We start from the raw sequence: 144,179 nt of genomic DNA on the forward strand, positions 1-144,179 counted from the left end.
TTTCTTCCTTTCGGTTTCCAATTTTATGCACACACACACACACACAAACACACACACACACGTATGTATACATATGTCTGTATAAAATTGGGAAGTTAAGATCCAGTGATGCTAGAGGGTTTTACTGTCGTGATCTGATATCACTCCCAACATGTTTTCAGTATCTTAAATCTTTTATGGAACAAGGAGAATTTTACTTACAGCAGTTCAAGTTGAGTATCTTATGTGCAAAACAATATGGAGGTAAGAAATAATAAAGCCCCTGTTTTCAAATGATTACCTCTAGAAGTTGAATGCCAATAGTAAATATCTAGTTTTATGTTATAGATTTCATGTTAGCACAAATGGACCGGGGCAGAAAGGAATCTGAGAATGTTGAAGGTCAAGGTGAGGTCCAAGCAATGGGCACAAAACTCCAACTTGTATTCATTACCAAACAAGTTGACTTTAGGAGTTTGGCAAGAACAGAGAAGGACTGGCTCCAGTATTAAGGGCTCTGTGTGTGTAGGTTGTGGTCCTAGAGGCCTCAGTTAAGGTGTGAGGTTTTCAAAGGCTGGGACTCGGTGATTCACTTAAGAAGGGCACAAGCAAGTGATGGGTAAGCCTGTGAAGGTGAAGCAACTAAGGGGGGTGGGGGGTGTGGTAGGCAGAGCTGTGAGACTATGTTGGTTGGGACTGGGTCATATTCCCAACTGGGTCATACACCTTTACAGTTGGTGAGACAAGTGTATCAACTATATTTGTCCTTCTTCCTTAACTGGCAGTTGATATTTAGAATTTCCTGTTTTCCTGCCTGTTTTCTCCTTCATGAGGGCAATTTAAAGGGCTTGCTGGGTGGGTGTGGGTGTGGGTGTATCCGCTCACACACATAAACACACACACACTCTCAAGCACACACTCCCACTATCACAGTGATACTCCATCAGAAACAATTTTTTGTCCTCAAGATATGGCATTACTAACCTGGTCCTAGACTGTTGTTCACTGTGTTATTTTCCAGAAATAAGCAAGTAGAATGGAGGAAACCCAATTGGAATAATAGTCATTCAAGCAGCTTTTTATACATAGCTCTCTTAATTTCATACCACAATTTACTTAATGGTGGGCTCCAGGTTATTATACCTCATTTATGTGTCTTTTTTGTTTTTGTTGTCTTTTTTGGGTTTTCATATTTCGAGGTGAAACTAATGAATCATTTAGCCATACCTGTTTATCCCTTTTATTTGTTTGTCCAAATGAAACTGTGCATTCAGGGTGGAATTAGGTTAATGGAGTAAATATGCTGAATCATAATACTCTCCCTAATCTGAGGCTTTTTCTTTTTTGACCCCATGTTTTCTTTCCTCTCTCTCCGTGTAGGCTTTTCAGTCCAGTGTGAAACTGTTGGCGCGAGGGAGCAAAGGTGGAGTGATGTAATGCCCTGGCTGCCCCAGAGCATCTTTTGTTGCGGGATGGTTATTCCAGTCATCTCTTTATGAATCAAATGTGAGGGGCTGCTTTGTGGAAGGAGTCCTTTGCAAGAGCACACCCACGGGAAAGAGAAAGAGACATTCACTTGGAGGGCTCTTGCTGAAATGGGTTTAACTCTCCTTTTGCCAGTCACCACCAGCCTGACCTCATCCGTTTTTAGTACAATGGAGCGGCTGAGCCTTTGAGCTCACCCCCCCGTTACATCATCGTGGCAAATTAGAGGAGGAGGAGGGAAAGAGGACTTACTGTTGTCATGGCCCATGAGATGATTGGAACTCAAATTGTTACTGAGAGGTTGGTGGCTCTGCTGGAAAGTGGAACAGAAAAAGTGCTGCTGATTGATAGCCGGCCATTTGTGGAATACAATACATCACACATTCTGGAAGCCATTAATATCAACTGCTCGAAGCTGATGAAGCGAAGGCTGCAACAAGACAAAGTGCTAATTACAGAACTCATCCAGCATTCAGCCAAACACAAGGTAAAGGCTTTCTTTTTCCTTTTTAAAGTAAATGGGCACATTGTCTGGGGAATCATTTTGGTTGAAGCCTTATTTTTATGGGGAGATAGAATTCAAGGAAATTTTGGCTGCTTTTTTAATTTTGATACTTTAGAATACCTAAAAATAATTTACTAACCATGTGGTCACATTTAAAGATATCTCTAACTGTTAGGGAAAGGTTAACTTATTTTAATTTGGTCGAGTGATAATGTTGTCCTCTTAATGGCTTGCTGAAATTATTAATTTACACCTTAACAAATAGTTATAATAACTAATACGTTATACTGTTAAGGATTACCAATCATGTGTTGACATAACAGATTATTAACAATTAGTACATTAATATATTATTTTGGATCCTGCACACATTTCCTGAAAAGAAATCTTTCTTTTTTAAGAGCCTGGGAAAGAAAGTAATTTAGAAAGGCTTTCTTTTTTATTTGTGGGAAGGTAACATTGGTCAAAACTTAAGGAAATTGTCTGCAAGGAAAATTATTCCTGGCAGACCAAAATAGGATCTTTGTGGTAGTAAGGCTATTTCTTTTCTTTGGGAATAAAAATGAGTTGATGTTTTAATTTTACTAAATGACTGACTTCTTTGTTGTTATATAGAAACCATTTTTTACACTCAAGGAACGTGGTGTTTATTTTGCATGTTATTTTGTTTTGTGAGCCTGGCCCTTTATAGTGTTAAAGATTTAAAACCAAGGCTTTTGAGCAAATCTGCCAAGAAATGGTACCAATTCTGCCTCAGAAAAGCGTTTTTTTTTAAGTTCATTTAAATCTTTGGGGCATGTTTAGTTTGTCCTTCATTCTTAATCAGATTTTTAACCAAAGACTTTTTCAGCCCCAGTATTTAAGGGATGCTCTTGGTGCCTTCCCACTTCACAGCCTCCCATTTGCCCTTCAGGTGGACATTGACTGCAGTCAGAAGGTTGTCGTTTATGACCAGAGCTCCCAAGATGTGGCCTCTCTGTCTTCAGACTGTTTTCTCACTGTACTTCTGGGTAAACTGGAGAAGAGCTTCTCCTCCGTTCACCTGCTTGCAGGTAAGGCTGGGAGGGGACTGAGCACTGGAAAAGGCGTGTAGCCTGTGTGTAAGCAGTTTTTACCTATGGACTCAAAGTGCAACAGGTCATCACAACAGTGAACTTAAGGCCTGACATGATTTCTTTACAACTTTCAATGACATCACTCTTCCCCATATCCTGATGCTGTCATTCTTCCACATCGCTCAGTGTAATTTTGACTTAGTCCAAATGCCTCTTAACTAGCTATTAATTATCCCAAAGGGCCACATGGGTTGATGTGGCCATGTAGATAGAGCAAAGCCAGTGGCTTCTTTTGGGTATTTTTCCATTCCCTGGTGATCAAAGAGCCCCAAATACGTACAGCTCAGCTCCTGCTATTAGTACCCCCAATGCCACCCCTCCACCCCGATAAAAACTAGGCCAGTATTAAACAGTCAATGTTAGCATTCATCATTAAAGTAGACTCCAGCCATAAGCCCGCCATGCTTGCATGTTATGAACAGTGAGACCGGCAGAGCGTATTCTCAGATCCTTTCCTCTCATAACGAGGATAACTATTTTAAAACGGATTCAGTTGTGTATTTTGGTTTGTTTCTTTTTTTTTTTTTTTCAATGAATAAAGAGTCTAAACTTGTAAGTGCTAAGCAACCAGATGATTTAATAAAGTACATTTTATATCTGCCCTGAAGGAGGGTGGCGTGGGAGTTCCCGCTCATCAAATTCCAAACCAGGGTGTTCATCCTTTCTTGGCTTGCTTGCAAACCTTCCTAAAGCCCTTCCAGTTACACTGGATCACAGTGTAGGGCAGACAGTTGAATGACACACAGCCCCCTCTGAGACCTCAGCAGATTCTCCCTTTCACAGGGAGATCTCAGAAAGCGAACTGTGGATAGCTATCTATTTTCACACTGTAAGTACTTTCTTGCCAGGAGGATACAGTGAATGTGGTGTTTTATTGACCATTGATTGGTGGAAAGAGTAACATTTTGATTTTAAGAGAATGGGATGAATCAGCTGGCGACTTAACTAACAGTTTTCACCTTGCAGGTGTGAGATTTCCAGGTCTCCAGTTCTGTCTCATCAGCTTTTGTTTCAGTTCCTAAGGAACAGGGGTAGCTTCCTGTTTCTTCCTTTCCTCTTTTGCCACACCTTTCCTTTATGGGGCGCTTCTGTTGGATTTCTCCAGCAGTATCCTTCAGCGAAGCCAACTTGTCTTTGGACACAGTTTTCAGGATTCTGTATCTGGGAATTGTAGTACTAACCTCTGTTTCTTGTTGGAGACACATGTTGTACTGGGAGTTCAGCTGTGTTACCTGGGACAACTGTGTCACTTGTGTTCCACTCAACTCAGGTGAGTTCAGGAACTCATTTCATGCTGCTTATAGGCACCACGAGGGATTTTACCTTGGAATCTCATTCATGGGGCCAAGGTTTTTCTTATATGTTTGTCACAATGAGTGTTGATCCCCCTTGCTCTAGTTTAAGACTTTTCTCCTTATGGGGTGCTCTGACACGACAGCTTGTCCTAGCAGACCCACCACAGAGGAATGAGTGTATGTTGAGGTGGTAGCCACAGGTGTTTCGTTTCTTGAACCCTCTTTACTCCCCTTTTCTAAAACACACACCTTTGTTACATGGGACAGTTGTTATTAGTCATGTGTGGCTTGGGAGGGACCTTCACGGGGAAGTGAGGAACTAAGGGCTCAGTCCTATGAGCTCGATCAGCCTGGGGACGTATGACTTGACTCTCTGCTTCAGACAGGAGATGTTGCCTCGGCCTAAACAAAAGACTCTTGAGGCCAGGCACAAATACTTGAAATATGTTGCTAGCGTACATCACCCTCTGCAGCCTAGAATCCTGCAATTTTTTAGTTTAGGAGGTAGCCTCAGTGCCTGGATTCCCTTGTTTGGAAGTTTCTGAGCAGTCAGGTCACTTAGGACAAGCAAAAGAAGGTTCTGGATGGTTGAAAGTGCCCCTCCCAACCATCCAACACCTCTGAAGCATTAAATATTCTCTTGGTTTGAGAGTCTGTTCATCAGAGTAGACAGAAAAGTAGCACAAGTGGAAGGGAAGGCTGGGGGGGACTGGCCTCAGTGCTTGGCAGCCTGGTTTTTTTGCCAAGGACCAACTGCTTGGAGGGCATCCCAGGGATGTGGGAGAGGAGGACATATCGACACATGTTTCAAAAAAATGTCCTTGGGAGTGAAGGGGGAGATAATTGCGGAAAAGCATGCTCACTTCTCACAGGTGCTACAGGAAATGGCAAGTTTACTGCTCCTGTTGCCTTCAGCAGTTAAGAGATGCCTGTTGGTCTCACATGCACATATTAACAGAAAGACCAAGTGGTTTCTTCAAGTAATTTCTCTGTCAATTTCAAGTTTTCAGCTGAGATTATTCAAGAAGAAAGTGTCAGCTATGTGAGATGGTTTTTATGGTCATTAGACATGGAAGTAAAGACCTGTGGCTCATGTTCTATTCCTGTTCTCCTATAGAGAAAGAGGACTCTGAGGTAGGGGAACAAGCAGGATGGAGCTAATTTGTAAATTTCAGCTTCTACCAAGTGACAGCGTTCTTTTAAGCCACAGGGACATCAGTGAGATCTGATTCCCAAGCCTTCTAACCTGAACCATAGGACCTCTTTTCCAGTGGACTCTGCATATATTGACCACATCTGTGGGTGTCCTTGGCCAGTGACCTTGACCTGGTCCTAAGGCCTATCCAACTTTCCCTTTTTCTAAGCCTCTTCACATTCTAAACAAAATGACTCATTTGATAGCCATATACTATTTTTCTAAGTCTTTCATTATCTTATTAAACACTTCTTTAAGCCTTATATTGTCATTTATGATTTTCATGTGTGAACTTCACTACCCTACTGGATTCTCTTTTTCAAGCTGAGGACTCTGTCATGTTCATTTTATGTTCCCCATAAACTTTCAGTAACTATTTGATACATAAATTAGGTTTCTACTATTTCTATGCAATATCATTTCTTTTTTTTTTTTTTTGGTGTTTTTTATTTTTTTTTATAAATTTTATTGTTATATTCCCCATACAATTGCAGCCCCCCCATTCTGACCCCAATCCCTCCCCTCCCGCCCCCGCCCCCCTAAAAGTGTCTCTGGTTCATAGTTTTTTTGTTGATTTTGATTTTCACTTTCTTATATTCATTTTCCTGGTCCCTTATTTAAGTTTTCTAGATTCCTGCTATGAGTGAGACCATCCGGTATTTTTCTTTTTCTTTTTGGCTTATTTCGCTGAGCATGATCCCTTCCAGCGCCATCCATGTTGCTGCAAATTGCATGTGTTTATCTTTTTTGAATGCTGAGTAATATTCCATGGTATATATGTACCACATCTTCTTGATCCAGTCATCTATTTTTGGGCATTTGGGTTGTTTCCAAAGCTTAGCTATTGTAAACAGTGCTGCTATAAACATAGGGGTGCAGGTGTTCTTTGGAATTGATGTTTCTGTGTCCTTTGGGTAAATACCTAGGAGTGGAATTGCTGGATCATATGGAAGCTCTATGTTTAGTAGGTCCAGAAATCTCCACACAGCTCTCCACAGTGGTTGGACCAGTTTGCACTCCCACCAACAGTGCAGAAGAGTTCCTTTTTCTCCACACTCTCGCCAACATTTGTTGTTGCTAGTTTTTTTAATATGTGCCATTCTCACTGGTGTAAGATGGTATCTCATGGTAGTTTTGATTTGCATTTCCCTGATGACAAGTGATGTTGAACATTTTTTCATATGCCTGTTGGCCATTTGCATTTCCTCTTCAGAGAAGTTTCTTTTTAGCTCTTCTGCCCATTTTTTGACTGGATTATTTTCTTTGTTGTTGTTGAGTCTCATCAGCTCTTTGCAGATTTTTGTGATCAGTCCTTTATCATTAGTGTTGGGTGTAAAAATGTTCTCCCAGTTGGTGGGGTTTCTCTTTGTTTTTGTTATTGTCTCTTTTGCTGTGCAGAAGCTCTTTAATTTGATGTAGTCCCAGCTGTTTATCTTTGCCTTCACTATCACTGCTTTGGGTGATGTGTCTGTAAAGATGTCTTTGATGTGCAAATCACGTAGTGTTTCGCCTATATTTCCTTCTATATATTTTATGGTTTCAGGTCTTATGTCTAGTTCTTTAATCCATTTTGAGTTGATTTTTGTGTATGGTGTGAGGTAGTGGTCAAGCTTCATTCTTTTGCATGTAGCGACCCAGTTTTCCCAGCACCATTTGCAATATCATTTCTTTTACTAGTTCAGAATATAAGTGATAGTAATTAACAGCAATGAAACTCAGTGTAACAAAAACTTGAAATTGTTTTGAAGTAAATGATTTATTTGCTAAGTGTATTTGTTTAGTGAGAACAAACACACCTGCTATGGAAAAAGAATCCAATATGCAAATGTTTCCATCCATTTAAGTAGATAAATACGATTTTAAGATCTAATAAAAACCCTTCAATGGGGCCTCCCCGGTGGCGCAGTGGTTGAGCGCTGGGTTGCGAAGCTGCCCTCGGCCTCTGCGGCGCCGGTTCGATCCCCGGCTGCTTCCCGGCCACCAGAGGAGGGTCCCACATGGCGTGCAGACCTCTCCTGCTGCCCGCTGCTCCCCTCAGCAGTGTACCTCGGTCCTTCTGCCTGCTCTGCTCCCCGCTCTGGCTCTGGTGAAGTCTCTCACCCTCCCGCGCTTCTGACTGTACCCAGTGCATGTATAAACAAAAACGAACAAACAAATAAAGAAAGAAAGAAAACATGCCTCTATAAAAAAAAAAAAAAAAAAAAAAAAAACCCTTCAATGGCTAAACAACGCTAATGTTGTCTGAGCCTTAAGTACTGAGCTTAATTAGAGTTAACAGGTCGAAAGATCTAGTGACACTCAGGAAGATACAACTCCTTGAATCCTTTGGCTGAGAATGGGTGAAATAATTTATGTATAGGCCTCCCTGGTGGTGCAAGGGGTTAAGCACTGCACTATGAAGCAATCCGCAGCCTCTGCAGCACAAGTTCAATCCCCGGCCGGCCAGGGAGCTACCCACATGGTGCAGCAGACCTCTCCTGTTTCGCCTGCTGCTCCCCTCAGCAGTGTATTTCAGTCAGTCTGCCTGTTCTGTTCCCCACTGTGTCTCTGGTGGATCCTTTCACCCCGCATCTCTGGCCTGTACCCCAGCTCTTACATGCATAAATAAATAAATCTTAAATAATTTACGTATACATATGTCAACGTAAGCTGATTTCTCTATTAACCAGTAGTAAGTCTCCAAGCCAAGGCAAATCACAGCATTGTTTCACTCCCAAAGATTAAAGATTACTTTAGTGATCAGAAGCAGCTTCATCTTGACAAAACAGAATAAATCTGGATCTCTTGGAGAAATTCTCCATCATCACTAATGGTTAGGTAATGGCAAAACCATTTTTGCCTTTTTAAAGACATTTTTTGAAGTCAGTTATTGAGTAAATACAGTTGGAGGGCATGTAGGCTTCCCACAATCATATTGAAAAGCAAAATTTAAGAATTTAAATGAATGGAGTGACAGAACAAGTGTGATATAAACGTTTATTTCATAAAGTGATTTTATAACCAAGGATCCTGTGTTGAGGATTGTACTAGGTAATACATCTCTATGAATAGTCTTTTTAAAAAATATGAGCTAAAAAAACCAAGTCAAATGGTCGGCAACATTGACTTACTGATTAACATTTTTGGTCTTTTTTCCTGAACTTTCAGAAAACAAGTTCTCTTTAAAAAATAATCGTGTTTCTTGGCTTTTATTCACTCTGTATCACTTTATTCTACTTACTTTTTTCTATTATGTTCCTAAGAGTACCAGTTTGAAAATAATAAACAAGCTTTTATTTTTGTGCTAACCACAAGAAAAGAGAATAAATGTGTTACTTTAGTAGAAATAAAGATCAGCCTACAGATGAAGAATACTGTTTATTGTATCCTTTTTCTTCACTCATATGAGTAAAGGCAAAAGGAACCCATGACAGCTTATTCATTCTGCAACCCTCATTTCTATCCTGTGTTGAGCCACAGGATAACTCTACAGCAAAAAACAACAACAAAAAAAGAAAAACCAATAAAACATAAGTGAATCTCAGACTTTAGTCCTTTCATTTACAAGTAAGGAAAATAACTGGCCCTTGAGTGACTCTCCCAAGATCTCACTGTGCACCCCACACCTATATCCCTAATAATTCCAGAGCCTTCTCTTTCATCAGGAGGCTGGACTGGGAATCAAGGGTGCCTGTCTCGGATCAGGCTACTCCTGAAAGGCTCTTTTTCTGGTAGCTCTTTCTCAGCCTTTGGATATCAGAGTCCTATTCTTATTTTACGAGTTTTGAAATGAAGCAATATATCAAAGTATACTGTATATAAACAATTTTAAAGCATTAGATTATGTCAGCTAGGGATATCACCAAATACAAGTCTAACTATTCTGAACATATCCCTAATAATGGAGAAGATACCATTTATTAAGTGTTTACTAATAGGTGCAGGATTAGGTAAAGCCCTAAGAACTTTTGTAAACATTTAGTCTTAGATTAATGTTTGCCATGGGTAAAGGCCAAATCCATACCTCTTTGGGTTAGGTTTGCCAATGTAGTTAGAACTTGGAGTGAGTAAAGCTGTATCGACTCTACACATTTTCAGTTTAACCAAGATCTAGATTCAGTCAAAAGTTCTGTATAAAAATTATATAGCTATGGTGTAATGGAATCAATGACTGTGCTTCCTCACGGAAACAGAGAAGAACTCGATCCTTCTTGTTACAGATTTTACTTTCTGTGCAATTATCATCAGTTCTGTGATCTAGTTTGGGGTTTTTTCTGTCCCTTTGTCTAGAGAGAGGAAATCTTCAGTCATTCCTTTTCAAATCCTGTTGTCGCTGGTACAAGAGATAAAAATTAATGGTTTTTAGTAGAAGTATCTATTTAGGAATTGACTGGTCTTGTGTTTCAAAAGCTGCAGTGACCAAGAACCACTGAAAATAGACTAAAAATAGGTGTTGTTTTACCCACTGGTTGCCACGTCTTTGCCGAGCCTCCGTTGGCATGAGGTTATTCAAATTGGATCATCTTTTCTCCAATTGCTACCTGCCAGTGTGGTAAGCCAGTCTGTGTCCCTTCCTAGCTCCCAGTAGCCAAGCCATAATGCCCGAGGCTGAGTCTTTTTCAAAAATGGACTAGAGACAAGACTAAAGATAGTTCCTTGGTCCCTTATCCTGATATTTTGCACAAAACCAAAGCATCCTTGGTGACAGCAGTGACATCAGCCTTCCCTGGCCTCTGTCATCTGTGTACTCTGGAGACTTGCCAAGTCAGGCATATTCCTTGGCCTCTTCATTCAATCAGCCTCTCAGCCCCTTAGTTTATGGGCATTTCTGTGGCTGGGCCTGGGTGGGGCGCTGGCTGGTGGGTGGGTACCAGAAAAGCAAGAGGCCTGTCCCTGCCCTTGAGCTTACCCACCTAACGGTTCATTTGGGGAAACATGTTTACTGTAGATGAAGCTGGAAAGTATATGATCATGTGCTAAGCTATTTGATATAGTGATAAGGACGAGTTCTTGTAGTCCACAGAAATTGGGGAAGATTTGATGATGACATTGGAATTTTCATTGAACCTTGAAAGATGAATAAGATTTGGGTAGGGACGGACCTTGGCATTCTAATTGTAGGAGAAAGCATGATTAAAAAATGTCAGGAATGAACATAGATTTTAAAGGACAATAAGCAGACTTTATTGTGAAGGAGAGGAATGGAAAATGAGATCAAATTAGGTGAATTTTTTAAAGCAGAAGGGGACATTGTGAGCCACTGGAGGTTTGGTGACCACAGTTGTCATTTTTTAGACTCTAGATCTTTCTTTGACCTGTCGGGTCTGTCTGCTTTCCTCCTCTTATGCCACCAACCACGTCAAGCCAACATTACCCTCCCTCTATAGCTCCAGGAGCTGCCTAACTGGTCTGCTCACATCCTTTGACTTGCCACTCACACTGTAGCCAATGTTTTGTTTTTATTTTATTTTTAATTTTAGAATGTCAGCCAGATTACCTCACCCCCCCCACTTTAGTATGCTTCAGTCCTGTTAGGGTAAATTCTAAGGTCCTTAATGGACTCACCAGGCCCTGCAGTGGTTGGGTGCTGCCTGCCCCTTTAACTTCATCAGATGCCACTTTAAGTCCTCAGTGTGTTTTCTGATTATTTCAACTCTGCAGGCCTGAGCTCATTGCTCTGTTTCTGCAGGATCAGTCTCTCTAGACTGCACAGAGATTCTCTCTCTGCTGCCTTGAGCTTCCTCCTCTCCACCACTTACCTAGGTGTCTCCTTCTGGATTCAGTGTGGTTGCCAAGCCTTCCCTAGCAACCAGGCCAAGTTGCTTTCCTCTGTTATACACACTCCTTTTGCCATTTAACAACATTAATGATTTATCTGATGATATGGTTAAAGTTCATCCTCCTAAGCTTATCAGTCCCTGAGTGGGCATTGGCTTGGTCACCACTGTGCCTGTTGCCCAGCACTGGGTCCAGCTCACAGTAGGTGCTCACTCAGTGTCTTTTTGAACTTGTGTGAACTCCAGGGTACTCTGGCGGCAGTGGGCTGACTGGACAGGTATCCTTCCCTTCCTCACTGCTCTGTGAAGTCTCCTGGGAAGCTGTGCAGTTTGCCAAAGAGGAACACTGTCTCTAGAAGGCGAGACACAGAAGTCTTAGCATCCGAAAACCTCCTGCCAGAGATCAGAGCACTCTGAGCTTCATAGAGAAAGGCCTGAGAAATGAGTTGTCTAGTGATTCACGGACACTTTACAGTTTAGTCAAATTTGATTCTTTGGAGTCATTCTCCAGAGACCAGACTCATATTCCTTTTCCTTTTGACTCATAGTTTCCCCCTGACTGATCATCTCATTGTGATGAGCCCTGTGATGATCACTGTAGGCTCATCCAGCAGACACCAAGAGTGTGACTGTGGTTGGTCTGTTCGTCCTGTAAGGCCCGTGCCCCTGTTCCTTGCGCTTTGGTGCTGCTATCGGAATCCTGAGCCACTAAGGAGCTCCAGAAAAAAATTTCCCTCTTCTCCTTTGATGTGTAGTCCCCTGGCTGTGGCAGAAACACACTGAGGATTCGATGTTGCTCTGAATCCTCATTCAGCTATTCTTTTTTCCACTAGTAACAGAAAAGCAATTTTTTTTTTGCCCTGGACCTTCTTTCTTACCCTGAGAGTCTTTTGGGGCATTGTGATCCAGGAATAGGAAGCAGATTCTGGGTCCCCACCCATGCCAACATAACTTTCGGCTTTGAATGGAACCAGGAAATCCTTTGAACACCAAAAATACACAAGTCTTATGTCCATCAACAGCTATTCATTTGTAACAAGGAAGGATTCAATAAACATTTATTGAATTCTAATTATGTGCCAAGCAATATGCTAAATGATGAGACAATTCCAAAGGTGTATAAGATATAATTCTTATTCACAAGCAGTGCACAATGTTTTGTAGCTAGAAAATGAAGAGGTCTCTCCGTCTTACACACATAATTACCACCAGATGATTGCTTTAAATTTGATAGAAGTTCTCAGTTGGCAAGGCCTGCCCAGATATGCTGGTATGGGAAGATATTTTTTTTTAAGTATGACAAAATAGAGTTTAAAACTATCAGAAAGCACCTCACATTGTAAGGGAAGATTATATAGTGAAACTTGATGCAGTGGTCAGTATATGTGTTGTTCAGAAGGTTCTTGACAAAAAATGTATTTTACTCTTCGTGATAAAAAGAATTTTGGAATATACTGCTATCATAGAGCTGTAACTTGAGCTTGCTTGTGGTTTGGAGGGAAATACAAAATGGGCTGAAAAGACTGAATTGCCGAAGGCCTGAGAAGGGAGAGCACAGGTGTATTATGTCAAGTGATCTATTTGCTGTTATGTAGGGTACTGGCACCCTACATAAGAATTAATATTAATTCTTACATTTCAGTGAAAACAGGCTGGATAATAGATTAGCATTGGATTATGAAGGGTTTTCAATGGATTGGTAGGAATTTTTTTATAATGGGTATTTGAGAGCAGAAAATATAACAAAACTTTATTTCAGGATTCTTAATCTGGCAGCAGAGTAGAAATGAATTAGAAAAAGAAACAGAAAAGTGGTTCAGAGGTGTTACAAATCTACCTAAGAATGAGATGCAAGGGTCCTGGACTAGGGCGGTGGCAGCGGCCAGCAGAGACATACTAGAGACAAATCAGCGTGCTGGCATGCCAACAGAACGTCGCCGCAATGATGGAGAATGGGGAACATGAGCAGGAAAGAGGCTAATGTGCGTAACAGAAGAGTGGGAGATCCTGGCTCTCATTTATTTTAGAAATGTCAGTAAGTCTTTCAAGTGAAAATGACCAAAGGGTGTTGAAAATGTAAGAATTTGAAATGTTAGAGTGGAATTTGGGACATCAAGCCCTGAAAGACAAACTTGGAAGTCCTTATTTTTCAGGTGAAAATGAGCAAATGTGATCTCCTTAATAACCACCTCCTCTGCGCTGACGAAAGTAGAGGCCTTCTCAGTCCTTGCTCCTCAGAGAGTCCCAGATGCTGTTGTCTTGATCCCTTACAGTCACTGGAGGACAGTGTCAGTGGGGGCTGCCTCTGTGAATCTGGCTGTCCTGCTTACAGAGCTTGTAGGTTTTTTTCAGCCAAGTGGTGGATTAAGGCCATATTCCATTTAATTGGTTATTCTGTTGCACTCTTTAGAACAATCTTTGTTTGTCTGAGGGCATTAAGAGTCCTGGCTGTGTGTGTGTGTTTTAAAAGGAGTTTCTGGGCTTAGTTAGGTATTGCCAGTTTGAAACATCAGCAAAATAGCTATCAAGCTACATCTTCTGAAGCCTCTTTTATTAAACAACATTCTGGATTTTGCCAATTGAATTGATCTAGATCATCATTTTTTTTATTTTATTCTTACATCATTAATTCTTACATCATTTTTCATTTTTGCATAATGTATGCATTTTCATTTTGGTTATATTCCCCATACAATTCCCACTGCCTTATTCTGACCCTAATCCCTCTTCTCCTCCCCCCGCCTCCCACTGTAGTGTGTCTCTGGTCTATAATTGCTTGTTGATTTTGATTTTTACTATATTGCAATTAGTCTTTTTCCTGGTCCCTTATTTAGGTTTTCTAAATTCCTGCTATGAGTGAGGTCATCCGGTATTTTTCTTTTTCTTTCTGACTTATTTCACTGAGCATGATCCCTTCCAGCTCCATCCATGTTGCTGCAAATTGCATGAGGTTTTTTTTTTTGATTGCTGAGTAATATTCCATTGTGTATATATACCACATCTTCTTGATCCGGTCATGATCTAGATCATTGTATCTTGAGGAACAATTCAGATGTAGCTATTTGGAATCACAAGAAATGATCAGTTGCATTATTTTAGTATTTCATGATTTTTTACTGCTAGTACTTGAAATTTTTTAATTCATTTGTTGTGTATGTGAAATTGTTCATCCTAAAATAGGACATAGATGCTACTAATGTGGTTGAGAAAAAATATGCTATGTTCTCTACATTCTTGGAAATGATTGTGTGGTTTGGCTTCAGACAACCTGTATACCCTGCAGTATTACAGTTACACATTTTGTTTTCTCTCTTTGGGGGTACACAATTATGTGGCCCTTACTTTTCATTTAACTAATGTCAACTCTCCATGTATATGCAGATTGCTGGCCCTGGAAGATTTGTCACTTGAATAATCTGTTAAGTGACTAGAGAAAAAATTCTCTAAAATTCAGACTAATTGCTTCTCGGCCTTTTGGCTAAGATAAAGTGTAAAGTTCAGACTAAATTAGCATAAAATCATTTGATTGCTCTTAGGAGCTGTTCAGATATATATTTCAACATTTCAGTTTCTAATATCAGAGTTGTCTCCTTTTTGTCATCTGTAATGCAGCAGATTTTATCTCCACTCTGGAGAGAACAGCTCCCCATAGGTACAGGTGTACTCCACTTAAATTCTTCCTGTATGTTCTGCCAAGTTCTTGCCATACGTCTTCCCAAACAAATGGGTTGTATTTGTCACATAAATGGAGTTTTTGTTTTACCAAAAGATGAAACTACATGAGAACTGTATTTTAAAACTGAAAATTATACAAGCTGAATAAAAATGATTTAGTATAAAAAATTCAATTTGCATATGGCTTTTTATAAAAATATCTTCCATAAAGTCAAACTTTGTTATAAATATGATTTTTGTCTGTAGCTGCCGAATTCACAATATGGGGGAAGTTAGTTGCCTTTAATTCTTCCTTCCTACTTTGGGCAACTCTGTCCATTGGTAAAGCTGTCAGCTTGCTTCCTAACTGAAGCATAAATGGAGAAATCCTCTTTTTGCCTGCAGTGAACCAACTGTAAAGAAATTATTTATCTCTAGTTTGACTGAAAGGATAGGGATCTGTTTTTAGAATTTAAGATTAAAAAAATTTTTTAATATCTCTAAGATATAGTAAAGGGCTGCTTTTGTTTTATATAAGTACCCTCTCATTAAAAACAAACAAACAAACAAACAAAAAAAACACCAAACTGATTTATAACCAGTTACAAGGCTCAAAGGGAAGAGAAAGGAGTGACTTACAGAATTGTTCATTAGAGCTATTAAATGCATTTTGTTTTACTTGGCAGATTTTTCCCCCCACAAATTGAATGGTGGGTCATCAAATTGTGAGAGAGATGCTTTTAAGAAACTTGGTGGAATTAGAATAAAGTGGTATATAAATTATGAATGCGCTTAAGCTTTACCAAATGTTTTCTCTGTCCAAAGTAATATATATTAGGTTGTCAGAGAAGTCATGATGCATTTTGCATAGAAAAAAATACGTCATGACTTTTCTGATAACGCAATATGTACTTTTGTTCATGAACATGTATTCTAGTGGACAGATTTGTGGGAGACCAACAAACAAATGTGGATTTTAACACTGTAGATTATCTGCCTGTCCATCCAAATCTGTAGAGGACAATGGTGTCTATGTGCCTCTGTCTACAGGTCTTCCCAACCCCTTTTCTCTGCAGATTAGGGGTGTCTGCATCGAACACATCTTACTCATATATCTAGCATCAGGGGAAAAGCAGATACAGCCATTCCTAGTGTCAGGTCTCTCTCAGGGAAGCAAATGTGGGTTATGCAACTTGCTATTGTTTGTAGTCCCAGGTGATGAATGGCATAAAATCCTGGACTAGGAGACACTTGGCAAGTTGGAACCATGAATGAAATCCTTGAAATTCAAAAGTTATTTTAAAACTTTTTCAAGCAGCTAATCAGTTTTTCAGTATTGCTTTTCACAGTAAACAAAGAATAATGAACTGCTGTTGTGTCTTCCTGCAACAGAATCTAAGGTGGGGTCTGTGGGACACAGTTGTGACTCCATGCATCTGTCAGCTGGATGTGACATAATGAATTCCGATGCAGATCTGCTTTGTAAGAGGAAGAAGGCCATTGTGGACATAGTTCAAAACTGAGTTGCTGATGAGACCATAGATAGTTTTTCATGGGCTGGGAGAAACCAGGCAGTGTCTCATCTGTTGTTAATTAGCAAAATGAAACTGGGGTCACTAGAGTGCAACAATGAATGAAAGGTCAGTGAATGGAAAAAGCTGTCAATGGAGGAGGATGTCGGTGGAGTGGAACACTGTCACAGATAACATCAGGGAAAATGGACTTTTTGGCTGAGGCATTGTTTTCTGGAAGTGACTAGGAGCCATGGTTAGGGACATTGTGAGCCAGGCTGAGCACTAAATGAATAACTCGATTTCAGCAAAATCTGCTAAATGATATGAAGGCTCTTCTGATTTGGGCTAGAGATCAGCTGAAAAGATTCATGAAAAGGGTTTCTTTTTGTTTTTTGTTGTATTTTATAACAAGTTATTGCTGTTGCTTGGCTTTTTACTGGTTTTGAGGCTGAAACGTGTTTTTAGAATGCTTTCATTTATTTTGGTGCTGGCTTCAAATTTTCTAGGACCACACTCGCTTTTGAGATGTGCCATAGTTAAGGTGACTGAGGATCACTGTACTTATGAATGCCCAGGATGGGCCCCGGCTGACTGACTTGGGTCAGGATTGTCACCGAATTGCAACCCCTCTGATAGCCATTGTGTGGAGGCCAGCTCAAGAGCCCTCTGTCCCAGCCTCAGCCTCACTGCCAGCTCGCAGAAGGTGGTCACCAGCAAGCCAATGGCTCTGTTTGTCTTTTACCTCGCTCATCTGTCAGGTTTCTTGTGACGTGCATTTAAAGAAGCTCTTGTGTCTCTGGTGTGCCTGACCTCCTTCCCTTTTTTTCTCCCTCATTGAACCAGATAGCTTTGAGGGAAAACTTTTCCATTGAGTTGAGAAAGGCCTGTGGCCATTTTCTCCCGGTATTGAGACCATGTCAGCCCCCGTGGTTGGTGAGGGCAGGACCCCTTTGACACCAGCAGGATTGTCCCTGCAACCTGGAGAGAACTGAAGTGAATTCTCTAGTGAGTAGAGAAATATTGTGGCACAGAGATTGAGAGTGCAATCTCACGGTGTGGGCTCAGTCTTTCCACTCTCCTTGTTACCAGTGGAGTCTTTCTGTACCTCTATTATCTGTTAAAAAAAAAAAAAATAGAGCAGTTGAATTCATAGATTGAATAAATACTTGGAAAGGGCATAGAGCAATGCTTGTCACACAGTGAACATTCAGTAGTTCTATGATTACTTATTTGTAAGTATGATTATACATTTAAAATGGAATTCAGGGGCAGTTTCCTTGGGTTGTCTGGTTTATCCTTTCTCTGAGAACATTTACTAGAATACAGTTTTGTTGGATTTAAATAAGAGACCATCCCGTGGAATGTTTTGGACCCAGAATAGAAAAAAAACAAAAACAGTTCTTGAAAAAGCAGCCAAACCACAGGAGTTAATACAAGTTAAAATGCAAACTCATACAGTTAAATTATAATCAAAATAGTGTCTGTCAGTGACTGTGTGGGGTAGTTGTAAGAGAGGCAAAGAATGATGAGCCTCTCTAACATTAATTTTTACAAGAACCACTTTGGGGGAGAAACCTCACCTTAAATAACTATTAGGCAGTAGTGGGACTGAAAAGTAGTAGAAACAAAATATTTATAAAGTCAAAACAGTGATGCTCGTCTACCTGTGGCATTATTAGCTAATGCTTTTTTTTTTTAATTTATATTTCTGGACCTCCCCGGTGGCGCAGCGGTTGAGCGCTGGGTTGCGAAGCCGGTTCGATCCCCGGCTGCTCCCCGGCCACCAGAGGAGGGTCCCACATGGCGTGCAGACCTCTCCTGCTGCCCGCTGCTCCCCTCAGCAGTGTACTTCAGTCCTTCTGCCTGCTCTGCTCCCCGCTCTGGCTCTGGTGAATTCTCTTACCCTCCCGCGCTTCTGACTGTACCCAGTGCATGTATAAACAAAACAAACAAACAAACAAACAAATAAATAAATAAAACATGCCTCTATTAAAAAAATTTATATTTATTTTTCACTTATTTTTTCCATTGTTTTTACATCCTTGTTAATTTTTTGACAGTCTAGGATTTCTCCCATCAGGTGTGGTCACCATAGGATACTCTTTCTGAGATTGCCCCTGGGCTGTATTTGTAGGTGTAAGATTTCTACTTGACTCCATTCAGTGATTGCAGTGGCCTTAACTGTGAATCTAGTATATATGTAATCGAACTCTTAATAGATTGGGGAGAGGTGGCAGAGAACGGGTTGGGGAATTCCGTCCTGGAAAAAAAGTTTGGGAAACTTATTTGAATTAATTGAAATAAACCATTTTCTTCAGAGATGCTTTTTCGGAGCCTTTAACATGCTAATGTGTGTTCTAAGTGGCCCAGAGAGAGGGGATATGCAGTATTTGCTTACTTTTTGGACCAGTCTCCTTTCTTGGCAGGATGCTGGGGCACATTTTGGGAAATGTAACCATTTCACTTGGTGTCTCAGCTGAATGTGAAAGTATAGCTAAACAGTTTGCTCGAGGATGGAGGATGGAGAGAGGCCTCCCATGTGAGGTGGGCTTCTCAATGGCGACCCCTCTGTGGAAACAGTGATCATTGATACTTCCTGACTCCACCGCCAGGCTCAAAGTTCTTTACTTGATTTAACTAATTTAATCCCCTCAATGACTGAGGCAGGGGTGATCTCTACGCCCATGTTATTGAGAGGAAAATTAATAGTCGAAGGGTTTAAAGACCTTGCTCACGTCAGACAAAAACGGTGAAGCTAGGCTGTGAGATCACCTACAAGAGCCTGTGTGCCCTCCCTGCTGAATGATGGCAGGACACTCGTGTGTGGCTTGTGTGCCATGTGTACACCAGGAGGCTGTTCCTGGGCAGGAGGACAGCAGGAACGTGTGACATAACAGTGAATTCTGTGTAGACAGAGTACAGGCTTGGAAGAAATGGTATGAAATGAAACTGCACCAGTGTGGATTCTGAAGGCCTTGTCAGTCACTCAAAGCTACTTGGGGTTTCCAAAGGACACAGAAACATCAATTCCAAAGAACACCTGCACCCCTATGTTTATAGCAGCACTGTTTACAATAGCTAAGCTTTGGAAACAACCCAAATGCCCAAAAATAGATGACTGGATCAAGAAGATGTGGTACATATATACCATGGAATATTACTCAGCATTCAAAAAAGATAAACACATGCAATTTGCAGCAACATGGATGGCGCTGGAAGGGATCATGCTCAGCGAAATAAGCCAAAAAGAAAAAGAAAAATACCGGATGGTCTCACTCATAGCAGGAATCTAGAAAACTTAAATAAGGGACCAGGAAAATGAATAACTATAAGAAAGTGAAAATCAAAATCAACAAAAAACTATGAACCAGAGACACTTTTAGGGGGGCGGGGGCGGGAGGGGAGGGATTGGGGTCAGAATGGGGGGCTGCAATTGTATGGGGAATATAACAATAAAATTTATAAAAAAAAAAAAAGCTACTTGGGGTTTCTGTGATGCGAGCGCCCACTCTTTCCTGCAGGCTACTGTAAGACATTTAGTAAGCCAACTGCTTGTGAGCAAAAACCATGCAGATACTTAGGTTGGTGGCTGGGGGTGCACTTCTATATTTCACAGATGGCACAGTTGTCACCATTTCCCTGCCATCCTAACTCTGCTGCGTGACTGCAGTGTGTAGACCCTAGACACAGGCATCCAGCGGGTGACACAGGGGGCATTAAGTGATGACAGTCCCTTCTCAACCCCTTGCAGTTCTGCAGGATTTAAGCACATATTTTGTATGATTCTGGAAAGGCTAGTAGACTGTAACTCAAGGACACAAAGAGAAATATTTCATGAGATTTTTAGTGTCTTAAGACTTGACCCAAGAAGTCAAGGTAGGGTTTGGGGAGGCTGCCCTGTCTTCTGAGAAGACCTAACATGTTCATTGTTTTTATATTTAATAGTATTAAAAATACATAACTATCCCCAGATTCCAAATCTCTTCAGCTCCTGAGTGTGGATAGCAGTGACTTACCTGAAAATGTATCGGTATCTGGTTGGTTCCTGGGTTTGGATTTGGTTAACCAGGACTATTGAGATTGGAAAACCCAATAGAGATCTTGCTCATTTTTGTTTTCCTAAAGAGGTGAGGGTGTATTGGGCTGGAAAGACATCTCTTCACTAGGGTGGCAAACCCATGACTTACTGAAGGTCACAGAGCATTCAGTCCAAGGACAGGACTAGAAAAACTCAAATTCTTCTGAGTCCAGGAATCTTGCCACAGGCCTTCATGTACAATAAGTAATTGGGATCTAGCAACACTTCTCTATGGGGCTCAGCACAGTGAACAGCAGACCCTGAGACTCTGTGGTAATTAGAGGAACCTTGACTAACTGCCCAGGGAATTCCAAGGACTCGATACAGAGAGTATTTAGAAGAGTCACAGAGAATGTTTGTGATATCTTTGAAATTAAAAACCTGTGGAGTAGGAACATGTAAAGCCAATTCTAGAGAAAAATGTTAACTTGATCCATTTTATTTTGAAGAAATAATCTCTTGCCTCAGTTCACTTTTTTATATCCCTGTTTTGCTTCTGTGAGTAATTATCTTGGCCTCATTTCTTGCTACTGACTTTAAATCCTCTTTACATTCCAAAGAGCATTCCCATGGCGGGTTGGCGGGTGGGGGGGGGGGAGCAATGAGCAGTTGTGAGGGACTGAAGAGGAAGAGGGTGAGACAAGGAGGACTTGTTAAGGGTCCCCAGGACTTGCTCATCCTATTGTGGCCAAGACTTGATGGTGGGATCGCATCTCAGACTTTGCAGCCCCAACTGTAGAAAGGAATACAGGTGCATGGGTGCCCACATGCATCTGTGAGCTTTTTTAAAGATTTATTTTTTATACAAGCACTGGGGTACAGGCCAGAGGTGCTGGGAGGGTGAGAGAATTCACCAGAGACAGAGCTGGGAGCAGAACAGGCAGACGGACCAAAGACACTGCTGAGGGGAGCAGCGGCGAGGCAGGAGAGGTCTGCTGCGCCATGTTGGAATCTCCCTGGCTGTCCAGGAATCAAACCAGCGCTGCAGAGGCTGTGGACCGCTTCACAGTGCTGCACTCAACCCGTGCCACCGGAGAGGCCCTGGGTTTTTCTTTTTAAACTGTATTTTAAACAGTATTTGAATAGCTCACACAGGCTGATTTTTGTCTTTGTACCTGACTACTTTTACAATTTTATTCTTAGGTGGCTTTGCCGAGTTCTCCCGTTGTTTCCCTGGCCTCTGTGAAGGAAAATCCACTCTCGTCCCTACCTGCATTTCTCAGCCTTGCTTACCTGTCGCCAACATTGGGCCAACCCGAATTCTTCCCAACCTGTATCTTGGCTGCCAGCGTGATGTCCTCAACAAGGTGGGTGCTTAAAAATATCCCTCACTGTAGGGCTATTATTAACAGCTGCAGAAACAGTGTTCCCCCATTAGCTGTCACTTCCAGCACCTCCCTCCTGGGGGCTCCCCAGCCAGCAGCATCTTTTGGAATCCTCTTTTGTTTGATGAAATTGATTACCCCAAGATACTGAAATCATTGTCATAGTTGCTTGTCCTTCTTAGGCCCAAGAGACCTGGAGCAGGATGGGACTTTTCAGAAGTTAATAAGCCTTACTTTCCTATGGTACCCGTTATTCCATTATCGTCTTGGCATACTCAGGAAGGCTAATACTGTCTAAGTTATTTCATGTTTAGAAATGTATTTATTTACTGCAGCGCACTGAAAAAACACTCAGGTGGGCTTGGATCAAGGAAGAGTCTGCTGGAGAGGACAAGGGCTGAGAGTATGCGTGCAGGTGCCTGTCTGAGGCTTGCTGGAGCAGTTTGGTTGAGAAAGAACAAGGAAGAGCTTGATTCTTGCTGGAAAGAGGTGGGGTGGGCCAGACCAACGCGATGTCCATTAGAGAAGCCCCCAGTGATTGAGGCCATTGTCTGCATTGGCATATCGTCCCTGAGGACATAGACTTAGAAGCTGCCTGACAAGTACACTGCATGTGTTCTGAGCCTCTTGGAGGGTAACATTCTTCTAAAAGTTCTCATTACTCTAATTGAAAAAGCAGTCAAAGATCTCAATTCAACCATTGGTTGTTTATAAGAACCCTTTGTGAAGGGCCTTCATTTTTTTCCTTGAGTGAGAGAATTGGACTGACTGTGAACCAGGCTTCTGGATTGGCTGGCTTTAGGTATTCCAGGCATACCCTAAAATTCCTGCTTTTCCAAAATTTTGCCTCAACACTGTTGTGAATATGTCTGTTCTTGCTGTGAGATCTGCCTTTTTGAAATGTTAATGGCCTGTGCTTGTAGGCAGCCTTTCTAATGGGGTCACCTTGCCTTTGAGCATATGGTTTTCATTAACTCTCTTTTAGAGATAAGCAGACTGTGTCACAGAAAGTAGAGTGAATTTCCTACAGTCACATGCATCCCTGGAGCAAAGCTGGAACCCCTTTATAAGGATGCTCATATCAGAAAATAAACCAAAATAAAATTGCTACTTAAGGATCTTATTTGGAATTATCCCCAGGAAACTTTAACCCGTCAGTCAGCAGGCAAATTCACAAGTAACGTTGCTTCTGTCATTTCTGTTGCTTCTGCCATAAAGGGCTCATGTATTTCACTAAAGGGCTTTTCTAGGTTTCCAAGTGTGTCAGTGAACTTGGTCACTGGCACCTGGGGTTGAGGACAGAAAAGCCCAGTGTTCTTTAATTGGCTTCTAAGTGTGTGACTAAATGGGATGTGTGCATAGATGCACTGAGAGAAAATGGTTGTAGGGGATGAGAAGGCTTACGGGAGTTCATGGGAAAACAACTCTGGTGACAGTTGTTAGGGAAGATGGTTAGAGGTTTTACAACAGATGTGAGAAAGTCTAAGGGTTGCTGAGCAATGAGAAGGCACTGCTTCGCTGAATGGCTAAATAGAAACTGGCATATTTAACCTCTAGATTCGTTGCTGAGGGCACTTTTAATGCTGAAGGTGATTTTAGAGCTCATGAAGGCAGGTTCCTTTATTTGGTGAGCGAGACAATTGACATTCCAGAAATGTTCAATGGATTCCCCAAATAACACCCACCCACCTGAGTTTTAGAATCACATTTGCTTTGATTTTACAGCTAGCACAAACCCATCTTCCTGCTCAGGAGGAACACTAGACTTCTTTTCTTCCTGAAGATCTTGAAGATGAAAAGTTTGCCATCTTACCTAATAGTATCTTCTTTTTTTATTAAAATGTAGAAGCTGAGTAGACAGAAGGATATGTGAGCTATTGGGGCGGTTCCTGAAGGAGAGGGCACAGATGTTGGGAGTTTAGTAGACAAAATGGATATGATTACTCAGAGAGAAAATACAGATGGAGCAGAGAAAAAGACTAAGCACTCAGTCTGGGTCCAGAGCATGTCCACATTGAAGGCCTGGGAGGTGAGAAGTAGATACTGGGGAAGGCTATAGTAGTCCAAGAAGCAAGTGAGCAAAGCTTTCTCTTCGGAGGAACAGCAGGGAATGAGACCATCAGCTGCAAGTGGGGATGGGAGGGAAAGTGCATCCGGGAGAGAAAATAGAATGACTGCCAAGGAGCATGGCTTGTGGGTGAGGTCCGGCGATGCTTCGGAATGTGTTTGTGGCTATGTACAACTGCCTGGTGCAGATGCGGACTAGGTGGAGAATTTAATTTAACCGGGGCTGTAAAACCAAGGGAGTGGAGAGAAGTGCTGGTGGGACAGAAGAAATGAGGGAAAAGAAAGAGAGCGACTATAATGATTGGCCCCAGAATTTAAGTTAGGCTTGGTGGAAAAACATGGGGACGAAGGACAGACAGACTGGAGGTTGGATCAAGAGATGTAGGTATTGGAGTGATTGAAGGATTCTGGGGTGAGTGAAGAGAGGGTTATGGTCCTTGGTGGGTTGGGTGAAATGAGGGAGGGGTATGGTTATTGATAATGACAGAAATCAGAGTAGGTCTGGAGTAAGTGCTTGAGGGGAGGAATTCAGAAACCTGAGCGGTCAAGGTGTCAGAAGCATATTTGACAGCCAGAGAAGAAAGATTGTTTTATCAGTAGAAAGCATGTGGTAGCAGACTTCGCTCAAAGTTGAGCTAAATATTAAACAGCCTCAATGACCACTCTCTGGAAGCTTAAAGATTTTGTTGTTTATTTATATTCTGTTAAGCATACTTTACACAACTGAAACGGAACTGAATGGATTACATATCTCTTTATAATTTGGTGAGAAGTCATTGACACACATCTGTGAATAAAGCAATGACTATTCTGTAAAATAGTCAGATGCATTCTTTTTTTTTTTTTAAGAATTTTATTTATACAAGAACTGGGGTACAAGTCAGAGGCATGGGAGGGTGAGAGAATTCACCAGAGACAGAACAGGGAGCAGAACAGGCAGATGGACCAAAGACACTGCTGGGGGGAGCAGTGGGCGAGGCAGGAGGGGTCTGCCACATCATGTGGGAATCTCCCTGTCCCTCCAGGAATTGAACCCGCGCTGCAGAGGCTGCGGACCGCTTCACAGCATGGCACTCAACCTGCTGCACCACTGGGGAGGTGCCCCGTTCTTTTTTTAAAAGATTTTATTATTTGTTTGTTTATTTACTCTTACAAGAACTGCGGTATAGGCTGGAGGTGTGGGGGTGAGAGGATTCACTAGAGATAGAGTGGGGAGCAGAACAGGCGGATCTACTGAAATACACTGCTGAGGGGAGCAGTGGTTAAGACAGGAGAGATCTGCCGCACCATGTGGGTCAGCTCCCTGGCTGACGATAGCTCGATAGTGCCAACTCCCCCCACTCCCCACCGTGCCACCAGAGAGGCCACAGACCTATTCTTCATAACTATATAGTTCCCTCTCCGATCCACTGTGAGAGACATGGACATAAGATGCCCTCTCAACCACTTAAACAACCTTTCATAAAAAGCATGGAGAAAGCAAGTTAATATAACAGTCCTATGAAACTTCAGGAGAAATATAATTGACTTTGGAGACTTCCTGACATGGCTGCCCTGGTGGGCACAGGCGCTCAGTCCACCATCTGAGTAGCGGGCTCAGGGGGCACAGTGCGTGTGTTCTTAAACATGCACAGGTCAGGGCCTCCCTGGTGGTGCAGGGGTTAAGTCTCAGCATTATCAAGCTATCATCAGCCACTGTGGCATGAGTTCAGTCCCCGGCCAGGGAGCAAACCACATGGTGCAGCAGACCTCTCCTGTCTTGCCTGCTGCTCCCCTCAGCAGTGTATTTCAGTATATCTACCTGGTCTGTTCCCCACTCTGTCCCTGGTGAATTTTCTCACCCCCCACACCTCTGGCCTGTACCCCAGTTCTTCTCTGCATTAAAAAAAAAAAACAAAAAATTGTACAGGCCAGTGTGCTGCATGGTTACATTTATGTACAGTTATGTGAATATTACACACACTGATGAAATATGAGTACAGGAAGGGAGTTGGTTTTTCTATGTTCTAGAAAGTCCAGTGTTCTGGAAAGGTGAAGGAAAGACAAATTACATTTGTCTGTAAAATATTTCAGGAAGTGTCATAATCTGAAAGGACTCTATACTATTATAGTTTCACAAGCTCTTGCTGTCCTTTAAAGAAATGGACCTTGTAGTTGGTTGAGATGCATTTGGTTGTGATTTGCATTTCAGGTTAAAATGAAAAATTCCATTATATTATTTCATTTTCGATGATTTCTTCCTTTAGCCAACTTCTCACTGATGTAGAAACAGCTAATCCAGAGGATAGGTAGTTATCAATGGCATTTAACTAAGGAGCCAGATTGTATTTTTACATAGTGACATTCAGGATTTTTATCTGCTTTTTATTTTTTGTTTGTTTTGTTAAGTTCCATTTTGTCACAAGAAGCTCAAGTAGCAGTTGGATAATTGGCTTAATAAGTCAGTGTTTTTAAAGTAAATTTTTCATAATGCAGGTTCTACTTATGATTGAAATTCTATTTTTTCCCATTTCATCTTGTGTTTAAATTATTATCACACATAATGTCTTGCCCCCTTTTGCCAGTTATCTAAAGTCAAGCTACTCTTTAGGTGTGTCTTTTGTGAGACATTGTTTTCTTTTTTTTTTTTTAAAGATTTATTTATTTATGCATACAAGAACCGGGGTACAGGCCAGATGTGCAGGAGGGTGAGAGGATTCACCAGAGACAGAATGGGGAACAGAACAGGCAGAATGACCGAAATATACTGCTGAGGGGAGCGGCAGGTGAGACAGGAGAGGTCTGCTGCGCCATGTGGGTTGCTCCCTGGCCAGCCAGGGATTTAATTCATGCTGCAGAGGCTGGGGATTGCTTTATAGTGCGGTGCTTAACCCCTTGTACCACCAGGGAGGCCCCTGTGGGACATTATTTTCTAAGTGAGGAATGCTTTTCTGCTGGCACAATGTTGTAAGCTGGCATTGCCCGTGTTCCATAGGTCAGGTCAGAACGGCCCCTGCTCTGTGTCCTTTCCGACCCCACAGCTGCGCTTTGAATATGGGATAGTCCCAGAGGCAGTAGACACCACTGTAATGTGGCAAAAGGACCAGTGCTGTGATGTCCACGATGTGGTTGAGGCCACAGAAAGGGGGAAAAGAGGGTAAAATACCCAACCTGCATAAATCTCCCCACAGTGGCCTTGTGTCCTGAGTCACATCCAAGGTCTCCTCAAGATATTCACAGCCAGAGTGACACTCCTTTGCTTTCTACTTCGTTACAGATTTTGGTAAAAAAGAATGAAGTCAAAACTTTCTACACCATTTCTACCTTTGGATATATGTAGGCCATAACTTTGTTGCTCCAACTACTTAGGTTTAAGAAGAACTTGGGTAGAGTATGGCCACCAAGGGGTGCAGACTCTGGCGCTGGGCCTCCTCAGATTTGAGTCTCTACTCTGTAACTTTGCAGACAATATGGAACCTCTCTCAATGTCAGTTTCATTTTTCAAATGGGGATCATAGTAGTACTTGTGTCAAAGGGTTGTTGTGAGAATTAAACGAGACAGCCCATTCAAATGCCTAACACGGGACCTGGCACAGAAGGGGCATCCGTTAGGTGTCAGGTATTATTTTATTCATAGGCGCCATGTTAGTAGACGATGATAGGCCTCTGGCGAAGATGCATGACAACTATTTTCTAATTGGATTTCAGTTAAGTGGCCCTTTCTACAAATGTATGTCATGGGGCTGCTTGTCAGAGGGCACTTTTTTATATTCATTCTGTGGGGAACTTATATTTGAGTCACCACGGCTGTGTGACGGATCTGGTCTGGCGTGAGAGTGTCCCGTAGCCTCCTGACGGTGCTGTAGCAGCACCCACTGCTAGCATCAGCCCCTCTTCTCAGAAACCTCTATGTCTCTGCATTCAGTTGGGTGGGAAGCAGTGTTACCACTTCCATTTCCTTTTAATTTAATAAATTTGTGTAGTACTGTTTGTGAACAGGAGAAGGAAATATAAAAGGGCCCCTTTCCTTAAGGACCAGCGACCCACTGCTGTTATTCCAGGGAGAGTAGATACTAGCCGGTAGAGGGACAGATGTGACCTTTGCTACATGCACCAGAGTTTAAAAGTTGCAACAGGGCCTCCCCGGTGGCGCAGCGGGTTAAATGCAATGCTGTGGGGCTGTCCGCAGCCTCTGTAGCGCGAGTTCGATTCTGGGCCGGCCAGGGAGATCCCCACATGGTGCGGCAGACCTCTCCTGTCTCGTCCACTGCTCCCCTCAGCAGTGTCTTTGGTCCATCTGCCTGTTCTGCTCCCTGCTCTGTCTCTGGTGAATTCTCTCACCCTCCCGCACCTCTGGCCTATACCCCAGTGCTTGTATAAATAAATTAAAAAAAAGTTGCAGTAAACTCCAGTGAGGTCTTCACAGCCTGCTTCTCAGCCAATGGGAGGAGGCAAGACCATCAGAAGACCAGGCTCTGGCATGGCCCTGGGCCCGTCTCTCCAAAAAGGTCCAGTTCCCAAGTTGAATTCTTGACCTCACCACCTCACAGTTGAGAGGCTAGCATCCATGATCTGGATTTATTAAGTTGACTTTTTATATAAAATAAAACACATTTATTGTGCCAGATGTGGTAAATGAAGATTAGGGAATAATTGCATGTCTCAGTAGGGTAAAATAGGAAGAAAATTACCAACCATCTTTCAGGTAATTGGAAAACGTTTGCAGGGGAGCTAGCATTCCAAGAAAAGGAAGTGACCAGAGTTGCTTAGAACAGAATTGTGCCAGGCATAGAACATTTCCTAAGAGGCACTGTGGACGACTATGAAGCAGGTTCTGTAGGCTGGCCTGGGAAATGGTGGAGGGGGTCAGGTGAACATGTTGGGTGCAACTGTGTTCCTGGTGCTGAAGATAGACAAGCAAGACAGTCCAAGACCTCACTGCTTTGCTACTCAGAGAAGAGACAAGAATAACCTGCTAATTATAACACTCTGCTTAGTGCGTTAGCAGTAGGGGGCGAGCAAAGTATTGTGGGAGGACAGAGAAAGGAATGATTAATACATCAGAGGGGAAGAGGACACAGAATTGGTTAATTAATTTTTTTTAAGATTTTATTTATTTTTGCATGGTGGGTGTAGGCCAGAGGTGCGGGTAGGTGAGCAGATTCACCAGAGACAGTGTGGGGGAGCAGAACAGGCAGACTAATCGAAACACACTGCTGAGGGGAGCATCGGGCAAGACAGGAGAGGTCTGCTGCGCCATGTGGGTCAGCTCCCTGGCTGGGGGATAGATAGAACTCAGGCAGTCACAGTGGGCCTTCGCATTGGTAGCGCTGAGACTTAACCCCTAGGCTGCCAGGGAGGCCCACAACTGGTTAATTTAAACAACATAGGAAATATGGGAGAGCGTCATCAGAGGAGCAGGGCCTTCTAAGCACTGGGAGGTGTGAACACCACCATGGAAGGGCACAGGTGTCTCTGATGTTGAGGGATTTGCAGATTTATGGGACAGAAGTAGGCAGTGAGATTAAATGTGTGGATAAAGTACTCCATGCATGTTTATTTTTATTTTTATTTAAAGATTTATTTATGCATACACGAGCTGGGGTACAGGCCAGAGATGCAGGGGGTGAGAGGACACACCAGAGACACGGTGGGGAACAGAACAGGCAGATTGACCGAAGTACACTGCGGAGGGGAGCAGTGGGTGAGTCAGGAGAGGTGTGCTGCGCCATGTGCGTTGCTCCCTGGCTGGCCAGGAATTGAATTCATGCTACAGTAGCTGCGGATTGCTTCATAGGTTGCGTCTTAACCCTTGTACCACCAGGGAGGCCCTCCAAGCATGTTTAATTGTAGGAAAGCTCACTCTCCTCTCTGTCCAGTATGTGGTTTGAAGAGGAAAGCACTGCAAGCTCTGAGAGCTCCCTGGTGGTTTTTTCGCTGTGGTGGTGAGGGCTGAGATGTGACTGGGAAGTGGGCGGTAACACTGCAAGAGTTTAGCAGCCATTTGGGTGGGGAGTCATGAGGAAGGAGGATGAGGCTAGTGATCTCATTTTTCTACCTCCAGTGTATCTGATGTTATGACCATAAACCAGCTTTGGGATTATTATAGAGAGGAAACAGGAGTTGGGGGGCAGAGAAGGAAGAAAGGTGATGTGTTGGGCCTCTGACATTTTGAATTTAAAGGAATTTAATGGAACACCCAAATAGAGAGATCCATAGGTAGCTGGAAATAGGAGTTGGAAACTTAAGAGGATATGTATGTTTGAATCCTCAGTATATAGAACTTATACTTAAGCTCTGGAAATTGACTTAGTTTTGGAGAAGAATGTGCTGGACTGTCTTGCAGAGAAAACCCAGCACGTTTAGTTTGCATATAATCCAAGGTCATAGTAAACTGGTTGTAATTTGTATTCTTTGCTCCACCTCTCTCTCTCTCTTTCAAAATGAAGGTAGTAGAGAGTTGACTCTATTAGTGATGGGTGATCTTCAAGCACACTTTCTTTTTTTTTAATTTTTGTATAATTTATTTATATATATTTTACATTACTGTTCATTTATTTTTGTACAGTGTTTGCTTTCTCCTCTCAGGTGTACAAGTACACTATTCAAAATGGCTCCTTTGCCCTTAAAAAAAAAACTGCTTTAAACTTAAGTCTAATAAATCATTGTGCTAGGTTTGTGCATTTCATCGGCTAAACTTATTATTTCAAGGAAGCTAGTGACTCTTATCATTATATCTAACTTTGCTCCTTCAAGATGATCATGTCCATGTATTATCAGTCACTTTAATTCCTCTCCCTCTACAGGAGCTGATGCAGCAAAATGGGATCGGCTATGTGTTAAATGCCAGCAACACCTGTCCAAAGCCTGACTTTATCCCCGAGTCTCACTTCCTGCGAGTGCCTGTGAATGACAGCTTTTGTGAGAAAATTTTGCCGTGGTTGGACAAATCGGTAGATTTCATCGGTAAGTAGCTTGAGTCACAGACAAGCGCTTTGGGTGAGACAGCTTCATGCCTAGGTGAAACCCTCCCTTCTTGCTTTTTTTTTTTTTTTGCCTTCAGAGAAAAAATCTGAAAACAACAGGAGGTGCTGCTTATGTGGTGTTAGGGCTTGTGTGATGTGTGGCCCTGAGGGGCTGGCTTGGCCCCTCAGGATCTGTGATGTATTTGCAAGTGTTTGGACAGCCAATTCAACTTTGGGGATTAAATCATCTTATCTGCCTATTCAAATCCTACAAAAGACTGGGGAACCCTTGGTGGCTTTCCTCAAACTGTTTTACCTTGCTGCTATCATGTTTAGCCAAAGAAAGGCAAATCGTGTGAAAACAAATCTCATGACATTTAAAGTCTGCATGTCACAAGATTCCTAAGCCTCAGTCCACAGGGCAGTAGTTTTGAGTAGTGTGGGATCTAATAAAATTCCTGTCATACACGCACTCTCACACACATATATGCGCGCCTACCTCCCTGGCGTGCTGCTGTCACTGGGTGTGACCTTGAGCAGACTGTTCTGCTCGCTGGACCTGTCAGGCCTGGAGCTGCCCTGCTCCTCACGTCAGGTGCTGAGGTGACATTTTGGTGCCGCAGGATCAGGTCTGCGGGTAGTACATGGTGACGTCTGTTTGAAATGTGGTTTTTGGAGAGAGCGATTGAACAGAGAGAAACATTGCTGGCACTTGAGAACATAACAAGGTGTGACTCTTGACATTCCATGAGAGGAGGTTTTGTTGTTTTTTCTTACCCCAGTCACACAAGTTCTAATTCATAATTAAATGGATTGAATAAGTTACTGTAATTAAAAAAAAAAAAACTACTTCCTTTTGAAAGTGAAAATACATAAATTAAGCTCCTCATTATATCCTTTCATCTGCCAGAGGAATTTTCTACATTATGTTTTGGGAACTTGAGGTAATACAGAAACTTTACCCTTTTTCAAGGGTCCAGATTGCCAGAAGTTGGTATCTTTAATTAGGATCTTTAATTCTGGAAACAGCTTATGTGCTTAGATAATTCACACTAAAATAATTGCAAGCCAATGCCCAAATTTCATCGCTGGGAAATACGCAGCATATCGTTCAGTTTTTAAAAGACATCAGTTATGGTCCATGTTTCCATTGCTGGTCCTTTCAATCTAGAGGACTGGCTCTCATTTTAGCTAAAAATTCAATTCCAGGATCCGTGTAAAAAGAGAACCTGCTTCTCTGAAGTCTGAGCTTGGGGGATGGGGAGTTTAGGGGAAAATCAAGAGCACAGAATATGAGTAACATTGCCTACAGCTTATTTTCTTCTTTCATGGGAGATATTGGGGTCATCCTGTTATATCTTCATTCATACGAACAAACTTGAACCCGTTCTACATTGGTCGGATACACACAAACACCTATTGTAATTCATTTGTAATATCTGAAAATATTTTTACTTACTTATCAGTATTTCCTTTGCTTGGCTATACTTACTTAGGGTGACTCACCTTCCTCATCCCACCTGAATAAGCCGGGGCAGAACCTCTAGCCCGCTTTGGACATCCAGCCCATGCTCACTGTCTGCTAGTTTGCTTCCCCAGGCTGCTCCAGCCGCCGTCAGTTATGACAGAGTCACAAGAAGGTACCCTCATACCAGGACTTAGCTTACAGGCTCATCATAGTTTTGCTAGTTTGTGCTTTTAGCTACTCATGAGCCATCACCATTCTAGCTGGATGCTTCTAAGGGTCCCCTCTCCTTCACTGTCTTTGTGGCCCTGGCCCCACCTTACCCACCCCAAACTCTTGACTTTGTACATGGGTGGTGCAGGGAGGTACTTAAGAGCACCAACTTTGGGACCAAACTGAATGAGTCCTGCCTCCATGAGTTATTAAATGATTTGGGGTGAGTTAAAAGTCCTGTTCCTTAATTTCCTGATCTGAAACTGAGATGACGTGTCTACCTTCTTGGGATATGGTGAGGATTAAATGAGGTGAGGTGTGTAGAGTCCACCACCATGGGACTGCCATAGCTAGCTCTAAATACACAATAGCTGTTTTAAAAATTATGAGTTAGTTTCTTAGCACTGTTCTGTCACTGTTCTTCCTCCCTAGCTCTCTTACCCTTTCCATGTTATCCTTGCTCTTTTTTACTCAGCCATGTATTATCCCTGAATTGTTCTAGTGGCTTTTCCCCCTTCTAATCCTTTAACATTTTTTAATAAAGGTTGCTGTTTAAAAGTGTCAGCCTGCCAGTATGTATAGGGTACTGCATGCCCCCGTGTTAGGCCTTTTAAGGGAAACTGATAGTTCGTTGTCGTGCCAGTAAACACTTTCTCTTTGGGCTCTCTCTGGCATCATCTCCTGGTCCTGCCTCTCGTAGTCACTTGCCCTCTCATAGCCACTATTCGTCATAGCCATCGCTGTGGGACGCTGTCCTTATATGCTCAGCCTCCAGGCGCAGGTTTGCCCACTTCACTTATGCGGGCCCACACCATACTCCAGGTGTCCACAATCAGGCATGTGCGCCCCAAGCCACACTCCCAAGAACCTTCTGCATTAGCACAATCGAGTCCACAGGTGACAGCCACAGAGGCCAGTGGTGCAAAAGCCTGACCAGTCTTCATTTACCCAACACTCGTAGACTGTTAGGTTATACATAATGTTATACATAATGAATAGCAAGTCCTATGTTAGAGAATTGTAACATTTGTAACGTAGACCACAGTGAGATTAGAGTAGCCTGTGTCATTCAGGTGCCAGAGCAGATTTCTTGGATATCTGTTAAGTCCAAGAATCACAATTTTTGGTAAGCTTTTGGTATCAACCAAAACAGGAATGAAAGGGGAAGACTTGAGCTTCATGCAGCTTGCCTGTAATCGTCCGGGTAAGCAAACTAAAATTGAGTGAGCACACCTGTGACTGTTAGAATTAACACTGTTTAAAATGTGTTGTGTGGGATCATTTATGCAGTCCCACCTGAAGGGTTAAATGTTCCTCAGCAGTAAGAGATGGCAGCATGAACTGAATGTTCCTTAGTTCTTTGTTCTAACAACCTGCCCAGGAGCTCTTCTACCACATTGTGGGAAATTAACACGATGCAATGAGGCAGTCAAGAAAGGGATGAAAATTTCTTCGGTCCCCCTTAAATTCCGCAAATAAAAGTTGGGCCATTTTATGACATACTTAAAAGTCTACCGAAGAAAAATAGCGAAATTATAGGAAGGTAGTTCTCAGAGCTCCATCCTTTTAAAAGTAGTTTGATGTGGCATCTATTTGCCTTGTGATATGGTAGCATTGTGATTCTCTCCCTGTCCCTTCCTCCCTTTAAAATAGTAGCACTGTATATGTTTGCAATGAAAATATATTTAACAAATTTTAAGATCTCATCTATACTTAGAAAAAGGCTATGTCAGACAAAATGTTAGCTATACCTTATGGGGTGGAATTTTGGATGTTTGTTTCTTTGTGCTTTTCTGTATTTCTGAAATTTTCTGCACTAAACAAGTGGAATCATGCAATCACAATGTAGGATTTATGCTCTGGAAAAGTCATTAAAATAATAATGTAAAAAATTGGCCTCCCTGGTGGCACAGTGGGTTGAATGCAGTGCTGTGAAGCTGTCTGCAGCCTTTGCAGTGCAGGTTCGATTCCCGGCCGGCCAGGGAGAAACCCACATGGCACGGCAGACCTCTCCTGCCTTGCCCACTGCTCCCCGCAGCATTGTCTTTGGTCCGTCTGCCTGTTCTGCTCCCCACTTTGTCTCTGGTGAATTCTCTCATCCTCCTGCGCCTCCGACTGTACCCCAGTTCTTGTATAAATAAATAAATCTTTAAAAAAAAAACTAGCAAAAAAAATAATGTAAAAAATGCACAACGTAAAGTGCTGAATTAGAGCCAGGCAGCCTGAGTTGGGGGCAAAGTGCTTATTGACACATTGGGCCCTTAATTGCCTTCTGTGTAAGTGCTGGGGATTACCCTTCCCTGTCTCCTGGAAAGCAATTTGAAAGGATAGTCTGTAAACAGGTGAGATTCACTTTGAATTTTCAGATGATAGACACCTCGAGCCAGTAAATGGAAACCAGTCCTCACTGCTGTGACCCTTCTTGAATTTTTAACTCACAGAGAAAGCAAAAGCCTCCAATGGCTGTGTCCTCGTGCACTGCTTGGCCGGGATCTCTCGCTCAGCCACCATCGCGATCGCCTACATCATGAAGAGGATGGATATGTCCCTCGATGAAGCTTACAGGTGAGGACAGGACCGTGTGTCCTGTGACTGGCTTTTCACTTGACCTGAATCTTAGAGAGGAGAGTGGGTCACCAAATTCAAATCGACCTGGACTATTTTACCCCCACTCTTCACAGGTGACTGTGGATTTTTCATTGGTCTTTCAAAGATGGGAGAAGAATGCATTTTTGGCATCGAGCGTGCATTCTGCCCTAACCTGTGTTAAATTCACCCTCAGCTGCTTTCTAAGTTTTAATGAAGAAATAACAAATCCAGGCAGAGGTCACTATCCTGTTACAGAAATTGTGCTTTGTTTGAAGTTAGAGATAAGAAAAAAAGACTCCAGTAGAACAGTGCTAATACAATCTCTCTCTGCTTCAAACTGGGTGTCATGGTGAGGAAAAAGTTTAATACTTGCAAACATAAAAGTAATTGTCAGACTCCATTCCATGAATAAAAATTCTAGAGTTGCTCAGATTTTGACTGAGTTGCCCTGCTTCCCTCCTCTCAAAAATGGAAGGCAGGTAAGCCCTACGCACTGGGTTTTTCTTGGGTGACTGATGAATCCAAATCCTCCGTCTTGTTGGGTAGAGGTGGTCATTTTCCAACTGATTAAGGAACAATAAATCAGACACATGGAACAGATCATGTGTAACCATTGGACTTTTCCTCTCAAGTGGGAAACTAGCTACTAAACAGTTTCTCACAGGGCCGTGGGGCCGGCATCTGTCTTCAGTAGCTTCCTCACCCCCCACCAGGCCTCCTCCCTGAAGGTCCTCCTGCTATGGGCGCAGACCAGAAGAACCATCTCCAGCTGCACCACGTTAAAGTCTTATTATGAGGACCCTAGATTATTCTTGGTAGACTTGAGCCAGTTATTTCTGACTGTTAATTTGTTTCAGATGACTTGATTTCCAAGGAGTCTTGATTTTTCTCCTTATAAAGATAACAGATTTTCAGTATTATTTCTTCTGCATCTAGTGAGGAGCGTCCATGAGGGTCGGAGTCCACTTAAGAATTTACTTACTATTTCTAAGACTCTGTTTCCTTAATGAGACATAAAACTACCTATGATTTGTTTCCACCTTCTATGCATCTTTGATGTGGTGGTTACAAAAAAAGTCCTAAATGTTAGGCTGGTTTTGAATCACCCAAGTAGCTGTGTGATTTGGTCCCTATGTGATGAGGATAATTGTACCCACCTGACAAAGGGTAGTTTTGAGGATTAAGCGAGGAGGTGATACTCTCTTTCAGACACTGGCACAGATCACTCTGTAGCTGGTTATTCTGTCTCCCTGAGACAAAGAGAAGGAACTAAGTTTTGGTTTTGATGCCCTGGCTGTCCGACACCCTCTTCCTCAGTCATTAGGAAGAGTGAGCTTTCTTGAGAAAGCGCCTCTAGGAACTTCAAGAAACACAATATTGAGAAGTCAGAGCTGGAGCAAATGGGTGGTGCTGCACCTCTGACGCTGGCATTGGTGTGTGGTGTCCCTGGGCACCGGGGAGGAAGCCTCAGGTGCTTGGAAACAAGGAGACTTAAAGCCAGGACCTGTTGGGGCCTAGCCTCATCTTTCTAGCATGTTCTAGAGACATTACTCTTTTATTCTTCATTCCTTTTTATTTTCCTTCAACTTTCAAATCCATCATCTTCCAAAGATATTTGGGAAGGTCTCATTTATTTACGTATATATCTTTAAGGTAAAGTATGGTTGTAAAATTCAAGTGTTTTCCTCTCTTCATAGATTTGTGAAAGAAAAAAGACCTACTATATCTCCAAACTTCAATTTTCTGGGCCAGCTCCTGGACTACGAGAAGAAGATTAAGAACCAGACTGGAGCCTCAGGGTCAAAGAGCAGACTCAAGCTGCTGCACCTGGAGAAGCCAAATGAACCTGCCCCTGTGGTCTCAGAGAGTGGACAAAAAAGCGAGGCGCCCCTCAGTCCACCCTGTGCCAACTCTGCTACCTCAGCGGCAGCAGGGCAAAGGCCCGTGCCCCCCGCCAGCGCGCCCAGCGCCCAGCCGCCCCTACTGGAGGACGGCTCCCTGGCCCAGGCGCTGAACGGGCTCCACCTGCCCGCGGATAAGCTGGAAGACAGCAGTAAGCTCAAGCGCTCCTTCTCGCTGGACATCAAATCCGTCTCGTACTCGGCCAGTGTGGCGGCGTCCTTGCGTGGTTTCTCCTCTTCAGAAGAGGCTCTGGAATACTACAAACCTTCCACTACTCTGGACGGGACCAACAAGCTATGCCAGTTCTCTCCCGTCGAGGAAGTGTCGGAGCAGACTCCGGAGAGCAGCCCTGATAAGGAGGAGGCCAACATCCCCAAGAAGCCTCCGAGCAGCAGGCCCACAGACAGCCAGAGCAAGCGGCTGCATGCGGTAAGAACCAGCACCAGCGGAGCCGCCTCCCAAAGGTCCCTCTTGTCTCCCCTGCATCGCAGCGGGAGTGTGGAGGACAATTACCACACCAACTTCCTCTTCGGCCTTTCTACCAGCCAGCAGCACCTCGCGAAGTCTGCCGCTGGGCTGGGCCTCAAGGGCTGGCACTCGGATATCTTGGCTCCCCAGACCTCCACCCCTTCCCTGACCAACAGCTGGTATTTTGCCACGGAGTCCTCTCACTTCTACTCTGCCTCGGCCATATATGGCGGCAGTGCCAGCTACTCAGCCTGCAGCTGCAGCCAGCTGCCCACCGGCAGCGACCCCGTCTACTCCGTGCGCCGGCGGCAGAAGCCGGGCGACCGAGCGGACTCGCGGCGGAGCTGGCACGAGGAGAGCCCTTTCGAAAAGCAGTTTAAACGCCGGAGCTGCCAGATGGAGTTTGGAGAGAGCATCATGTCAGAGAGCAGGGCGCGGGAAGACCTGGGAAAAGTGGGCAGCCAGTCTAGCTTTTCAGGCAGCATGGAAATCATCGAGGTCTCCTGAGAAGGCGCTCGTGACTTCCATGGATTCTTTTTGTTCCTTGTTCGCGAAAAATATTCCCTGTAAATCTGAAATATATATATGTACATACATATATATTTTTGGAAAATGGAGCGATGGTGTAAAAGCAGAAGATGGATCAACACGGTGGTTCTCTCTTAACATCTGCATTCGAGAAACCATCTAGTATTTCTCTCTACAGAAGTGGAAGGGCAGATGCTAGAGTCGCCCTTGACAGATGGATTTTACGCAATGAATTGCACAGCCTCTTGTTCTTACTAAATCGAGTTCTATTTGGTGTCACAGGACAGAATCCCCTACTGTGTTCATGTCGTGCTCAAAGAGCGCTCAGATGCTAATCTCTGTCCAGTCCCTGCCCTAGTGCACCTTAGTGCTGAGTCTGAGCCAGCCTGTGGGTCGGGTGGGTAGACCCTCTTAGGGACAGAACCTAATGGCGAATCCAAGAGAAATGACCACATCCAAAGCTGAGTCACAGCTCCTTGCCTGACGGCCAGGTGACGTGAGCATCGTTCTGCTGGACCGACCATTAGGGGCCTTGCCGAGATCTACTTAGAGCAAACCCAGTACCTCAGACAGAAGTCGGGGCTCTCACCACTACCATGTCTGGTAGCCCGTTTGTAGGCATTGTGAATAGGTAGGTAGCTAGCCACACTTTTCAGACCAATTCAGACTGTCTATGCACAAATTTCCACTTGGGCCTGGATGGAGGTAGTTAATTATTTTCTTCTTTTTCTCAACTTTACGAAGAAAGAGAAGGGAAGCCATCTAGGATTCAGTTTAACAGCCAGGAATCTGGTCATAATGATGTATGTATGCTAAGGTCGGGACGCTAAACAAGTCTATCTCCCTCTTTATAAATCAAAGAATTGTTCAAAATGGGATTATTAATCCTTTAAATAAAGATTAACTTGGTTTAAAGCCAGATGTGAATTTATTTGGGTTGGTAGCAAAGCAGCCTCACCTTCAAGGTAGCGAAGTAGACATTTTCCATTTCTGTTTCATTGCACAGATGCATTGTGGAAAAACCTAACAGCAAGGTAGAATTTTATAGGAAACCACCAAGAGGGAGGGAAAACTAGGGCCAGGTAAGGTTGCTGAGGTGAAGCAGGATACGGTTACTTCTCAGAAGTATCCCCCCTTGGCACGGATAAGGGTGTCATTTTCTTGAATTTCCTTAGACTTAATTTACCAGTAGGGCTGAGAGAGACTTTGATAAAGCGAAGAATGTTCAGAATAAGCAGTGTCAGAAGGCTGCTGGGCTTCGGTTTCTGTGAGCAGGGTGCAAAGACACAGCCAGGCTTCCTCAGCGACCCACCTGGCCTTTTGTTGATCAGTAGGTGGGGTGTATCACAATGGAGCTGGACCAAGGTGGTCACTCAGCCCTACCTACAATCACTGTGTGGAATCCACCCTGGCAGCTGGAAGGCAGGGGCGGTTAGGACGAGCTGAAAAGGGATAGTACATGACTGCTTTTAAGTGCTAACTTGTGTCCTGGCCACTGCAGTGTGGTCCTCTGGGGCAGCCTCATCCAGGGCAGCAGCTCTTCCTGGGGTGGGTGGGTGCTGTCACTGTCCCTACGGTGAGCGCAGCTAGTGTGATGCCCCTCTCAGGTTTTCCTCCGAGCAAGAAATGGATGGTCCTTTGATAAGGATGTGATGGATTCGTTTCCTGAAGCCGGCGCAGAATGACATGCTTCAAAACCAACTCGATCGTGATGATGAGCTTCACAGAGAGAACTGGAGATGTGCTGTGATGTGGGTGTAAAACAAGGCAGGAAGGGAGTAAGCAGCAGAGGGAGTGCCTTCTTGCCATCCGTGGAAGGTTCTGTTCCATGATCTGAGTGAGTTTTTCTGTCTACCTTTAAATCTTAGATCTAATCAGACGTGCTCTCTGGGTAATGTCATATACACACACACAGGTGCGTAACAGCTCGCCTCTCCCGGAGTCTAGCCCAGCTGTCTGACAGTTTTGATGTGAAAGCGGTGACTCTGATGTTAAGTTTGGGGTTGGGGGGACGTGGTCTGAATGAGGTCGTCGGGCAGAAATATGCCTTCCATCCTTCGGGATTCCTCTTGGCCGCTGCCCCCTTCCTCTCACTGGCTGTGATGCGCTCGTTCACTGCGGCCTTCAGTCCTTGCCGCGTGTGTCAGATCCTCAGTTCTTGGAATCCAGACCACCCTGCGGAAGGGCGGCCCGAGAGGCAAGGCCCGGGCAGCCCAGACCTTCTGGCTTGGGCATGTAACGGGGGGTAGGCGGAGCCCTGGAGTCTACTAGGGGGACATGGAAAGGTGGTTTTTAAGGAGCAAAGCTAGACTTGTGTATGAGAAATGCTGCAAATCAGTTTAGTACATTTGCAGGGTTAGGTGGAATATGTAAATGTTTAATATGAATATAATACAGAGTTCTTGCGGAGTAAGGCAGGCTGTGGCATGGGTACATTGTGCATTTCTCATTTGATGTGTCCTGTATGTTAATATAATGAAATAAAATCCAAACTGGTACCTGTTTATACATAACTGTGAGAAAGGAGCGCTCTTTGCAGCTACAACTTGGCGGGAGCAGCAGCATCCAAACTGTGAGAGGAGGCAGGAGTGGACCCTGCCTCTGATCGTTTCAGGTCCAAGGACTGAGCGGAACAACAAGTGGTGAGGCCGTCCGGTCTGTCCGTGCTCTGCCGTTCACAGGAAACACGGGCGCGTCCCCTGGCAGTTCAGAGCTGGCCTGGACAACACCGTGTCCAAACCCAGGGCCTTGGGAAAGATGTTCTGGCTGAATCCAGAACTAGCACGGGGTAGGAAGACAGATCACACGTCGTACTTTTTAATGTAAGACGTGAATGGTGTAGTCATTTTTGTAGAAAAAACTGGGAGGAATCCAATTGACCCTTGAACGACTCAGAGGTTGGGGCACCAGCCCTTCACCCCCACCCCACCCTGTGCAGTTGAAAATCTGTGTCAGTTGACTCCCCCCAAACCTCACTAATAGCTTGCTGTTAACCAGAAGACTGAATGATAATAATATAAGGAGTGAGCACATATTTCATATATGTTATTTTTTTTTTAATAGAGGCATGTTTTATTTATTCATTTGTTTGTTTGGTTTATACATGCACTGGGTACAGTCAGAAGCCGGGAGCGTGAGCGAATTCACCAGAGCCAGAGCGGGGAGCAGAACAGGCAGATGGACTGAAGGACACTGCTGAGGGGAGCAGCGGGCGGCAGGAGAGGTCTGCGCGCCATGTGGGACCCTCCTCCAGTGGCCGGGGAGCAGCCGGGGATTGAACCGGCGCTGCAGAGGCCGCGGGCAGCTTCGCAACCCAGCGCTCAACCGCTGCGCCACCGGGGAGGCCCTATATATGTTATTCTTAAGACTGAAAAAAAGTTAAGAAAATCATAGGCGAAATACGTTTAACTGCACTGTGTTTATTGGTACCATCAATGTTCATGGTGTGTTTTCAGGAAAACCTGCATGTAAGTAGACGCATGCTGTTCAAGCCCCTGTCAGTCCAGGGTTGGCTTATTGAAGAGCTGTCCTTGCCACGTAGGCCTCCGTGACCTCTGCATAATGTGACCCTGGCCATCACGATTTACAAAACAAGAAGCTGTTTCACCCGCTAGCTAATAAAAAATTAGTCATTAAAGGACTAAAACTTTTACCTTCGGTGCAGGCATGTGGAATAATGTCGATAAAGAGAATCACAGGGAATGGCATGTAAGTTGGCTGCGAAGCCTTCTGAGTTCCGATTTGAGGAAAGAGAAAAGCACGGAGGATTGGGTTAGCTGAGCAAAGACGAGCTGTCTTGGACCTGGCAGAAAATGGAGGAGAGAGTGGGAAAGAATAAAAGGAGTGGAGTACATCTGCCTGCAGCTGGAAGGTGCAGGAGGAAGGATGAGGAGGTGTAGATCTTGGACAGACCTAAGGCCAAGCCAGTGATTACTCAAATGCAGACCAATTTGGGGTTCTTGGAGACAGCCTGCTCCGGGTGGGGAGGGGGGTGGAGGACTAGTTTGGGTCTGAGAACTTGAATCAGACTACACAGACTAAAGGGACTAGGGAAGGTGTAGATGTCTGAGGAAAACCTGATAAAATGTAAATGAGCCCTGGATGAAACAGCCTTCCCGTCAAAGAAATGACATGAAGTAAGTTTTTCCTCCTGCACCAGCTGATGAAAACTTGTAACCCTCCAAACCTTGTTTTTCTGACACGAAGCAGGAATGTTTTGAGTGTAGTAAACAAAATTTGTGCTTTTCTCTGAGTATTACTCCGCATCTATAAATGGGAGAGGGAAGTAAGTTATTTCTGGCCTTCTGTGGGGCCCATTCATCCTTGTACAGCATAATTATACTCGCTTGTATCTTTAAAGTGTTGCAAAATCAACTGGAAAATGACAGCACCGTTAACAAGTCAGTCATATAGTCGTTTATGTCCAGAGACATCAAATTGGGCTGATAAAATTTCATCCTTTTGGTTCTGGCTAAACACTAGCGTTTTCCCCAGTGCTGTCCCATTGGGAACGCAGAACGTGACCTTGCAGGGCAGAGGCCTTGGCTACGGGAGACTGTGCGTCAGCTGTGGTCTGGTTCCCTCTGCTCAGTTATGAGTTTTGAAAACTGAGTTAAAAGCACTTGGTTCACAAAACTTTGTAAATCAGACCTCGCTGTATAATAAAAGGTAGCAGTAGAAACACATCTTGATAGGCAAAAAAATAATTGGCACATCCGTAAATTCCCACGGGTCCTCTATGCACATACAACTCTCAGTGTCCCTTAGAATAAGGGTTGCAGGCAACCAGGTGCCACAGGTCACACACTAGAAGCACCTGAATTTCATTGTTCAAGGGGGGTTGCTTTTTTTTGGTTTGTTTTTGGCGTGAAGCATGTAGATAATGATCCAGTTACAATTCCCCTCTGTAGCCCTGACATTTGAATGGAAGATGCGTGTCTGGCGTGTGTGAGAAATTCAGGGTTATTAACTATAAATAGCAAACAAGGCCACCTCCTCAGGGACACTATATCGCTTTTTTTTTTAAAGATTTATTTATGCATACAAGAACTGGGGTACAGGCCACAGGTGTGGGGGGTGAGAGGATTCATCAGACAGTGGGGGGCAGAACAGGCAGATTGACCCCAAGTACACTGCTGAGGGGAGCAGCGGGCAAGACAGGAGAGGTCTGCTGCGCCATGCGAGTTGCTCCCTGGCCGGCCAGGGATCAAACTCCGTGCTGCAGTGGCTGCGGACTGCTTCATAGGTTGCGTCTTAACCCCTTGCACCACCAGGGAGGCCCACTGTATCGTTTTTAAGTGGGAAATGAAATGTCAGGGTAAGGGACAGAGAAGCAAAATGACTTGTCACAATTTTAAGACGCTTGACATATAAAGTTACACACTTACACATACACACGTTCACTCTGCCCTTTAATCTTTAGTATCAACATTTTCAGTAATTTCCTACTGAGTATTATATATCCGGGTTTAGCTGAGGTATAAACAAATCAGGCACACAAAACTTTGAATTACTGTGGCGTTTTTATACGTGTGTGCTAAGTTCTGAAGAGGCCGAGTTTTGCTAGGGGAGGTGTGAAAGCTAAGTTATCACTATAAATCAACATAAAGAACTTGGCACACGTCAGCCCCCAGTGCCCTAAATTTATGTAACCTGGAAAACAGCATGTCTGTAGTACCTAAAAGGTACGGGAAACATTTCCAGCCTCTGATATGTTGGAGGAAAAAGCAAATACCCAGAGGCTACTTTAACCATAAAAATAACTCGTTTCTTGAGCACATTCCTATACTTCAGAGTATAGAGTCCTGAAAACTCATTTCATCAAATATTTACTCTGCAGAGAACACCAGTGAGGACTCTATGTTCAAAATATACTGCATATTCTGAGAAATTGCTCTCAGGTGGGAGAACAGGTACATATAAATTTACGTACATAAGCTCCTAAACATGAAACTGAGGGAAACAGACATGGTATGTGTAAAGCAACAGACATGAATTCCACACAATCACCTCTTTACCCCACAATTCATTTACTGGAATTTTATAGGCATCTAATAGGGGGGAAGGCCAGCTTCTCCCAAACTGCCACTTCAACTAGTAAAGCAAGTGGCCTCTTTGATAGTGTTCAGGATAGAGATGACTAGACACAGGTTTTTAAAAGAAGGGACCACTAGACAGAAAAATTGTTGAATTTAAAGTCACCATAGAGACCCAGGGCCAGTGCTCGGGCAGCTGGTGAAGATGTCAGCTTCGCTGAAGGGTCCAGTGAGCTCGAAGGGGCCTGAGGTCCATCCAGACCAGCTCACACCAGAGGGGAGTAGAGACAGGCACTGGGAAATCAAATGAACTTGACAAAGACCAAGTCAGGAAACTCCCAGCCAGGCTCTTTGACACTTGGGCTGCTTCCTCATCCCTGAAACATCCTCTGGTGGCCTGTGAGGTGACTGGGCACTAACCAGCAGAAATTCGTCATCACTGTCTCTTAGAACAGCAGATCAGATTCTCAGAATCCACTGGAAAAAAGTAGGAGTGAAATGAGTAGTCACGCCACATACAGAGTCAGGGTGGTTCTTACCAGGGATGATGTGGAATAATTAAACCATTAATTAAAGGAGCTGGTCAGAGAGTCCCTGTCCAATGCTCTTTCACCTGAAATCACTGGGTGTTTGGGAAAGAGGGTAAACAGGACAATGAAACCTGCAAGCAGCAGGTGGGAGTGTGCATTGCTGCTCATCAGGAGCCACAGCTGAAGGATAAGCAGGTCCCATTCCTGGCCTAACCTGCAAGAGTTGAAGGCAGAGCTCCGGGAGCTGGAGGGGCTGTGGGACAGCCACTGGCCTCACCCAGGGTGCAGCAGGCCTAGGACAATGTGCAGGATGCCACAGCTCCTCCCCTGTGGCAACTTGCAGCTGCCACCCGAGTTCCACTAACAAATCTCATGCCAGTGTCTCGTGGCCAACCCTGAACAGAAACCAACAGGAAAGGGAATTCAGGCTCAGCTTAGCCAAGGTTGTAAAACCCTCACACACCATAAATATCAAATGAATTACAATTCTTTCAAGTAATGTCCGATTTACCTATTGTTCTTCTGTTTCTACCCAGTAATAACTAGTACATCTATTTGGGACCAAAATCTAAGTTAATACCATGTTTTATGTAATTTCTCCGTAAGAAGGAGGAGTTGGAGGAAGAACTGGCCAGCGAGTGTTTCATGCCAGGCTAGATCTGTCTTTTTGCCACATTCAGTCTATTAACTGCTGAAAAGCATTGAGAAAGCTCCATCCTTGCAGGCCTAGTCTGCATCCCATTTTATTTGTTTGTGCTTTTATTTGTAAATTATATTTAATGCAGTGAGGATAATGGCACCTGAGCAATTTTTATAGCTCTATAGACAAGCAGCCAACCCTTCATTCTTCGCAAGTTATGAACATATCCCTGTGTTCAGCGCTGGTGCCATGAATTCCAGGAACTCGAAAAAAGAACAAAGGTGATGCTTAAAAATGCCACTTCCTGTGAATTTAGGCAAAGGAAAGATGGATAATCTTTCCGCCCACTGAAATTAAAAAGATAGTGAAGTTAGAAAAAATACTCCTAAGTCTAGCTGGAATCTAGTCTAGCCATAGCAGATATTAAAAGGCATTATGAAATGGTGATAAGAAAACCGAAGGACAAAACACGGCATGAAACAGGATGGAGGGAGAGATCGTGGAGTAGATACAGGCCAGAGTCAGAACCTTGATTATGTGGAAATTTTATACGCAACTCCAGGGGCACTGCAGCTCAGTGAGGGGAAGATGCATTATTTAGTAAGTGTTGCTGCCTCCCCTTCCCCCATGACTTTTCCTAGAACGGCCTTTAGCTATTAATAGATTTCTAAGGTACAGAACATCTTTCCTGATTTGTACTGTAGAAATGGGTGAAGGCGCCAACTAAAATCGACCGTCAAAGGGTGTGATACAGAATGTCAGGTCAGTGTGGTCCAGCAAATTCTGAAGGTAGAGCTCGCTATTCCCCGCTCCTGGCTTCCAGTGCCACCATGGCTCCCTCAGACCACATTCTCCTCAGGCCTCTGCCACCCCTCCTAAGGCGCCAGTTCCCAGGGGACAGAAGTGGGATCTGGAGGGCCTCGGCTGCTTCCCATGGCTTTCATTCCCGCCTTGTCTTTCGCGCTCAGAGGGAATGAACAATCTTGGTATTTTGTGGCCTCAGAAAATCCTAGAAGCTATTGAGTTTTACACTATGGACCAAAAAAATATTTTTCATTAGCTTGATGTACATTTCTTCTGTCATTCAACACCTACGACATAGTGTCTGATTAAGATCCAAGAGTAGAATTGGGTAACATTTACCCGAGATATGCTGGATGAAGTGGGAGCAATTTTAATCTCATAAATAATAAATACACCGAAGGCTATTTTTGACATCCCAAAACCACCTTCCGTGGGCACACCATGCTCCCCGCACCTGCAGCGGCCCTGTTGAACATGGCAGCGATCGCCACAACCCCACCTTTGTGCTGACATCAGAGAGACTCTCCGGGAAGGCAGGTAGGCCGCGAGAGGCTATCTTCACACTTGCCTTTGGCCTACGTACAGCTTACCACCACCTCCCAGACAGGAGACTCATCCAGAAATGTGATTCTCACAGCGCTGCCCGAGGGGGCACCTGCATTTTCCCTGGGCTGGAGGCCAGCAGGGACTGCCATGGTGGCCGCGGGACTGCAGGTACCGGCATACTTCCTAAGGTACCAGAGGCACAAGAGGGTCTGGACCCCAGTTAGCCTGAAACTAGGTAGTAAGAGATTCCTCCCTTGGAACACTTCGCACCCCTTCAGCACCCCAAGTTCACCAGATGAGTCACACAGCTACTGGTTAAACCCTTATTGTTGTTCCAAAAACTGGAATCCCGTCAGTGATGTAATATAAAGAGACGTAACTATGTCTGCCCCAATGAAACCAGTTGTCAGTGGGAGATAAACCCAATGGGGGTGTAGAAAGGAATCATCAGATTCCCAAGACAACATATGGGGCACAGTAACCCGGCACACAACAAAAGTACCTGCATTTCACCGGGGCGGGAAGGGGGTGCCCTGGGCGAGGCCCGCATGTGATGCACATGGGAGGAAGAGTAACCGCACAGGCCTGACTTCACCAGTGCTTGTGTCACAGCCCACACCCCAGAGAGCTTCTTACAATACCTCTCCCCTTCTCCCCATGTTTCACCTCACAAGTTAGACTAGACAATGTACACTTTCAATTGAAACAAAAAAAAACAACTTGAAACAAAATAAAAATAATCCCCAACACGGAGTGCTGTAGAGAATTCCTAATCACTCAACTCCGGTTGTCACAGAAGCAGTTCAGTTCGCGCTGCACAGGGAAGATGCATCCAGGAAGGGGTCAGGGGGGTGGGGGGGGCGAGTCAGCTTTTCAGACCAGCCCCAGTGCTTCCCGCCCTCCTCCGGGAGAGCCAAGACCCCCGACCTGCCCTGGGCCTGGTCACACCACCTGGTTCTCAAGTCCTCAGGGTCCCGGCGGCGCGGGGCTCCGTCCCCGGGAGCAGCGGCCAGCAGAGAGGCCATGTGGCTCTAGAGCTTGAGCTCTCGGTCTGGCTTCATGCTGAAGGGCTCCAGCCTCTCGCCCTCGGGCAGCAGACTGTTGAGCCGCTCCATCAGAGGCACGGTCTGGTCGATGCCCATCTGGATGCGCCGGAGGATGGCCGACATTTCGTTGACTTTCTGGATCTGCTCGGCGTATTTGGCGTACCTTTTCTGCCTCTCCTGCATGAAGCTAAAGAGGGTTTCGACGGACAGATCCATCTGTAGGGGGAGAAAGTGAAATACATTAAGTCTCGCTGACCCAAGTCAGCATCAGGGGACGCTGCGTCCAGTGTGAGCACGCTCCACGGTGAGCGGAAGCTGCTGGCTCCATGGGAAGCACGACTTGGACAACAGCCGCCCAGAACCATCTTCACCAGGCCTAAAAGGCCACTGTCTGGGAGCCACTTACACCCTGCTGTGACCCTGGGATTTCACTCTCTTTAGGGAAGACTCCTGGGCTTGGAAATGAGACCAGGGTTGAAACCTGGCCTGCCTCTTGAGTAGATAAACTTACCCCTTCTGTCTCCAGGTCTTATCTGCAAAAATTCCAGAGCACCAGGCTTGGCGCGAGTAAACTGATGAGATGACACAGCAAACCCACCTGGCGCAGGACTCGACACGGCACGGAGGAGCTTTGGAACGAGGTCCCCATCCCTTCCTCTCCTCCCTGAACTGCTGCAGACTGGAAATCACTCAGGGAAATCTGCCAACCAAGCTCAAGTCCATACCATGGCCCAAACCACTGGGGGGCTGCTTCACGTGCCCTCTCCCTTTCCAGGAAACAAACTGTAGGCTCTGGGGTCCCCTTTTAAGGTCTCTCCTCTTCCCCAAGTAAAGATCTTTGGAACCTACTGTCTGGATAGAATAGGGGCAGGGAGCCTCCAGTGCGTCAGATGCCTGCATCCCTTCCTCTGCAGGGAGAAACAAACTCCAGGATGCAAGTTTACATCTCAACGTTTGGGCGTGACTCCAGCCACCCCTGCTCGCTGACTCCAAGAGCATGCCCCTGCCCGGGCACCACACTCAGGCAGCACTCAACGTGTGTGACCATGGAACCTCTGGAAATAGCTTGATAAAAACAAAGCCAAACTAATGAACACATAGGAGACCCCAGACAGCCCCAAGAAAAAAACCACCTGTTCTGCATTTATATTGTGTCTGCGGAAAAAGGGGTAGTGAGGAGGGGAAGTTAAGACAACGCACGCTTGTTTTCCCATGCTGATTCTTCCATCAGAATAGGAAACGCAAATAACATGGAGGTAACGCACACCTCCGGAGGGTTCTGCAGCCCTGTCTAGTTACGCAGCACCGCACAGGAAGTGAACCGGTAAACCCGTCATGATGGTGCACCGCCAGGCCTCCTTGGGATGGCTCCAACCCAGCAGCTAGGAGTGCTCCCCCTCCCAAGAGGCAAGAGGATACGGGGGCCCTGGTCACCTCATAAAAGCCAACATGGCTCATTACACAGCCTCCCACCATTCAGAACCTTCTTGGGGTATTACATTTCACTTAACAAGGGCATTTCTGACCTCACCCCCAACTCTACCAGTCTAGACACCCAATGAAGCCATCTGAAATGTCTCCAAGGCCTAACGAATCAACTACTATGTTTAAGGTCCTTGGCAATCATGCCCTCTCTCCCTATATGCTACCTGATTGGTTTTTACCCCCATCTCAGCAAGGAATTTGTCCACATGGCCTATACCTCCCTACATGTTTCCACATCCGGGGGGCCCGTGTTTCATGAGTGCAGCACTTTTGTGCCAAGCTATTTCATGTTTGAGTCTTAGGTGAGCACACATAATCCAGACATGTTGCTTAGACACAATATATCTTTCAAGAGTCAATTCTACCACAGCCCATGGAAGAAAAAACCCCAAGGGGGTTTTGGTAATGATTTTGTAGGTCAGCCCTAGAAGAGAAACTTGTAGGGTTGATGTGCAAAGTAAGCAGGTGACATGATCAAAACACCTATAACAACCTCCAGAAAAGCAACCCCATTAATCACAAAATCTATGTGAATAGAAATAGAAAGTATCTCGAACTTCTTTTACATGAAAAACAAGAAAGCAAGGTAAGAGTTTTGCCAATAAGGGCAGGGGAAATAATGACATTTCGAGGTATCCAGAGAGATAAACTTTGTTGTAAAGGCAGGAGGTTGTTGCTGTGCCTCATGTCTGTTACATTAACTATCTTCAAGGCTTACACACTCAGATGACAACTCACCATTGTGTTTTTTTGCTGACATGTTTTCTATTTGTTCTGTATTTCTGCTACTGAAATCTTACAGCAGAGTCATGTGACTCATTCCAAAGTTTCGTGACCAAAAAACCTCACAAGCCATGATAACTGAAGTCATAATTTACCTACAAGTCCTTCCACGATTCTGGTCTCTATGTTCAGCCGTGAGAATGAGTAACTCTCACCACTGTTTGGTGATATCTCATCCAAACTCTAAGTCAGAAAAGATGAGCACTTCATAAAAACACCTCTAAATTCTAAAACCTTAAGTTGTGTACAAGATGGAACTTGCAAGCTTGATAGCGTTTCTGTGGTCACAAGGAAAAATGAATAGGCAAACGGCTCCACAGTTAGCAAAATTCAAGTCTGTATGATTGACTGACTTTTGGTATTCCAACCCTGAGTTTACAAGAAATGTTTAAAAAAATGGGGCCTCCATGGTGGCACAAGGGGTTAAGACACAACATACGAAGATGTCTGCAGCCACCATAGCATGAGTTCGATCTCTGGCGGCCAGGCAGCAACCCACATGGCGCAGCAGACCTCTCCTGTCTCGCCTGCTGCTCCCCTCAGCAGTGTACTTTGGTCAATCTGCCAGTTCTGTTCCCCACCCTGTCTCTGGTGAATCCTCTCACCCCCCCACACCTCTGGCCTGTACTCAACTCTTGTATGCAAAAATAAATCTTAAAAAAAAAAAAAAGAAATGTTAAAAAACAAAAACAAAAACAATTGCTTAAGGACTTAATTGTGACTGCCTTAAAAAGAAGTCACTCAGCTTTCCCACCCTCTATACGTAATGTTCAGGTTTTAATGTGATACCGCTTAGGTCATGTAAGCCTCAAGGTCAATTTGTGTTAGTCTCAGTAGACAGTTCTCTTTCTCTATATTCATTTTACATTTAAATTCCTGTTTCCCAAGGAGGTCAGTTTAGGAAGTGGGGGTGGGGAGGAGGAAGCAGGAGGAGCAGGGGCCAGCTCAGCAAGGGCTGTCTGCCTTTCTTCTCATACCACAAATCCAGCCCCAGCTTTGTTCTTCCTTTGGATGGGCAGCCTTCTGCGCCCCGAAATGCAATGAATACACCCAGATACACAGGTCTGCTCTTTTTATTTTCCTGGCTAAAAGTGCTGAATGGAAAATTATAATTCATCCTGTTCTATAGCTATACAAGTAATGAATTCGAAGGTCAGTAACAGTCTGTGAGGACTTGGCCATGCTCAAACATCTATTTAGAGATAGGCATAATACTGGTTTTAAGCAATGTAGGTTCATCCTCCTTCCCCCCTCAAACAAACCCCTTCTATGACTAATAATGCAGTACAGAAGTCAGAGCTTCTACCTTTTATTAGCGGTAATAATAATGTGTCCACCCATCCATTTTATCCCTGAGTAGAGTGAAGGTTATGTAAACTATATAAACTGGATGATATCACAAGAGTGATCTAAAAATAGAACAGCTATAAAAATGTAATGTTATATTATTATAACAAATTCCACGGAATGACCAAATATGCTTGGAGATTTGTTTTTCATGGTACTAAAATAAAACTAAGACTCCCAAACGCTATGGCCACATTCAAAGCCAACTGCTCCAGGCAGCTCTCCTGCCTGCCTGTGACTAAGTAAGTGCCTCTCTCTCTTTTTCTTTCTCCTTTTCCTAACACATGTGTCCTTTCAAAATGCAAAGGTGGGGGGGGGAAGCAAACTTCTCTAAAATGTCTTATATAAAGCTTCATCCTTACACATGTCCCGAATCTCAGAACTCCCAGCTCTCCTGACTCTCCCTTTCTGGTGTTGCGAATACAGCTCCTCCTTTCTCCAGAGAATATCTACAACTGGCCAGCAGGTCAGCTGTTCAGCTCATTAGTCAATAGGAATCAAAACTACGGGGAGACAGGACTTTATAGCTCGCCAGGATGGCTAAATTACACAGGCAAGCATAAAAAGTAACAGTGAGGATAGGGAGAGACCAGAGCCTCACACCCTGCTAGTGGGAGTGTAAAGTAGTGCCGCACTTTGAAAAACAGCTTTTAAGTTTCTTCAAAAATTAAAAGCAGGGGGCCTCCCTGGTGGTGCAAGGTTTTAAGCACAGCACTGTGAAGCAATCCACAGCCTCTGCAGCATGAGTTCAATCTCTGGCCAGGGAGCAACCTACATGGCGCGGCAGACCTCTCCTGTCTCGCCCGCTGCTCCCCTCAGCAGTGTATTTCAGCTAGTCGGCCTGTTCTGCTCCTCACTCTGTCTCTGGTGAATCCTCTCACCCTCAAACCTCTGGCCTGTACCCCAGCTCTTGTATACATAAATAAATCAATCTTCAAAAAAAAAAAAATTAAAGGCAGAATTCACACATGGCCCAGTGTGAGAGGTATATGCCCACACCAGCTCCTTCCACGGTGAGCCGTGTGTTCAATACCTTTTGGAAATCCTTAGCTGATGAATTTAAATGGTGATTTTTATAGTGTTGCGTGAAAGAACACTTGTTTCTAACTTAACCACCAGTATTTACTTTTGTATCAACAAATGAGCAGACTTAAATAACATGGACATTTACCCAACAAAAACTGAGAGGAGACTAAAGGGAACAAACTATTTGGTGGCAGATAAACTTGAGTGACATTTTCTCAGGCCCAGTGGGTACACCGCGTGCTCTGACATTTCACTTGTATAAGCATTTCACAATCCCTCATTCACCAGGGGCCCTAGGACAGAGAGCTGCTAGGGTCCTGAGATAGCTGTCACCCCACAGCTCACTGCATGGACAAGACTGCTCCAGGGCAGTGAGCAACACAGCTAAGTCCACACAGTGGGTCCTGCTGGACTCGGGTCTCCTGACACCAGGGCCACCCCACCACATTACACTCGACTGCCCAAGTCACCAGAGTCCCCAGTGACATTTACTTTCTGTAGTCCTACCTGGTCAAACAAATTATTAGCACAGGTTAAAACTGGTCTAAAGCAAATTTTTTCAAGACACCATTTCTGTCCATAACGAAAACCCAAAAACTACTGATAATGTCAAAAGCAAATGACGTCAAGTCACACCAACGTCTTCGTGTCCAGGAGGAACAGGAGCCTGCTCAGGTGGAGCTTTCTGCAATCAGGAATCTGATGGTTGAAATTGTGTGCAGGCTCTGCTTCCTTCTAGAATTACGTAAGCCTGCTCAGCTCCTTATTAGTCTGCCATTTCCTGTTACGCAAGGGACAAACAATGGGCAGACTGTCGCCAATGTTTTCATTAATTACACCGCAGACTGAGTGGCATCTATTACCACATAATGGACTTTTTGAAGTGACTCTGTTTCCTTTGTTCAAACAATATATCTAAATGTCTCAGCAGAGGAACAAATTTTATTTGGGTCTTCCAGAAAATTAAGATACTAGGACCACAAGAATTTAAATTGCATCACATTGTTTCAATGATTATTTTATGACTTGTCCAACTTCCTCTTCTGCTTTCTTATCCTCTGAGATGTTACATCTTGGAAGCAAGGCAGGAAAAAAGTCTCTAGTCTTTCGGCAGTTCCCAAAGCTAGACCTGTGAAAATCACTCAAATGACCTTCTCCTTTGCCGACCCCCTCCCATCCCCAAAGGGCCAGAAGGTGACACAGAAAGACAGCAAATCAGGAACAGAAAAATAATCAAGGTAAAAATAAAAGCTCAGGACAGAAGTGCCACTGCCTCTCCCCTGGAGTTTCCACAATGCAGAATATGAGCGCAAGTGCACAGGCCCCCTTCAGCTCTTCCTTTTCTGCAACCCCCCTTCACTGAAGACCCCTCTTGGCAGTCCTTCCAGAAGGCGAGCAGGCAAGCATGAAAGCAGGCCCCATGTGAACCCTGGGTGCTGGAGGGTAGCACTGTGACTATTACAAGATGCAAGGGCCGGTGAGTGACTGTGGCAGAGAATGTAGCTCTCCGCAGGGCTGAGAGCACAGCAGGAGACCTCAGTGTAAAGGGAGAACCATCCCTGAAACGAGCCTAGAATTGTGCTACTAATGTCCACACGTCTACACAACACAAGTCTCGCTGCATTTGAAATAAATGACTTTTATTCCCCAACGCAACCCTGCTCCCATTACACAGCGCCCACCACCGTGCAGAGCACTTTCTCACTCACAGCCCATCTGCTCTGGGCTGCAGGTTGGGGAGGACCTTTCTAGTCATTTCTACCAATGGTCTGCAGTAACTTCAGGCCAGGGGTAAGCGCTCCATCTGTATGCAGGATGAGAACGATGGTGTAAGGCCAGGGTGGCAACTATAGGCTTACAATAGCAAGGTCCAATTTGTCAGCACAGGCAGAGAAAAGTTTACTGTTGCCTCAAGCTCCAGGGACACATCCTATAACAATCCTTCGGGAATCCTTGTGACCTGAAACAACTGGAGATGGTTTTTAAAAGGAATGTGGATCTGCAAGTGTCCTCCCATCTACCAACAGGGAACAAGGATGTCCCCAGCTCAGAACATCCCAGCAAGTATGACAGCGAGCAGATTGTTAGTCGTAAACAATCGGGTACCATCACTGTCACTGGTGAAAAATTTTGATAAATCTGAGGTATAGACCGAATTGGGAGGAAGAGTGCCCTGGCTAGCTCTGTACTAGTCAAGAGGTCTTTCTAATAAAAATTCCTTTCCTGCAAGGCCTCCCTCGTGCAAATTCCCCACTTGCATTTCAAATCCTTTATCTTCCTGTGTATTTTTCTTAGCACCGATCACCACCCTCTATGCTGTATATTTTCTTTTTCTGCCTCGTTTATTGACCGTTTCCCCAGTGCAAGGCAAGGTCTATGAGGAAGGGACCTGTGGGTTTTGCTCAGTGATACACCCCCCAGGGCCTGCACGGAACTAAACAAGGTCCCCAGCACAGCAGACCTGTAAGCACATGCACGCGGGCTTCTAACGGTATATACTTAGCTTGGTGAGTCCAAAATCAGCAGGGGGTGGAAATCCCTTATAAGACAAATAAATATGTTATGAGAGAAAAACAAACAAACAGAAGTACTCCAATTTGGGGGAAAAATCTTCATGGTCAAAACAGATGTTTATAAAACACAGAAAAACAGAAACAGCCTTTTAAAAATATCACAGATAATCTCATTTCTAAGAGGCAACCACAACTATGTAATTGTCATGTTTCCCTCTAACCTTTTGTAAAAAGATACGTAACAGAGTTGAAATCATGTTGATGGTGGCCTGGCTTTTTCACTTAATGCTAAAAACCTAAGTGTTTTCCTAATATCGCCTGGTTTTCATGGACAGAAGACTTAACCCAAGTGAAATGGAAACCATGGCACCTCACACCGGCCCTCGTGAACCTCCAAGTTCACATACATTTTTGGGAACATAAAGATGTTATCGATGTTCAAAATGTAGCCCAAAATTCAGGACGGCCTGGACACACACATGGACTGTGTCTCCAGGCTCCTTGGGACAAACTGTGCCCATGTGACCGCGTTCTACCCAAAATGACGCGAGAACTGAAGAATATAATAAGTTCATTTCACTAATATTTTTTAAATGCTGATATTCCAGACTCTGAGGTCTGACCCTCAAGAACCTCTCCTCTGCTAGTCACTCTTTCTCCTCCCAGCACCTGCCATCAGCAAAGTGGCCTGTGGTGTGGGAGGAGCCCGAATCCCAGAACTCAATGGAGGAGAGTCACCTGCGAACCAGAAATAACCTCTGCTGTGTTTGCGTCATTACGCATTTCTGAATCTATTTAGAGCTGCAGTCAGTCTGCCCCACCAGAGCTACCATTTATAACTTTTATTTGCTCGAATAGAATAAGCAAGCCTAACTCCCACCATAATGAAGACACTGAAATAACTGAAGAACATATTAAGTTCACTTAACTAACATTTCTGAAATGACTATGAGCCAGACATTGCTTGTAGCAATGCTCGACTTTGCTGAAACTCCTTGTTCCTTATTGAAAGACACACCAAAGAGAGTAACTTTCCGAGACCTGCTTCCAGTTCTACAGCCATGCTTACCCTCTGGCTTAGAGGCTGCTGTAACTCGCATTCCTCACCAGAGAGGCAGCCGAAGGGGCCTCTAAAGGCAGACTGGAAATGAGCTGGGGAAGGGAGAGAAGCAGGGGCTTCGGGGCCTGGCACACAGGCCAGTGAGGGGAAGCTGGCAGTCAGCTGTCTTGGGGCACGTCTGGGGCGAGCAAACTGGGGGGAAACAGGGTTGCTGTTCACACATGCTCATGTGTCAGCAGCCAGAACCTGAATGGAGTTAAATCTCAGAGCAGTCAAATAACTGGGCTTGGCTCACGCCGCGCCAAAAAACACAAGTCTCCATTTCCAGCAGGCAAGTAATAAACTCAATTGGGCCCTCCTCCAGACTTTCTGTCTTGGCAGCACAGGGCTGTGGAAAGGAAGTGTGGGGCCAGGCCCAAGGAAGTAGCATACCTTACAGCCAGACGAACCGGCATAAGCCCAATCCCCCAGCTGTACTTCCTGCCACCCAAGGGACCAGTTGTATTTCTTACCGAAAAGAAAGGTTGCCCAAAGGACAAGAAGGGGGAACAGCTATCATGCTATTGTCAGGTCTCTGGTGGAAACTTACACCAGAGTACCTTGTGAGGTGGAAAGGAACCAAGGTTCTCTTGAAACGCTTTGCCCACTGTATTCCGCTTTGCCCACTGTATTCCGGCAAAAAGCAGCTCTTGCCTAAAGGTGGCGTTTTAAATAAACCCTTCTCACCTGTTTTGTAATCTGAAGCCAAGCAACCACCATCGCCGAGATACGTTTCAAAGCAGCAACGTGTCACTGAAAGATTCAGTTCAAGGTGGTAGGCAGCGCACCCGCCTCCCCCACCAAGGGTTCACACTAACCCAGCTGAACCTGAAGATCAGAATGAACGCTAATGCCAGGGCGGACACGGACCCTGGGCAGCACCTTGGGGAAGCCACTTCCCCCTGATCAGCCTCTCCTCCAGCCCCAGAGAGGAGAGAGTGCAGACACAGGGGCCAAATACAAAGAAAACAGCTCTGCAGGGTCTTTAACATGACTCAGTGGGTTAGGTTGAAATCATTACTGCTGCGGACAGAGAGCAAGCCGCATCCAGATGTGTGCAGCCCAGGACTGAGATCTCCCCTCCTAAAACACCACTCAAGGGTCTACTGCACAAAAAAGGAGTAACGACAACAAAATGAAAGACTCCAAAGAAGAACGGTGTATGTAGTCTGGTACAATGGAAAGAGAACTGACCAGCAAGAAGACGCATCTTCTGTTGTCTCAGTCATTAAGTAGAAGAAATAGCCTTGGGTAAATCCCAAAAGGACCTTGGATTTTCTATTTGGGAAATGAAAGGGCTGAATCAGAGAAACTTTAAGGTCTCTCTGTCTTGAGTCATCCTATGGCTTTTGAAGGACTGCAACTCTTTGCCTGTTCATCTGAACCACCACATTCGATGCTTGATCCTGGCTTGTGCTAAAGCACCATGCTGATCAGCGCATCTGAATGCAAACACAGACTACCAGAAGCATGTCGTGAATTTATTAGTCTCAAGGCCTTTAAGGCAAGCGTACAGTAACCATAACAAAATAAACCCAGTGGCTTTATCTAAGAAGGTAGTGGAATTATGAATAAATTCACCTAGTGAGAGTAAGAAGAATAAGACAGAAACAAGAGCCAGGTGGCGAGCAGATGCTCCAGATGGCTCCGCTATGTCTTCTTGGAGCCGAGCACTTCCACCTGCTGAGTACAACCACGCCCCCCTGCCGGACCCTCAGGGGGGGCACCTACAAGAGTGGAAACAGGTTCCTCTCTTCTTTACTTTTCAGTTAACCCAAATTTCAATGACAGATGTGACCTAAAACAGAAGGTGTCCGCCTGCCAACTTGAATCCATACTAGAAATAATGCACTTTCACTGGAAATCGTTGAGATGGTAAGAAGTGCTGTGTCCACAGCCCAGAAGCCCAGGACCAATCAATGGGCTGCCGTCCAGTTTCACATTTCTCGGCCCATATTCCTCAGGCACTAGCTTACTATTCACCAAGCTGAATAAGCAGTTAAATTAATGATAAAATTTCCAGAAGTCACATATTCATGGCAGGAAAGAAATGATTCAGAGTTTGAAGGAAATGAGAGTGGGCTAAAAATAATCTGCCTTGCCTCTATGTAGTTCTTTATCATGCTTGGGTTGTTGAATGCATTGCTGAAAATGAGCCAATATTTAGGCTGTTACTGGAGTCAAGAAACTTCACGATTCAATTCATGGCAGAGTGTTGGGCTTTTCCCTTTTAGCCATTATTTATATTTAAAACAATAACAAGAGTTAACACTATGGTGTTTACTACAAGTCAGACAGGTTCTAGATACTTTCCAGAGAGTAACTTTGTACGAATGTGCCGCCATCCTCTCTAGATCTTGCAAAACAAATGCTCCCAGGGCCCAAAATCTCACCTTTGCTTGCTCCAAAGGTGCTTGCTTGTCTCAGAACTCCTTTCTACTCTTCATTTTTGATCCCTTCTCCATCATTCTGTAAATATTTTCTAATATTCCACTTGCAAATATCCCACTTCATCCACCTTAACTTCCATATTTTTGTCCACTATCTCACTCTGTGACCCCGGCTAAAGTACTTACTTTCTCCAACAGTCTTCAATTTCTGTATCTAAATAAAAAGTGTGCTGGCTAAACCAGCTCCAATATTATGTGGCTCTTCCTGCAGGAAGACTTCTTTGAACAAGGTTAGTATCTTCATTGTCCCCTGAAGCCCTAAAGTCAATTTTGTTCTAAGACTGTCAAGCACTTGCTCCAGCCAACAATTCGCCCTCTTCCTCTGTTCATTCATTTCCCAAGTCCTGGTTTTCCTTCACGACCTACCTTCAACCTCACCTACTCCAGGACACCCTGGTCTGTAACTCTTATAGAATTTCTTACAAACCACACTGAGCACACTCAACAGACAGCGCCTTATCTTTCATATTACTGTTCAGTGTATCTGTTCTCACCTAACCTGAGCTCTCAGACAGCAGAGACGATGACGAAGTCACATTTCTTTGTCTCCCCTGAAGGACCACCCACCAGGCAGGTGTGTCACAGCTGCTTAGCGCTGCTCCCTGGAGAGTGAGGGGTCATCTCTCATTAAGGAAGCTACTGGTTGCTATGCTTCACTCGCCGACTGTTAAGGATGACCGCGTCCATCACCTGCTCCTCTCTCTCACACAAATTCGTAAACCACACTTTTCACTGAAGAGCACTACTAAATTGAGCAACAGGAAAGCTTCACTAACTCCTTGGTTTTCTTTTATCTGAATCAGAGCAGTGACAGCCATGTGTCCCTCTGATCCAAATCGAAGTGATCACGAGAACTGTCAGTTTATACCTCCGCTGATCCTGGTTCTACAGTTCCACTAACGCATTCTCCATGGTTTTTCAGTCCTTACTTCTAACACATACAACATTGTGACAGCCTCACACAACTAAATTTCCAGGAAACATCTGGCATAATATCAGAGAATTGGTGTTTGATCAAAACTACATCCTCTGCTTCATGAATCTCGAAGTGACTAGTTTCAGCCCTGGATTTGAAGTGAGAGCACATGCATATGTGTGTTTTGGAAGCTTCCTGACACTGACCAACAGGGATACCCAGTCAACATGAAAACCCTAAAACAGCGCTCACCTCTTCCACCCTGAGAGAACTACTGGGGTTCTGCTCAAGACAGTTGCCGTTCTCTGTTTTGCAACAACCCTGGATAGCTACTGACTCCTTGTCGTTAATCACAAAGTTCCCCAAACAGAATCTTAAATTCAGTCCAACTTTTTGAAATGAAAGCTGCAGAACACTGGTTCTTAATTCAGGTTCCACACCAGAGTACTTTCATCAATGCCAGTGGCCAGCTGCCCCCTCCCACTCACCCCCCGCCAAGGATTTTCATCTATTTGATCTGGAATGAGACTTACACATCAGTGTTTTCTTAAAAGTACTCCAGCTAAACTGCATCAATTAGGATGTCATTATTAAATATTTTAGGTTTGGTGACAGCATTGTTACTGTGTTTTTTGAAAAGGAGAGAGACCCAAGTAAGGTCTCCATGTAGTTAACAGTATTGAGGCATTGTTAATTCCCTGGGTTCGATCATCTTACTGCGGTTTTGCAAGATGACCACTTTCCAGGAAGCTGGGTGAGAGGTACACAGGAACTCTCTGAATAATTTTTGAGACTTCCTCTAATTCTAAAATTAATTCAAGTTAAAACCTTTAAGAAGAGCCCTTTACTTTAAAAGACACATATTCAAATACCTATGAACAAAATATGTCTGAGGTGGGGAGGTGGCAGGGGATGTATGGAGTGTGGATGAAACAGGCGTGTTCACAGGCTGATGGCTGGGTTAGCTGCAGTAGAATGGAAGACATCCGAGTTCAAGGGACTGGTATGCTTCCACGTATGTGTAAAATTTGCCATTATATATACAGAAAGAAAAAATTTTCAGGTGATCCTAACATGCATTCAGGGTCAAGAAATATGACTTATCTGTCTGGTACCGCAGCGACAATGAGCTAGTCACTTAACCTTTCTGTACCACACTTTCCTAAACCACAAAATGACAGATATAAAAAAACCTGATATGGAGCAAAGGACTTTTAGAAAAAAGACAAGAAACACTGAGTTGATTTATTATTCTACACTTGATCTTAGCCAAAAGGCCGAGAAGCGATTGATTTATTATTCTAAAATCTTCTCTCTGAGGGCCTACCTGGTGGTGCAAGGGGTTAAGCACCACATTATGAAGCAATCCACAGCCTCTGCAGTCCAAGTTCGATCCCGGGCCGGCCAGGGAGCACCCCCCATGGTGCAGCAGACCTCTCCTGTCTCACCCGCCCACTGCTCCCCTCAGCAGTGTATTTCAGTCAGTCTGCTGGTTCTGTTCTCCAATCTGTCTCTGATATCCTCTTACTCCCGGCATCTCTGGCCTGTACCCCAGCTCTTGTATGCATAAATAAATAAATCTTTAAAATAAAATCTATTCTCTGAGACTTAATGTTTTAATTCCTAGCATAGGAGTTAAAATGGTAATGTCTTATGTCTACAAAATCATTTTCTAGAGAATATTCTAAAAAATACCACTTCTATAAGACATTATTGATGTTACCAAAGATGAGGGTTTTGAGGTCAAATAAGTTTCAAAGGTACTGGTTGTCTTTACTGTAAGGTTCCTAAGAACTTTTAATAAGATGCATATTAATAAGATGAAATATGCAAAAAGTCTGACCTTCTTTACATGAGTCTAGTTTTATAGAACTTATGCTTCAGACCTGTGGTTTCCAAGTTCCAGGCAATGGAGGGTGGCATTGGTATCATTTGGTAATCGTAATAAAGTAAGTTTTCACAGACCACATCCTATGTCTATTGGGGGAGAGGAAATCTTAGTATTAAGACAAACAAACAGAAAAAAATAAGTAATTCTAATGCATAGTTGTGTTTGAGATTGAAAGCAATGCAGAACATAATGCAGTAAGTTTATAATATTTGCCAGGCAATAGTCTTCCAAATAAAAGTATTTAATCCACGATAGAAGCAGAAATGCATATAACTTTTGTGAAAGATAAGTACTAACATGTTGGAGGTGTTGGCAAATTCAAATCTATCAATGTAACTAAAGACTATTTTGTAATCTCATGGACATACTATGGCTATTACTAATTGACGTTTAATTTACACGAATTCTCAAGCCTTTACTTGCATGTCTCCTCATGTCCATATTCTTTCACCTGCCAATGACAAGACTGTTTTGTTCAACGATCCAGGGGGTGTCAATCACATAAGCTTGGAGCTCCTGTTCTGTTCCGTGACACCACTTCAGAGTTTTTGGAATATAAATTGCTTCTTGATTGAAAACTTTGGAAAATGTATTTATGGAGGCCCTGCTGCCCCCAGGGGTAGGCCATGCTGCTGCTCAGCTAGTGACAGACATGCTTAAAACAAGTACCTACTTACTGTCATTAATGATTACTCAACAATCATACCATGCTCTTTAGTTTATCAAGTACTTTCACATGAGTTATATTACTTTTCTCCTCACAAAAAACTTGTGAGTTAAGTAAGTACAGTCATTTCTGTCCAACTAGTAAGAATTACTGGGCTTTCCATGGGCTAACATGATAAAAAATATAACTGAGGAAGATGTGGAGGCTCCTGCCCTAGGAGAGCTGATAACGTCTGGAAAACAAAGTGTAAATGACACAGAGGAAACAGCTCACCAATCTGGAGACAATTGCTCATCAACAGAGCAAACTAGGGTGGAAGGACTTTCCACATACTAGTAACAGCTAACATTCCCCAAGCAACTTTGGGCAGGGTACTTCTTAGCCCCATTTTTCAGATGAGGAAACTGAGGCCCGAGCATGTAACTGGTGAGGCAGGATTCAAACTCTACTTTTCCACTGTTGCATTTTACTGCTAGGGAAGGCAATTTCCCCAGAGCAATGAGGATAGAAATCAAGACTTCACTAGAAAATGACTACTTCTCCTAAGTTGGAGTCACTGGCTATACTGCCCAGTAGGAAAGGATTCATGAGTGGTGCAGGGGTTAAAGTCTCAGCAGTATCAAGCTATTGCCTGCCACTGCATCATGAGTTCGATCCCCGGCCAGGAAGCTAACCCACTTGGAACTGCAGACATCTTCTGTCTTGCTCACTGCTCCCCTCAGTAGAGTATTTCAGTAGATCCACCTGGTCTGCTCCTCACTCTGTATCTGGTCTCCTCTCATCCCTCACACCTCTGGCCCACACCCCAGTAATTCTATGCATAAATAAATAAAAGTAAAATCTTAAAAAAAGGCTTAAAAGAAAAAAAAGGTCTCATGAGTTACAGGAAGTCCCAATAATGAGTCAGCAGAGTTACTGTCCCTCTAGTACATACCTCTTTGATCCGTTTCACCAAAGCATTCTGATCAAAAGCAACAGCCTCTGCACACTGATGGAGGTGATCCTGGTATCGGAGGCAGAGCTGCAGCACCTGCTGAGAATCCAACTTCTCCAATTTTGCATTTGTTGGAGAGGTCTGCCCACTCAGCAACCCTGCAAAGCAGACAAAAAAGAATGAAATCAAAAGAAATGGAAATCAGTGTTAAGAGACTTGTGAATACAGCAGTGTAATAGCAAGCTCACCAAAGACAGAGTCAGAGACTTGAATTGAATCTTGATGCTTCTGTTACATGCTGATGACAATCGCAGTGACCGTCAGCTTGTGAAGCAGCTACTATACGCTGCTTGTTTGTTAAGTGCTTCTGCACATTCTTTTTCATATTCATAATTGTCCCGAGAAGGAAGACATTATTATCTCTGTTTTATGGATGAGGAACTCCAGACATTGAGAAGTTAAGAAACTTTCAAAGTCACATGGTCAGTGAGTGGTTTCTCCAGGACAGCTCCTGGAAGCTAACCCACTTGGAACTGCTGACATCTCCTGTCTTGGCTGCTGCTCCCCTCAGCAGTGTATTTCATTAGATCTACCTGTTCTGCTCCTCACTCTGTCTCTGGTCTCCTCTCGTCCCCCCACACCTCTGGCCCACACCCCAGTAATTCTATGCATAAATAGGATATTATATGATATTATGACACTCCTTCAAGGTGTCAGGAGTATAAAAATCCCTTCCGGATTCGTAAACACTGGAAGTGGTATTTACTTTATTTCTTTGAATAATGAAAATAATCATCTGAGAAACAGGGCAAAGGAAATAAAATGTACAAGGATACCATTAAGAAGGGAGGCCACAATGAAACATTTTCTTAAATTACCTTAAAATAACAACAATGGCCTCATTACATGTTAACATATTTTTAGGAAAATGACTACAGTTTTCAAAACAAAAATGTAAGGAGGGTGGGACTGCATTTTCATATGTTTTTAAATGTCGCCCTTAATTTAGAGGGAACTTGCCACTGAATGACTTGAGTGGGAATAAGACAAGATTATTTCTTAATACCAAAAAAAATATAATCAACCATTGCATACAGGCATGTCATACACACCCTTCCCGACTGCACAGTGAGAACAGAAGCACATTACTCAGCTATACAAGCCATCTGCTCCATTTAGTTGCTTCTATTTACTAAATATCTGTCATTGAACTACTAGTTCAGATTATAATTTAATAATGCTTTCTTTTTATTTGTAAAATAAACCAAATAGATTATCTTACAATGATAATAGTCTAGAGAGGAAGACTCGATATTGTTATGTGAAATAGTTTTCTTAGATCAAAGATATCAAAAAGGATTTCAAAAAAACTATGAGCTCTTACCACAATAAAGATTTTATTGATCACAAGTACCGAACAAATAAAAACCTATCAGCACATCCACTAATCAAGGCTTTAAAAACAAGACAGTTGATGTTTTTCAAGAATAAGTTTGCGGGGATCCTGTGGTATCACATATAAATGGAAAAAATAAAATGTATAAGCAAGAGGAAAAAAAGAAAATAAGAAAGTATGGCTTAATTGAAAATCAGCCAGAGTCTTACATCTGCTTCTGCATTTAAGCTGTTGCCATTTTATACCATGCATACTTGGGAAAATCACACTGTATACTTCTCAGAGAATGAGAGAAATGAGCAAATGTCTGACTATTACCGAGAAAATAGTTTAGACCTCAGGGAATCCCAGCAAGGCCCTAGGGATCTCGGGGACTCCTCCCTACCAAACTCTGGGAACAACTATGCTTGGCCATGCTGTTTCCTACTGGAGTCGACACAGAGATGAACAAAGCAATGGGGCACGAGCTGGTGAGAGGCCACACCAAGGTTTGTCTTGGGAACCCTTCCCCATTCCTGTCCCCTCCACCATCAACATGAAACCCTCACTTAGAGAGGAGGTGCTGGAGCTAAGGCGGTGTTCCATTTCCTCCAAATAGGCTGGAAGATGCCACGCAGTTGGGCTGTCCCAGAGAATGCTCAGAAATGCCAGTCCGTGTTCTCAGGTCTCCATCTGGCTTGATGGAGCAGAGTGAAGGGTTAACCCCAGGACACTGCTCCGCTGCCCACATCCTACAGCTGGCATACGGTCCCCTTAGCTGTCCTAATCCTATCTTTACCCAAAAGCGCACCTGCCATCCAGCTGACCCTGCCTCCACAAGGCAGCTTTTGGTGACGCTGGCATATGCAGGAATAGGAATTTAATTTTTATTAGAAATTTCCAATGAGATCTTGTGTGCACGATCTTGTGTACCCCTTGACCTAGTTTCCTCCAAAGGTAACATCTTTCCAGAAAATATATAGTACAGGACAACAATGTACAGGACAGTCTAACAGCCAGGATCCTGACATCGATACAATTCACTGACCTTATTCAGATGTCCCTATTTTACTTGTACTTGTGTGTATGTGTGTGCTTAGTTCTACACAATTTTTTCATATGTGGAGGTCTGTGTATCCACCACTAACGTTAGATGTAGCCCATTCCAGCACCATGAGGATTTCTTGTGTTGCTTTTTAAAAGCATATCCACCTCCCCACTCCACCCCCCACCCCGCTTCCTATCTAACTTCTGGAAAAACGAATCTCTTCCCCATTTCTAATGTTCACACATGTCAAATGTTTATAAATGCACTAGTACAGTATATAACCTTTTGAGACTGGCTTTCACATCTAAGTGCTCCATGTATGAACAGTCCAGTCCTTTCATCTCTGAGTAGTAATCCATGGTGTGTGTGTTCCTGAGTTTGTTCAGTCATTCGAATCAGACACTATTTGATTTGGGACTATTACAAACAAGGCCACTTGAACAGTTGTATACAGGTTTTTGTGCAAGCCTAAGTTTTCCTATCTCTTGTATAAATGCCCAAGAAGGCAACTGCTGAGTTGAATACTTAGTTTTATGAGAAAAGGCAATTTTTCTAGAGTGCCTGTAAACCAAGAAAATGGGGGATTTTCCAGACCACTAAAATCTCCCCACAAAATCACTGACAGAAATTCCAGTTCTAGGAAAGCAAACTTGGGGAAAAAAGGAACCAAAAAATGTTTTGCTGTCAATCCAAGATTGGAAAGAGTGAGAAGGCAGCATGCAAAGGGGCACAGATGATTCTGTGCCATCAGCAGTGGGCCAGGGCAAGGCAAAGACAATAAAGGAAACTGATAAATTCAACAACATAAAAATCAAGATTCTGTTTTAATTCTTACTTACCAACGCTAACCATTACCTGAACCCTTATCATTAATAGAGAATGAAATATATATCATCTTGAAGTTCTGTTTTGTGTCATTTTATAAATGTATTTATAGTTACAATTATTCTAAATAAATTGGGAAGTATAACCACAAAGGCAGGGGGAAAGGTACTTAGATTTAGGATTTTTTTTCCACTTTTTATTACATAAATTTCCAAACAGAAAAATCTTCTTACATAAAAGTAGGCAAAAATATATACCCAAATTCTCACTATCTAGATTCAACAACAAACTTTTTTTATTCATTTTTTATTTTTTAATTTTTTACATCATTGTTAATTTTTAAATAATATTTGCTTCCCCCCACCCCCTCAGGTGTAGTCCCCATAGAGTTTCCCTCACCAATGCACCCCTGCACCATCACTTCAGTCCCTTGTGCTCCTCCCTCCCTCCAAGCCCTCTCCCTCCTCCTCCCCTGCAGGATGTCTCTGATTTATGATTGTCCGTTTTTGCTTTGTTGTGTTTTGTACTGTTTTTTTTTTTTTTTACACTGATGTCTTATTTGGTTCCCCCATATTCCTGCTATAAGTGAAACCATCCAATATTTTTCTTTTTCCTTCTGGCTTATTTCACCGAGCATAATTCCTTCTAGCTCCACCCATGTTGCTGTGAATGGCATGAATTTATCTTTTTTGATTGCTGAATAATATTCCATGGTGTATATATACCACATCTTCTTGATCCACTCATCTATTTTTGGGCATTTGGGTTTTAACAACACACATTTTATCAAATATCTACTTTATCTCTCTCTGTATTTCTTTCCCTGAGCCATTAAAAAAGCACACACATCTTGACACTTCACTCCTAATACTCCATCCTTCCATATGTACGCTCTTCCATTTAAATAAAAAAAAATCTATATTAAATCTTCTTTACTATGCTAAGGAACACAGCCATTCTCCTCAGTGTTCTAATTTCTTCAGTTTGCAGTGATGCACATAAAGTAAATGCTTATTGAGTTAAAAAAAAAAAAAACCCTGATTTAAAAATTCCATATATTACAGGTTGGGTTTGCAAATGATAAATACTGGAGATCTTTCCTAAAACCTTGTTGAAACCACTTTGTTTATACAGGAATAGAGTGTGAGCGCCAGGGAGTGGGTGAGGACCAAGACTGCATAATACACAGATCCAGAAAACTGCCATCTCTACCTATTTCTTTGTGTAAAGTGTTGAATGGAAAAATCATCAGGGTTAGAAATTTGGAAAAAATTTTGCTGAGCAATCTTTTTCTTTTTGAAATGTCAGGTAGGGAGAAAAAATTTTCTGATGTATATAATACAGAGCCATCCGGGTATTAATCTAGGCTATTACCAAATTGAGTTTCTTCCTTTTTAGAGGCTTAGCCACTTTCAGTACTTGAACCAAGGATTAGGAGCAGTGGGGGCCATACTTGAGAAACACTATAACAAGATTCATTTCTTGTTAGAGAATCCAGAAAGCAGAATCTATGTAACTTTGACAAAAGTTATTATGAAGATACAGTTAAGTAACAGATTATGAAAAGAGTAATCCCCCCATCCCCAAATTTATAATAAGGAATTTGATTCAGCACAATAAATTTCAAGGACAAAGAAAAGCTTTCTTTATTTAATTTAAACTCTACTTTTCAAAGGCACCCCCTCCCCTTCTCTTAAAGAGGAAAATCCAAAAACATCTGCCCAACTTGGATAGGGTCTGATGATGTGTGTTAGTGATCATTTCCTTTGGGGTATTTAGAAAGTTTCCTTGGGAATTTTTATATTCATTCAGTTACCTCAGGAACACCAGTCTCACCCAGGAGAAGGAGCCACCAGAATGCCTGTCATCATTGTTTTGGTTAAACCATGTAGTGGGAGTAGTATCTACACTACTGCTAGTGTAGACAAGCCCAATGTTACCTGTCAACCCGCCACAACACTTGGTGTGGACAGAAATAGTTCTCCAGGGTCTCTGTTCTAACAGTTTCCAAAAACTACCAGAGGCCATGACAGAACTTTCTCATTGAGGTAGTCCTATTGACTAAATGTTTGTGCCCCCTCCGGGCCCCCTGCCTCCCCAATTTTTACGTTGAAATCTACTCTCCAAGGTGATGGTATTTGGAGGTAGGGTCTTTAGAAGATGATTAGGTCTTAAGGGTGGAGCCCTCATGAAGGGGGTTTGTACCATTGTAAAAGCGATCTCAGAGAACTCGCTTTCCCTTCTACCAGCAGAAGACACAGCAAAAAGATACCTTCTAGGAACCAGGAAGCAGTTCTCACCACACAATGAATCTGTATCTTAGTCTTGGACTCCCAGTCTCCAGAATTGCGAAAAATAGATTTATGTGTTTATAAGGTACTTTAGTTATAGCAGCCTGAAAGGACTAAGAACAGGAAGCATGGGAAAAGCTGAATTCAGGATGATCAAAATATATGAAGCAAAAAAGGACAGAACTAAAGGGAGAGACAGGTAGTTTTATAATAATAGAGCATTTAATATTCCATTCTCAATGATGGATAGAAAAGCATACAAAAGATGAGTAAAGAAACAGAGGATTTCAACAACGCAATAAAGCAACTAGATCTAATAGACACACACAGAACTCTCTAGCCAACAACAATAAAATATATTTTTTTTTCAAGTTCATATTGGACAGTTCCCAGGATAGACCATATGTTAAGTCACAAATTATGCTCAATATATTTAAAAAGATATATATCTTATAAAATATCTTCTCTGAGCCAACAGGATGAAGTTAGAAATCAATAATAGAAGGAAACCTAAAAATTGCAACAATTTGTGGGAATTAAACAACATACTCTGTAACAACCAATGAATGCATCAATGAAGACAACAAAGAGAACTTAAAATATACTTAGAGATGAATGAAAATGAAAACACAATACATAAAGACTTAAGAGATGCAGTGAAAGTAGTGTTAAGGGGGAAATTTATAAACACCTTGAAAAAGAAAAAAAGCTCTCCAATCAATAACCTAATATTTCCACTTGATAGAAACAAAACAAACCAAATCCAAAGCTAGCAGGAGGAAGAAAATAAACAATTAGAAGGGGAAAAAGAACAAAAAATAATAGAGAAACTCAACAAAATCAAAAGTTAGTTCTTTAAAAAGATCAAAACAAGGCAGGGCAGAGCACAAGGGACCATGGTGATGGTGCATGGGTGAACTGGTGGTGGGCATTTTATGGGGACTACACCTGAGAGGAAAAAGTAAATATTGTACAAAAATGAACAGTAATGTAAAATATATATAAAAATTAATTTTTTTTAAAAGATCAACAAAATTAACAAAATTCTAGCTAGATGAACCAACAAATAAAGAGATTATGAACAACAGAAATGAAAATGGGGACATTTATACCTATTCTACAGAAATAAAAGTGATAAGAGAGCAAAGGTACATCCACGAACTGGATAACTTAGATGAAATGGACAAATTCCTAGAAACATAAAGTTTACCAAGACCAAATCATAAAGAAATATTAGAAAATCTGAATAGCTCTGTGACTAGTATGGTAGAATCAGTAATCAAAATTCCCCTAATCATTACAAAAAAAGGCCCTGAGTCTCCTTTCTTCATTGACAAATTCTATTAAACATTTAAAGAATCACAGACACCAATCCCTCTCAAAAATTTCCAAAACATTGAAAAAGGAGGGAACACTCTAGCTCATTCTATAAAGCCATCATTACCCTGACAGCAAAGCCAATGCATTACAAGAAAACTACAGACTGATAATCCTTATAACAATGAAGCAAAAATTCTCAACAAAATGCTACCAAATAAAAATTCGGTGGCCGGCCTCCCCAGTGGTACAGCGGGTTGGGCACAGCACTGTGAAGCTGTCCCCAGCCTCTGCAGTGCAGGTTCTATTCCCGACTGGCCAGGGAGATTCCCACATGGTGCAGCAGACCTCTCCTCTCTCGCCCGCTGCTCCCCTCAGCAGTGTTCTCGGTCTGTCTGCTTGTTCTGCTCCCCACTCTGTCTCTGGTGAATCCTCTCACCCTCCCACGCCTCTGGCCCGTACCCCACCTATTGTATAAATAAAAAAATAAATCTTAAAAAAAAATGAAAGATACAAATTGTGATACTAATTGATGCAGAAAAGGCATTGAACAAAATTTTCAGCTGGACAGCTAGCATTCACCAAACCCAGGTGTTCTCTACTTGCTCAAATGTCAATACCCAAAATGACAGCTTTCTAGATGTGAGGGTAGTTGTTTGGAACACCGAAGGATTCTTCCCTTTCTAAAAGAGCCTGCTTTAAGGAACTGAACCTGTTCTTTAGAAAACTGTCATTTAACATGTGATTCTACTTACAGTATTGTGGAACATACACATCTTAGAAAACAGATGGCAAGGTACACCAAAACAGATTATAAAAGAGAGGAGGTTATCTTTATAGAGCCAGCGGCAATCACATTGAGAACCCAAACACTTTTTTGAAGTTTTCAGAAAGATGAATCACAGATTCACTTTAAATAAAAATAAGTGCAGTACTAAGAAAAGGAGGCAACAAAAAAAGAAAAACAAAATATTAATGCTAGGACTTTCTTGCTCAAAGAGATCACTCTTTTTGTAGATGTTAACTCATGACTTCCTTCAAGGATTACATACCCTGCATTCCAATGGTTAATGGGAAACACAGGATTATTTATACTAGAGAAAATGCCCTGATCAGATGATAAGTTCTCACTGATAGTAATTTAAAAGCGCTCAGGCAATACTGTCAATTTGTAACAGCTAATTTCTAAGAACAAGATCAGTAATAGAAAAACAACTGATTTTTCCACACGTGAAGCTTACTAATAAGGAAAACAATCTCAATTTCTACTCGGCTTATATATATCTAATAGGAAATATAAAGTATTCTTTCTTTATAGAGTTGGGGGCCAAGAGTCTCTTTTTTCCCATCTGTCCTGCAGCTAGAATACAAGCACATGAGGGAAGTTCCACCAATATATACACCTAACCCAGACTCTAAATAGAGGGCAAACACCGCAAAACAGGGACCCTCCATGAAGTACATTCTCCGGTGACAGTAGTTTCCAGAAAAAACAATGCTTCTGAGCAGAACCTGCAAAGTGCAGGTTCCACTGCCAATTAAGATTGTCTGTGATATAAAAAGTGTCAAGTGCTTGGTGGTGGCAGCAATGGAGAACTCAGTGTGTCAGTTCTGTGGCATGATTTTGGCCATATTGCCTGAATAGGGAGCCCAAAACTGGATGCTAGAGCTTTTCTGAAATTTCTATAAGCTATCTACCATCCTTTCAGTAAGCTCTTCAAGCTGCTTACATCAGTCAGGAAGCCTGACTGATACACTTAACCTCAATTTCTCTATCAGTGAAAGAGGGAAAATACTATATACTTTGAAGGTTGCTGAGATAAAATGAGAAATATATGTAAAAGCCCTTTGTAAACAAGTTACCTATTATTATAATTTACTAAAATGATGTCAGGCAACAGACAAAGCATTTTATACTCTCCAAGTAAGGAAAACAATGGCTGATATGATGATGGCCTTCTCTGAGCCGAGCACTGTACAAGGCATGCCACATATTTTGTCTTACTTATCAGGGCAACCTTAGGACATAGATTTTATTGTCCCCTCTACAAAGTAAAGTAACAGCAATAATAATCATGACAATAAATCCCAGTAATGGAAATAAATGTTGGAATTAAAACAATGAAAAAATACTGTAAATTAATGATATTTGGTGACAGAGATATATATTACTGTAATCTAAAGAAGATAAAACATGAGAGTTCAGGAGTTGCCAGTTCTAGAAATTCTAGCATCCATAATTTGCCAATATACTTGAATTAACTTAAAATACCATTAACTGATGTTTAGGACAGTTTTTGCTATTTGAGATTTGGCTAAACCCAGGAAATCAAAATGCTTTCAATAATAATATAGCTCACTTATAACTAAATCTCCATCTCTGGGTTGAAGGTTTATTTGGAGGTTTTACCATAGTACCCTTCCCTTGTGTTATTATTGATATCCCTGCTAAGTGAGGTGAAGGGATCATGTATATTTTTTAATCTCTGAAAGACCCAAGGCGCACACATGCCTTATAGACACCCACAAAGTAGTCTCCATAGGTGTTTGCTATTTCACAGACTGACAAATGCTCACAACTGGTGCCTGTGGGCACTGGCTAACGCTCTCTAACTTCTGAAGGCCCAGCTCTACGATTCCACTTTCTCCAAGTACAATTCTGATGCAAATTTCTTTCTCACCAGAGCACACATTCTGTTCATATATCTCCAAAGAAATGAACTCATTTCTGTTTCTAAAGCAAACTGACGTCACCCATATTTGAAGATATGGGCCCTTCTTGTGCAAGTAGTGAATAAACCCTTATCTATAAATCACTTGACCGCAGCCTTTTGAAAATTCAGCAAAGGCAGTTATATGGGGCTACAAGATAAAAGCAATACCAAAGGTCAACAAAACCAAGGATTAAACTTCATTCCTTTTCCCTAGCAACTATGCAAAAACACATACACGACACAGCCCATCATCACTAAGTCAAAACTTGATTGATCTAGGGTAATTATATTCAGCAAGTCCACTCCTTGGTTCTCTGACCCTTGACTGCAAGTTCACTGAGATAACATATCTGAATCCTAATGTTACCACAAACACAGATTCCTATCACAGGGCTGAGGGAATGGGTTTCCAAGTTGCAAGTCCATCAAGCATGTGTGTCACTGCCTTTGCTGTAGAAAATACTCCAAGTTATAAAAATTCAAACTTTTCCCACTCTCCCTAAAGCATACAGCTGTGAAAACATCCTCCTTTAAGGAGCGTAGGTTACATCAGTTGATAATATTCAGGAAAAAAATGATGTGATTATTTGTTACTCCTTTCTCATTCTGTGCTCAGGAAGGAGCTCAGGGAACTAGGTAGAAATGGACAATCACAGGGAGGAAATCCTTGGTGTGCCCAGACCAAGGGCACAGGAGCAGGTTTCCCACAAGGCAGCAGCAGACTGAAACAAGATACCCCGAAGAATGCTGTACAGACTCCCAAGGTGATAACTCCCAAGGTGAGTCATCCAGAGACACAAACATCTCTGAACAGAACTACACCTGCTTTTAAGGTGAGATGATTATGTTAGGAAGACAAACTTGCAAAAGGGTTAAATATACAGGTTTTAGAACCAGGCCTGGGTTTCAATGCTGGCTTCACCTGTGACAGCTGTGTGACAGGTCTTTAAGTTCTCTGAGTATCAGCATTCTCACCTGCCAAGTGAGAAAAATATCTCCCCTAAGAGGTTTAAAGAGATTAAAGGAGATAATCTATATAACACCTTTGTTCAAAAAAAAAAAAGTGGTTGTTATTTTAATGGAAAAGTGGAACTGTGTTCCAAAACTACTGCTTATATGCAATTTCTAAGAAATAATAAAATGAGTAGTATCTGAAATACTTTAGAACTTTTCTGTTCACCAGGCAGAAAAATATGTGGAAAGGTTTTTTTATCCTACCTATGCTCACATGTATAATTTTCACTATTTTTTTAAAGATTTATTTATTTATTTATACAAGAACTGGGGTATAGGTCAGATTCGCGGGAAGGTGAGAGGATTCACTAGAGACAGAGCGGTAAACGGAACAGGCAGACTGTCGACATACACTACCGAGGGGAGCAGCGGATGAGACAGGAGAGGTCTGCCACACAATGTGGGGCCCTCGCCGGCCGGCCGGGATCGAACCGGCGCAGACAGCTTCACAGCACTGCACTCAACCACCTGCGCCACCAACGGAGGCCCTAATTTTCACTATTAAAGACAGGACAGAGCTAAGTTAGATTTAGGAAGGAAACGAAAACTAAAAGTAGGTCAAGCATATATTTGTTTTCATGTTAATTACAGAGGAAGCTGACAAACATAGAAAGGTTCAAATTTTCCAAAATGATTTTTAGGGAATTTTTATTTAAAAAATCAAGTTAGACAATCAGTAAAAGTTCTAGGAGATCGAATTTGGGTTTAAGTGAAGGAATTACAACTCAACTAATCAAAGTCGTCCAATAAAGGAGCAGATTGCCTCACATGACGCTGAACTGGCTAGGATTAGATATTCAGCACGTCAAGGCTGGAAGTCTACTTCAATAAGATATTTTCAAAATACACTCAATTCAGGGTCTCTGCAAGAAGTGTATGGGATGGTAAAACTTTAAAAATCCTTTCCTTTTCCCCCTTTACAGAGAGGAGCTCCTGCTGGGTTTCCTGCTTTCCCCTCTGGCTCCTCCCCTACCCCCACCACCAGGAGCTATTCAGATTGTTGGGGTGGGTAAGTTTATCAACTAACCATAAACTGAAAGACTAAAAGATGCATAACCAGACACAGGCATCACCTGGGCTTTCTGGTCTGGGGGTTAGATAAGGCAACTGGATGTGATTTTGGGGGTCGTGGTGAATACACACGTGATTTCACACAAGATAGCTGTGTTATGCTGGGAATTTTGGAATTGTGAGTGTGGAAGTAAAGGTCAGTATAAGCCCTGAGAGGGGAAAAAAGTCCTTATGGTGCCCTTACAATAGGCATGATGTAATAACATACATTTGAAGAAGTGTGAACCTATATACACTAAAACATACATGGCATTGTAAATCAATAGTTGCTCAGTAAAAATAATTTAATTTTAAGAAGTCCTTTCCAATCTTAAGATTCTATATCCTTGAACATTACAACGCACAACCAACTCTGGTGTCCATGGCAGGGTAGAATTCCCTCTAACATTGCCCCTAGTACAGAAAAGGTCTCCAAATTCAGGTAAGAGGTAGATTTGCCACCCAATTCAAATATGAGTGAACCTGAATTATGGATCTCATGACCCCTCAACCATGCTCTGTTCTCCTCTCCTATTTTTCTTCCTTCCTGGGTAGCTTGCTTAGAATCTAATGCCATAAATATTTACTGACCTCTTCTAGAAATCTATCCCAAAGAAACATACTGAAACTCAGAAGATTTATGTATCAAGACTGCTTACTGCACTATTATTTTACTATCAAAAAATGTCCTCCAAGGGAGAACGGTGAAATGTTAATACAATTATATAAATAAATGTTACATATCTATTAAAATGTTGTTTTCAAATAATGTTCCGTGAAGTGGGAAATATCACAATATAATTTTAAGTGAAACTGTCATACTAAATGACAAATTCAGCTCGATTCTAACTTAAAGTGAATGTGTATCATGTATCTGTTTATGCTAGAAGGAAATATGTAACAAAATGTTAATGATGACTAGAAGTAGATGGGGGGGTTTATTTTTCCTTTTTTGTCATTTTTTCCAAATTATCTAAAATCATCATATGTGTAACCACAAAAAATTACATGATTTATGGGGCCTCCCTGGTGGCGCAAGAGGTTACACACCACACTATGAAGCAATTTGCAGCCTCTGCAGCACGAGTTTGATCCCCAGCCCGCCAGGGAGAAACCCACATGGCACAGCAGACCTCTCCTGTCTCGCCCGCTGCTCCCCTCAGCAGTGTATTTCAGTCAGTCTGCGTGTTCTGTTCCCCACTCTGTCTCTGGTGAATCCTCTCATGCCCCGCATCTCTGGCCTATACCCCAGCTCTTATATGCATAAATAAATAAATCTTTAAAAAAAAAATACATGATTTAAAAATATGAGCAAAAAGGCTTTGTTATAGTTTTGTTGGGATTGTAACTCTAAAGTGAAATCAATTCCTTTAAAAGGAGAAAGCCTGGTATAAAAAAAATAAGTTTGCATCTGACCCTATGTTTGAGATGGTTGCTAAGCACAGGGCTGGTCTTTAAATTAATCAGTAAACAAGGAACAGCTGGGACAATATCCAGTTTTATTGAGGATGTGGAACAACAGGAACTCTCATACATAGCTGGAAAAGATATAAATCAGTATAGTCACTTTGAAGAGTAATTTGACTATATCTAGTAAAATAACATACGTGTGTTCTACTAGGCAGCGATCTGTTTCTAGTTACACAGCTGAGCACAAGGATGCCCTTTGCAAAACTAGTCAGTAGTAAAAAATCTGAAAGAACTCAAACATGAACAGGACCATGGATTCATAAACTGAAATATCCTTCAATGGAATATTACACAACAGGGGAAATGAGGCCTATATTACCATAGATAAGTCTCAAAAATAGAAGCCAAGAGAAAAGGAAAGTACACAGAGTTAAGGCAATTTCTGTAAAGGCAATAGCATAAAAGAATATTAGCTATTGTTTAAAGATATGTAAATCTGTAGTGAAAAGTAAAGCAGGGGAAGGCCTCCCTGGTGGCGCAACGGTTGAGCACTGGGTTGCGAAGCTGCCCGCGGCCTCTGCAGCGCCAGTTCGATCCCCGGCTGCTCCCCGGCCACCGGAGGAGGGTCCCACATGGCGCGCAGACCTCTCCTGCCGCCCGCTGCTCCCCTCAGCAGTGTACTTCGGTCCTTCTGCCTGCTCTGCTCCCCGCTCTGGCTCTGGTGAATTCTCCCACCCTCCCGCGCTTCTGACTGTACCTAGTGTGCTTGTATAAATAAATAAATCTTTAAAATAAATAAATAAAATAAATAAATCTTTAAAAAAAAAGAAAGAAAAGTAAAGCAGGGGAAAGGGAATATTAGGGAACGTTACAGAGGGTGGTGAGGAGGCTTTTTGTTTATTTATTTGAAATATTTCTCCTTTGAGGGCTAAAAAAAGATCTGAAGCAAATATGGCAAAATATTAAAACCTGATGAGGCTAAAAGACTCAGGGGCTTGTTATTTTTGCTATATTCTGAGAGATATTCCAAATGAAAAAAGAAATTTTAGGGAGCAGCTGGCAATCTCTGACAGCAAGGCTCGCTAACCGACAAAAGCTATGGTTCAACTCCCCCCAGAGTTTTATTATTACACCACCACCCTCCACCCTCAGTCACTGTAACAGACACTCGGAAAAATATATAGTCTCCTCCAGTCATGTGGTTGACGGAAGCAAAGTCTACTCATGCTTAGAGTTAGCAAGACTAGACACTTCAGAAGGAAGCAAAGCCCTGGTTGCTCAGAGAGATAGCCTGTGGCAAAAACAAGTCTCCCACTGCAGCAAGACTGCCAGAGGATCTGACAACCAACCAGTGAGAAGGATGAAAATGCAGCATGCAACTCAAGGATTTTGAAACTAATTTATAAAAGGTTTGGGAAGCTTAAAAGAAATGCCTTTATATATAAATAAGCCGTGGTACAAAATAAGGTTATAAGTTAAGCAGGGACTCACATGATAAAGATTAATGAGAATTTTGGTCCTATTTCTCAAAACTTTCCTCTCTTTGCACATTTTATTTAACTACTTTTAATAGAGCTAATTTTATACTAATATTTGGCTGGTGTTAACATTTACTTTTCCGGTAAAGTGGTGTCTGATTTTCAGAATGTCCAATGAGTGGAAAAGGATAACCCTTTAGTTAGGGACTCAGTTAACAAGGATAAGGAAAATAGCTGCTGAGACTAAGTCACCATGAAAGCAACAGCTGGCAGTGACCCAAAATGTGGGCCACGTACCCAGATGGACACAGTGTCCAGCAGGTGAGGCTGAAAAATGCGAACCTGCCAAGTCAAGAAGGGAGTGCTACGATTGCACACGCATGCGAAGGTCTCTGATTGAATCATCTCAGCCCAGCCTCTCCCCTTGATGTTCTAGATATGAGGTACACAAAATTATCTTGGAAATGCCAATGTTGTAAGCTTAACAGTGCCATGTAAAACCTCCTGCTTCTGTGTTATCACCTTTCCTTATCTGTCTCCATTGCCCAATGCAAAGCTGCCCCTCCTTCCCCAAGCTGCTCGGTGCTCTCATTTCCCTCTGCTTCAGCTCCTGGACTGCACAGAGGCTGCCTTTCAGAAAATGAAGAACCACCTACAGAACTGAAGATTTGGGGGTGCAGCAGTGGTTTAGCTAAGCAGCTAACCATCTCACTCCTTTCCTGGCCAAGTTCTTCGCTGCCATCCATCTTTCCAAACTTCTTTTCCCAGTAGAGTTCATGAAATCTATTCTGAATTGAACCTACACTGTATTATAAATGCATATAATGCATTTCCTTCCTAAGGCTTGCCAAGATCTTCATGAAACAAAGAAAGAACGGAGGGAGGGCGGGAAGGAGGAAGGAAAGGACACTTCTGAATAGTACTGGAAGGCAGAATCTGCCCCCTTTTTGGGGGTGAGGTGGAGATTTCGGGTCCTTCTGGCTGTCATTCAGAGCGCTAGTACTATAGATATTTAATAGAAAAAGATGCTAATCATCCTCCAATACACAGGGCAGTCCCACACAGTAAAGACTGATCCACCCCAAATGCCATCTGTGTCCCTAACCCCTCTCCCCATTTACACTGGGCCAGACCTTGACAGAGCCAAATACCTCTAGCTAATTTAATGACCATTTGGATAACCTTGACACTTCCTGGCTTTTGGGAATTTAACATCAGTCACTAAACTGCCCAAATTCCCAACATGGGAGAGGTTTCCGGGAAGGGGGAGACAGGTGGGGGGAGCCCCTCCACAGGCTGCAGTGTCTCTCTGTGTGGAAGTCTGAATGGAAATGACTGCGTCTGGAGTTTGCTATCACCATGGTGTAGGCCTGCTTCGGATCGCGCTGCATGCAGCCCTCTTTGGAGCCAAAAAGCTAAAGGGGCCATTCTCCCCGAAAATGAGTCAAGCTGGTTACACAACCCTCCGCAGGGGATCAGCACACAACAGCCTGGGAGGGAGCGTGGGAGGAGCCTGGTCAACATCTCTGCCCTTCATGTTCCAACTCAGATTCCTCCTGACAAAACAAACATGGCTTTTATATCATAGTAATTCTTTTGTAGCGAGCAACTTCTCACATTCCTGCTCCAGCTTATTTTCCCCCATAATTCCTTACCCTTTGCCCGCAGTCCCTCCTCCCCGCCATGTTGTACTATTTGTATGGAAAAAAAAATTTAAGAGTTGCTTCTTGCCAAGTGTGACATCAACTCATTCTTATTTAGTGATGTCCAGCAAGAACTTGCTCTCCCCAAACATTTGCTCGATCTAAAGCAACAAGATTATTAACCGCGTTTTGTTTTCCCTGTTACTTGTTTTTTGATGCATTAGTTATCTCCTCAGACAAATGACAGCACACCTCACTTGTACGACTCAAGGCACTGTACATGGACGGAGAGATCTTTTCAAACAGCTTCAGGATGACAAAGTATTGCCTCTTATTAAGAAAGCAAAAGATAACAAGATAACTGGATAATTCTGAACCCCCTGGAAAAGACGCCATTGCTTTCAGAAACAAGAGTGAGCTAGCAATATTAAAGAAAATGTGAGCCCAAAATTCTGTTCAAGGTGAAGAACTTTTCTTAGCGGGAAACAAGGAGCAAACTAAGTGACCCTTAAAACAGTAAGACATACAGCCTTTCTGCTTAACAACTTTGGCAACGCATTGTTTAATGAATATCTTTGGAAACGCAACAATTTCATTCTACACATAAAATAAGCCAAAATGATTCTTTTCAGTTAGTTTGTTGGAAAAATCCTGTATTTGTAGTATACAACGATGATGGACCTACTCAACTAGGTCAGGTACTAATCCTCCATCAAGTCTTCTTTTTTTTTAATATTTATTTATTTTATACAAGAACCAGGGTACAGGCCAGATGCACGGGAGGGTGAGAGGATTCACCAGAGACAGAGCGGGGAGCAGAACAGGCAGACTGACGAAATACACTGCTGAGGGGAGCAGCAGGCGAGACAGGAGAGGTCTGCCGCGCCATGTGGGATTCTCGCCAGCCGGCCGGGATTAAACAGGCACTGCAGAGGCTGTGGACAGCTTCACAGCGCAGTGCTTAACCGCCTGTGCCACCAGGGGAGGCCCCATTAAGTCTTTTTAAAAACCCCTTCCACCATATTCCTCTGGTAATTCAAAGGTGCCATTAGAAACAGTATTATATCCTCATTGTCTTGCCATCAGGGGACAGCAGCAGGAAACCTGATTGAATTATCAAAATGCAGGCACTAACTCCATGTGGCCAGGCCCTGGGCATGAGTGCCAATTCTGTCTCATCCCAGTCTGCCCCATGTGCTGGCCAGGGTGGATTGAGGGACCTAATCCACATGCAAAAAGTTGTATCATGCCTAACAGCTTCCTGAACCTCTTCTAGGATGGCATGGCATTTGGGGATACTCCAATATATTGAGGGGAATACACTTAGAAATCAATACCCTTCACAGACTTTTAGGACTCAAAGCTCCCTAGTCTTAAGGTGGACAGTCCTCAGACATACAAGGCTGCAAATAAACTAGCTGACAAGAAAACCCATCTTTCTGGAGAACAGCAAGTATTTAACAAAAACAAGCACAAAGAGTCTACAGAGAAAAATAAAAAAATCATAGGGTGTGTAATTCTGGGGATGTGTGTGTGTGTGCGTGTGCGCGCACACACACACAAACACATGTGCACTTAAGTTAGCTGAAAAAAGACAATGGAAAAGGCTTTGAAAGTTGTAATTACAGAAAATTGCTCAGGTGACTTCATCCCACCCACAGGCTTTTGATTTTCAAAAAAGTATGACGAGCACTTTTTAAGTTGTGTTCTGGAAAAGGCTGAACCAAGATTTTACATGTTTATTTAAGAACATTATTTTATCAACATAAAGAGTAATGGCTTCTAAATGAGTAGCAATTTCCAACATAAATTTATATAAACACTCTCAGTTTAATGACACAGGCCTAGAAGGATGAACTGGTTCTGAGCATTCACAGGGAAATGATTCTACACAGATACAGAACTTGTCCACTCCCACCCAAGGCGTTTACCTTGACCTCCATAACGTACTGTGTCTGTGTTGAAGGATCCTAAGGCATTTTGCCACGAGCATCAAATACTGCTTCCAATGAACACAGCACAAAGCAAGTCAGGAAAAAGACAACTTAGAAAGACACCTATTCCTTTCAATTCCTTCCACATTTTCCCCACACCATTCCCAGTTTGGTGTTTTGAAGTGTTCTTGGCCAGAGGGAAACTGTAAAGGGGTTAAGCCAGAGAAAGCACTCCTACCTGCTACACACTGGTCTTCCTCCCATTCTCCTGCACCCCCAAGCAAGCACCCTCCAGCTGTTTACCCTCTCCTTTTATTTCCTTGTAGCAGCCAGTTGATTCTCACTTATTTCATAACTTCAACTCCCCAGTCAGCCAAGAAACAAGCAAAACAAATAAAATGGCCGAGAGAGCATGCAAATAGTTATTATAAAGCCCATGCATTAATGCCTATGTATTTTAGTAACAGGAAGCCCTTCAGACCACCCCCAAAGGCCTATTAATTTTTATTTTGGTTTCCAAGTCAACTGTGGCAAGTTAGGAGGTGGTTGTTACTTGCTATCAGCAAGGGAGATGACAGAAGAACTATAAAAAGTCAACACACACACCTGATCTCCACAAAACTGCAAACAAAATCAAGTCTGACAGTCAAAGCTGCTGTGCCTCTAATTGCGATAATAACAGTATTATTTCAGAGATAAAGCAGCCTTAACATTAAAAAAAAAAAAAGTTAGAAAAAGAGAGAGAAACATACCAAGTTCAAATGATGGTGATCTAAGTTCAATGTTCCTAACTGTCAGAATGAGAGGGCCTCTTTGCATAATTAGCAGTTATTTGCTGAGCCCTGGTATGTACCAAGCACATAGTACATGTAAGCTATGCAGCCCACACAGGTTAATCCTCCCAAGAACTGAACCCCCACGATGTCAGTTTTAGTTTCCTTGATTTTACAGATGAGGAAAAGGAGGTATAGAGAGGTGAAGTGACTTGCCCAAGACCATGTGGACAAGGTGGGACGTTTCCCATCCCTGAGTAACTCCAAAGCCTGTCTTTTCCCACACTGCGCTCCACACTTGTGAAGTGTAAGAGCTGGTTCTAAGTAAAAGACAATCCTACCAGTACTGCTTAAACATTTCCGGTAATAGAGAATTCACTACTTTGCACAATACATAGTGCGGACCAGCACACACTGAGACCAGTCCTAAGGAGGTTAAGAGCAGCTGTTTGCCTACTTCCTAGCTGCAGGACATTGACTAAGTCAATGTGTTTATTTATTTATTTTTTTTAATAGAGGCATGTTTATTTATTTATTTATTTGTTTGTTTGTTTGTTTTGTTTATACATGCACTGGGTACAGTCAGAAGCACGGGAGGGTGAGAGAATTCACCAGAGCCAGAGCGGAGAACAGAGCAGGCAGAAGGACAGAAGTACATTGCTGAGGGGAGCAGCGGGTGGCAGGAGAGGTCTGCGCACCATGTGGGACCCTCCTCCGGTGGCCGGGGAGCAGCCGGGGATCGAACCGGTGCCGCTGAGGCTGCGGGCAGCTTCGCAACCCAGCGCTCAACCGCTGGGTTGAGGGAGGCCCTAAGTCAATGTGTTTAAACAATAATTTCATTATCTAAAAAATGGGACTAAAAATGCCCCTATGACAAGGATGCTTTGGGCTGTGAGATGCAGCATGAAAAGCACTTAGCTCACTGCCTGATGTAGAGCAGTTGCTCAATGAACATTACCATGAAAATGATTTTTACAGGAAGTTCTTTAGATCTGAGCAATGGTCTCTGTTCTGATCACTGGAGCTTTCTGATCCTTGATCTATCTGGCAGCCACTTAATATTAGAAGAGAGTTGTGATTCCCCTACGTTATCCCTTCACCAAATGAAAGTCTTATCTACTTCAACACTTCTCTACATAACAAGGTTTTTAGACAACAACCTTCTGGTCACTCCATCTAAGATATGCTCTAGTTTATACCTATCTTCTTAAACATGACACCTAGAACACTCTTGGGGGCACAGAGTGACCAGTGCCAAGTACTGTGCCTGAGACACCTGCTTCTACTTTCTGACTTTGGTATCAATAAAAGCCTTCATTGAATTGCTATTGAGATAGTTTTCTCTCATCCTGTCCTTATGTTAGTGATTGTTTTTAAATCTAAAGGTAGGACTTGACAAGTATTACTTTGAAATGTCAGTGTGGCTTCACCCCATCTTTCATCTGTTGAGTTCTTTCTGAACTTTGGATCTGCCATCCACCATGTCAAATATTCCTTCTAATGTTTTATCAGCTGCAAATTGTGTTACTATGCCTCTGCCTCTTTATTTAAGGTCAATCAACTAACCTTTAATGAATGTCAAGTATGTTAAAAGGTCTTTTGGTAGACGCTAAGACAAATGATATGCTATTGAATAAGACAGAAGTCAAGGTTAGAACCCTGTAGTGTCTCATTTGTGATCTTCTGAGTTAACCTTGAAAAGTTTTAGTTTGCAAAACTAAAGACTGACTGGAGGGACAATGAATCTGCAAATATTTTCAAAGGGAATAAACTTTTTGGGTACAAAGAGTAGGAATCAGTGGATGGAATCTTACAGTGATGCATATTTTAGAATCCTCCTACCCTCTCTGCCATTCCTCATTCTTTTTTTTTAATAATAAATTTTATTTTTATATTCCCCATACAATTGCAACCCCCCCATTCTGATCCCAATCCCTCCCCTCCCGCCCCCCCCCCAAAAGTGTCTCTGTTTCATAGTTTTTTGTTGATTCTGATTTTCACTTTCTTATAGTTATTCATTTTCCTGGTCCCTTATTTAAGTTTTCTAGATTCCTGCTATGAGTGAAACCATCCGGTATTTTTCTTTTTCTTTTTGGCTTATTTCACTGAGCATGATCCCTTCCAGCGCCATCCATGTTGCTGCAAATTGCATGTGCTTATCTTTTTTGAATGCTGAGTAATATTCCATGGTATATATGTACCACATCTTCTTGATCCAGTCATCTATTTTTGGGCATTTGGGTTGTTTCCAAAGCTTAGCTATTGTAAATAGTGCTGCTATAAACATAGGGGTGCAGGTGTTCTTTGGAATTGATGTTTCTGTGTCCTTTGGGTAAATACCTAGGAGTGGAATTGCTGGGTCATATGGAAGCTCTGTGTTTAGTAGGTCCAGAAATCTCCACACAGCTCTCCATAGTGGTTGGACCAGTTTGCACTCCCACCAACAGTGCAGAAGGGTTCCTTTTTCTCCACACCCTCGCCAACATTTGTTGTTGCTAGTTTTTTTAATATGTGCCATTCTCACTGGTGTAAGATGGTATCTCATGGTAGTTTTGATTTGCATTTCCCTGATTACAAGTGATGTTGAACATTTTTTCATATGCCTGTTGGCCATTTGCATTTCCTCTTCAGAGAAGTTTCTTTTTAGCTCTTCTGCCCATTTTTTGACTGGATTATTTTCTTTGTTGTTGTTGAGTCTCATCAGCTCTTTGCAGATTTTTGTGATCAGTCCTTTATCATTAGTGTTGGGTGCAAAAATGTTCTCCCAGTTGGTGGGAGACAACTTCTCTTTGTTTTTGTTATTGTCTCTTTTGCTGTGCAGAAGCTCTTTAATTTGATGTAGTCCCCTTTGCCTTCACTATCACTGCTTTGGGTGATGTGTCTGTAAAGATGTCTTTGATGTGCAAATCACGTAGTGTTTCGCCTATATTTCCTTCTATATATTTTATGGTTTCAGGTCTTATGTCTAGTTCTTTAATCCATTTTGAGTTGATTTTTGTGTATGGTGTGAGGTAGTGGTCAAGCTTCATTCTTTTGCATGTAGCGACCCAGTTTTCCCAGCACCATTTATTGAACAAACTTTCTTTGCTCCAATGCATAGTCTTTGCTCCTTTGTCAAAGATTAGTTGACACAGCAGAAATCAAAAGAATAATCAGTAACTACTATGAACAGTTATATGGAAACAAGTTCAACAATCTAGAGGAGATGGACAAATTCCTACAACTCTACAATCACCCAAAGCTAGATAAAGAAGAAATAGAACACCTAAACAGACCAATTACAAGCAGCGAAATTGAAATGGTAATCAAAAACCTCCCCAAAAACAAAAGCCCAGGACCTGATGGATTTACAAATGAATTCTACCAAACATTCAGAGATGAATTAGTGCCTGTCCTTCACAAACTCTTCCAAAAAATTGAGAAGGAAGGGACAATACCAAACACGTTCTATGAAGCCAACATTACACTAATACCAAAACCAAACAAGGACAACATTCCTCATTCTTATCAATGGGAATATATTTTTCTATATCTCAGTTTCCAGCACCTCTTCTGTTCTCCACAATTTATTAGAAATGGCAGTTTAGTAACTCTACAAGTTCTTTCACTTTTGTGGACAGGACAATGGGGAGCAGGAAAAGGGATAGAGTGGAGGAAACAGTTCATTTTGATTAGCTAATTGCACTTGCTATACTTCACTAACAGTCTTTGACTGCTAGACTTGATTTTGCCTTTGCTTCTTCTGGAAGCAAAAGAGGTGGTAAGCAGTTCAGTTTTGTCAAAATTAACATGACCCTTGGCTGGTTTAAACAGCTGACTACCTACTGCTGCTTTTACTCTGAACATAACCTTGGTATTTCTGCTAATTCTACATGTCCTTTAATCTCAGAAGCCTCTACTTATCCTAGCTCTGATTTATCCAGATACTGTTCAAGTCTATATTACTCTTTTCTATGTCTTCAGTTACACGTGCTTCTTCCTACATTTGGAACACTTGCTTTTTAAAGGAGAATATTTTGGAATGTTCTTGCCTAGCCACAGTAATCACTTCAGATATCTTACTTTTTTCTTTCTCATCATGATGATTTGTGTAAAGATGTATCCTATTAATTTAGGGAAGGTCAAGAAAGGGGATGAAGGAGATGGTTTAAGAAAAACTTCCCTTCGGGCCTCCCCTGGTGGCGCAGCGGGTGAGCGCTGGGTTGCGAGGCTGCCCGCAGCCTCTGCAGCGCCAGTTCGATCCCCGGCCACCGGCGAGGGTCCCACAAAAAAAAAAAAAAAAAAAGAAAGAAAAACTTCCCTTCAAATGGGGTGACTGATCAGAATGAAAGTTTTATGAGACACCAGAGCCTCACCTTCTAGAACAGTGGCTGAACCTCAGAGTAGCCACTCATATACATGTTCAACAACTGAACAATCAAAATCTGGCAGGACAGAGGCTTCAGTGGAGACAAGCAGAACAGTATGGACAAAGGCTTAGAAATGGCAGAAGAAAGGAAGCAGTCCTATTAGAGCTAAGACACAGGCAAGCAGTGGGAGATGATGCTGTATGACTTGAGATTTTCTTGTCCAACTGAGGAGGATCTGATTCTGGCAGGCAATATGGAGCAACCAAACATTCTGAGTAAGAAATATGTAAGTTGAGTTAAACTAAAGAAAGACTCTGGCAGAGATGTGCAAAGTTAATTAGAAAGAAAGCATAAGTGTTCATTTAAAAATGTATTTATTCCTATGAGCCTAGGAAAAAAACTCTACCAGGGATAGTTCCTATCTTTCTACATATTTTCCTTACAAAAGCATAGCATCTGCCTCAACAACCCCATGTCCTGTACCAGGCTGGAAGGAGTGAGAGTTAGCGAGTGTTACCAAAGCAAAGGAAGAATAAAACAAAACCAAAATAAAAAGGCCCCAGAACAGGTAGCTTCTTGCCAGAATTCACTGCAAGTCAGAGGAGGATTGGCTTCAACTTGCTAAAAGAATGACTTAGTTGTCTAACCAAAGGGAGTTAGGCTCATATCTGGGAACATTTTTTTTTTTTTCATTTCCATCTAATGCTTTTAATGTGTGGGGCTGTCTTGATAGTCTGTTTCAATCTCTCTCAGTATATTGGCAGGAAATGGAAAGAACAGCAGAAAGATAAAGTGTATCGGGCCACAATGTTAATGTTAGCCTTCCTTTGGTTCTTCTACCAGACTTCCAAATAATTCGCCTTTCTTATATATGCTTTATGAGTATGATTTCCTTTCCATAATTATTCATGCCCTGTCCTATTTTTCTTTATTGCATTACTATGGGACATTGTGTGACACAGTGGTTTACTAATATGTTTATCTACCACTGCCCAATGACCAGATCCAAAGAAAACAGTGGATGTCATGATGAAATTTATTTTATCTTCTTTATTTACAGACATATCTCTTTTGCTTTTGGATATTAACTAACCCTGGCTAGCAGTTCCAGCTTGTTGATTTTATGCCATCTAAGTTAGCAGCAGCCATGACAGTGCTATTTTAATTAGGCTTGGATCAGGTCTTAAAGTAGAATTTTTTACCCTACCTTCAATGGTGCGATTTTTATCTCTCTAGTCACTGCCACCAAGTTTTGAAAGTATAGTCCACCATGTGATTTAAAGTCTCAGAAAAAAAACCTCAAAATTATAAGTAAGTACTGTAGTTATACACAGTAGCAATATATAGGATACCATAATAATTACTTCATCAGTGTTGTATAAAACAAACATGGAGCTAATAAAGATACCAAAAGGAATTTCAATACATAGCCTATTTAAACATTTCCTCCCACTCATTACATATAAGATGGCAATCTCCTTATGCTAAAAAATACTAAACAGAAATTAGAAAATTAAAATGTATTCTTAAAAGATGGCCAAACTTCTGTCTGTTGACTATGATGTGATATAAACTCTCCTCTGGCTCTCTGAGGTGGCTTCTGTTCTGTTGAACATTCTTTAATGATTTGAATGAGGTCACTCACACTATGTTAATCATGGGTCCAAAAAAAGCTTCAAGAAGCTAGAGGCATGAGCTATAGCTGATAATGAACTATGGGTGAATGTAACGTCTTGCAATGAAGATCCAAAAAACTATCTGGAGAAGGGCAGGCAAAGAGGTGTGGCTTAATATCAGCACTTGTGAACAAGACTTTAGGATGCAGATAATTCACTATGACTCAACCACATGTGGCTGCCAAAAAAGCTACTCGGTCTGCATTAAAATAAAAAGAGCACACAGAACAAGGCAGACGATCCAGCTCATACCTGGAATACTCGGTGCAATTCAAGGGGTCATACTCTAAGGGAGTCAAAATGGAGAAGCTTTAGGTTGAAGATCAGAAATCTTGCAGTAGAAAAGTACAATAACCGCAATGAAAAAATTCACTACAGCAATTCAGCAGTGGTTTTGATACAGAAGAAGAAAAAAAAAGAAAAAAAAAAAGCTTAAGAATGAAGCTTTAATCTAAAGAATGAAGAATACTGAAGAAAAATGTACAGAGCTTCAGAGATCTGCGCAATAATATCACATATACCAAAACATACATGGTAGCATCCCAGAGAGAAGCAGCTTACCATATTTGGTGAAAAATAGTAATCCCCACATTTATGCAGCTCAATAAATCCAAGTAGGACCAATACAAAGAGAACAGCAACTAGACACATAACAATCTGTTCTAATTCAGAGTCAAAAAGAAAATCTTGAAAACAGCAAGTGAAAAGTAACTCATCTGAAACAACAGAGGTTTAAAGAGACTTGAATGACATGTACAATGTGCTAATCTCCTTTAGCATAAGGAGGCTGCCTTCTTATATGTAATGAGCGGGAAAATTTCATCAAGCAAGAATTCCATATCTGGGCCTCCCTGCTGGCACAAGGGATTAAGCACAGCACTATGAAGCTATCTGTAGCTACTGCAGCACTGAGTTTGATGCCTGGCCAGGGAGGTGATTCGCATGGTGCAGCAGACCTCTCCTCTCTCGCCCTCTGCTCCCTCAACAGTGTATTTCAGTCTGTCTGCCTGTTCGTTCCCCATTCTGTCTCTGGTGTCTCTCACTTCCTGCACTTCTGGCCTGTACCCCAGTTCTTGTATGCATAAATAAATAAATCTTTTTTAAAAAAAAGTTATCCTTCAAAAATAAACATAAAATAAAGACATTCCCAAGTAAACAAAAACTGAGATGATTCATTGATGGTAGACCTAAATAAAAAAGTACTAAAGGGGGCCTCCCTGGTGGTGCAAGGGGTTAAGAAGCAACCTATGAAACTATCTGCAGCCACTGCAGCACAGAGTTTGGTCCCCAGCCAGGGAGCTATCCACATGGCATAGCAGACCTCTCCTGACTGCTCCCCTCAGCAGCGTATTTCAGTCAATCTGCCTGTTCTGCTCCCCACTCTGTCTCTGATGAATCCTCTCACCATCCACACCTCTGGCCTATACCCCAGGTCTTGTATGCATAAAGAAATAAATAAATCTTTAAAAAAAAAAAAGTACTAAAGGAAATCTCTTTAGGCAAAATGAAAGTGACACTAGATGGTGACCTGAAGCTAGAAGAAGAAATGAGGAACACCGAAAATACTAAATATGTGTGTCCATGTACTGCTGTGCTGTCAGTGAATGCAGCGGATCTTATGTGGACTAGTGAACTGTGTGTGGTTCCTTTCATTGGGGATCATGCAGAGAGATTCACATTTGAAGAGAGAGCTGAAACTATTGGTCACAGAGCTGCCCCCAGACATCATACGCTGGCAGGATAAAAATCAAATAAATCTACAACTTCAAATATGAGATGGTACCAACACACCTTATAAAAAAGGCGTTTTCAAGCTGGAAGCTATAATTCCTGAGAGGTATTCATCTGAACCGCGTCAGATCTGATTTCTGATTCCAATCTATTATCCAAACATTAAATTTGCTGAAAGGATCTGTCTGGTCGCGAATTGCCACCAAAAAGTGCCAAGTGACCAACCCTCAATATTGCAACTGTCTTGATGTCTATTCAGTTGTTCATGTTAGAACCTAACACAAATGACACACACGGCTGATAAATCCTCAGAATTTAAGTATAATGAAGCTAGCCTTCCTCAAGAATGCCACGGAATAGACAGAGAAGCAGGCAAGATAGAAAGAGAAGGCTGATGAGAAACAGATACCTGATAATGTACCAAGGGTCAGTGGCTAAGACGTGCACAGCACAGCACAGAAAGGAAAGCCAGGAAGCTCAGAGACAGAGAAAAGAAATTCTGCCCTGATGTATTATGGATTTATCTTGGTTCATATATAGTTTGCCAAGATGGTTTAATTTGCCTTTGTTTCTTCAATGCTTTTCTTTGTATTTTTTTTCCTTGTATTTGATGACATTCTAATTTGTATCCTACAAAATAGATCTTGACTATTTATAGACATGAGTGCAAAGGTTCATAACAGCATAATTAATAACAGTCAAAAACAACCAGTCAGACTCAAAAAGAGTATATGCTGTATGATTTCATTTACCCAAAATATCCAGAAAAGGAGACACCCTGTTATATAGTGCTGGGAGGTGGGGTTGAGGATTAACTGCAAACCTGAAATCACTTTGCTATGGGTCTCTTATTTACCTCTTACTGTATTCAGTTAGATAAACCATCTTCCCTGTACATTTCTTTCTCCCTAATTTTTCTGTTCCTATCTTGTTTTGGGATTTCATCATCTTATGTTGCTTTCCTGAATCCAAACGTGTGATTCACCCACGTGAATACTTCTTATTGCTGAACGTAGGGCATTTTGTTTATATGTTCACCAGCTGACAGGTTTTTTGATTGTTTCCAGTAGGCTGAAGTATCTTCTAGGTTTTCTCATATTTACTAATACCTCCATTTTATCAAATGAAGGAATAGTAACCCAAAGACATAAACCTCTCGTGGTTCCCAACTAATAAATCTAAAGCTAAAATGCATAGCCACTATAACCCACACAGCCTGTCATAAGCAAGTATAGTAAGACAAACTGCTTCAAAGTTGCTTTTCATCCTTATATATCACAAAGAACCAGCTGACAGAGGTGGTCTTGAGCCATAATTTTAAAAACATGAAAATTATTGGAATCAGAAAAATTATGGGAGAACATTACATGATGACTTCACTTAAGCTAACTTTGAAACCTAAGTGCATATCTAATCATATTCCACTGTTCTTTTAATTCCTATGACAAATCCATAACACATATAGATTATCAGAGGTTTAATATTTTAATAGGATGAGTAAACAAAGCAGACAAGCAACACTTTACAATTCTCAATCCATCGTCAATTTAGGATTACTGCAAAAGGTCTGAATGTCCAGAAATGTGCGTGTAGGCTTTTCTAAACATGTGAAATATAGGCAAGAGTGTGTGTGTGTATATATATATATATATATGCATGTATATATGTGTACATATATGTATGTATATGTTTGTGTGCATATACTGAATTCTGCTTTTTGGTGATTTTGAAAATGTCCAAGGTGATAAGTATGTATAAAATCCATGCACTGGGGCTTCCCTGATGGCCTAGGAGTTAAGGCTCAGGGCTACCACTGCAGTTGCCCACCATGATGGCCTGAATTCAATCCCTGGCCAGGGAGCTAACCCGCATGGCACAGCAGACTTCTGTTTTGCCAGCTGCTCCCCTCAGCAGTGTATTTAAGTCAGTCTGCATGTTCTGCTCCCCATTCAGTCTCTGGTAAATCCTCTCACCGCCCATCCCCTGCACCTCTGGCATATACCCTAGTTTTTCTATGCAAAACTAAATAATTTTTTTAAAAAATGAAGATTAGCATTTAAAAAAAAAATCCATGCACTGATTTTAAGACCTAATTTTATGCCCAACACCTCTTTAAATACAAGATGCAAGATGTTCCTCCACTGTTGTTCTGGGCCCACAGGGTGATCAAAATAAAGATGATAATTCCACAGGCAGAATTCTGTACAAAAGCATTTTTTAATTGAAATACAGGTACAAGTTGATAATTAAGCCCCCACCCCTGAAGCCTCATTAGATTACCATAAACATTCTAAAAAAGGGGATGGGAGTATGCAATAAGTTTGAAAAGCCAAAGTTTAAGTGGCTTTAAAGGCCAGGATAGTAGGGAAATGTATCTGTAGGCTGTAATATATATAGTGGTGTTAAAGTGAATCTAGGATCCTCAGACATTCCATTTCCTTGTCTTCAACGAAAGCCACGCTTGCCTTGCATTTTTGCTCCTCCATGTGCTCATGTTCCACTCACCCTCCACTAAGCCACCGTGCCAACATCCTGTCTCCCTCGCCCAACTCATTTCATGCTTTCACTGTATTTTACCTGCGTGTGTTTTCTGGTTATTTACATTCCACAGATGAATGAGACCATCTGATATCTATCTTTCACTTTTTACTTATTTCACTTATCATCATCATCGTGCAGTCCCTGCAATTTGTCACAAAAGTGATATCTCATCTTTTTTTCACAGCTGTGCAGTATTCCATGGAGTATATATCCCACAATTTCTTTCTCCACTGGTTTGTTGAGAGGCACTAGGGTTGGTTTGAGAAGGACTCTTAATAGACTTTAGGACAGATGCATTTAAAATCAAAGAAAAAACTTCCTTATGTCCCCTTTCTTCATGTGCTAGAGCTTTGTAAATTACAAGCATTGCCTACCTATTATTATTCTCCCACCCCAATATCCTTTAATGTTCCCTCCCTCTTCCCCCCAAAAAAATTAAGTCCAAGTAAAAGTCTTAAATTCAGGGTCCTTGAGTTCTTACTTTTCTGACTTTACTGCCCACATTTTCCTATCCCCGAACCTTGGTGCGTTGTTTTTTTCATTTATACCTGCTTTCCCTTTTCATCTCTAAACGCCCTTTCTTGAGGACACCCTTTCTAATCATCTCCCCTCATACCCAAGAGTTACTCTCTCAAAGTCTACAGAACTGAATGACTGCTGTACCCATCTGGTCCGTGTGCACTACCCTGAATTAGAGACACATGCTGCACAGACTCTCTCCCAGGTAAGACTTCTTGAGAGGAGAATCTGTGCCCTTTCTCTTTTGCCCCATGACATCTAGTATATTACCCTAATGCTCAATAATATCTGCAGAACACCTGCCAAGTGCCAAGTCTTGAGTTAGATCCTAAGAAATTAGAGATGATGAAGACACAAACCCAGCTCTTGAGAAATGTTTGGTATAATAAACATTTCATTACTTCTGTGACAGACTGAAAACAGTGTTTTCTCTCAAAAAAAAAAAAAGCTGCTAAAAGTGAACAGACTGGCAATTTTTTTTCCTTCTCTGTCCTGATAAACCCTAAAATAACTAATTGTAAATTATGAATGTGTCACACGACATGTATATTTTCCAAGCAGGTTGTGCCCAAAGCAAGCTGTGACCTGGTTTTATGAGAAATTCAGATGCTACAGAGTAAACTTAGTTAACCCAAGGCCTTTGAAACTATTACCACAGAATGTAGTAATGTCAACTAGCTGACCAACTGCTTTAGTTTAGTGACATCTAGTGGCAAAAGTCTTATTAAAAACTTGTGAATTAAAAGACATTAGAGGCCATCTTATGAAGAAATGGCAAAATGTGCAAACTACTATAGTTTTCATTAGCATGAAAGAATATTTTAATGTTTCTTTAACCTATATAACTATTAATCCTTCTCAGTGGTGTTTACCTCTTCTAGATGGCAATTATTAATATTAATAATAGCATGATGAAAAGACAGAGAAGGCTAGACGGACAGTGCTCTGACAGAACAAATTCAAATCATTCTGAGATTGAAAAGAATGATTGCAAAAGATTATAACTCATCAATTAAAATAGAAATTTACTGTTTCATACTGACTTCAATAAATGAAGAAATGGAAGAAAAGAAATGTCTTCCTCACAGTAAAATGCATACCAATAAATGTAGGTTCTGATAAAGTTAGATGTCTATTTTTGGCGACTATCATTGTAGAATGAATTCAAGCAAGAAATATCAAAGGTGAAAGATAGTATGTTGAAAATCAGATTCCTCAGAACCTCACATCTTCTCAAAAACTTAGTAATTACCATAAAAGAGAAAAAAAACATTATAATGAAACTGGACAATTACATTCTCAAACAAATAATTTGTTTCCAGCCATCCTGCACTTAGGAAATGTTATAAGAAATCCTTCAGACTAAAAATAAATGACATCAAATGAGCGATGAATGAAAGAATAAGTAACATGAAATGAAAACTTGAACCTACAGGTAGTAATTAAGAGTTCCAGAAACTGAATATATTGTTAGTAAATACAGAGTTTTCTGTATAGTTTTTCTACTCTTAATTTCTTTAAAAGATATAAACCACCATAGGATTTCTAACATATGAAGATGCACTGTATACTGTTACTAATGCATGAAGTAAGGGTGAATGGAACCTTCCAGCAAAAGGTTCTTGCATTTTATGTAAAGGGATACAATGGTAACTCCATGTGAACAGTGCTAAGTTAAGGATGAATACTGTAACCTCTAAGAGCAAGGATTAAAAAAATAATGCAAAGGAGTTCAAGTGAAAAAGCTAATATAGGAAGTTAAATGGAATACAAAGACTCTTCAATTGGTTTTAAAAACACCAGAAATGAGTTTAAGAGGAACCCAAAGCAGACTGCACATGTAGAAAATGAAGAGCAAAATCATAGACCAAAATCCAACCACACAATTTATATTCCAGTTACTGATAAATGACAGGCTATTTATAAATGATAAATATACACAAAAGCAAGACACAAAAATATACTGTCTATAAGAGATGCATTTCAAATATAAAGACACAAACAGAATGTACAAAGAAGTACATAATAAACACATAAAGAAAGAAAGGAAAAAGATATACCATGAAAACAGTAAGTGTAAGAAAGCCAGAGTGGGGCCTCCGTGGTGGCGCAAGGGGTTGGGCACAGCACTGTGAAGTAGTCCGCAGCCTCTGCAACACGAGTTCGATCCCTGGCCAGCCAGGGAGCAGCTCACATGGCGCAGCAGACCTCTCCTGACTCGCCCGCTGCTCCCCTCAGCAGTGTACTTTGGTCAGTCTGCCTGTTCTGTTCCCCACTGTCTCTGGGGAATCCTCTTCCCACCCCCGGCATCTCTGTACCCCAGCTCTTATGTGCATAAATAAATAAATCTTTAAAAAAAAACAACCAGATTGACTACGTTAATATCAGACAAAACAGACTTAAGATAGGAGGAAATACCATCGATGAGAATAGCTCATAATAGTAAAAGGATCACTATAATAATTATTAATATGTATAACACATCTAATACAGACTTCTAAAATTAGAATAAAATAGGAAAATTCACAATTATATCTGAGATTTTAACACCTCTCTTGAAAAAGAAAGATTAAACAATATATACAAGATTTGCAAGACTCAACCATGTGTTGACCTGAAACACTATACTCAACAACTGAGAACACAGACTTTTCAGGAGTATGTGAATGTCTTATTCATTTAATCAAAATAAATATCTCTGTCATCATTATTTTGTAGTAACTATAATGTAAATATTTGTTGAATAAATAAATGCACATATAGGATGGGGGCATGCTAAATTTAACATAACCATACTTGGTTAAATTACTTACTTCATAGTCAGAGGAAAGACTCAATGCTGAAGCTGTGGACTCAGAATCAACTACATGTCCATGTCAAATGCTTAAAGCTCTTAGAAACTCAGTTCTCTAGCAGAACACCAGGTAAATGCTGTGCACAGAGGAACAGAAACTAGTGAATGAGAAAGAAAAACCAGAATAGCATGGATGGGGGGGGTGGTCATGAAGTCAAAGGAAGGGAAGTTTAGTAAGTGGGTGGGAAACCTGTGTCAAATATGCAAAAGAAGAGGAGGATGTAGACTAAGCAAAACTTTAGGTATGAAAAGAGACCATTAGTTCCCACCCCTCTAAGAGGCAAATGTCCATGAAATGATATACATGAGAGCCTGACACAGAACCTTGGGAGTGGAAGAGGCAGGAAGGATGCAGGCAGCATGCAGTGGTCACGAGGCCAGTAAGGTTGGCATCAGAGAGATTAAGAAGAGAGAAAGCATGGTCGCCAGGAGGGGCAATGAAGTCAAAAGAAAGTGTTTTTGTCTTTTCTATCTAGAAGCTAGAAGATCTGTATATCTGAACAAGAAGAGAGAGGTCCCATGAGCTAGATGCCAGAGACAAGAAAAGTGCAGAAGCAAAGTCCCAGCAAATGGAGGAGAAAGTGAAATGGAGAGGCATTAAGTGTCGGAGAAAAGCCTGGGCACCTCTGAGATTTAACATAAAAGAAGGGAGAATGGCTGCAGGCACAGAGATTTCCTGGAGGGAGGACAAAAGTGAGCCAGGTCTTGCAAGATGACTTCACTTGCAAGACACTTCACTTGCAAGATGGGTTTAAAGTGACTGCTCACCTGGCGCTTTCTGCCCTTCTGGGTAAAGGTAATGAGGTTAATAAGATTAACGGCCATGTTAAAGGTTAACTGAAGAGCTGTTACACATATAAATAAATCTTCAAGGTAACCAGAAATAAGTTACCAACTTTTCTTTTTTTTCTTTTTTTTTTTAAAGATTTATTTATTTATTTATACAAGCACTGGGTACAGTCAGAAGCGTGGGAGGGTGAGAGAATTCACCAGAGCCAGAGCAGGGAGCAGAACAGGCAGAAGGACCGAGATACACCGCTGAGGGGAGCAGCGGGTGGCAGGAGAGGTCAGCGCGCCATGTGGGACCCTCCTCCGGTTGCCGGGGAGCAGCTGGGGATCAAACCGGCGCTGCAGAGGAACCAGCGCTGCAGAGGCTGCGGGCAGCTTCGCAACCCAGCGCTCAACCGCTGCGCCACCTGGGAGGCCCAAGTTACCAACTTTTCAAACACTGTGTATGGGGGCAGATACACCTGGGTCTAGGGATCACCTTTAAGCCATCATGGCTCTGACTGAGATCTAGTCTGTCTCTTCCTTGACCCTCCACATTTGATTTTCCAAAGAAGACAGAAGAGCTAACAGCTGGCAGAGACAGGTGTCCTAATAAATGCAAGGATTTGCTACCTTTATTTCTCTGATTAATAGAGGACTGGGTAAGAACGATGTGGAGAAACCTCTCATTTGATATCTAGCCCTTCATGTTCTCCTCTTTCCATGGACTCATTCTTTCCCAGGGTCAAGCTCAAGCACTGAGTCTGTGTTCCAAGTGATTTGAGAGCCTTCACTGCTGTTCTGAGAGATTTTGCTCTGTCAACAAAACCCCAGGCTCTTATTGTCAAAATCTACTTCACATACATAATATTCTTAACAACCAAATGCTGAACTTCCAACAGAGCTGTTTTGTGTCACTTAAAGCTTTTGCCCTGTATATATTTGACATTCACTGTTGGTAACAAGGACAGTCCCTTCCTTAGGCAGCAAGACAATCTTATGCTGTATCCAAGGTCAGTAACAAAAATGATAGGTCAGTTGCAAAGAATGTCATATGTGCATGAACATCTGTGTGTGTGTGTGTGTGTGTGTGTATTCATAACCAGGAGTGAATAATTACTTTTATAACTTTTATATATTAAAAAAAAAAACAGGACTGCATTTCTTTTGTGAAGACTACATTTCTGTAGAATGACCTAGAATAGCAGGATTTATTACTAAATATGAGTGGCAAATTTCAAGTAAGAAACCTACAGGGCTTGTTTAACCCCTGGGGATCTAATTTTGCTTTTGGATTCTGTCAAAGCTATTTACTGCTACTTTTTCAAAGTTTAGTTTTACATTTTCTATTAAATGCTTTACATTGCAAAATAACTTCCTAAATCAGCGACTGTTGTTATGAAAAACAAATTCTTCTGACTTAAAAAAAGGAGGAACAGAAAATTTGACTTTAGTAGGCAGCATAAATTATCCTCTGGTATATTTATCCAAAAGAGTTAAGACCAAAGAAAGAAACTGCTTGCTTATTAGAAATGCAAACATTACCTCAATCTTACAAATAGCCCTGAACTCGCCCAGCCACTGCCTCTGCAGACCACCCACCAGCACTGGCCTTACGTCATATGACATTATGGAACAATAGGGAGCTCTGTGTCATACTTGAATATATTGTTTTGAAAGAATAAACTGTCATTAACTTGAATAAAAGCTTTCTGAAATCAAACCTGGGGGGTACAGCTTTTACTGTGTGGCCCTTTTACCACTTTGAGAAACAGCCTCATCCTGAAAGCAGTAGAGGGGGAGAGAAGAGATTATAGAGTATAAAGGAGACAGTGATGAGGAGCCCTCATGGTAGCCCAGGAGGCAGAAGGCAGAACTTCAAATTACCAGGCAGAAACAATGTCAGGGCAGGAGGCCATGCAACAAATCCCACACTTAAAAATCCCAATGAGTCACACCCATCAGCCCTATTACAGCCCAGCGACTTTTGTAATGGTCTTTGCCAGAACTGGAAATTGAGTCTCACTCAATTTAAATAGTTATTCTGTTATTTAAATAGAATAGTTTAAATTATTCAACATTCTGGTAATGCCATCTTGAATGGGCTATGACTTACAGCCACGTGACTTTAGACAATGCCTTCAAATTCTGAGTCCCAGTGTTTTAATCAATAAAATGGAAGGAATAAGAGACAGTGGGGGATTGGTTACTATTGTTATGTTATTAATTATCCTGTTATACTTACTATTTCCACCTGACTGTCCCCTTTGTCTACCTTCTCTGATCACTGTCTACCATGTTCCTTCTTCACATGTGAAAGAACATCAACTTCATCATTCACTGACTTGTTCCCCGCATCTGGCCACTGCCACATGTTGCCACTTCTATTTTCCTGCCACTCTTATAACTCGATTTCCCCACCTTCCTGAGTCAACTCCCAAATTACCTCTTAGATACAACCTGCTCCTCACCAGCTTTCCTCCCTCCCACACCTCTGCTCAATTTTCTCATCAATGGTCTTCTCATTGGGCCTCCCCGGTGGTGCAGCAGTTGAGCCGTGGGCTGCGAAGCTGCCCGCAGCCTCTGCAGCACCGGTTCGATCCCCGGCCACCAGGCGAGGGTCCCACATGGTGCAACAGACCTCTCCTGCCACACCCGCTGCTCCCCTCAGCAGTGTACTTCGGTCCCTCTGCCTGTTCTGCTCCCCGCTCTGGCTCTGGTGAATTCTCTCACCCTCCCGCGCTTCTGACTGTACCCAGTGCTTGTATAAATAAATAAATAAATAAATAAATCTTAAAAAAAAAAAAAGGTCTTCCCATCAACAGGCAAGTTTCAAAGAGGGGAGAGAAACAAAACCGGGCAACACAGCTAGTTGATGGCCAAGGCAGCCAAGTAAAATAATGGCTCAAGGCTAAGGCTAGTTAAAATCCAGGCAGCAAAGCAACCAAGTCCAGCTGCAGTGCATGAAGGGCCCCATATTCATGACTCACTGAGGGTTCCCAAGGATGATTTTAAATCCGAGGCTAACTCCCCTTAACACCAAACTTTCTCCTAAAGGCTTCTTTCCCCTACTATCAATTTACTATCAATTTACTATTAACTGTTTCAAATGCCTAATAAAAGAAACACATATCCTGGAAACAGTTAGATGTATTTCAAAGTTCTGTGTGTGGTGGGAAAGGGAATCCTTTTGTTTTTGATTTTAGTATTTCCCTAGAGCCAGAGAGAAGTTGGTCTTTCCCCAGAACAGATGACTTCGGGCAGAGAAAGGACATAATTAACAGGAAGCGGGGGCAAAAAACTTGCAACCGTGCATAGCACTGCATGCAACTCCAACTCCAGATGTAGTACAGAATGCAAGCATTCACCTCTGAATTTCTCAAGATGAAGGCTGTGTCTTAATCTGATTGTGCAAGGGTATGTGGAGATGGAAATTCCCTTAACGTTGGTTTCTGTGAAAAATCACAGTATTTCGCAAAATAATGAAAGCTAAGAAAAAGATGGTAACGGATGTAATGTGTTTTTTAATGCAAGCATTAGAAGAGTTTACCAAAGTCAAACACTGAGGCCTGTGGGAAAAGACCACAAGTTTTGATGTCCTCATCTGGATAGCAGGTGAATCGCTGGGAAGAATGAAATGATAAGTGGATCATCTACTAATCACCATTTGTTCTTGTTTTTTGTTCTTTAAGTAAACTGTGGGAGAGGGTAGCCAGTACAGGGTTTGACATCGGTGATGAGGTTCAAGTTCAGCCTCTCTATCTGCCAGCTGCCTGACCTTGAAAAAACCATTCAAACAAGTTTAATGATGTAGGAATTAGAGAGGTGACTGTGTGTATATGTGTGTGTATGTTTAGCTATGTAGATCTAAGAAGTTGTTTTTTTTAAAAGATTTATTTATTTATACAAGAACCAGGGTACAGGCCAGATGTGTGGGTGGGTGAGAGGATTCACCAGAGACTGAGTGGGCAACAGAACAGGCAGACTGACTGAAATACACTGCTGAGGGGAGCAGTGGGTGAGACAGGAGAGGTCTGCTGCGCCATGTGGGCATCTCCATGGCTGGCGGGGATAGAACCGGCACTGCAGAGGCTGCAGACAGCTTCACAGCGCTGTGCTCAACCGCCTGAGCCACCAGGGAGACCCAATCTAAGAAGTTTAGATTATACTGTATGAGGTTAAGTAAACCTGGGCTTATGTTCACTTTATTTCCTAATTTTTAGGAGAGGAATGAGAAACATTCCTACAACAGAAGAAATCCCATTCAATTAATAGAAAGTCATCTGCACTACTTAATAGAAATGTGAAAATAAGAAAATATTAATATAAAATTAGTAAAAACAGAAGATATTAAATAAAGAATATGTGTCATGGGGCCTCCACTGTGGTATAGGGGTTAAAGTCTCATCGCTATCAAGCAGTTGCCAGCCACTGCAGCAGGAGTTTGGTCTCCAGTCGGTAGGTGACCCACATGGCACAGCAGACCTCTCCTGACTCGCCCACTGCTCCCCACAGCAATGTATTTCAGTAGATCCGCCTGTTCTGCTCCCAACTCTGTCTCTGGTGAATCCTCTCGCACCTCTAGCCTACACCCCAGTTCTTATATGCATAAATAAAAACAAACCTTTAAAAATAAAAAGAATATACTTCATTTTAAAAGGTACTTATCTCAATATACACTAACCAGAAGGGCTGGTATATTGATGGTTTATATACACTCTCTCCCCTCATACACACACTCTTCTCATACAAAACATTTGCCAGGATTAATTACATGTATAACAGCCTGTCACAGGGATTTTCTCTATAGATCTGAACTAGTGAACCCGTAGCCCAGACCAAAGATTGGAAGTCATATGTCAAGGGCATATACCAGGTAAGGGCCAACTCCGACATCAGTCAGTCATTCAGTCCCTACTTTTACACTGGGCTGCATTCCAAGTGCTGAGGACTCAACAGCGCACAAAAAGCAGAAAGTTCTGCCATAATGTAGAAACACAGACAGTAAACAAGTAAACTATACAATGGGTCAAAGTTCATTAAGTGCTACGGAGAAAAACAGACAGAAAAAAGGGGTGCAATCCTAAATAGGGAAGTCAAGGAAAGCCTCACCAAGAAGATGCCTTTTAAGTTCAGACCTAAAGGAGGCAGACAGCAATCCCTTACCTTTTAAAAGCGGCTGGAAGGTTGGAATCTCTTGCAACTTGATGACATCAGGATCATTGCTGACATTGCGTGAAGCCTGGGAGCCCTGAGCTACAACCACAATATCATCCATCTTGGCTCTGTGCTTAGCTGGAGACGGGGCCACTGAAAACAAAGTTACAAAGCTCAGTTGGTGTCAGCCACACCTGCCTCATCATGGCTATTTTCAGTGTCTTCACTAAGAATATCTTTACACACAAAAAATGATAATTGTAGTTATCCTGCAGTGGGGTGATGAATTATGGGCAACCTCTATTTTCTGTAATAATAAAAAAACAAAAACAAAACTTCACACATTATGGGAACCTGTAACATGTATGAAACTGCTTTTGTAATTAAAAAATATTTGATTATTCAGCACACAGAGGTATAGAAGATTGTCTTTTTCTTTACTTCTTTGATCCTTTTAACATCTGTCTCTTACTGAGAAGGAAAATTTGGCTTTGACTCACCCAAGGTCAACAGAGCGAGAAACAGAGATAGGAAAGGAATTGTAGGCCTATGGGTAGATGGTGTACATGGCCCACTGCATCATCAGTTCCATCCCCCAGTCAGGGAGGTGACCCACAGGGTACAGCAGACCTCTTCTGACTCGCCTGTTGCTCCCCTCAGCAGTGTATTTCAGTTAATCTGCCTGTTCTGCTCCCCACTCTGTTTCTGGTTTATCCTGTCACCCCCTGCACTTCTGGCCTGTACCCCCATTTCTGTGAACTGGGACTGCAGAGCAGTCTAGTCAGCTGATCACAGCATGCCAGGATGTTGAATCATGAGAGGAAACCTGGGTCTTAAACCTTAGATGATGGGCACCAGTCTCCTCACCCTTAAAGTTATAGGCATTAGTCCAAGAAGGGCAAAAACAACCAGAAAGTCCCTTATAGGTTCAGGTAAAATTCAGAAATTTGGAGGACTGCTAGAAAGGCAGGTCAATTTCAGTTTCCTTGGGAGAACGCAATCCATTTGGAGATAAGTGATGAAAACCATTAAAGACTCCATAGACAAAGAAGTCCTCTTCTCCCCAAAGATCTTTCTGGTTGGAAGGACAAATCTTTAAAGCATTTTACCCTCGGGCCTCCCTGGTGGCCCCAGGAGTTAAGTCTCAGCACTATGAAGCAATCCACAGCCACTGCAGCATCAGTTCCATCCCCCAGTCAGGGAGGTGACCCACAGGGTACAGCAGACCTCTCCTGACTCGCCTGTTGCTCCCCTCAGCAGTGTATTTCAGTTAATCTGCCTGTTCTGCTCCCCACTCTGTTTCTGGTTTATCCTGTCACCCCCTGCACTTCTGGCCTGTACCCCCGTTCTTGTATGCATGAATAAATAAATCTTAAAAAAAAAAAAAGCATTTCACTCTCTAGAAGATAGTATTTGCAGGTTCATCCTAGTCAGGACTCAAAGGCTAATTCAGGCATGCCATAGAACTGCCCTGTCTCTGGGAGCTAGAGTCTCCTGTGGTTTGGAACACACTCTTTTAGAATCTGCTACTTTTTTGCTCTTCAAGAAATGTCTCTTCACCTACTTGAGTAATTTACCTAATATTTTACAGTTCCAGGCCAGAACTTTGGCCTAATACAAATTGATTCCTCGTTTCCTAGACCTCAGAGGAAAACAGACTTCACACTAGATTCTGGCTAGTCTCTGTTAACTTGTCTATGAAATGGAGCTACGGTGAGACTAAATGTGAATGCATTCCCTTTAGTATAGTGGAATAGGCAAATTCTAACCCATACATTTCTTAGCTTGCTATAGTATGGGTTGGACTGGGTTACTGGGTGAGCAAGTATATTGCAAGGATGCCACACCACCCTCCCCAAAACATGCTTCTGGCCTGACATGGAAGCAAGAAAATATTAACTATTATTACTTTACTTGATATACACATATCCTGGGCCTCCAAAGACAGAAGAATCTAGCAAAGCAAGAGGATGCTGCTCACCATTAAAAGCTGCCCCAACCTAACCCCCAGAATGCAGATTTGAACTAGTCTTGAATTCAAGACACACTCCAGAGTGGAACACCCCTAGATCTCTCAGCTTCTACACTGCTGCATTACAGTCCCATCAGGAACACAGTTCTCCAACCCTGACTTGTTTCCAGTTCCTGATTTAACCAGTGTGGGTTAGCAACCTCAGAGTTTATCCAGAGTAAAGCCAGCAGTCCTAGGTTTTGGGGGTAACGAAAAAAAGTACAAGTGATTCTCCATGATGCTGTTTCATTTATTAAACGTTCACTATATTCTGGGCAAAATAATCCCCTCCATTCCTACCGCAGCACAGAGAGCAATCCTTAAAATATGCTCAGGGAGGAGTATAGAGTAAAATACCAGAAATACAGTCCTGGATACCTTCTGAGGGGAGCGTGCAGTTTCTGGAGATGTTTGCAACCAAGGGTTCAAACAGACTATTCACTTGTCACATATCCCTTCTGATAAGACCCGCTTTTAAAGAAGAGGAACCTGTACTTAGAGGTCCTGCCTATGACCCACCACAGTGTGCCAAACCTCACTATCCCTGTTATGAGCACTAAGGCCAACACTGGAACAGGTCGTCTTATAAAAAGCAGGCTGCAGCCGGGATCAACAGCAATTTTGAAAATAAATGGGCATGCGCGCCCACGCTGGCTTAGCTCGCAGTCGCCGGCGCTGACTTCCATCACGGAAATCAAGGTTAGGACAGCTGGCAAGGGGGGTTGGATGGGTGTTCTTTTTTAAAAGAAAAGAGCACGGTGAGGGCTTGTGCGTCCCGGACCGCCGGCCCCAGCCCCAGCCAGGCTGGGAGGCAGCCCGCGCCGCGAGCAGACCGGGCGGGCTGGAGGGAGGTGGAGGTTAGGGCACCGACCTGAGGAGTTCAGATCGTTGGGTCGGCTCTCGGCCTCCGAGCTCTGCTCACTACCCATGGTGCCGGCAGCGGTGGCGGCGGAGGAACGGCGGGACGGGCGGTCTCCCCGCTCAGGCGGCGGGCGGCAGGGCCGGGGCCGGGGGTCGGGAAGAGGGCGCTACATAGAGCGGGGTGCGGCTGCCGAGCCCAAGTGTGGGGGTGGCGCGCCAGCCCACGGGCGAGGGCGGCAGGGGCTGGGGAGGCCCTATTTGGGAAACACGCGCGCAAAGAGGCGCGGGCCCGGCTGCACGATCCCCGGGTGTCTTTCTTGCGGGAACCCCAAGAGAGGAGGCGGGGATCGCCGGCTTCAGTCGCGCCTGCAGCCAGAGGGCGGCGCCATTGGCACTCACTTGCTCATGCGCCCCAAGCTCGCTCCTTCCGGGACGCGGATTAGCGACGCGAGCGGAGCGTGGCCGTCAGTTCCGGGTTAGGGACCCAGCCCTCCAATCCCCTACCCCAGCCGGCGTGGGGGCGGAGCCACTGGGGCACGGGTGGCGCGGCCTTAAAGGGCCCGAGTGCCTCAAAGCCAGAATCGCTGCAAAGGATAAGCTTGCAATCTTTTTTTTTTTTAATTTAATTATATATATTTTTACATCATTTTTCATTTTTGCACAATGTATGTATTTTCATCTTGGTTATATTCCCCATACAGTTCCCACCCCCTTATTTTGACCCTACTCCTTCCTCCCCTTCTACCCCCCAGTGTTTCTCTGATTTATAGTTGCTTGTTGATTTTGATTTTTACCTTATTATAATTAGTCTTTTTCCTGGTCCCTTATTTGGGTTTTCTAGATTCCTGCTATGAGTGAGACCATCCGGTATTTTTCTTTTTCTTTCTGGCTTATTTCAATGAGCATGATCCCTTCCAGCTCCATCCATGTTGCTGCAAATTGCATGTGTTTATCTTTTTTGATTGCTGAGTAATATTCCATTGTGTATATGTACCACATCTTCTTGATCCAGTCATCCATTTTTGGGCATTTGGGTTGTTTTCATAGCTTAGCTATTGTAAATAGTGCTGCTATAAACATAGGGGTGCAGGTGCCCTTTTGAATTAATAGTTCTGTGTCCTTTGGGTAAATACCTAGGCGTGGAATTGCTGGTTCATATGGAAGCTCCATCTTTAGCAGGTTGAGGAATCTCTACCAGTTGGAGTCCAGAGGGGGATCCAGCCACCGCATTACCGATTGCAATGGTGTGTCACTTGTAAGTATCACGCACATATTAATCACTGTCTCCCTATCCTTAGAGGCTGATAAAATAGGGGTTTCTATTGTTTGCGAAAGTAAGGGTTTCTATTGTTTGTGTGAACTTTTTTTTTTAATTTTTAATTGAGATAACTCACATATAACAATGTACTAGTTTCAGGTGTACAACCTAGTGATTCGATTTTTTTTTTTATATTGTGAAATTTTAAACCCTGTTTTACAATGGGGAGAGGTGCTACCTAGACCTAGGATTCGAATCCACTGCATACAAGCCTTCTGTTTCAGTTCCCAAAGGGGTGCTTGTGGCAGCAGGGACCATACAAAAATTACTAAAATGGTGAAGGAAGGCTGGAAACGAGAGAAAAATTAACCAGGAAATAATGACCCACCTGTTCAAAAGATACAGGGAGGCCCAGTCTCTATCCTTAGGAAACTCACGCAATAAAGTTAATTAGGCATTTTTAATATTAGGGGATCTGCTGATAGGGCTTAGCTGGGAGACATTTGGAGTTGATGCCTTCTACAGACCTAAATATCACTTTCACATAGACAGCCACTTATGTGGTCTGAGAAATGAATAGCCTTTGTTTAGTTTATGAAATACTTTTATTATACTGACCCTGTATGAGCTCCCTATAAAGTCAATAGCATTTTCCTAATTTTACGTAGAGGGTTTATTCTTGATCTCACAGCCAATAAATGATAAAAAAGTGAAAGGGTGAAAGTTTTCTAAAAGGCTTTGTGCCTCTACTCATTCGAGACAGCTCTTCCTCCCATTCTTCATCATGCCTGGCACCCCATCATCCTGTCTCCAAAACCAGAACCTGTTTACCCTTCCATCACATACACCAAGTCACCAAGTCAGAAGATGCCTCTTCTTTTTTCAGGCCTTCTCATTTCTTCCATTTCTTGGAAAATGGGAGGCTTCTGGCCTCACTCCTTCAATCTATTGCGAAAAAAAGACAAATGCCATTTTAAGATGGGGTCTGAGAAAACCACTTTGCTGTCTTCTTGAAATTGGGCCAGCTCTTGGTAGTGGGTCAAATGGTAATTATTTCATGAACAGCTGTCTGAGAAATCCTGAAAAGAGTTGATGATGGGGTGATCCCATACTCCCAAAATACAAACAATGATGTAAACCAACAAAGAAAGGAAGAAAGGAAAGAGAGAGAGAGAGAGAGAGAGAGAGAGAGAGAGAGAAAGAAAATGATTGTTGACTTTTTGCCAGAGGAGAGAATCAATAACTATGTATAGCAAAGATTAGTTTAAGCTTACCACTAATAACTCCTTTTTAAAAGTCACTTACTTCCTTTTTCCCTCTGATGAACTCCCCAACTTTTTTCCATCCCTGGGGCATGTTTTACATTGCTACCTAAGTCTGTGTGCCCCAAATTGCCTTGGTCCCTAATAAACATACTTTTCCTTTTTATTTTTTAAATTTTTTTAAAGATTTATTTATTTATGCATACAAGAGCTGGGGTACAGGCCAGAGGTATGGGGGGGTGGTGGTGAGAGGATTCACTAGAGACAGAATGGGGAACAGAACAGGCAGATTGACTGAAGTACACTGCTGAGGGGAGCAGCAGGGCGAGTCAGGAGAGGTCTGCTGCGCCATGTGGGTTGCTCCCTAGCTGGCGAGGAATCGAACTTGTGCTGCAGTGGCTGCGGATTGCTTCATAGGTTGCGTCTTAACACTTGTGCCACCAGGGAGGCCCCTTATACTTTTCCTTTTTAATGGCCTCCTGAATTTTAAAATTAACACCATCCTCCATGTGGCTGGCAGAGAGAACTTTCTAGAATATTTATTATCTAGACTTGTCACTGTCACTAAAAACCTTCAATGATGCCCCAAGGTTTTGAGATAAAGTTTAAACATTAGTATACTATAGCCTTCTTCTTCTAACCCCAGCCTCTGTCTATTCCATTATATACACAGGCAAACTTTGTACTATTCAGGATGAAATTCTCTGAATAGTCGAGCTGTTTTCTCTGTCTGGAATATTCAACCTTTTCTTGCCATCTAGCCAACTGAACTTATCCTTCAAGATTTAATGTATATTCAAATTAAAGAGCTTCTGCACAGCAAAAGAGACAATAACAAAAACAAAGAGAAACCTTACCAACTGGGAGAACATTTTTGCACCCAACACTAATGATAAAGGACTGATCACAAAAATCTGCAAAGAGCTGATGAGACTCAACAACAACAAAGAAAATAATCCAGTCAAAAAATGGGCAGAAGAGCTAAAAAGAAACTTCTCTGAAGAGGAAATGCAAATGGCCAACAGGCATATGAAAAAATGTTCAACATCACTTGCCATCAGGGAAATGCAAATCAAAACTACCATGAGATACCATCTTACACCAGTGAGAATGGCACATATTAAAAAAACTAGCAACAACAAATGCTGGCGAGGGTGTGGAGAAAAAGGAACTCTTCTGCACTGTTGGTGGGAGTGCAAACTGGTCCAACCACTGTGGAGAGCTGTGTGGAGATTTCTGGACCTACTAAACATAGAGCTTCCATATGATCCAGCAATTCCACTCCTAGGTATTTACCCAAAGGACACAGAAACATCAATTCCAAAGAACACCTGCACCCCTATGTTTATAGCAGCACTGTTTACAATAGCTAAGCTTTGGAAACAACCCAAATGCCCAAAAATAGATGACTGGATCAAGAAGATGTGGTACATATATATACCATGGAATATTACTCAGCATTCAAAAAAGATAAACACATGCAATTTGCAGCAACATGGATGGCGCTGGAAGGGATCATGCTCAGCGAAATAAGCCAAAAAGAAAAAGAAAAATACCGGATGGTCTCACTCATAGCAGGAATCTAAAAAACTTAAATAAGGGACCAGGAAAATGAATAACTATAAGAAAGTGAAAATCAAAATCAACAAAAAACTATGAACCAGAGACACTTTTAGGGGGGCGGGGGCGGGAGGGGAGGGATTGGGGTCAGAATGGGGGAGCTGCAATTGTATGGGGAATATAACAATAAAATTTATAAAAAAAAAAAACATAAAATGGGGCCTCCCTGGTGGCGCAGCGGTTGAGCGCTCGGTTGCGAAGCTGCCCGCAACCTCTGCGGTGCCGGTTCGATCCCCGGCTGCTCCCCGGCCTCCAGAGGAGGGTCCCACATGGCGCGCAGACCTCTCCTGCCGCCCGCTGCTCCCCTCAGCAGTGTACTTCGGTCCTTCTGCCTGCTCTGCTCCCCGCTCTGGCTCTGGTGAATTCTCTCACCCTCCCGCGCTTCTGACTGTACCCAGTGCATGTATAAACAAAACAAACAAACAAACAAACAAAATAAAAATAAAATAAATAAATAAAGCATGCCTCTATATAAAAAAAAAAAAAACATAAAAAAAAAAGATTTAATGTATGGTTGAAAATTTATATACACACAAAATCCTGCACACAGTTGTTTATAGAAGCTTTAGTCATAATTGTCAAAACTTGGAAGCAACCAAAATGCCCTTCAGCAGGTGAGTGGGTAAACAAACTCTGGTACATCCAAACAATGAAATATTGTTCTGGGGATCGAATTTAAGCTGAAGTGGCTGCCCACAGCTCCATTATGCTGAGCCTTAACCCCTGGAGCCACCAGGGAGGCCCCATAAAGGAAATTTCTGTACCTTCTTTTAAAGTTTGCTGTGAACCTAAAACTGCCCTAAAAGGACAGTCTTTTTTTTTTTTTTTTTTTTTTTTTTTTTTTTTAAAAAAAAAAAAGTGAACTTACATCCTCCCTAATTAGATGTCTATCTCTGGGCTTCCTTAGTTAGCATCTTGTTTTATAACATTTATTTTACACAATCATCAATTGTCTGTCTCCCCTACTGAACTATAAGCTTCTTGAAGGAAGATCCTCTCTCTTACTGGTCTTTAATTTCCCCTGCAGGGATTTTAAACATGCTTTCTGAATAAAGTACTTAAAAAAAAAAAACAACTGCCCCCACATTAATAGGATTCAAATATCAGAAGAGCATCAAGAATCTCTTCAGGTGAAGAATTTGACTTCTCATTTAAATGCTTAGTTCCTGTCAGTAAAAAAGTGTCTTTTAGGGGCCTCCCTGGTGGCACAAAGGGCTAAGACGCAGCACTATGAATCTATTGGCAGCCACTCAGCCACTGCAGCACGAGTTCGTTCCCCTGGTCAGGGCGGTGACCCACAGGTCGCAGCAGACCTTTCCTGATTCACCCGCTACTCCCTTCAGCAGTATGTTTCAATCTGCCTTTTCTTTTACCCCCTCTGTCTCTGATGAATCCTCCCACACACACACACCCATACCTCTGGCTTTGTACCCCAGTGCTTGTATGCATAAATAAGTAAAACTTTTTTTTTTAAAGTGTCCTTTGGTCATATTTTTTTTTGGTAAAGATTTATTTATTTATCTACACAAGCACTGGATACAGTCAGAAGCGCGGGAGGGTGAGAGAATTCACCAGAGCCAGAGTGGGGAGCAGAACAGGCAGAAGCACCGAAGCACACTGCTGAGGGGAGCAGCGGGCGTGGCAGGAGAGGTCTGTGGGACCCTCGCTGGCTGCCGGGGATGGAACCGGTGCTGCAGAGGCTGCGGGCAGCTTCGCAGCCCAGCGCTCAACCGCTGCGCCACCAGGGAGGCCCCCTTTGGTCATTATTTTCATCAATGTCCTCTGTTCACTGTCATAACTGAAAAAATAGTATTCTCACTTCCAGACTATCTGCCGCCAGCCAGCCAGTGGTAATGACCGAGTTACCCAGATCCCACATCAAGCCAGCATTGGAGCTCAGTAAGTGACCCATCTGTCTGCTTTGTAGGAAGGTTGGAAAAGATTCATTCTGGGCCTCCCTGGTGGTGCAAGGGGTTGGGTCTCAGCACTATCACACTATTGGCAGCCACTGCAGCATGAGTTCAATTCCCAGCCAGGCTGCTAACCCACATGGCGCAGCAGACCTCTCCTGCCTCGCCCATTGCTCCACTCAGCAGTGTGTTTCAGTACAACTGCCTGTTTTGTTCCCCTCTCTGTCACTGGTGAATCCTCTCACCTTCCCCCTACCCATACCTCTGGCCTACAACCCAGCTCTTGTATGCATAAATAAAAATAAATAAATCTTTAAAAAAAAAAAAGACATCCTCTGGAGGGGGAATGGATGTCCTGAACAAACTGCACTAATAGGTTTTATGGACCCCACCCCCACCCCAGACCAAAGAGATCCAAGACACCAAGGACTACAGATCCCATCATGTCGTCACCACTGAAGGGAGGGTTGCTGGGACCTGAGGATGGAGTTAAGCAGCCAGGTTTTGTATATAACAAGACATGTGGGCCTTGGGGGTGGGCCTTGGGGGTGCTTGGCTTTTAGCGTGCTGTTGGGGTTCCAGCTTAGCTGAACAGGTAGGACGCATTTACCAATTATCTCACTCTCTTTCTTCCTGAGTTATTACTTTCTTCATTTCCCCTCTTTGTAAATAAACCCTTTATTAACCTTTTGTGTGTGTCTGCCGTTGAGTCTCATTATAAGCCCCTTTTAAGTATGTGGGTGAGGACCCACAGTCAGGCCAACCCATTTCACATTGGGGTTGCCTGTAACAATCCCACTGGAAAAATGTTTATTCTTTTAGATGGAGAAGGAAAAGACCGTTGAGTTGATGGAGGCCTTTGTTGATGAAATCTCTGGAATCGTGGCTGAAGTTAGAAAGTAACAGCCAATGCAACCATTATGTGTGCACCCTGTGTCCAGTTTAAAGAAGATAGCCATCCTTTTGATTTTGGACTTTACAGGGAAGCTGTGAAAGTTACCCAGCAGTTGATCTTGATGAAATTTTTATGATTGCACAGAAGCTACACAAAATATTAATAAAGGAGACCCCTGTGGTCTCCAGAAGGACAGACTCTTGTGATCATCAACATCTTAATTTGTTCTGATTCCATTTACTTAACTTTATTAAATATTCTAATATGCCATTTTTATTAGGACTGGTATATTGACAGTTCTTACCAAAGCCCTCAAAAAGAAGAAATTTTCACTTCACCATTGTATGGTCAAATCATAAGCAAGACCAAAGCAGTTAGCTTTGGGTTTTTTTATTAGCTTTTTTTTTTATTAATTAAAGTTAAAATGGTGTTATATATGTATGTATTGTATATATAATTTTATATATATATATATAATTGGTCAGTCCTGCTTGGTGGCATATGTGTGTGTGTGTGTGTGTGTGTGTGTATCATAGCTGTGACAACCAGCTGAATCTGAAGACACTGAATCTGAAGTTTCTAAATGAGGCAAAGGTCTACTTAGTCCAGCATGGACGCCCTCAGGCAGGGGATTCAGAGTGTGCCCTCTCTCTACCCTGGACCTTCAAGCACATTGTTTGCAGAAATAAAATGTACGGGCACATCAGTTTCTTGTTGCATCAAGTAAGTGAACTAATTTTGTGATTTTTTTTCTAATGGGAAAAGGGGATTCCTTTTCTTTGGTAACTAACTCTTTAAAACCACGTTTTGGAAATGTTATCTTAACTCAAGAGTAGGTAATCCTCTGGATAAAACTAGTAGAGTTAGTTTCACACAATAGGCCATTGTTCTCCGATATTCTCTGTCCACTTAAGCTTCCTGTAGCTATTGAGTAAAATTCCTCATGCAGGAGGAATGACTGCACCGGGTCTAGAAGAATAACCTACAATTGCATAGAGCTTTGGGTTTGAAAGCTCTTTCACACTAATCCAGATGGAACTATACCAAAGGGCAGAACTGGACAAGTTCAGAGGCAGTGGTTCATCCAGGAACCTTGTATTTGTTTCTGTATATTTGGAGGTGGGGTGGAGCAAAAATTGATACAGCAACAAACATCAACCACCTATGCTCTATGTACCCCTTTGCAATTCATTCTATCAACAAATACATTTAATTAAACATTTACTGAGAACCTATTACATGCCATCACTTGCTAAATGTCAGGAACGCCATTTTCTTAACTCTAACAGACACTATATTTCTTCCTAATCACCCATACCTAAGAACAGTAAATCTGCAGTATCCCAGATGTCCCTGCAATTGACTTGCGTGTAATATTTAACTGGAGAGCTGCCAACCCTATTCGTCATACCTTAAATGACTGCAATGGGGTTCTCATAACAATACCCCAGATCGCATGCACTGTAAACCTGAACGTCCAAACTGCTCTTCGTGGTGGCCTCTATGGAGCAGAAATAGGACACAGGGGGTTGGAGGCCCACACGTCATTATATACATGTTTGTATTGCTTAGCTTTCACCCGGTGTGTTTGCGACTTTGATCGTTGGTGAAGGAGCCCGCGCAGCTGCAGACCCTAGTGCAGCCAGAAGGGTCGTGCCCACGCCCCCTCGCAGCGCCCACCTCGCGTGCGCCGGTAGGTGAGCGGGTGGCAATGCAATTGTAGATTATGCAATAGTAGATTATTCTAGACCCGATGCAGTCAGCAACTGTGAGGAATTTCAGTCAATAGCTACAGGAGCCGCGGCAGGGAGGGGCTCGTAGCTGGTGCCGGCGCTGGAAGCTTTGCTCTCAGCGCGCTGCAAGTTGCTGGGAAGCAGCTCCGGGTTGCAGGGCAGGAAAGTGCCCAGCCAACCCCCTCCCCAGGCAAACTTTCAGCCGCCGTGACGGAAGCAGGAACTTGCGAAACCCAAGCCCCGCTGGACCCGGCGGGAGCGGCGGAGCATCCCCACCCTTCCTGCGAGACCCCGCGCGGATTGGCCGTCCTGCGCAGCGAGCGCGCCGGGGCTGGTCTGGCATCCGAGCACCACCGGCTCCTGCAGCCGCCAGGTAAAGGCGTCTGCGCCCTCCGCTCCAGACCCTCCGCGGGCAGCGTCGCCGCCGGCAAAGAACAGCTGCCTGCTTCCCCCTGGAGAGGAGGCTCCCCCATCCCCGAAGGGTAGGGCGCGGTGATCTGTGCGGCGCCGGGTACCCCAGAGGGGTCTCTAGGCGGGCGCAGTCGCACCTGTTGCAAATGCCAGCGGCTCCGCGTCGTCATCGGAAGAAGCAGCATAGTTTAGTGAGCGACATCTGGGACATTTTCCCATTTTTTTTCCTTGTATGATTTTTTTTTAAGATTTATTTATGCAAGCATGCAAGAGCTGGGGTGTAGGCCAGAGGTGCAGGGGGTGAGAGGATTCACCAGAGAGAGTGGGGAACAGAACAGGTGAGCAGCGGGCGAGTCCGGAGAGGTCTGCCTCGCCATGTGGGCTGCTCCCTGGCTGGCCGGGGATCAAACTCGTGCTGCAGAGGCTGTGGATTGCTTCATAGTGCCGTGCTTAATCCCTTGAGCCACCAGGGAGGCCCTTTTTCTTGTAATTTGTCTCCAGTATTCATATAGAACCTGCTGAGTGCCTAACACTCTGTAGGGTGGGGGAGGGGAGGGAAGGAGGGTTATAAACATTTTCATAAATCAGGTTAGATTATGCTTTGACTAAAATGATTTCCAACATTTCAGACAATTTTGTACAAGTACTGTACAACTTGGTGACCCTATATATAGGGACATTTCAGCTCAGGTGTTTTCTCTGTCTCCCACCTTTTCCCTTTTCCGTCTCTTTCAACAGGATGCAGCTTGACTTTGGATTTTTAAGGCCTAAATAACAATGGATAGAAAAATGGTTGTTGAGTATCTTTACTGAGAACTCCCAGCACGGCTCCAAGTACGGTGGCTGCAGCCATATTGCTTGCTGCACACAAGCTTCTACCCCATCCCCTATCATAATTCAGGTTTCTTTGCTAGAACCTGAGGACAGACTGTCAGAATCCATCAAAGCAAAATCTTGATCTGTTTTTAATCTCTTGTTTCTGATTTGTTTCCTCTAGGACTAGAAAAAAAGATTTGCAAAGTGTGACAGCATAAAAAGGAACTAGTGGCAGGATTCTTAACCTGGGAAGTCTGTGAACTGAGGTGGGCAGGGGAGGATTTATTGTTTTACTATCCCATAATTGAAATGTAACATTTCCTTTTAAGAGGCATGTAGGGAAAAGCCACAGTTCTACTAGAGGTGGTCCTTTTAGTGGTGGAATTTGCCAGGTGAAGAAATCAGATATTTTCCTATCATATTACTTATGGCACGTATCGCAAAATTTCATTTACATTGAACAATACTTCAAAATTAGGGCAGTAATAAGACATTTTATAGGTCATAGGCTATTAAAGAGGCACAAGTATCACACAACTGTTTGGATTCTAATTGAAGATATGATGATCTCAGAATTCTTGTACCAATTAAATGACACAATACAGGTGAAGTGCATATCATAGAGATGGGTGTGTAAGAAGCATAAATATATGAAAAACATGTTGTCTTACTGTTTACAAAATGTACTGTATTAAACTTGTGTGGGGTTTTTAAACTAGTTTGTTATTTTTTCTTACTGAAGTTTGTGTCTCTTAGCGTTCACTTTTTATGTGTACAGATCTATCAATTTGGACAAATGGTAGATATCCACCATGACAGTAGCATATAGAATAGTTTCAGTGCCCTGTACTCAACCCTCCTCTGCTCCTCCTGGCAACCACTGATTTTTTGGTTTTTCCAGGTTAGTAGGAATCTTGCTTTTCAAATTGGCCTCTTTCATTTAGCCATATGCAAATAAGGCTCCTCTGTGCCTCGGAAGCTCAATAATATTAAAAAATTATATTGGGCCACCCTAGTAGCACAGGGGTTAAAGACAAGCGCTGTCAAGCTAACAAGCTATCAGCAGCCACTATAGCTTGAGTTTGATCGCCAGCCAGGGAGCTGACCCACATATGATGCAGCAGACCTCTCCTGCCTCACCTGCTGCTCCCCTCAGCAATGTATTTCAGTAGATCCACCTGTTCTGTTCCCCACTCTGTCTCTGGTGAATCCTCTCAGCCCCTGAAACTCTGGCCTGTACCCCAGCTCTTGTATGTATAAATAAAGAAAAAATTATATTTATTACTGAACAATATCCCTTTGTATGGATGTACCCACATTTTATTTATCCATTTACTTATTGAGAGACATCTTGGTTACTTCCAATTTGGGGCAGTAATGAATAAAATTACTATGAACATTGGTATGCAGGTTTTTGTTGGGATTTGGTATTGCCAATTTTGGAAATTTAAGCCATTCCAATAAATTGTTTTAAATTGTAATTCCCTTATGACAGTGATATCGAATGCCTTTTCATATGTGTGTTTGTGGCCTGTATATCTTTGGTGAGGCATGTGCTCTGATCTTTCGCCCATGTTTTTTTAAAGATTTGTTTATTTATACATACAAGAGCTGGGGTACAGGCCAGAGACATGGGGGATGAGAGGATCCACCAGAGACAGAGTGGGAAACAGAACAGGCAGACTAACCGAAACACACTGCTGAGGGGAGGAGCAAGTGAGACAGGAGAGATCTGCCTCACCATGTGGGTTGCTCCCTGGCTGGCAGGGAATTGGGGATCGAACTTGTGCTGCAGAGGCTGTGGATTGCTTCACAGTGCTGTGCCCAACCCCCTGCGCCACCAGGGAGGCCCCCTTTTGCCCATTTTAAACAGTGTATTTTGTTTTCTTTTAAGTTTCAAGAATTCTTTGTATATTTCTCTACCAGTCCTTTATCACATATGTGCTTTGCAGGTATTTTCTTCCAGTCCATAGATGATTTTATCATTCTCTTAACAGTGTCTTGCACAGATCAGAAGTTTTTAATGCTAAAAAAATCCATCATTTTTTTTTTTCTTTCATGGATTGTGCTTTTAAAGTAGTATCTAAAAACTTATCCCCTCACCTAAGGTCACAAAGATTTTCTCTGATGTTATATTCTGGGAGCTTTGTAATTTTGCATTTTACATTTAAATCAGTGATGCATTTTCAGATAATATTTGTGAAAGAACTAAGACCTTTGACTGGATTTACTTTGCATGTTCAGTTGTTTCACCACCACGTTTATAAGACTGTCCTTTCCCCGTTGAATTCCCTTTCTTCCTTTGTCCATGATCAGTTCACTATATTTTTGTGGGTCTATAGCTGGGCTTGCTGTTCTGTCCCATTGGTCTGTTTGTTCCTTCACCAGTCCCACACCGTCTTGGGTACTATAGCTTTATAGTAAGTATTAAAGATGAGTAGACTCATTTTTCCAACTTTGTTCTTCATTGTTGTGTTGACTGTTCTGGGGTCTCTTTGCATTTCCATGCAAACTTTAAAGTTTGTTGAGGGCCTCCCCTAGTAATGCAGGTGGTTGAGCACAGTGCTATGAAGCTGTCCGCAGCCTCTGTTGTGCCGGTTCGATCCTGGAAGGCCAGCGAGGGTCCCACATGGCGCGGCAGACCTCTCCTGCCTCACCCGCTGCTCCCCTCAGCAGTGTATTTTGTCAGTCTGCCTGTTCTGTTCCCCACTCTGTCTCTGGTGAATCCTCTCACCCTCCCATGAATCTGACCTGTACCCCAGTTCTTGTATAAATAAATAAATAAAAATCTTTAAAAAAATAAAATAAGTTTGTTGATATCCACAAAAAATTGGGATTTTTGGCTGGCATTATATTGAATCCAGGGAGCAAGATGGAAAGAATTGACACCTTAAGATTATTCAATCCTCCTGTCGATAAATATGAACAATCTCGCCATCCATCCAGGTCATCTTTGATTTCTTTCATCAGAATTTTACAGGAACATTTTAAAAACTTTTTTGGTAATTTATATATATATATATATATATATATATATATATATATAAAGATATATTTATTTGTGCATACAAGAGCTGGGGTATAGGCCAGAGGCGCAGGGTGGGGTGAGAGGATTCACCAGAGACAGAGCAGGGAACAGAACAGGCAGACTGACCAAAGTACACTGCTGAGGGGAGCAGCGGGCGAGACAGGAGAGGTCTGCTGCACCATGTGGGCTGCTCCCTAGCCAGCCTGGGGGATCTGACTCGTGCTGCAGAGGCTGCGGACAGCTTCATAGCTTGTGCTTCTCAACCCCCGTGCCACCAGGGAGGCCCTGGTAATTATATTTTGATATGTATTTTGTTGTAATCCTATATGTTTCATTTTATGCATTAAAACATGTCTCTTAGAACATGTCTCTTAGAAAAGATCCTAAGTTTTACCAGACTGTCAAAGGGCTCAGGAGCAAAACAAAATGTTAAAGAAGGAGTACTTCTGTTCCAGGCTATCATTCAGTGAGCAATTTATATTCTGGAAATGTAGGGCTGAGTAAATACGAATAGGTTTTGGAGTGCTCTGTCTGTTTAACATTTTTCTTTATTTTTCCTAGAAAAACCAACTTTCCGGTGGAGTTGGCATTATACCTCCTGTGACTTTTGTATTTTTAGGGATGTCAAAAAGAAGACCAGCTCCTACAGCTGAGTCATAAGCTTCCTCCTGCTGACCAGCCAATTCTTAGAATTCAATTACTAGAACTACCTGCCTCTGGTTTGATACTTAAGAAATGCTGCAACAAGCAAAGCAGCTTCACCTTCCTCACCTATAAGATGAGGAAAATAATAGCTTTTTTTGCAGACCTGGCACAAGGATTAAATAAGACAACAATATATGTAAATTCCTTAGCACTGTGCTTGCCACCTGGTGGTTGTTTATAAAATGCTAATTTTTTAAAAGATTTATTTATTTATGCATACAAGAAGTGGGGTACAGACCAGAGGTGCGGGGGAGAGGTGGTGTGTGTGAGAGGATTCACCAGACACAGAGTGGGGAACAGAACAGGCAGATTTACTGAAATACTCTGCTGAGGGGAGCAGCAGGTGAGACAGGAGAGGTCTGCTGTGCCATGTGGGTTTCTCCCTGGCCCGGAATTGAACTCATGCTGCAGTGGTTGCGTATAGCCTCATAGGTTGAATCTCAACCCCTTGCGCCACCAGGGAGGCCCTAAAATGCTAATTGTTATTGCTGTGAAAGGAAATGTGCCCAGATCTCTGACTACTTCATCAATGACTAGAGATTTTATGTCTTCTCTCTTCTTGGTGAGAAGAGGCAAAAAGATGGATTCTAGAACTCAGATGAAGGCCAACTGGTTTGTAAACTTCCTTTATAAGCTCAAGTATGGGTTAATGCATGTGTTTGTGGCAGTTAGCTCTTTGCCAATTTTTAAATAAAATTTATCTTTATTAAAAGTGAAGTGGATTTAAAAATACTGGTTTATTTCCGTCCTTCTATAAATGGTGAGCCATTTGCATTGCCTTGAAGGAAGTAAAATCTTTCATCCCTCAATTTGTTCACGGAAACAAAACTCATTGATGATTTTCTATTTTTGTTCTAGAGAGAAATTCCACCATCTGTGCAGTTGTCTCCAAGCTCAGACCAGAGGACTTTTGACTTTTGAAGACTAAGGCGAAACAGAAGTTAAAATGTTCTTCTGGAAAGAACAGAGCTTGACTTACACGTTTGTAATTATTTTTTGCCTCACACTAAGGCTGTCCACCAGCCAGAAGTGTCCCACTGAGAGCCTGGAAGATGTCGTCATCGACATCCAGTCATCTCTTCCTAAGGGAATCAGAGGCAGTGAGCCCATACACACATTAACTCAAGAAGACTGCATTAGCTCTTGCTGTTCAGCTACAAACATATCAGGTAAATGATAGTCCCTGGGTCAGTTTTATTCCATGTGTTTGTGATATAAGTAGCTGGTTGAATAGCCTAATAGTTTTAACTAGTGATTCTCAATGGGATGAAAAGGTGGGTCACAGAATACCTGGGGGAACATTCCACAAGTGTGCTTTCCTCTCCCCTGAGCAGTGTCAAAGTTACTGATGAGTGTGTATGTTTGTACACGTGTGTGTGTGCATGCATGCGTACGTGTATGCATATCATTCAGGTGTCTGGTTAGAGAAAGTTTGAGAACTACTGAGTGTTAGAACTAACAGGCATCTAGGGTATTACATACATAAATGCTTAGTTGCCAAATACATTAAATGTTTATATTGGAATACAGTGTGATAACACCCAGGATATAAAAACAGAGGAATGGAATGGAGGCAAAAAGTAAGGTTCTCAGTTCATGCCATTGGATAATGAACATTTGACTTTTAAGCAGAAGCACAAACCCTTATTTCATGTCTCTTCCCAGAGCTGGTGCAGTCAGGTGAGTCAGGGGACCAGGAAACTGCTGCCCCTGGTCCTGGTATTTTCTGTAGCATCTTGAACTCTGAGGGGCTCACTGCATTGTTATGTCTGATCCATTTGCATGACAAAGAAGGAAGCTGAGGCTGTTGTTTGAACCAGGCCTTTGCATATTTCAGACTCCAAACCCGTGAACTGAACAGTGAACCGATGCCATTTTCCAGGGGATGTTTATGACCCCAACCTGATTCTCAAAATGAAGAAAACCCAAAATTGATCAAATACATAAAGCTTTGTTAGGGTGCTAGAGGTAAAACAGTGATGGGCATGGATCAGTGATTCCTACTGATCTTATTGGCCAACAAAAATCAGCTTTTCTCTCAGATCTTTATTTCCTTTGTTTTTTTATAATGGTTGTGGCATAGTAATCAAAATATAGATATAGTTTAAATAACTTAAATATATGCAAGAATGCAAGTGATTAAATGTATTTAAATAAAACCATGAAATAGAAATTAAGTGCTTGAATACATTTCAATCCTTTGAAGATAAACAAATTTAAACAAAATTTAAGTACTTATTTATATAAGTGTATACTTATGTAATAGTATGTGTTTATGTAATAAATACAAATGGAGATATATAGTCTTCCCTGTTTCTGGCACCAAGTCCCTAAAAAATCCTTAGAATTTCCTAAGCATCAGGCTTCTTTTGTTATTCATAACACATCCCTTTGACCTTGCCTGAGTTTATGCTAAGGAGACACATCCGGATAGCTTCTGGGGACAGGTCACCAGAAAGACCAAGGCTTATTAGTCTTGCAACTTTCAAGTGATAAATTTAGTCACCAGTGGCTGATAATTTCATCACTTGTGCCTGAGTAAGGAAATCTCCAGAAAACCCCTTAAAGCATTGGTTCAGGGAGCTTCCAAGTTGGGAAGTACATGACGTGCCAGGAACAGAGCACATATCAACTCCATGGGGACAAAGGCTGTGAGATCAGCCCTTCCCAACTCTCTCAGTTATCTCTCCATTCGGCTGCTCGTTATATCCTTGATAATGAACTACAATTGTAAGTATAGCATTTTCTGAGTCTGGGAGGAGTCCCAGCAACTTATCAAATGTATTTAAATAAAACCATGGCGGTTGGAGATTGTGAACACATGAATTTGTAGCCAAGTGAGAAGTGAGCAGAAGAGAGAGTAACCTGTGTGGTCTGACGCTAGGTCTAGGTTGATGGAGTCGGAATAGAATTGAATTGTAGGACACCCTGGTGGCATAGAGTATGAAGGATTAGTATGGAAAAGACGGGTCTTTCCAAGTCGGGCAGTGTGCTCTTGGACACTCCGTAGAGAAGTAACATACAGAAGTTACAGATATTGCATTTAAATTTCTAGTGTAGGGCCTCCCTGGTTGCACAAGGGGTTAAGACGCAGTCCACAGCCACTGCGGCACGAGTTGGATCCCCGGCCATTGCAGTGACCCACATGGCACAGCAGACCTCTCCTGTCTTGCACGCTGCTCCCCTCAGCAGTGTGTTTCAGTCAATCTGCCTGTTCTGTTCCCCACTCTGTCTTTGGTGAATCCTCTCACCCACCATACCTCTGGTCTGCACCCCAGTTCTTGTATGCATAAGTACATAAATCTATAAAAAAAATTCTAGTGCACCCACAAAAACCACACCCACGGCTTCAGAGGTGGCTGAGATGCCTTCAGGAATCATTAGGGACTGCAGTCAGTATTCCTGTGTATATGCTAACAGGTTGTGTAGCAAATGGAAGGTCTATATCTAAAGATATTAGATTGACTGCTAAAAATTGCTTCTGCCAAAATTACGCACATTCAGATTGTTAAATCCAGTGTCTTTAGAAATCGCTTTAGTGACTAAACTAAGGAAAAGGAAATGACTCAGTGGTCAGCAAGCCATGAACAAAGGTGTTTGTGTTGGACACCCAGAATAAACGGAGTTCTTCCTGCTTGCCATACTCTTTAGAAAGTCCTATTTCAAAATAATGCTTACGAAACCTTTTGTTGCAGGCAACAAAGCATGTAATTTGATGATCTTCGACGCTCGGAAAACTACCAGACAACCCAATTGCTACCTATTTTTCTGTCCCAGTGAGGAAGCCTGTCCACTGAAACCAGCAAAGGGACTTAGGACTTACAGGATAATCCGAGGTAATGAACACATTGTTCTTTTTCTTGTTGAGATTGGGATTATTTTTTTTAAAGATTTATTTATTTATGCATACGAGAACGGAGGTGCAGGCCAGAGGTGTTGGGGGTGAGAGGATTCACCAGAGACAGAGTGGGGAGCAGAACAGGCAGACTGACTGAAATTTACTGCTAAGGGGAGCAGCGGGTGAGTCAGGAGAGGTCTGCTGAGCCATGTGGGTCACCTCCATGGCTGAGGATCAAACTCATGCTGCAGTGACTATGGACAGCTTCATAGTGCTGCGTCTTAACCCCTTGTGCCACCAGCGAGGCCTGACATTGGGATTATTGAAGGAAGGATGTGGTTTTTATGAAAGACTTTTCACAAGAGGTCCAAGTAAAATTGCCCAAAGGGGTCACAGATAGGGACATCAGAAAAATCTCATGTACTACAATTTTATTTACTAAACCAAATATTTTTTCCATTGGAAGCTTTGAATGATAGCATTTTTCTTTTGTTTCTACCTTTGTAATAGAAAAGGCACCCAGATCTTTTGTGGGGACCTTTTTGAAACACCTTGTTAGAATGATGTCAGCAACCCTAGAATAACTATAGAGGACTCGGGGGTCACTGTTTTGAAAGAGTTAAGACCATGTGAAGATAAAATATTCTAGTTAGGGTCAATCACATCTAAAATCAAACTCATTGGATTTTATTGTTTAGACCTGGCAGGAAATTAAATATTTCTTGAGAAGCTACCATGCACCAAATTCTATACAAAGCACTGGAAATAAAATCTCATTCCTCATGGAACTTTCATACTTTTGCAGAGTACAGAAGACAACTGAAAAGATATTAATATAATTATTTGAGTATGTCTTAGTGAGATTTGGGGCTTATTCATTTTTCCAGATGAAATACTTTCTAGATCAGATTTCCTCTTAAGTTTTTAAGACTTTTTTTGTCTTATCCTTGACAAAAGGAAACATTCTGTTTGTTCATTTATTCAAAAGATAACCAATATTATTTAGCATCTCTTATGTGCCAAGCACTTTTTATGCCCTCAGAATACACAGTGAACATGAAAAATAAGGTTCTCTCTTCTGGAAATTGCATTTTAGGAAAGAAAGATAATAACCATAATAAAGAAATAATCAAGAAAAATATAGTTGCAAGCACTATGTTGTGAATTGAGCTGAGACAATGTAATAGAAAATCAATGAGCAGACCCGCTCAAGTCGGTGATCAGAGGAGGCATTCTTAAGAAGTAGTCCCTCAGGGCCTCCCCAGTGGCGCAGCGGTTGAGCGCTGGGTTGTGAAGCTGCCTGTGGCCTCTGTGGCACCAGTTCGATCCCCGGCTGCTCCCCGGCCATCGGAGGAGGGTCCCACATGGCGCGCAGACCTCTCCTGCCGCCCGCTGCTCCTCTCAGCGGTGTACTTTGGTCCTTCTGCCTGCTCTGCTCCCCGCTCTGGCTCTGGTGAATTCTCTCACCCTCCCGTGCTTCTGACTGTACCCAGTGCATGTATAAACAAAACAAACAAATAAATAAATAAATAAACATGCCTCTATTAAAAAAAAAAAAAAAAGAAGTAGTCCCTCAACTGAGATCCGCATAGAGTCAGATGTCAGAAGACTGTGGGAAGGCCTTCTAGATGGAGCAAAGAGCCTGCTCTCATATCTTTAGGCCGAATGGTTTGGAGTGTTTGAAGCACTAACACTCCAGTCCCAGCTGGCTGAGTCAGAGTGAACCATGTAGAGTTATTGGCAAGAAGAAAGATGGGAGACCCCATTGAGCTTTGTAAGCCAGGTAGGGAGTTTGATTTCAGATGTGTCATGGTGAAGCATTGGAAGTCTTCTAGCTGAGGTGCAATGTGGTGTTGGGTGTTTTTATTCTTATATTTGTAGTGTGGTGTTTTAAAGGTGAGGTCTCAAAACTCATGGGGGCTGCTGTTTGGGGTATGGACATGGACAGTGGACAGTGACATAAGGCAAGACGGACGTGGAAAGACAGGGTAGGAGGCAGGGCTAAATCTGGGAAAGCCTTTAGCCTGTGGCCCGGGAGGTGGTAGAAGAGTTGGGGAGAAGTAGACATGGTTTCTGCAGAGGTAAATGTTATAGGGCAGGGTGAAGGGTACCCTCAGACCCCCCAAACCTGCACACCCTAAATGGGTTCTGCCATTTGCCATATCAAGACAAAACATAATCCATTGTGTAAGACCCTCAATAGAAAATAATTAGTGTGCAATAAAGAGAAAAAGAATATAGTTTTCAATTAAACACCCAAAATTACCCATCCCCTCATGGGTAAATGTCCAACCAAATAGGGTTGGCCCAAAGCAGAGCCACTGAGGCCACAAGCTACCTTCTGATGCTTTCTGGTGTGGCCTGTTAGGAAGGGGCAGAAGGGGCTAGACCAGTCTGGAAGGAAAACAGAAAAATCAAAATTAAGATAAAGGCTGCCATTGTCAGTCCCCACCCCCCGGGTTTCTCTCACCCACATCTGTTTCAAGTGTCTCCTTCCATGCCCCCAAGTCCCTGGTACAAGTCCAAGGCCAAGAAGCAATGCAGCTTCTTCACAAGTCTCTCTGCTGCATGTTCCTCCTCCAGGTCTCCTTGGTTTCCTTCCTTTCTTCCTTCTCCATGTCTTCTCTAGTTTCTCATCCCTGCAGGGAACCTGGAACCTCCCCTTTCCCTGGGACCACCCTGTTCCAGTAGTCTTGGCAGGACTAAGTCCTGATTTTCAACTTGAACATCAGTATAGGTGGCACAACTTACTGAGCTAGGGAAGATTTGAGGAGAAGCAGTTTTAGGGGTGGGAGGTGGATTACAATCAAGGGTTCTCTCTTCATTCAATGTGAGGTCCATTTGGGAATAGATATTGCCTTGGACAGCTGGGCACTGACTCTGCTTTGTCCCCTGGGTGAGACTGTGTTTGAGTTTTTTTCGTCAGCCAGGAAAATCTGATGGATCAGACATTCCTTTAAACAGAAGCAGGAACCACAAACTATTTGTATAAGTGTCTCTTAAATAATGAGGTGAGCCCAAGTATAAAATGAGGGCCCCATGAGATACAAAGTCCAGCTTTGCAAGACAAAAACTTCAGGCACTGGGTGGAGCGATGTTTACACAACACAGTTAATTATACTCAGTGCTGTTCAACTGGGCACTTTGAAACAGTTAGTGGTAAAGTGTAAATGTATTTTGCCACAATTAAAAGTGATTTTTAAAAGACTATAACTCAGAACAAATTAGGCATTCAGAACATTCTAGACCTGACCTTGCATGAACAATGTCTGGCCCTTCTGTGCTTCCTGGGTTTCTGCAGCCAGGGTGGCTGACCTTGATCTGTGTGGCTCCTTCACATCTGTGTCTGTGTACATATAGTCTTTTTTTTATAAAAGATGTATTTATTTATGCATGCAAGAGCTGGGGTGTAAGCCAGATGTGTGGGCTGTGAGAGGATTCACCAGAGATAGTGGGGAGCACAACAGGTGCATCTACTGAAATACACTGCTGAGGGGAGCAGTGGGCGAGTCAGGAGAGGTCTGCTGCAACATGTGGGTAGCTCCCTGGCCGGGGATTGAACTCATGCTGCAGTGGCTGCGGATAACTTCATAGTGCTGACGCTTAACCTCTTGTGCCACCAGGGAGACCCCTGTGTGCATACAGTCTTGACTGAGAACATGGGGACCTCCTGCGTGGTGTAGGTAGGACTTCTTCCTGTTCTTCTTGATCTCGAGAACATTGCAGAGGCCTGGGAGCAGATATCCTACTCTGAATGTCCAAAGTGAGATCTGGATTCAAGGTGCTGATTGGGACATTTATTCTTCTCCCGCTGGAGCCCCATCACATGGAAACTGACCACCACACCTCAGTTACCCCTTCTCACTGCTTCATCTTCATCCTGTCCTTTCTTCCACTCTCAGTATTCATTCCCTGTGTCAATCACCTAGCTCACAGTTAAGGCAGAATAGTAAAGCGATAAAAAATGATTTAATCCAGTAATTCCATTTCCATCAAATCTATACTAAAGAGACAACACTGAAACCAGAAAAGCTACTGGTGTGAAGCTTTTTATTGAATAATTAGCTTAAGACATGACTAACTAGCAGCAGCATATGTGTCTAGTTGTCCATGATTGGTTGGGCTAGCAAGTATGATGGATCCACTCTAGGGAGTACAGTGCAGACACTAAAAAAGTAAGTGTACGGTGTAGAAATAAACAAAACCCCCTACATCTCAGGCTAAAAACACCCAGGTATTTTTTTTCAATTACATGAAAAAATATCATCTATAAAGTAGACAGAAATGTTCATAGTTGCTGGGACAGGGTAGAAATTTTAGTTGAGTTTGTTTTATAATATTCATAATACATCTGTAACATTGCTTTTATGCTGCATGTATAAAAGTGAGTGTGACAGTGGAATACTACTCAGCTGTCAAAAATGATGTCATAGTGCCTTTCGAGACAAAGAGGATAGATCTTGAGCTGATTATGTCAAGTGCAAAAGCCAAAAGTGAAAAATGGTGACCCAATATTTTTCTCACGTGCTGAGTATAAATAACCAGAGAAAACAAACTGACAAAACACAACAGGTGTAATTCACAGAATCTGAAATGTGTGCTGGTTACCAGAGAGGCTGAGTGGAGGGAGAAAGGGAAGGAAATATGATAGGATATTGGCACTGGAGTTTGGTGGAGGGCGAGAGAGGCAAGTGCAAAGTTGTACTCTCAAAATTATATAGCTATGTAAACAATTGCTAGATCAATAAATTTTGAGAAAAAAGAAGAGGGAATACGTGGTAATGATTCTCTTCAATGAAAATGGGAGAAAAGGGAACTTGGCCACCTGCACAAACCTTTTAAGGACAACTATGAAGGTAAAGAAGTGATAGAATTGAACAGTTCCTGTGGAGGCCAGCAGGGGGCGCCATCAGTCCAGCGCAGGTAGATTACCATCCAGGGGCTAGGGGGCATCCACCCTGGGCATGTGTGCAGTGACTGTTTATGTCTACAGGATATTTACAAGTTGTGTTTGTCATTCATCTTTTGAAACTGCTCATGCTGATGGACTAAAATGACCCCATAAAAATAAATTATCTGTGCCTCCTGTTTGGAGTGAAATTAAATAGGTATCTGTTGAATGGTTTCTTTCCAGGCAAGCTCTGTTTCCTATAACTGATTAATATTTACAGAGTGCGAGCATGAGAGATGGCAGGGCACTCTTACTCATTCTAACCAACCATTGCAGCTCCGCCTTATTTATTTTTGCAGCTTTGTGCTAAGTCGCTCCTACCAAAGACAAGAATTAGGGAATTCAGAAGTAGAAAAAAACTAGGAATCTGGTTACTCAGCCAGTTTCCAAATTATAGTCAGCCTCTAAGTTTTTTCACTCTGTGAAGTCACTTAAAATGTAACTCAGAAAGGGGGTTGAGGGCAGGGGGCTGTTTCCCAGCCACCTCTGTGGCTTATACTTGCAGTGGCCTAGAGAAAGTACCGCACCCCAACTGCAAACATCAGGGGGTGGGGTCCACGGAGCAGGTGTGAAGGAGCCGCCTCTTCTAGGAGCTTTGCCAATAGACCAATCTTATCAAGAAGTGGGACTGACCTTCCCTTTGCTTTGTGAGCTTGCATTCCTGAGAAACAAAACAGTTGTTTTTGTCAGTCTTATCATCGCCCTTATTTAAGTTCTGCCCTCACACTTCACAGGACATTTACTAAAACTGTCATTCTTAACTTTAAAATGAAATATGTTGGGCCTCCCTGGTGGCACAAGGAGTTAAGCACCACACTATGAAGCAATCCGCAATCCCCAGCCAGCCAGGGAGCAACCCACATGGTGAGGGGACCTCTCCTGTCTTGCCTGCTGCTCCCCGCAGCGGTGTGCTTCAGTCAATCTGCCTGTTCTGCTCCTCACTCTGTCTCCGGTGAATCCTCTCACCCCCCAACCCTGCCTCTCAGGCCTGTACCCCAGCTCTTTTATGCATAAATAAATAAATCTTTGAAAAATTAAAAATATATATGTTGAGTCCTATTTTTAAAGTCTCTGATTTTTTTTAAAGATTTATTTATTTATTTATTTATTTATGTATATAAGAACCGGGGTACAGGCCAGATGTGCGGGAGGGTGAGAGGATTCACCAGAGACAGAGCGGAGAGCAGAACAGGCAAAAGGACCAAAATACACTGCTGAAGGGAGCAGTGGGTGAGACAGGAGAGGTCTGCCAGGCCATGTGGGTATCTCCTTGGCCGGCCAGGATGGAACCGGTGCTGCAGAGGCTGCGACAGCTTCACAGCTCTGTGCTCAACCACCTGAGCCACCAGGGAGGTCCCTAAAATCTCTGATCTTAACTAAGACTATAGATGCTGTTTATCTCCTGGTGATGCTTTGTGTATGAACGCACTATCACCTCCAGCAGAAACTCTTCTTCAGCGTTGGTGGTGGAAAGAGGCACACCAGGCATTTCAATCCGCTTTTAGCAGAGAGGACTAGATCCTAGGGCAGGCGTCCACAAACCATCAGGGGCCAAAGAATATGTTTTTTAGACTTTTACCTATTTCACCTGGGCAATATATAAACCAAGGTGTGTGTGGTTGTGTGTCAGTAAAACTTTATGGATGGACACACTTGTGTCCATATAATTTCATGTAATTTTCACGTGTCACAAAATACTGTTTTGTTTTTCCAACCATTTCAAAAGGTGGAAACTGTTCTTATTTTACAAGTCATACAAAGGTGGTGGCAGGTTAGATGTGGCCCTTGGGGCCCTATGTTTGTGGACCCCCAATTACCCCAGGGCCTGAGATGAATGAGCAGTGGCTGGTGTCGGTGGAATAGATGTGGCTGTGTCAGTGGCCGTTCTAGAGAACGTAGGGGTGACACTTTCAGGGCAGTCACAGATGGCACAAAGCTGAGGCTGTGTCTGGATCTGTCTGCGAGGAGAGAGGGGAGTAAGGCTCATTTAGAACCTGCACCCAAGGGAGCTGCAGAAGACAAGGCAAGGGGACAGGGGTGATGCCAGATAATAAATGTTAGGTAATCCCTTGACTTCTTTCCAGGTTTTCTGCAGTGATTAAAAAAAAAAAAGTCCTCCAATCTGAGGAAGCTCCAAGGCTGGTTCCTCTCATGAACAGACACTGTGACTTCTCCTCTTTACACCAGTAACCATCCCTTTCGGATTGCACATAGCGACACCATGGTCTTCAGAACCTAAGACTCTGGTTCTAAAATTTTAATCTTTCAGAGTCTAAATAAAATCTCCCAGATTGCCTCCCTCCCCTTATTGTGATACTGAAACATCTTCATCTTCCTCTCAGCCCTGGCTTAGTGCCCTTAGGGAGACCAGACCCTTGGTGGGGGGGAGTGTGCCCGGGCAACCCCCCACCCCAGGCTTCTGCTCCTCCCCACACTGGGCCAAGGTCTCCCCACACTGGTATTGTTTTTGCCACACACCCCCATCTCTTCTGGTGGCTGTCTGCTTCCCAGTTGTCCCAGTGGACACTGGGTTTCGTCCCCATACCAGCCTCCTCCTTGCCAGTCCTCTTCCTGACTGGTGCCCTCACCCAGCCTTCCACCCTGACCTTGACTCCTTCAATGTTGCCATCTTCCTAACCTGCTCAGGCTGAGCTCCTCTTATCCTCTCTGCCGGGCCTCCCACTGTTCCTTAATTAGCTGGTCCTCTTCCACGAATTCCTTTTCCTTGGTCCCATCACTCTGGAAATAGCCCACAGCATCTGGCAGAGAGGCGGCATCATCCAGTTCCCACTTAACAATCTGTATTTTTCCATTTTGCAGAAGTTTCAGTGAAATATCAAGTATCAGCCGTTTGGGGGCCTATTAAACAAGCTGATCTGTGTGTATTTTGTAATCTACCTTAGCAGGGGAATATTCACGTCCTCCTTTTCTTAATGTTTGCAGAGTTTCCATCTTTGGCCAGAACTGATGTGTGGCCACCAGCTGTCACCCCCACACCCCCTCCTCTGGGGGGCTCTTCAAAGCCCACTGATTCCTCTCAGGGAGATGTGTTTCCTGGGAAGTTTGGATCCTCAGATCACTTGGAGACAATACTTGAGATGCAGCAAGTGAGCACACAGTTCCCTGTTTATGAAGAAAAGGGCCATTCTCAGAGTTCACAATTTCTCCCAGAACAAAAAACAGCTTCTCTGCTGCCTGGAAATGTGACCACACTCCCCAATATCATGGCTACTGCTGCTCCACACACCCCCTCTGCCACTTCTGAGCCTGCAGCTCTCCCCTCCACCAATGCTTCAGTGATACCTTCTGTGATTCAACCACAGGTGGCCAGCACATCTCTACCTGTCACAACGGTCACCACCCAGCCATCCACTGCCCTCATTTCCACACTTTTGCGACACGCAATGGTTACAACCCAGATTAGTGTGACAACAACAGCAGTTCCAACTACCACCTTGCAGGGGCCTACAGACTCGAAAAGCCCCCCAGAATCGGTGCCCTTGACAGAAACCTCCAGTCTCCCGGTGAGCGCAGGGAATGCCCCTGAGGCTGCTCCTCCTCCTTTGTCAAATGTATCAAATGGAGCTCCTTCTGCTGTGAAGAAAACTGCTTCCAGGGAAGATGGGGACGTTCTCAGAGGTTCCTTGCGGAGCAGCATTCTGGAAGGTCAGTTTGGCCTTCCTCTGGAGAAGTGGCTTCTCATTGGGAGCCTGCTATTCGGGGTTCTCTTCCTGGCCATAGGTCTGGCCCTCTTGGGCAGAATGCTCCTAGAATCCCTCCGCAGGAAGCGCTACTCCAGACTTGATTATCTGATCAATGGGATCTACGTTGATATCTAGGGGTAAAACAAGGACTCAGCTCATTTAGAACTAGCAGCCCAAACACAGTGAATTTCTGCTGACCTCCATTCTCAGCAGGGCTGTTGAAGTATTTTGAAGACAGACAAGTACCCCTTCCCTCTCCCCTTTTTTTGAGGAGGTGGAGGAAGAGGAAGCAAATTAGTTAATTTGAATCATCTGCTGAAAGCAAAACTCTCCTAAAGTAATAAAGTACAATTGCCATATAAATTGGAAAATGAGTGGCTCTTTGAAAAAAAAAGGGGGGGGGGGGGCTAGGGTTTCCAGATTTAAGTTCCTTGATATTTCTGGTTCCAGATAGAATCAACTGTTTATGATATGAATTCTAATGAATTTACTTTCCTTTTTATATGAATTCCAACAAAACTTCTTCCAGATGTATTTCCTTCCAATTAAACGTTTGAATAAATCTTTTGTTACTCAATAATGTTCTTAACGGGCATGTCCTGCTGGACAAGTTTCATTTTATTCCCACCAGCAAAATGATTAAGTGATGAAAATATGTGTCCCAAGTTAAAATGACAGCCTCCTCCTCTTCCCGTCACTGAGTGAAGAGGTTCCTTTGGGAGAATTTTAACTGAATCTCAGGCCTACATGAGGACGATAAGTCAGTTCTGATATACAGCCAAATCGCCTTTGGGTTGGTTCTAGTTAACTTTTTTTTTTTTTGTCTTAAAAAAAAGGAATATAGGCATTTCCTAAACTTTGCTAAATTTAAAATGTAACAGTGTCATTTATAAATCCTTAACTTACTCAACAGTTGATATTAGCTTAATTTGGAATAACATAGGAAATATTATATAGCACCTATAGTATGAAATTAGTATGTGGTAACTTGTTGATTACTTATTGAAATTCTTGAGAAATGCTTTTAATAAAGAGAGTTTGCCAGACAAGCTACATTGGGATAATGCCGGGGAGGCTGCCGTTGATTTGACACCTCACCTCTCTGGACCTCAATTTGCTTATCTACACAACAAGAAGTTGGATGTCTGCCTTAATCCCCAGGGTTCTTAAAGGTAAAAATTGAGGGCCTCCCTGGTGGTGCAAGGGGTTAAGCACAGCACTATGAAGCAGGCCACAGCCTCTGCAGCACGAGTTCGATCCCCGGCCGCAGGCCAGGGAGCTACCCACATGGTGCAGCCGACCTCTCCTGACTCACCCGCTGCTCCCCTCAGCAGTGTACTTCGATCAATCTGCCTGTTCTGTTGGCCACTCTGTCTCTGGTGAATCCTCTCACCCCCCTGCACCTCTGGGCTATACCCCCAGCTCTTATATGCATAAATAAATAAATCTTAAAAAAACAAAAGTAAAAATTGAAATTCACATGAGCACTTTATACAGTGAGCGCTAGAGGGCAGTAGCTGGCTAATAAGTATGGCAGGGAGGACAGATGTAGAAAGGATAGAAATAGGCTTTTCTCTTTCCTCCTCACTTTCTTCTCCTAGTCTCCTCTTGTGGAACCCTCTCCTCCTTCCCCCCAGTTTAGACTAAGCTCATAAAACTCATTAAGAGGAAAGTTCAACTATTGAAAATACAACTTTTCATATATTTTCCAACTTAACAGCATGACACAAATCTCCAAGGGGGTTACATAAGCTTTAAGTAGGTTGAATAAATACAACTTTGAATCAATTTAATTTAACAAGTATTTATTGAATATTCACGGAGGCCAGAATCAGATTAGTAAGCAAATCCTCTTGGTTAATGGAGCCGGAGAGTGGAAACACAGCTTTCTGTGGGTGCTTATGTTACGGAGCAGCCCCGATATAAAACAGGTTGCCCGGCTGTGGGTCCTCACCCGCACTTAAAAGGGACTTATTTATACTCCACTACAGGCACACACAAAAGGTTAATAAAAGGTGTATTTACAAGGGAAAGGGAAATGAGGAAATGTACAACTCAGGGAGAAAATAGGGAAATAAAGTCTTTAATGCGTCCTACTCAATCAGCCGACCTGGAAATCCAAAGGCACTCTCAGAGCTGCGAGCTGGTGGATAGCCAAAAAAGGGAACCCCCCACCACCAAAGCCCATGTGTCTGGTTTTATACCAAACCTGGCTGCTTAACCCCACCCTCAGGTTCCAGCAACCTTCCCTTTGGTGGTGATGGGATTTGTCTCTCCCAATGTCTTTTGGCTTTGGTCTGGAGTGGGGGTGGAGTCCACAAAGCCTGTATGGATTTAGCTCAGGACATCCTTTTCCCCCTAACACTTATACAAGCTTCTCCCTGCTTCCCCTATAGCTCTGTCTACCTGCTTACAGTCTGTGTGTGTGTAGAGGCTGGACAGGACACGGGCCAGGTTTTCTAATATCCAGCAGACCAGGTAAAGGAGTAGTCAGAGTCCTCAGTGGTTTTTGCAGGTCTTTTATTGGGGTTCACCAGGCATACGGCAGGCAGGGGTGCTGGGGGGCTGGGGGGCTGGCAGGCCTCCCAGCCCCCAGCAAGTCTTCACTCTATCTGGGCTCTCTGGCCTTCTCTGCTTCTCTTTCTGCTTCTTTTGGCTTCTGCTGCTGCTGCTGGCGTCCCCGTGACACCGCCCTTAAAAGCACAGTCTCAGCCCAGGTGAATCCCATGTGCCTATGCCCACACCCTCCTCCAGGTGCCCGCCATCAGTCATGCATTCAGGACCGCAAATCCGTCATCTATCCTGATGGCGGGAGGGCAGAAAAACCTGACATTTTCTTTACCCTACAGTGTAATAGAGAAACATGTTAGGAGCCCAGATGGGCGGCCAAGTTCAGACTAGAGATGCTGTAGGTCCACACAGCCGGTGACCGTGGACATAGACTATAGTGGACAGCTGGGCGAAAGAAGTATTCTCACAGCTCTCTCTGCTTATTACCCCACTGGCGGGGGATTGGGACCAGGAAGAAGCAGGCATTTGCTTCCATCTAACTAATTTAACAGTGACTGACCTGGCCAACCTTTTAAACAAGGTGAATTGAATTATGAGCCCCCTGGTTTGTGGGATGGGAAGGTGATAGTTAAGAATGAATGAAATCACTAGGAAGATACCCGCAGCTCCAAATAGCTTTTCCTCATATTCCACCAATGAGATATTCACTTGGTTAAATACGCCTAGTATGTTCTTTCTCAATGGTCCTGGTGTAAGGGAGCATCCTTCCAACTTTTGGGTTCGAAACTGCCCAGTCCTACTTTTGTCTCATTTGTTAGAGGTTGGAAGTATCAGATTCTTTGCTGGCTCTTCTTCTTTTTTTAAAAAGATTTATTTTTATTTTTATGCATACAAGAGCTGGGGTACAGGCCAGAGGTGTTGGGGTGAAAGGATTCACCAGAGACAGTGGGAAACATAACAGGCAGACTGAAATACACTGCTGAGGGGAGCAGCAGGTGAGTCAGGAGAGGCCTGCTGCACCATGTGGGTTCCTCCCTGGCGGGGGATTGAACTGGTGCTTGCAGTGGCTGCGGTTAGCTTCATAAGTTGCATCTTAACCCCTTGTGTGGGTTTCTCACTGGCCGGAGAGGATAGAACCTATGCTGCAGAGGCTGCGGACAGCTTCACAGTGCCGCTCTAAACCGCCTGCACCACCAGGGGAGGCCCTCTTCTTTTTTTTTTTTTAAGATTTATTTATGCATACAAGAGCTGGGATGCAGACCAGAGTTGTGTGGGGGGTGAGAAGATTCACCAGAGACAGAGTGGGGAGCAGAACAGGTGGATTGACTGAAATACACTGCTGAGGGGAGCAGCAGGGAGACAGGAGAAGTCTGCTGTGCCATGTAGGTCAGCTCTCTGACGAAGGATCAAACTCTTGATCAAACTCTTGCCGCAGTGGCTGGCGATAGCTTGATAGCACTGAGACTTAACCCCTGCGCCACCAGGAGGCCTGGTAACAGCTTTTAAATGGTGGTTATTTAAATGGTGTTCAGGGAAACAGAGACATCAGTGGTCACATTTTGGGGTAGACTGCACCCACTTTCTCAGCCACGGACTGACTGCCAGTCATCTTCTTAGGTCACTGACCACAGGGGCCAAGACCTGGGGCACACTGAACTGGAGGCCCCATCCTATTTTTGTGTTTCTATTGAGCAACTTCAGTGTTCTTCTCTCCCTTTTCCTTTACATCCAGTGTTTACCAAGTATTGTCAATTCTCTTTCAAAAATGCTTCTCAAAGTCGCCCCTTCCACAGCTACCTCCAGTTTGGTCTCCCTAACTGGTTCCTCCTTACTCTACTCCCAAGTTATATACCCTCTCTATACGACCGCTAGCTCCAGGTACCTTAGAAGCACAACACACATAGTTTGTGGTACACTGTACGTCGGTGCCTCCTTAATTGAGCATAGTGTAACAAGGATCCCCAGTCCCTGGCTCAACCTAACAACTGTCCTCCTATCTGCCGCCCTCCCACAAAACCCCCAGCTACAACTACTCAACCCTTCTTGCTCTTTCTCAAACATACTAGACACTTTCCCTTCTTCACTGGGCCACTTTCCACTCCTTCAGACAGCATAACCATCACCCACACAGTCTGCTCAGATCCCCCCAGTTTCTATCACATTCTTGACTCATACCATTAGCAAGAATCTTCTATGGCATCTTCTAAGGCATCAGCTTACATATCCCACCACTCGACTATGGTATATTATTGACCAGTGTTCCTCCCCAGCTTAATAGTTTCTCTGGTGCACAGTACACACTCAATAAATGACCAAGAGTGAATTTTTTTTTAAGATTTATTTATTTTTATACAAGAGCTGGGGTACAGGCCAGAGGCACGGGAGAGTGAGAGGATTTACCAGAGACAGAGTGGGGAGCAGAATAGGCAGACTGACAAAATACACTGCTGAGGAGAGCAGCGGGCAAGGCAGGAGAGGTCTGCCGCACCATGTGGGTATCTCCCTGGCCACCCGTGAATCGAACCGGCACTGCAAAGGCTGTGGACAGCTTCACAGCACTGCGCTCAACCCGCTGCGCCACCAGGGAGGCCCCCAGGAGTGAATTTTAAAACCTGTCTGTTGAAGTTCAGCCCTTTTGGTGATGGGCAGTAATGATGACGCAGGCAACAGCTTCTGTATCATGAAGAAAAAAATCCAATCAAGACCCTATGTCTATGCATTTTTAGTAGAATGGATCCAATCCCCATGTATGCTTACTTTAATGAAGAGCCTGTGCGTAGGAAGCAGGAGAAAGCATTTTGATTTTGTGTCTTTCGTAAGAGTTGAGGCAGTATGTTTCCCTGCCTACAGAGGGTGAATGGACAGTATCTTGCTTATGCTGTTAATATTTTTGGTTAATTTTCACATTAAGGTACATTTTAGAAAACTTTTATAGTCAAACAAGACTCAGCATCTCAGTTATTTGTCCTCAACCGATGACGTTGGTTAGTAAAAAACAGTGAAAACTAAAACCTAAAACCCAGAGCTCCAACCAACCGATTCAGCAATTTTATCCAGTGCTCTGTGCACTGGGAGAAGGTCAGGTGTCAGCTGAAATAATGCACCCGTCATACACCCCAGACACCAGGGAGAGTGTTCAACTTTGAGTTTCAGTCTCACATATTCCATCATTTACAATGTCTTTCATAAACATTTGTCTCTCATCTTCGCTCAATGAGAAACATCGATCTCCACTTAAATAACAGAAAACAAGGAATGTAGGTCTTGTGAACAACCAAATTCTGTTTCAATAATCATATGCAAATATTGTCTTTATCTACGGTGGACAGAATTACTTTTGTGACTATGTTTGTGTTCACCTGTCAATAAGGATAATCTGTCTTCCTGGTAATATTGGCTCTGCCGGGACGATGAGCCCTTTCATTTTCTCTCAGACTCATTTATTGTTTGCCACCTGTGGCTTGAACTCACACCCAGTTTTTTCTCATCTAATCTTTTTTTTTTTTTTAAAGATTTATTTATTTATTTATTTATTTATTATTTATTTATTTTATTTTATTCTGGGTACAGTCAGAAGCGCAGGAGGGTGAGAGAATTCACCAGAGCCAGAGCGGAGAGCAGAACAGGCAGAGTGACAAAGTACACTGCTGAGGGGAGCAGCGGGCGGCAGGAGAGGCCTGCGCGCCATGTGGGACCCTCGCCGGGTGGCCGGGAATCGAACCGGCGCTGCAGAGGCCGCGGGCAGCTTCGCAGCCCAGCGCTCAACCGCTGCGCCACCAGGGGAGGCCCTCTTTTTTTTTTTTTTTTTAAAGATTTATTTATTTATTTATACAAGCACTGGGCACAGTCAGAAGTGTGGGAGGGTGAGAGAATTCACCAGAGCCAGAGCGGGGAGCAGAACAGGCAGAAGGACCGAGGTACACTGCTGAGGGGAGCAGTGGGTGAGACAGGAGAGGTCTGCATGCCATGTGGGACCCTAGCTGCGGCCGGGGATCGAACCGGCGCAGCAGAGGCTGGCAGCCTCGCAGCCTAGCGCCCAACTGCTGCGCCACCGGGGAGACCCTCTCATCTAATCTACTGCAGTGCCGAAATGGGTAAGAGGAATCAGCTTAGTAAGGAAAGGCTCCCAACCTCCTCCTCTGCTCTTGTCCTTGCTTTTCCGGGGTGACAGCTCCTCCCTTGAGTAACAGTAAACATGTTAGCTTTAACATCCAGACTTCTCAACTTGAATGTTTTGGCTTTTCTTTGGGCTTGAAAGGGAGCCCAAAGGCATTGGGACAGGGATTAAAAAGTCCAGCCAGGGGGCCTCCCTGGTGGCGCAAGGGGTTAAGCACCGCACTATGAAGCAATCTGCAGCCTCTGCAGCATGAATTTGATCCCTGGCCAGCCAGGGAGCAACCCACATGGCACAGCAGACCTCTCTTGTCTCGCCCGCTGCTCCCCTTAGCAGTGTATTTCATCAGTCTGCCTGTTCTGTTCCCCGCTCTGTCTCTGGTGAATCCTCTCACCCCCCACACCTCTGGCCTGTACCCCAGCTCTTGTATGCATAAATAAATAAATCTTTAAAAAAAAAAGAGGGGTTGGGGGGCAGGCTCTATTCTTGCAGTCCCGAAAGCTGCTCACCTAAACCAGCATCACAGGCTGGTCCCACACAATTGCAGTCCTTTTGTCCAGGCTCTGCATAAGGATCTTTAAGCCAAAAACTAAAGAAACCTGAAAGTGTAATAGGGTGGTCCCCAGGAAAGGGGGAATTTCCCTGCCCCACCCAAGGGAGGGTGTTGCTGAGCAGGGAGAGGAGAAGCTGTAGAAGAGACTGAGGAAGGCAGGAGCAGGATGGAGCCAGGAGACCTGAAGGAGGCGCATGAAGCCTAGAGACACGTGAAGAAACTGAGCTTGTCTTTAGGTCGTGGACTGGGTGACACAGATGTGGGTGAGACACGTGGGGAGGTGACAATGGCAGCTTTTATCTTGATGTTGATTTTGCTCTTTTCCCTCCGGGCTTGTCCGGTTGTTTCTGACCCTTTTCTGTGGGTTCCCACTGGAAGATGCTTTAGACTTGAGGCAGGCTTTGGGGCCTCGTTCTGGGCCGATCCCATATGGATGGACTTTTACCCACGAGGGGACGGGTAACTCTGGGTGCTTCATTTAGAAACTAGACTCTTTGCCTTTCCTGTGTTGTTTCCTAGTTTTATTAAAGTTCCTTCCCATTAAAGTCTCATATGTTTTGTGTTGATGCGGCGGATGGCAGAACCCATTTAGAATAGACAGGTTTGCGGGGTTTTGGGCTGCCCCTCTCCCTGCCCTATAACAAAAGGACCATAAAGGAAAAGTAGTTTGGAGCTAGGACTTTTCTTATAAACAAGTGAACTGGGGTGAATAGGGGCATGAGAGAATCCCAGCCAGCAAATGGACACTGCACTTTAATATTTAATGGAAGTGTACTTGGTACTAAACTTATCAGCCTCAGCCAGTGTCTCCTGACAAACTACTAGGGAGTTCCAGGTAGGGCTGACTAGGGGCAGTGGCCCCAGACCCAGTGCTGATGCCAAGTGCTTCAAGGTCAAGAGAAAGGGGCAGGTAGTAAGGAATTACAAAGAATCATCCCTTCCCACCTGCCTCTGTCAGATTCTGCTTATCTCTGTTTTCTTCACAGCTCCTTGAGTCAACAACAGCAGCAATCTTAAGATGTGGGGGGTTGGAGGGGTGGAACTTCTTATCTAAAAAAAAAAGGAAGAAAGTTCTTGCTGGAGGACTTTGTCCAGCCTCACCCTCCCTCACCCCACCCCCCAAAATCACAGAAGGGACTTTGCCTGGATTTATGACCTCCCCTCCCCCCTGCGGTGGAGAGGAAAAGGCACAACTTTGAGAAAACCAAGCATCTAGAGTTGGTGGCGTGTGCTGAAGTTTAAAATGTTAAATTACAGTGAAAAAAATATTTTGGAAAAGAAACTAGCTTTAAAATTGTGCTACATAGTAAAGTTAATGGAGCCCATATGTCATCTACTAAGAGTTAGAAAAACAAACTAAAAACAATACTTTCGCGCCTGCCAGGCTGAAATGTGATCTACTTCTTAATATTCGCTCAACCCAGAGTAAAATGCTTTAAAATGGTAATGATTCCAAAGTGCAGCTGAGCTCAGTGGATAAACAACAGACCTCAGACACAGGGGGTTTAAGTTCTGATCCAGACTGGGCAAATCACTTCATCTCACGGTTCCTTCTCAATTTTCTCAGCTCTAAAATGGGGGTATCAGTACTTCACACGGTGTTTACAAGCCAAACTGAAATGATGGGCAGGTCCACTACTAGTGTTTAATAACTGAGGCCTTTTTCCTAACTTGGCTTTATTTATTTATTTAAAGATTTATTTTTATTATTATTTTTTTTTATGCAAGAGCTGGGGTACAGGCCAGAGGTGTGGTGGGTGAGAGGATTCATCAGAGACAGAGTGGGGAACAGAACAGGCAGACTGACTGAAACTCACTGCTGAGGGGAGCAGCGGGCGAATCAGGAGAGGTCTGCTGCGCCATGTGGGTCACCTCCCTGGCAGGGGATCAAACTCATGCTGCAGTGGCTGCAGATATCTTCATAGGTTGCATCTTAACCCCTTGCACCACCGGGGAGGCCCCCTAACTTGGCTTTAGAGCAGCCTTTATCATTCATTCAAGCCAAGGAGCACAGAGGCTATTTCTTCAGAGCAGCCTTTATCATTCATTCAAGCCAAGGAGCACAGAGGCTATTTCTTCCGAGGTGGTTATCTTGAGGGTGTCAGCCACCAGCACTTGACTCTGACAGACTCCCGAGTCAGGCAGGGGAGTCAGGCAGGGGAGTGGGGAAGCTTCACAGGGAAATCACACAGGCTTCAGGTAGCACAGAAGTGAGAACATCATGTTTATCCATTTGTCTCCTGCTAAGCCCACCTGCCTTCCATGTTCCAAAGCTTCAGCTCTGCCCCTCAATAGGTGGGGCAGGGAACATGGAACTGTTAGGGGGAAAAGGATGTCCTAAAGCTAATTCCATACAGGCTTTGTGGACTCCTCCCCCACCCCAGGCCAAAGCCAAAGACACTGGGAACTCCAAATCCCATCACCACCAAAGGGAAGGTGGCTGGGACCTGAGGGTGGGGTTAAGCAGCCAGGTTGATATAAAGCCAGATATGTGGGCTTTGGAGGGGTCCCCCATTTTGGCTCTCCGCCAGCTCGCAGCGTCCGGCCAGCTCGGAGAGTGCTTTTTGGGTTCCCAGGTCTGCGGATCGGGTAGGACACATTAAAGACTTTATTTCCCTATTTTCTCCATGAGTTGTACATTTTCCTTATTTCCTTTTCCCTTGTAAATAAACCTTTTATTAACCTTTTGTGTGTGCCTGTAGTGGAGTATTAATAAGTCCCTTGGAAGCTCGCGGGTGAGGACCCACAGCCAGGAACCCGTTCAACATCGGGGCTGCCCTATAACAGAACCTTCCCTTCTTTTTTTTTTTTTTTAATAAATTTTATTTTTATATTCCCCATACAATTGCAACCCCCTTATTTTGACCCCAATCCCTCCCCTCCCCGCCCCCCACCTCCTTTAGAGTGTCTCTGGTTCATAGTTGTTTGTTGATTTTGATTTTCACTTTCTTACAGTTATTCATTTTCCTGGCCCCTTATTTAAGTTTTCTAGATTCCTGCTATGAGAGGAACCTTCCCTTCTTATGGAGATGTCTCTGTTACAAATTGAATTACACTGATTTGGTAATCATTTCACTATACATATACATATATAAACACACACACATATATATGCGTATGTATTTATATTTATATAAATCCTTTTTATGTAGGTATATATACCTTGAATCATCACTCTACATTGTAACTATAATTTGATTTATCAATCATACCTCAATAAAGCTGAGGAAAAATTTAATGATATGGGGAATGGTAGCATAAAATTAAATAAAATATGAGGGCCTCCCCCGTGGCGCAGCAGTTGAGCGCTGGGTTGCGAGGCTGCCCACAGCCTCTGCAGCGCCAGCTGGATCCCCGACGGCTCCGCGGCCACTGGAGGAGGGTCCCACATGGCGCGCAGACCTCTCCTGCCGCCCGCTGCTCCCCTCAACAGTGTTCTTCGGTCCTTCTGCCTGCTCTGCTCCCTTCTGACTGTACCCAGTGCTTGTATAAATAAATGGGTAAATCTTTAAAATAAATAAATAAATAAATAAATAAATAAAATATGAGACTGCATTAGGTATAATCCCAATTTTGAATATGTATGAGTCTATGCATGAAGCTTGAGAAAAATTAACTACACCAAACTGTTCACAGTGATTATCTGTCTGGGTTATTGGACTTTGGGTGAATTTGTATTCTTATATTTATCTGTGTTTTACAGGTTGTCTATAAAAAATTCAAATGCCATTTTTATAATTAGAAAGACACAAGAGTTATTTCTTTTTTTTATAACCTATTAGATTTTATTATTTTTTTAATATTTAATTTTATATAATTCTTACATCTTCTTTCATCTTTGCACAATGCATGCATTTTCATTTTGGTTATATTCCCCATACAATTGCACCCCCCCCCCAATTTTGACTCTAGTCCTTCCTTCCCTGCCCCTCCCCCCCAGTGTGTCTCTGGTTTATAGTTGCTTGTTGATTTTGATATTTACTTTGTATTGATTAGTCTTTTTCCTGGTCTCTTATTTAGGTTTTCTAAATACCTGCTATGAGTGAGACCATCCAGTATTTTTCTTTTTCTTTCTGATTTATTTCTCTGAGCATGATCCCTTCTAGCCCCATCCATGTTGCTGCAAACTGCATGTGTTTATGTTTTTTTTTTTTTTATAGAGGCATGTTTTTTATTTATTTATTTTATTTGTTTGTTTGTTTTGTTTATACATGCACTGGGTATAGTCAGAAGCGCAGGAGGGTGAGAGAATTCACCAGAGCCAGAGCGGGGAGCAGAGCAGGCAGAAGTACCGAAGTACACTGCTGAGGGGAGCAGTGGGCAGCAGGAGAGGTCTGCGCGCCATGTGGGACCCTCCGCCGGTGGCCGGGGAGCAGCCGGGGATCGAACCGGCGCCGCAGAGGCCGCAGGCAGCTTCGCAACCCAGCGCTCAACCGCTGCGCCACCGGGGAGGCCCTGTTTATGTTTTTTGATTGCTGAGTAATAGTCCATTGTGTATATGTACCACATCTTCTTGATCCAGTCATCTATTTTTGGGCATTTGGGTTGTTTCCAGAGCTTAGCTGTTGTAAATAGTGCTGCTATAAACACAGGGGTGCAGGTGCTCTTTGGAATTGATGTTTCTGTGTCCTTTGGGTAAATACCTAGGAGTGGAATTGCTGGATCATATGGAAGCTCTATGTTTAGTAGGTCCAGAAATCTCCACAGAGCTCTCCATAGTGGTTGGACCAGTTTGCACTCCCACCCACAGTGCAGGAGAGTTCCTTTTTCTCCACACCCTCGCCAACATTTGTTGTTGCTAGTTTTTTTAATATGTGCCATTCTCACTGGTGTGAGATGGTATCTCATGGTAGTTTTGATTTGCATTTCCCTGATTACAAGTGATGCTGAACATTTTTTCATATGCCTGTTGGCCATTTGCATTTCTTCTTCAGAGAAGTTTCTTTTTAGCTCACAAGAGTTATTTCTTAAAACACAACGCCACGTTTATATTTTTAAACCAGAAGCTTCCAACCCACAAAAAGGACAGGCTCCACCATTTATGCTTTTTTTTCCTTTTGAGAAGGAGTGTTTGCTATTGCACTTAAAAAGTATGAAACCCTTCTGGTTAAATAGCCAATCATGTGTCTGGAATCTGAAAACTCCTCTCTTCCATAAGCACAGAGCCCAAACCACAACCAGGATGGGTCAGAAATCAGGCCCACAGCAAGGGGCCTGATTTTGATATTTTGATAGGATTTATACAGTCCAGAGACCACTGGCCTGGACACAGGCGTACAGCCTTGGCAATCAGGCCAAGACCAAAAAGTTGCCCCAGAGGAAAAGGCACAGGCCCTCTGGCTTCTCTCAACTATGCTGGATCACAGTAGAATCTGCTCAAGCTGGACTGGGCAGTGAGGAAGGAGAGGTGGTTGGAAGGAAGCCAGAGAGGCTATGGGAGATCCGCAGGGAGATTCAGCACAGGACCTAAGGAAACTGGGGCTGGAATTGGTGGGTAATCTGAGGCAATTAGGGAACCAGAGCACAAGGTCCCCTAATTCAAAGGGCTGTGAATAAAAGTGGGAGCATCTGGGTTTCTGAGACCCTGCTCAAACATCCTCATCCAGTCAAGTGACCCAAGGCAATTTACTCCCTAGCAGGGTTATGGTAGGGATTAAATAAAATGTGGCAGATGAAATAGCCAGCATAGACCCTCCATAGTAGAAACACATCAAATTTACTATTGTTGTTGTCACTGCCTTTTGACTCTTGTGAAAAGGGGCGTTGAATGTATGTGGGTGAGAATCCAGGGACATTTTGCTGAATGACCAAGCCTAGAAATTCTTCAGCAAAGATGATCTGAACCCTCCTGTCCTCTGGATCTGCAGGAATCTTGGTCACAGGCAATACTTCTTATAAGTTGACCTTCAGGCTGTCCTACCTGGAGCAGCCCCTCCACTGCATCATACCTGAATATATAGCCTGTGAAAATGAGTTTTCGCTGCCTTCTGTGGTTTGTCTCTGTGGAGCCAATGCAGTGTTCACTTTCTTCTCTTAAGCCTAAAATTGTAACACTGACAAACATCTTACTTTTCGTGATCAAGAAACAGAATTACACATAGAGATTATGAATCATCTTAATCCCATTGGCTATACCTTATGTAACACATTTGAAACTATTTTCAGCAGGGTGGGGGGGGCGGGGCAAATAGTTACCTTCCAATAACCACCATTATAAGATACAACTTTAACGGGAGAAAAAACCAACAACACAGTTTTAACTGTTTTGGGCAGGGGGAGGGGAAGTTGCAAAAATGTTTGCCTTTCAACATCCACCATTATAAGATATCAACCTTAACGGGAGAAAAAAAAAAAGGAAATTTCCCTCCTAATTGTGATGCCCTCATTCACTGCTAGGAAAAAATGCCCAAGTCTTTTTGCTGCTACCTGTATTGGAATTTGCGTTTTCAGCCTTGTTTACTTACAGTTTCAAGCTCAACTCCACCCAGGTCCTGAACTAAAATAAGACTTAGACAGCTAGTAATTGCTGCAGGTCTAGTGTATGAACTCTATGCAGCCCTAGGTACAATTATACCAACTATAATAACTATTTTTCATTTTTTCCCAGTTCAGCATCCCTTCACTTCTTCTGGTAACTCCTTTTTTTTTCTGCGTGGGTGTGGGGGATGGGAGTAACAGATGGGGGTAAAAATCCCTCCCTGTCTCCACACAGCCCTGGCCGGCCTATCTCTGGGCCCCCTTC

The 144,179-nt window shown here is 43.1% G+C and overlaps 3 protein-coding genes across 5 annotated transcripts; 2 read left to right on the top strand and 1 right to left on the bottom strand.

Moving 5' to 3' along the window:
* Nucleotides 1-1,723: 1,723 nt before the first annotated feature.
* Nucleotides 1,724-38,095, top strand: DUSP16 (dual specificity phosphatase 16; the record flags this gene model as incomplete). Of its 2 annotated transcripts, none has more annotated exons than XM_084255120.1 (6): nt 1,724-1,951; nt 2,883-3,021; nt 21,720-21,883; nt 30,754-30,913; nt 35,032-35,155; nt 36,877-38,095. In XM_084255120.1, 6 exons carry the CDS (start codon nt 1,724-1,726, stop codon nt 38,054-38,056), a joined length of 1,995 nt encoding a protein of 664 aa, XP_084111246.1. In that variant the 3' UTR covers nt 38,057-38,095. The 2 variants fall into 2 exon arrangements, with proteins under 2 accessions (XP_084111246.1, XP_084111247.1); XM_084255121.1 differs by having other exon boundaries at nt 37,831-38,095.
* Nucleotides 38,096-47,663: 9,568 nt separating this feature from the next.
* Nucleotides 47,664-104,196, bottom strand: BORCS5 (BLOC-1 related complex subunit 5; the record flags this gene model as incomplete). Of its 2 annotated transcripts, XM_084256470.1 has the most annotated exons (4): nt 47,664-47,894; nt 62,790-62,947; nt 101,266-101,409; nt 104,139-104,196. In XM_084256470.1, the coding sequence occupies 4 exons, from the start codon at nt 104,194-104,196 to the stop codon at nt 47,664-47,666; spliced, it is 591 nt and encodes a 196-aa protein (XP_084112596.1). The 2 variants fall into 2 exon arrangements, with proteins under 2 accessions (XP_084112596.1, XP_084112597.1); XM_084256471.1 differs by lacking the exon at nt 101,266-101,409.
* A 14,516-nt stretch (nt 104,197-118,712) lies between these two features.
* On the top strand, nt 118,713-130,394 carry MANSC1 (MANSC domain containing 1; the record flags this gene model as incomplete). The annotated part of the gene is made up of 3 exons (XM_084256027.1): nt 118,713-118,935; nt 121,462-121,602; nt 129,499-130,394. The coding sequence occupies 3 exons, from the start codon at nt 118,713-118,715 to the stop codon at nt 130,392-130,394; spliced, it is 1,260 nt and encodes a 419-aa protein (XP_084112153.1).
* Between the last annotated feature and the right edge of the window lie 13,785 nt (nt 130,395-144,179).

Source organism: Talpa europaea (genome assembly GCF_964194135.1).
Source record: "Talpa europaea genome assembly, chromosome: 15".
NCBI lineage: Eukaryota > Metazoa > Chordata > Mammalia > Eulipotyphla > Talpidae > Talpa > Talpa europaea.